At 31.0% G+C, this 141554-nt stretch overlaps 17 protein-coding genes and 2 pseudogenes across 29 annotated transcripts; 6 read left to right on the top strand and 13 right to left on the bottom strand.

The window, feature by feature from the left end:
- Window positions 1-3388: 3388 nt before the first annotated feature.
- LOC113855059 (beta-1,2-xylosyltransferase) lies at window positions 3389-7149 on the bottom strand. Its single transcript, XM_027486509.1, has 3 exons — window positions 6413-7149; window positions 5449-5598; window positions 3389-4736 (listed from the first exon to the last, which is right to left on the bottom strand). Exons 1-3 carry the CDS (start codon window positions 7061-7063, stop codon window positions 4014-4016), a joined length of 1524 nt encoding a protein of 507 aa, XP_027342310.1. The 5' UTR covers window positions 7064-7149; the 3' UTR covers window positions 3389-4013.
- A 2511-nt stretch (window positions 7150-9660) lies between these two features.
- LOC113854945 (pirin-like protein) lies at window positions 9661-12641 on the bottom strand. The gene is made up of 6 exons (XM_027486296.1): window positions 12499-12641; window positions 12333-12382; window positions 12196-12234; window positions 12038-12066; window positions 11283-11449; window positions 9661-10224 (listed from the first exon to the last, which is right to left on the bottom strand). The coding sequence occupies exons 1-6, from the start codon at window positions 12612-12614 to the stop codon at window positions 9720-9722; spliced, it is 906 nt and encodes a 301-aa protein (XP_027342097.1). The 5' UTR covers window positions 12615-12641; the 3' UTR covers window positions 9661-9719.
- Window positions 12642-15711: 3070 nt separating this feature from the next.
- On the bottom strand, window positions 15712-24353 carry LOC113853688 (glycerophosphodiester phosphodiesterase GDPDL3-like). Of its 2 annotated transcripts, none has more exons than XM_027484206.1 (9): window positions 24189-24353; window positions 22851-23144; window positions 21408-21523; window positions 20820-21324; window positions 19141-19179; window positions 18699-18983; window positions 18038-18177; window positions 16772-17255; window positions 15712-16431 (listed from the first exon to the last, which is right to left on the bottom strand). In XM_027484206.1, exons 1-9 carry the CDS (start codon window positions 24301-24303, stop codon window positions 16130-16132), a joined length of 2280 nt encoding a protein of 759 aa, XP_027340007.1. In that variant the 5' UTR covers window positions 24304-24353; the 3' UTR covers window positions 15712-16129. The 2 variants fall into 2 exon arrangements, with proteins under 2 accessions (XP_027340007.1, XP_027340008.1); XM_027484207.1 differs by having other exon boundaries at window positions 22851-23140; window positions 24185-24319.
- A 4785-nt stretch (window positions 24354-29138) lies between these two features.
- Window positions 29139-40917, bottom strand: LOC113853689 (glycerophosphodiester phosphodiesterase GDPDL3-like). The gene is made up of 9 exons (XM_027484208.1): window positions 40706-40917; window positions 39324-39617; window positions 37971-38086; window positions 37386-37887; window positions 33432-33470; window positions 32988-33272; window positions 32349-32488; window positions 29995-30478; window positions 29139-29654 (listed from the first exon to the last, which is right to left on the bottom strand). The coding sequence occupies exons 1-9, from the start codon at window positions 40821-40823 to the stop codon at window positions 29353-29355; spliced, it is 2280 nt and encodes a 759-aa protein (XP_027340009.1). The 5' UTR covers window positions 40824-40917; the 3' UTR covers window positions 29139-29352.
- Window positions 40918-45491: 4574 nt separating this feature from the next.
- Window positions 45492-52096, bottom strand: LOC113856318 (glycerophosphodiester phosphodiesterase GDPDL3-like). Its single transcript, XM_027488093.1, has 9 exons — window positions 51997-52096; window positions 51126-51419; window positions 50301-50422; window positions 49659-50163; window positions 49074-49112; window positions 48652-48939; window positions 47798-47928; window positions 46904-47378; window positions 45492-45889 (listed from the first exon to the last, which is right to left on the bottom strand). The coding sequence occupies exons 1-9, from the start codon at window positions 52094-52096 to the stop codon at window positions 45675-45677; spliced, it is 2169 nt and encodes a 722-aa protein (XP_027343894.1). The 3' UTR covers window positions 45492-45674.
- Window positions 52097-56276: 4180 nt separating this feature from the next.
- LOC113854363 (sodium/hydrogen exchanger 4) lies at window positions 56277-61925 on the top strand. The gene is made up of 14 exons (XM_027485316.1): window positions 56277-56444; window positions 57292-57410; window positions 57502-57599; window positions 57711-57770; window positions 57881-57927; window positions 58016-58207; window positions 59339-59385; window positions 59539-59605; window positions 59997-60097; window positions 60178-60279; window positions 60810-60954; window positions 61048-61110; window positions 61363-61446; window positions 61644-61925. The coding sequence occupies exons 1-14, from the start codon at window positions 56277-56279 to the stop codon at window positions 61923-61925; spliced, it is 1575 nt and encodes a 524-aa protein (XP_027341117.1).
- A 794-nt stretch (window positions 61926-62719) lies between these two features.
- On the bottom strand, window positions 62720-63141 carry LOC113854360 (putative lipid-transfer protein DIR1). The gene is made up of 2 exons (XM_027485311.1): window positions 62832-63141; window positions 62720-62727 (listed from the first exon to the last, which is right to left on the bottom strand). The coding sequence occupies exons 1-2, from the start codon at window positions 63139-63141 to the stop codon at window positions 62720-62722; spliced, it is 318 nt and encodes a 105-aa protein (XP_027341112.1).
- Window positions 63142-65251: 2110 nt separating this feature from the next.
- Window positions 65252-66453, bottom strand: LOC113854238 (annotated as a pseudogene).
- A 7521-nt stretch (window positions 66454-73974) lies between these two features.
- On the bottom strand, window positions 73975-78230 carry LOC113854239. Of its 3 annotated transcripts, XM_027485141.1 has the most exons (6): window positions 77663-78224; window positions 76669-76780; window positions 76402-76573; window positions 76136-76317; window positions 75373-75516; window positions 73975-74443 (listed from the first exon to the last, which is right to left on the bottom strand). In XM_027485141.1, exons 1-5 carry the CDS (start codon window positions 78076-78078, stop codon window positions 75391-75393), a joined length of 1008 nt encoding a protein of 335 aa, XP_027340942.1. In that variant the 5' UTR covers window positions 78079-78224; the 3' UTR covers window positions 73975-74443; window positions 75373-75390. The 3 variants fall into 3 exon arrangements, with proteins under 3 accessions (XP_027340942.1, XP_027340943.1, XP_027340941.1); XM_027485142.1 differs by lacking the exon at window positions 75373-75516 and having other exon boundaries at window positions 74100-74443; XM_027485140.1 differs by having other exon boundaries at window positions 74125-74443; window positions 76136-76573; window positions 77663-78230.
- A 2700-nt stretch (window positions 78231-80930) lies between these two features.
- LOC113853960 (protein ENHANCED DOWNY MILDEW 2) lies at window positions 80931-93860 on the top strand. Of its 7 annotated transcripts, none has more exons than XM_027484702.1 (19): window positions 80931-81033; window positions 81374-81828; window positions 81914-82010; window positions 82403-82462; window positions 82590-82735; window positions 82903-82999; window positions 83107-83205; window positions 85734-85981; window positions 86081-86173; window positions 86258-86758; window positions 87185-87332; window positions 87481-87582; window positions 87854-87946; window positions 88947-88988; window positions 89597-89707; window positions 91678-91749; window positions 91849-91967; window positions 92141-92204; window positions 92312-93860. In XM_027484702.1, the coding sequence occupies exons 2-19, from the start codon at window positions 81413-81415 to the stop codon at window positions 93461-93463; spliced, it is 3660 nt and encodes a 1219-aa protein (XP_027340503.1). In that variant the 5' UTR covers window positions 80931-81033; window positions 81374-81412; the 3' UTR covers window positions 93464-93860. The 7 variants fall into 7 exon arrangements, with proteins under 7 accessions (XP_027340503.1, XP_027340502.1, XP_027340505.1 ...); XM_027484704.1 differs by having other exon boundaries at window positions 80947-81828; window positions 87860-87946; window positions 92312-92447; window positions 92529-93822; XM_027484703.1 differs by having other exon boundaries at window positions 80947-81828; window positions 92312-92447; window positions 92529-93822.
- Window positions 93861-95099: 1239 nt separating this feature from the next.
- On the top strand, window positions 95100-96296 carry LOC113856374 (probable long-chain-alcohol O-fatty-acyltransferase 1). Its single transcript, XM_027488166.1, has one exon. The coding sequence runs from the start codon at window positions 95164-95166 to the stop codon at window positions 96211-96213; it is 1050 nt and encodes a 349-aa protein (XP_027343967.1). The 5' UTR covers window positions 95100-95163; the 3' UTR covers window positions 96214-96296.
- On the top strand, window positions 95129-98790 carry LOC113856375 (probable long-chain-alcohol O-fatty-acyltransferase 1). The gene is made up of 2 exons (XM_027488168.1): window positions 95129-95193; window positions 97632-98790. The coding sequence occupies exon 2, from the start codon at window positions 97652-97654 to the stop codon at window positions 98702-98704; it is 1053 nt and encodes a 350-aa protein (XP_027343969.1). The 5' UTR covers window positions 95129-95193; window positions 97632-97651; the 3' UTR covers window positions 98705-98790.
- Window positions 98791-104199: 5409 nt separating this feature from the next.
- LOC113854358 (probable long-chain-alcohol O-fatty-acyltransferase 1) lies at window positions 104200-107045 on the top strand. Its single transcript, XM_027485308.1, has 2 exons — window positions 104200-105147; window positions 106902-107045. The coding sequence occupies exons 1-2, from the start codon at window positions 104200-104202 to the stop codon at window positions 107043-107045; spliced, it is 1092 nt and encodes a 363-aa protein (XP_027341109.1).
- A 378-nt stretch (window positions 107046-107423) lies between these two features.
- LOC113854356 lies at window positions 107424-110176 on the bottom strand (annotated as a pseudogene).
- Window positions 110177-111394: 1218 nt separating this feature from the next.
- On the bottom strand, window positions 111395-113930 carry LOC113856095 (V-type proton ATPase subunit e1). The gene is made up of 4 exons (XM_027487765.1): window positions 113851-113930; window positions 113551-113692; window positions 112722-112769; window positions 111395-111682 (listed from the first exon to the last, which is right to left on the bottom strand). Exons 2-4 carry the CDS (start codon window positions 113646-113648, stop codon window positions 111616-111618), a joined length of 213 nt encoding a protein of 70 aa, XP_027343566.1. The 5' UTR covers window positions 113649-113692; window positions 113851-113930; the 3' UTR covers window positions 111395-111615.
- An 837-nt stretch (window positions 113931-114767) lies between these two features.
- On the bottom strand, window positions 114768-117551 carry LOC113855203 (cell division protein FtsZ homolog 1, chloroplastic-like). The gene is made up of 6 exons (XM_027486739.1): window positions 117104-117551; window positions 116615-116714; window positions 116215-116444; window positions 115778-115945; window positions 115322-115555; window positions 114768-115198 (listed from the first exon to the last, which is right to left on the bottom strand). The coding sequence occupies exons 1-6, from the start codon at window positions 117347-117349 to the stop codon at window positions 114929-114931; spliced, it is 1248 nt and encodes a 415-aa protein (XP_027342540.1). The 5' UTR covers window positions 117350-117551; the 3' UTR covers window positions 114768-114928.
- A 1174-nt stretch (window positions 117552-118725) lies between these two features.
- On the bottom strand, window positions 118726-126981 carry LOC113854520 (transcription initiation factor TFIID subunit 6-like). 2 transcript variants are annotated; one of them, XM_027485535.1, is made up of 12 exons: window positions 126611-126981; window positions 124693-124779; window positions 123679-123780; window positions 123472-123580; window positions 123132-123226; window positions 122912-123049; window positions 122710-122805; window positions 122308-122432; window positions 121454-121586; window positions 120718-120843; window positions 120335-120443; window positions 118726-119336 (listed from the first exon to the last, which is right to left on the bottom strand). In XM_027485535.1, exons 1-12 carry the CDS (start codon window positions 126734-126736, stop codon window positions 118972-118974), a joined length of 1611 nt encoding a protein of 536 aa, XP_027341336.1. In that variant the 5' UTR covers window positions 126737-126981; the 3' UTR covers window positions 118726-118971. The 2 variants fall into 2 exon arrangements, with proteins under 2 accessions (XP_027341336.1, XP_027341337.1); XM_027485536.1 differs by having other exon boundaries at window positions 118825-119273; window positions 126611-126852.
- Window positions 126982-129052: 2071 nt separating this feature from the next.
- LOC113855034 (syntaxin-52-like) lies at window positions 129053-133281 on the bottom strand. 3 transcript variants are annotated; one of them, XR_003502817.1, is made up of 7 exons: window positions 133024-133262; window positions 130965-131190; window positions 130441-130643; window positions 130252-130352; window positions 130114-130158; window positions 129590-129694; window positions 129096-129462 (listed from the first exon to the last, which is right to left on the bottom strand). XR_003502817.1 is itself a non-coding variant. In XM_027486473.1 (6 exons), the coding sequence occupies exons 2-6, from the start codon at window positions 131171-131173 to the stop codon at window positions 129331-129333; spliced, it is 690 nt and encodes a 229-aa protein (XP_027342274.1). In that variant the 5' UTR covers window positions 131174-131190; window positions 133024-133281; the 3' UTR covers window positions 129053-129330. The 3 variants fall into 3 exon arrangements, 2 of the variants coding, with proteins under 2 accessions (XP_027342274.1, XP_027342273.1); XM_027486473.1 differs by lacking the exon at window positions 129590-129694 and having other exon boundaries at window positions 129053-129462; window positions 133024-133281; XM_027486472.1 differs by lacking the exon at window positions 129590-129694 and having other exon boundaries at window positions 130965-131177.
- A 2232-nt stretch (window positions 133282-135513) lies between these two features.
- Window positions 135514-140846, top strand: LOC113855380 (putative BPI/LBP family protein At1g04970). The gene is made up of 6 exons (XM_027487003.1): window positions 135514-136365; window positions 137156-137295; window positions 138095-138446; window positions 138889-139137; window positions 139469-139594; window positions 140438-140846. Exons 1-6 carry the CDS (start codon window positions 135958-135960, stop codon window positions 140639-140641), a joined length of 1479 nt encoding a protein of 492 aa, XP_027342804.1. The 5' UTR covers window positions 135514-135957; the 3' UTR covers window positions 140642-140846.
- The last annotated feature ends 708 nt before the right edge of the window (window positions 140847-141554 follow it).

Genomic DNA, 141554 nt, shown 5'->3' with positions numbered 1-141554 from the left:
CACATTATCAATCATGTATATTAAATTACTTTTCTTTCTTTCTTTCTTTCTTCTTCTTATCTCTTACTTTCCTCCATTCACACTATATTTGGTGATATGTAATTATTAGTTTTTATACTCACTCTTTCTTAAATAAACATTCTGACTTATTTGTGAATCTTTTCTTATTTAATCTCATTTTAAAATTAAAAAAATAATTTTTCCTTTTATTTTTCTCCAACCATCCAAACATATCCTAAGGAGAATTACATGGAGATCACAGGCTTTTCGAAAAGGAATTGGATTTCCTGCAGTTGCAAATCGATCAATAGTGATTGCCCTTTAATAAAAATCACTTTTTGTTGTCAACATAAAACACTTCACTTTAGTTTAAAAGAAAATAATGGGACTAAGATCCTCTATCTTGATCCACTTTAAATATTTACCTGGCATTTGGCAAGCTTCACAAAGAAAAATTAATGAACTTGGACCCCCAAAAAATAAGAAATTTCAGACTAGAGTGCAATTAGGGAATCTCGGGAAGGTGCTACAAACATCAAAGATTTGGTTGCTGCTACTAGCATTAGCAATAAGCATTTATTCTTCATAATTTTAGGAATCAAACAGAGAAGAATAATATCAGTCTCATGATACTTTTTTATAATATCTTTTTCAATTCAGTTGAAATATTCTCAGAGTGTAAAAATTTTCACAATATCATCTAATTATAAGTTGTTATGTAAATAAAAATTATTAAACTATAATAATTTTTTAAAGTTATATTTTAAATTGATTAACAGTGTAAAACTTTTTATATCGATGGTATGTCCAAAAAAAAAAATAGTTCCTCTTTAACAGAGTAAGAATGAAAAGGAAAAGTTTTCAAAACTTTTACTATTTTTAAAACCGAAAGGTGGAGAACAATGCTATGGTGATGGCCAGTTTCTTACTTAAATGCATGTCACATATCTCAATCAATTAAATATCCCAAAGCCTTAAGTTAACACATAAATGATTTTATATTATTACAAAAAGAGTCAGAGTCTTCTCAACTAAGAGGCATAGATAATATATAATGTAAGCATAAAAAAATTCTAAACCTACCACTTAATGCTATCTGTTAATTATTCCAAAATTTTACTGTGTCAAGATTTATAAATAATTTTAGACAAAAATTAATGCATTGATTAAGAAATTAAAAATTATATTTTTTATTTTATTGGTAAAATAAAAAAATTATATTAAAATTTGCAACAATACATTTTTCTCATAATTTTCAAATAATCTCTAATATAATATTTAATAAAAATTTATTTATTAATTGCTTAAACAATTTTTATTTTTTTTTATTTTTAGACCATAAATATCTTCATAAGAGGAAAATTTTTCTTCAGTCAAAGACAGTAAATTTCTCTGTCTAAGTATTTAATGCAACTAGAAATTGTTAACAAAATTTTATTAAAAAAAATCACAAAAAAAATATGTAACTTTCACTTTTTATTTAATGTTTTTCATTTATAATTTTATAAATTTTAATATTTTTTAACTAATAAGTATTTATTAAAAACAATATGTTACTATTTCTTAATTTATATTATCACGTCATTACCTACACGAAAGTACCATCATTAGTGTGTTAGTGTTGCAATCACACTATCAAAGTGCATTTGAAATTAATGTTATTTTATAAAAATAACTAACTGAAATAGTTTATTCGATAAAAATAACTAATTAATGTTATCATTTGAAATTTAGAGACCATAAACTAATTTTTATGAAAAATGAATATTTTATGAACAAATTAATGTTATTTGATAAAAATAACTAATTGAAATAATTTATATTTTTTTAATTGAAAAAAATAATGAACTAATTAAAAAAATATTTTTCAATTGAAATTTTTAAATTAACTTATTGAATTAAATGTAATTGATAAAATTAATTATTAAAATAGTTAATAGATGCAAAATGACTAAAAAGATATGTTTATATGATTTTTTAATAATCTAATAATTTCTATGAAACTATATGTTTTTTTTATTTTAAATTAATAATATTTTTCAGTTTTAATCAGTTTAAAATTTTCATTTTTTATTTAAAATTCAAATATATTTGAATTATAATAATCTAATTCTTTTTAGAAGATATGTTTATTTTTATTTTAAATTAATTATATTTTTCAGTTTTTGATCAGTTTAAAATTCTCACTTTTTATTTAAAATTCAAATATATGTGATCTAAAATATTTGGCATAAATAATATAAAAATTAGAATAAATAGTGTAATATTAAAAAATTATTAAAAGGATGAAAAATAATTTATTCTAACGATAATATTTTGTCGGAATCACTTTACTTAATAAATTTTTATAAATTTTAGATTTTATAAATTTAACAGCTAAATTTAAAGTTATTACTAATTTGAGTCAAATCTACAAAAAATTATACAAATCAAAGTTAATTGATTGTTTGTCAGACAGCTTTATGTTTAACTTCTAATAATATTTTAAAAATATGCGTAAATATTAATTATAGAATTTTATATCTACAATTGTTTAATTTATCTAAAATTTGGTATGTACAATCACTATGTTAATATCATATTCAATAGTTGAATTAATAAATTTTGCCTATAAAAAATTATTAAGGAAACTAACTCTGAAAATTACTCTTAAAATAACTTCATCTCATACTTATTAAAATAAATGACATAATATTTAAAAAGATGACAAAAAATATTAGAATATTAAAGATAATAACAACATGTGACATTTAAAAAAAATTATAAATTAATAAACTTGTTTACCAACTCTCCTATTTTAATCGAGCAAACTTATAATCTAATCAAATAAGGGATCGAAATCCTTTCCTATTTGTGAACGAACATGAGAGTCATATTCTGTGTTTTTGTATTTTTGCTTAAGCGAATTAGGAATCTTTTTCCTCAATTAAGCTACTCCCTTAATCTTTACAAGATATCTTTTAACTAAATTATACAAACTAATAAAAATATATTACTGCCTCTTTCAACTTTTATCCTTCTTAGTGTTAATTGAGTTTCTCACAGCTTCATTTATATACATATATAAAAGAACATAACAAATAAAAGTATCTTTTAAGAAAATCACTAAAAACTCCTAAAATATGTCTTATAAAAAATCCAAAAAGAGTATTAGCTAATCATATCGCTACAGTTTTCTTATCCATTAAAATCTTCAGATGTTGCCTTTCTGTCACATTTTTTTGGTGCAATTGTGATTCATTTAAGGGATTTTGTTGCCATATGCCTCATTGTACAGTTACAACAAATATTATTAAATACCAATGATTAAGGAATAAAAAATAAAACCATTAAATAAAACGAACAAGCATTTATAATATTAAACTTCCAAAAAGCATTTAGTACTTCCAAAACGCATTTATAATATTAAGTAATTAACATGATGTAACAATGCTATTTAAAATTCTCAAGGCATGACATGCATCAACAAAACCCTAATAATAAGAAATCACAAAATCTAAAATTTGTCTTCTCAGAAATGATGTGTCAGCCAAAAGTTTAATGCAAGTAAAAACGCAATTTGTATGGTTAACATAGTATCTATGAAAATGATTCAGCAAAAATTAACTTAAAAGAAAAATCAATGTTGTACAACAAAACCGTGTGTGGAAGAATCCATATACAAAGAAAATATTTGAGACCCCTCTTCTGTATACATCTTGGGACAAGGAGCAAACGAAGGAAACAATCCAGTGTGTATACAAACCAAGACAAATGAACCTTTCTTTCATGGCACTGATGCTTCAACCTTCACATGCATTGCTTAATTGTTAAGTTAAATTCAGTTTAAAGAAGTTAATGTGTTTCTGCTCCAACAAGAAATCAGCAACTACATCACTTGAAGTAACCAAAAACTGGCTGCAATCAAAGGTAAAAACTTGCAAGCCACATATGAGATGTGAATCATAGAAAATTAAAGATCACCTTCCATTTTACTACTCAAACGGATATCAGTAGTTTCCAGCCCAAAACACTCAACATCCAAGGCTTTTCATTATGCTGGCCAGCTCATTGATCACAGTTCCAGTATCAGCATGTGATCCAGGAAGGTTAATTGCATGATACTCCAACCCTTTCCACCGGGCAATATATGCAAAATGCGGCCGTCTGAATTGGCTGCTAATGATTTCTAGAATCACAGTTTTGGGCAAGGCAGATACTATGTGAGTAAGACCAGCACCATGGGCACCAACGATGACCGATGCATCTTGAATGGCTCGTACCTGCTCCTTCATAGACATGTGTGCAAACAATCCATTGACAAGATTAATTTTACATCCTTTATAATTAGATGCCCAGCTCTTCAAGGAGTCAAAGACTTCTTGCTCATTACTTAGTCTTGATTCAACTTTACCCCCGTGACGTGGATGAGCTAAATAATCTTCGCGACGAACAAAGAGGACGTTATGTCCAAAGAGTGGTTTTCCAGCCCGGTGTGTGTTTAACGGCAGCCCAAATGCTGCTCTGATCATTTCTCCAAACTCAGAAAGGCGTGCAGTCTTGCTGTTATCAGGTTTTTGCCACAGTTCTTGTGCAGAAGTTCCATCACAGTTTATATCTTCTGTTAACCCTTTAAACAATGCAGTCTCATATCCCAAAGGTGAGAGAATAGCATGACGAAAACAAACTGTACCACTGAAGTTTTTAGCATATCTGAGACTAGAGAATAATGCTTTCCATGTCTCTTCAAGAGGAGCCTGAAAATATTTTGGAGAAAAGCAGTAAATTAACCAAGATTTCTACCAAATTCCTTATTTATCAACAAGGAAAACAAAACTAACCAAAAACATAGTACATGTATGTTCGTATAATTTAAGGAAGAAAGTAGTTACATTTAGGCATCACAATTAACTAGCAAACTTAGAGTGCACAAAAGTTAAAAACAATAGTATAAAACCAAAAACTCATAACAATCGTGTTGTAGAAGCATCGGCTCATCCGCAAGAAAAATATGAAACATCATAAACGGTCACATATCTTGTTGATTACAAAAGCAAAATCATGTTTGGCAGGTTCATCCCTTTGTCCTGAAGCTAGTACCACTGTACAATACCTACTTTGGACAGGTACTATGAACAAAAATTCACCCCCTTTTTGCCGAAGACTTGTAAAATAACAAGACTATTTTCAGACTTTGGAAATGAAAAATTTAGATCAATTTGACATCAATGATTATAATTAACATTTTATCTAAAGTTTGCAACCAAAAATGTTCAAGAAATCCAATGATATACTTCAATTATTGATTCTTTTTACTAAGATATCGAAACTCTGCTTGGTCCTATCAGTCCCTTAAAAGGAAAGGAACAAAAAAAGCAGCTAGATTCCAGCAGAATAACAAGTTACCAATCTCAACAATTATTTGTTATTTCAAAATGCAAACAAATTCCCAGGGCGGATCATGCATACCGTACAGTGGCCATCGACAAAGATCAGGTGAGGTCGACTAGGCAGACCAGTGACTCTAGAAGAAACATATGCACTGTACCAGTCTGTAACAGTGTGAAAAAGATTAGCATACTCAAAGCGTGTCACCAGAAGTGTTGGTTCCTCAATCCACTGCAAATAGAAACCCTCATGTCAAAAACACATAACCAAAGAAATTGCACAACCAAAGAAAGATAACAAGAAGACTACATTATATCAAGAGGAGAAAGCAATTGTGAAACTTAAAAATTAACACGAAAAGAGAAAGCATGCAGGTACTGAAAAATATTATCAATTGAATCGTCATACAAATTCATCGTAAAAGAGAATTATCGATCTCTAAAGGTGTCTCTTTGCCCCTAAACTTGTTATATAATAAACCCGTGTTTATGGCAGCTCTTTAGTATTATGTTCATGGCTTTTCAAAGAGAATTGCTGCCTCTAATAAGCAGAGGTTGCACAGGACTTGCTGCATTCTTAATTTGTTTGATCAATTTTGTACATACCATAAAAAAAAACTGATCATTTATGATCAATTTTGCACTCTCCCCCTCATCTCTCAAAATAAATTATTTCCCTTTCCTATCAAATAACTGATCTTACCCAAGCATTGAATTTAACCCCCACAGCATTAGGAAAAAGACAAAATCTATTCACCCCCTTCTGAAAAGGAAAATAATTAAATGAAACCCGATTCTGAGATCAGATTCAGTCAAGGTAATAATGAATCACCATAACAACCCAGATTCAGAATCATCAAAAAGAGCAGAATCAACATCCAAAACCTCACAATAATTTCCACCCAATCCAATCAAAGCCACAAACCAAAACAAATCACAATTTAAAAGGAAAAAAAATAAAACACTCCTCCCATTCAATCCAACCATAAACCATGAACACCCACACGGTGAAATCAACAAAAATAAAAACTTTTCACACCCCTCACCTCATCACAATGAAAACCCTTCCCACCCACGATCCGAATCTTACTAATCAAATCCCGCATAGTGTGTCTCGTAACCTCACCCCGAGGCAAATACCGATCCAAAAACTCGCGATCAACGAGCACCTTCTCCTCCTCCTCATTCCCTTCACCACCATGAACCTCAAACGCACCGTTTTGAAACGAGGGTAATTCCTCATCCTCCTTCCTCCCAATAACCTCCATCAAAGCCTCACCACCCTTCGCCATTTGAATCCGCTCCGCCACCATACGCACCCTTCCCCCTTCACACACAGAGCTTCTGAGAGTCTCACTGTGCCAGCACCGGAACCACCCACCGCCGCTGCCGGTGGCAAGGAGATCGTGGCGGCGCGTGAAGCCGTTTCCGAAATAGGCTTCGCAGGAGCGTGGAGGAGCAGGAGAGGTGGTTTGGGACCAAGGAAGGTAAGATGGTAGAATGGGCCATGGTTTTGAAGAGTGGGTTTGTGGTGAAAGTGTGAGAGAGGTGTGAGTTTTAGGGTGTGAAGAAGAATCAGAGGAAGAAGAAGAAGAGGGTTTTGTAGAGTGGTGTGTGAAGTAGAGACAGAGAGAGAGGGAATTGAGGGCAAAGAGGAACAAAAGGGTCTTCAGAAGTAAGGAGTTTCTTCTGTTCATTGTGGGTTCCTCTCTCTCTCTCTCTCTCTCTCTCTCTCTCTGCTTGCGAGTGATGACACAGTGTGTGTGTGTGTGTGTTGCACGGACAAGGCGGGTCTGAAGAGATGGAAACGTGGTTTTCTCAAACGAAGACGGACCAATAGGGTGACGCCATGTCACTTTCTTCTTTCTCATGTCTTCTTCGAATTCATCCGCACTTGTTTCTCGTTCTTCCTAGATTTTACTAAAGCATGTTCTCATGAAAAAAATAAAATCAGGAATTTTAATTTTTTTTACCTTTTATTTATATAATTGTTTTAATTTGTAAAAAAATATAAAATTTATTTAAAATTATAAAAATTAAAATAATTTAATATATTTACATTATTAAATGTGAAAAATTTTGTTAAAAATTTACTATATATTTATTTTTTTATCAAGTAAAAGAAATAATTAAAGCAAATATCACCGGCTTAAAAATACTAAACTCTTTAAAAATAAAATCATTATTTTCAAAATATAATTCATTATCATGTTTTGATAGAGAATTATTATTTTTGAATTTGATAAAACGTGTCATGCTAAATATTACTATTTTTCATAATTACAAACTTTTTGTCATGATTAATTAATACATGTCTTGTTTCAAATTATTTACTAAGTCAAATTAATAGAGCTGTATTAGTAATAATGAAGAATTTGTTTAAGCAACTCATTCATCAACTAGAATATGCATTAATTGACTCTAACGTCTAAACAAAAGAAAGACGTATAAAAATGAACATTGACTATTACAAAAGTTAATTAACAAAAAGACTAAACATTTGCATAAAATCTTAACTTAACCATAGAAATAAGATAGCCAACAATTACATGCAACTTCTAATCAATTACTAATTCCAACAATTATTATATTTGAGGCTTTTATTATTAACAGTGATAACTTTAATTTATTTTCTGTTACGATCTTAAATGTTGAGTTTAATGTTTGATTGCCTCTAACTTCCATTATACTAATACTTTTATTAATAGAGATGAAACATAATAAGCAAGTTACCTTTTAAGCAGAGTAAAGTTGAAAGTCTAAAGAAAATTGACTAGTTTATTCAGTTTTTTTAAGGATATAAATATTTTAAAGTTTATCAAAATTTATAAGAGAATTATTCCTCTAAAATAAATAAATTAAAATGCATACATTAATTATTCAATGAATTTGAATATACTGATTAAAAATAAAAATTATCTATATATATATATATATATATATATATTTGATCTTTTAACGATAATTAATAAATATTCATTTAAAATGATTAATTATATCTTATCTCCTGATTATTTAATTTTAGAAAACACTTCGCCTCGCTGTTATGAAATTTGATATGTTATCATGGTGTCCTTGCATTCTTACTACACATTAGCTTTTACATATTTATTTATTTTTTAACTGTGTGAAAGGAACCTAGTGGATAAAGAAACTTATGATTATGTATAGTGTTATATATCTTTCATTTTGGGACACAAATATATATTATCTTCATTTTAAAATAATTATTGTTTAAAATTTGACATAAGATAAAAAATAATTTCTTAACAAATACTTCTATTTAAAATGATTTTAGTTGAAAAATAAGTATATTTTTTTAAATGATAATTTGAAACAAATTATATTTTTAGAATAATTAATATAGAATCTTTTTGAGATTAATTTAATTTCTTAATGTACTCTCTCTTTAAAAAAAAAAACACAAGATATTTTATTTTTTTAGCACTAAATTTATTATTATTATTTTTAATCTCATTTTATATTTTTTTATAAATTACATTTTTATGTTTTCAATAATTATTAGTTTATACTATTATTTTGAAAATAAATAGAGTAATTTTTAGTGAATTTATAAAAAATTTAATTATTATATAAGTTTTTTTTTAAAAAAATTATCATATTATATCATATATTATTATACTTCGTTTGCTCACACCGAAAATTGTATAACTATGTGATTTTTTAAGTTGATTTAACAAGGGTTGCATTTATTTTAACTGTTTTATATCTTTGTTTGATTAATTTATAAATTTATTCAACTAAAATAAAATTATTTAATAGATAAATTCATTTTATTAATTTATATTATTTAAAATCTTATTTTAAATTATATATAAACTTACAATTCATTTTTTTATCCTCAATAAATAAAATTCCTCCTTTACTTTTCTTAATTCAGAAAAAAAAATCTCAATATCATTGTTACAATACCCAATTTTCACCACCACCACACCGCTAGTTATCAACATTGTAACAATCTATAGCAATGCATTGGTAGCAGCATACACACCAAATTTCTTATTATATTTTGGCTTATGTTTTTAACATTATATATACTATTAGTTATTTTAATTATTATACTCACATTATTCGTTTTGGTTATTAATTAAAGACTGACTCTAGAAGTATTGTACAACATTGAAGAATAAAGTTTTGATTGATTTAATTCTTGCTTATAATCATTCTTACTACAGGACATCTTCCTTAAACTATTTATTAAATGAAAAAAAAAAAAAGAACATGAAATATCTTAATATAATTCATTAATTTAAGATTACGTTACATGAGAGATTGCAAAATTTATTTTGCCTCCTTAGTTTGCAACTCAACTAATGATTAATGCTAATAAAATCAAAAATCAAGATTAACTGAGCTTTCAGTTCTCCATTGTTTTGCTTTCTCAAATCCATTAGCAAAATTCTCAAAATCATCAATGGTTTGGTCAATCTCTTCTTGAGTATTCATCACAAAGGGTCCAAATTGCACTAGAGGTTCCCCCAAGGGTTCTGCTCCAACCAAAATGAACCTAAGTTGCTTAGAAGATTTGTTCCATGCCTCTAGGCCATCTCCTGGACCAAGAAGAAGAATATGATGAGAGTTTGTAGGTTGAGATTTCAGGTTTCCAAACACACCCTCTCCTTCCAAGACATAGATAAAAGCATTCCAAGATTTTGGTATAGGTTGTTGTAAGTGGGCTCCTGGTTTGAGAGAGAAGTCCAAGAACATAGTTGGGGTCCTTGTGTAGATTGGAGACTTTATCCCTAGTGCTTCCCCAGCTATAACCCTAACCTTCATACCATCTTCCACACCTTCAGCTATGTCCTTACTCAACACTTCTTGATACCTTGGTTCAATCCTAATATAGTAGTGTCAAAACACAAGAGAGTTAAACAGAGTCTAGCATATAAAATAAGAAACTATTTTTAACAGATATCATGATTTTCTAACTTATATAATATTGTATATGATAAAAATTTATATATCATATGTTTTTATTAAAAATTATATAACTTCCAAGAAAATAACATATTACATCTATCTATATTGGGTCACTCAACCTTGACACATTTTGTAACTAGCAGTGGCAACAGGTTGCTTTTATGATTGAAGTAAACATAATCACCGGGAATGTGGGAGAGAGGTACATATGCTAGCCATTTCAAACACTTACATGATGTAGCTATGCAAAAGCACTTGTAGGAAATGGTCCATGATGGCATGGGGATTTATCAGAAAAGGTGACAATGGAAAGAAGGCAAGGTATATATTAATTCCAAAAGTTAAAATTAGATTTGACTTTTTTCTTTTGTAAAGAGGGGAATCCCTTTTTGCCTCATTGATGGTAAACGATCCTTCAAAGAGATAATGATGATGGCCAATGACGCCAAAAATATGTCACCTAACCCTGGGGCCAAGGCTAAGGTTGTCATTTGTGTTCTTGTAAAAAATGGAAAAGACTAAATTTGCTCTCCACAATAGTTATTTTAACACTCATACTTTTTTAAAGGAAAGTTTATTGAATGATTTGAAATTTGCATGTATGTTTAATTTTACCTAATTTGTAAATATCATGTGACAATTTTAGTTTTGTAATTTTAAATTTTAATTTTTTTTAATCACATATATCTTTTATAAGAGACAATCATATTTAAGTCAAATAAAATTACTATATACAATAAAACTTTCTTTTCAAATATTTAACATAATTATATTTACTCTGATTCAAATTTGAGATCACAAATTAAGTTAGAACAATCTTCTACTACTAGTTGATCGACGGTTAGATAATAATTTTTCTTCATCAAGATTTTATTCAAATCTTGTTAAAGATGTAATAGGTAATTTTTAATTAAATATAACCATGCCATAGTTAAAATTCAATCAAAAAGAAGAAAAAGGTTTTAACTCACTAACATTTTATCCTTGGAAGCCAAGTTGATCCACAGCTGGAGACCCTTTTGGGTTCCTTGACCCACAGGCATTTCTGAGTGAACTATCCCTCTCCCTGCGGTCATCCATTGCAAGTCACCAGCTTCTATTGTCCCTTTGTGTCCTTCAAAATCTTCATGCCTTATAGCTCCCTAGATGAGACAAAAGATTGTACCCAAGTAAGCAATGTATGTATAAGCACAAGTGACTTACATAGCACCTTCACAACATTAGGTACAGGTTGGTAGTTCCCTAGTTGTTATTCTAGAAGCAAACACAAGACATAAACATGTGGGGTCATTCTTGTCCTTTTGCTTATGTAACCAGCTATTATGGGCAATTCTTTCGTGTTTGTGCTTAGATATGTCACTAATTAGAATGGTTGATTTGGCATCCGGGCATTAGTTTTTGACTTATTTGTTGCCATACCACCAGCACACAACAACTCGCATCCATATGTAAGGTTAAACTTCAAATCAGAAAACAAAATATTTAGTATCCTTTTTATGTTTCATATTATATAACCCTGTTGATTCACCTTTATGATGGCCATTATTAGTTCATTAAAGTCATATTTTCTATCTTTAAAAGTTATTTCAACAAAAGTCAAACAACTAATACAAGGATTTCTCCAATGATGGCAAACAGTTATATAGCCTGCATGAGTTGTTTGCCATTGGTAATATTGAACATGACGTGAAAAGAAGCTTGTGAATGGGGGAACATTCAACTTTCTCTACCTCCAACATGTATGTGACTGTCTCAAAGCCTGTTAAAAGAAAACAAAATCACAAAGAAGGAGCAAATAGTCAATAATATATAACACAGCTGATAAAATATTTGAAGATACAAAAAAAAAAAAAGTAATTTACACAAAAAAGAAGGCCAATTTTCAAACCTCTATGGGGATGATCAGGAAAACCAGCAGGAGCAGTAACTGCAATTTTTCAAAATTTAACATTCTTAAAAACAACACAAAGATAGACACTTTCCCCTGTGACAGAACAGAGAAAAAAACAGAGATGCGATGCAAACCTGAGAATTCATCCAACACAAGGAAGGGATCAAAGTATTTAAGCTCAAACCTGATCACAGCATGTAACAAATCAACCAAAAGATCTCAACTTTGCAATGAGTAAAAACTTTTCATGCAAATTGAAAAATGGGTCTGAAAGAAAATTTCACATCCTCTATTACTTACCTTCCTATGCTTCTTCTAACCACAGCTCCAACGCCCTCATGCTGAGGTCTTGCCAAGAATTTCCTGGCTACAAGACAAGGCTCTTTCAAATGAATGCAACCTCTTGTCTCTGGCATTTTGTTGAAACAATGCAACAAAAGAATCTTGGGTTGTTGAAAAATGTGAGGAACAAGAGAAAAATGGTTAAATGTATATATAGGAGGTGGTGTGGAGAGAGAGCGAGAGAGAGAGATACCCTTTGGAAAGGTCAAAGTATTAAAAATGGGGGAGTTGGGTTGCTTGAAGTGAATCAAGCTTTTGGTTTGTTTGTTCTGTGTGTTTCTATGAACGTCAGCATAACGCACTGATGATGTTCAGTTCAGGGGATCCATCTCAGCCATTACATGACTGCCACGTGGACATTTGTTTAAAGTTAAAATTCCAAAAAAGAAAAAGAAAAAGAAAAAGAAAAATAATTGATGCTGGGGGACTTTGGTACTCTATGTCTTGCGTTTCAAGTGTAACAATTTACTAATCAAATACTATATATTAATGTATGTTAATGTTACCATTGTTTATACTTTTTTGTTAGAAAATAGTACTTAAGTTTTATCACATTGGCAGAGACGGATTCAAAAAGAAAGAAGTTTAAGAAATTGGTCAAAATTAATTTAAAAATAATTGTATAATTATTAGTTAACTTTTAATTTCAATGATTTTTTGCTTTTTTATTTTTGATTTATACACATTAATTTTTATTGGAAACAACCCAAAACTTTAGACAATAATATCAATGATTACATATTAAGTGCAGTATTGTAGCATTATCATCTTGATACTAATTTTTCTTTTTCTAAACTCTTGACATTATGCAACTTTGAAACTTGAAATATTAAATGTGGAAAGGATTTGAAATAATTCCAGAAAAGTTGTTTTCAGGCTTTGCGTGGTCAAGGGACTTGTAGTTTCTTGCAGTTACCAGTCAATAAATGTGCTAGCCAGCTTTTATTTTTCAATTTTTTTTTAATTTTTAAAATTTTAGAGTTAATTATAGTGTTAACTGTTAACTTTGTTTCTATTGATTTTTTTAAACGTGTACATAATGAAATACAAATAAAATTTTACATAATATAAAATTTATTAAAAGTAGGAAATATTATATTAATTATAATTTTTAATAGAATATATTATTTATTGATTTTTTTATTATATATCTTTAAACCTACATTAGAAAATTATTACTTTGTTATCTTTTTTATTTTTAAAAAATTTAACAAAATATTTAATGACAACGATCTTTATAGAATAATATATGGTATGCAAATAATTTTATATGTATATATTAGGTTAATGTGTAAAAAGATCTTAATTCTTTAATTTTTTTTAAATCTAACTTTTTCTGAAATTATTTCTTATTTTCATTTAGTCTTTTTACTAACAATTTGTTAGTTATTTGCTTATATGGTATGTGAGTTGAGTTATATAATTTGATTAAAAATAATATGAATTAGATGTATTGTTAAAAGTATCATATAATTTATATTTTCTTAATAAAATTTTAGATTATAAAATTATATTTTTTAAAATTAAAATTTGAAATACAAAAGAAACGAAAGTGAAATTTTTTTGTTTTCTTTTTAATATTTTTCATTAAAAGAATAATTTTTAATTAAGGGTGTGGGATATGTAAAAAAGAAAAAGAAAAAAAGAAAATGAACGCTTTTATTTGGACTTGTTGGAAAGAAGATAGACTCATTCAAATTCAACATTAAATTTTAATTAATGACATCACTGTAACAGAAGCATGACGATGTGAAAATGAAGCCTTTTTTTGTGCCATTTAACGTAAAATTAATCGCATGGAATTGAAAATTAATCACAAAATATAAAATATTAATCTTAAAATTAAGGTTGTCTGTTGCCTTTTGGACCATTACAACGTAAAATTATTTTTAAAGTCAATTTGTGGCGATTTTTTTTATTTTAATTTAAGAAGAAAAAAGTATAAATAAGCACTTTCTTCTAGGTTTGTCTTATTCTTACTAATTTTAAAAGACTTGGATTGATGCTGAATATGATTTACACTACCAAAACTTATTTCGTGATAATAATAGTTTATAAAATGATAATTTTACTTTTATATTGAATGTTTATGAAATGACAGTGGAAAAAATTATAAATTCTCGTATTAGACAAAATCATTAATTTATATAATAATTAATATAAAAGTTATATTTATAACATGAAAATTTTTACAATGTGATATGATCTAATAGTGAGGAAGAGTGGGTGAATTACTACAAGTTTGAGTGTTCTTGTTACTTAAAATGTCTTCAATTTTAGAGTTAAAATCTTTTTACGACAAGATAAAAAAATTGAAAGATATAATATAATAAGATAATGATAAACTCTTATTATATCATATGTATGATGTACATCTGGAGAATAAAATATATAATATTATATTATTATTTGTAATGTTTAAAATAAACAAATAATATAATGAAATAAATTATATTTAAATATAAAATTACTCTTTTATCAAAATTAATATATTTATTTATTTATTTTAAATTTCCAATATGTTAAAATTAAAAAAAATATTTTCATGTAAATATAATATTAAAAGTTGATATTGAATTGTAATGATTTTATTCAATTTTTTTACAAATAAAATTTATTTTTAGGAAAGAAATTATAATTAGAACAAAAATTATAAAAAGTATTAAAATATATTTTATAAACTGATTGAAAAATTTAACAGGTGTTTTTTTAATATTTTTATTAAAAAATAATATGAACATTTTTAATATAAAAATATTTAAAATGTATAAAACATGAGGAAGAATGTAATAAAAAAAGTCATAATATCTTAATGATTGCTAACCCATCACCCCCTAATAAAGTTATCATATCTTGTCCATCAACGAGGCTATTAATATGTTGTTAACAAACTATGGAAGTTTAGTACATTCTTTCAAATCCAACCCTAGTAATCGACTAAAATTTATTAACACTTACAAAGACCATAGAAGTTTAACTCCTTATTTAATAAATCTCATTTATGATTTTATAAATTTTAAAGATATATTTGAAAGAGTATATTAGACAAATAGGAGGTGAGACGGGTTATAAAACCCTAATTTTAATTGACAAGTAACACTGATAGCTCCTATATTACAACCCATCAGTTTTGCCATATAGAAAAACGTAACCTGGAAACTGGATATGTTAATTTCAAATGGAATCTGAAGAGAATGTACTATTAATATTGAAACAACTAATCCATGAAGATGCAGAAGATAATTCCTCAAATCTCCATGTGGGTCTCCAACTTGTGCCATGTTTATCTCAGGCCAAGTACACAACACTATAAATATATTTTACAAAAGAAAATACAAAATGCTCATCTAGTAAGAATACATAGATACTTAGCTACAGGATAGGGGAATATACCTAGCTACCACAATTAATGGAAATAATTACAGCTGCAAATTAAAAGTTGGAATTTTCCAGCAGTCTGAAGCCAAAGACTTCGTTGTGTGGCAAAAGAGGGCTAAGTGAGCATAAACGACAACCCTTTCTTCCAACTTTTCCCCCTTCTTAGTGGGAAGTGGGAAGTGGGAAGTGGGAAGAGGGAAGCCTGCATCACTCAAAGCAGAAGAGAAGCTACAAGCACAATCAGAGTGGACAAGAAGAAGCAGACAGTGACCTTAGCCTGTGCATTTCTTGGTGGTTGTGCTCCTGGTCCAGCCACAGCAATGGGGTTAGAAGATGGGGCTATTTTAGAAACAGTAGGCAAAGGAGGTTCTGTCACTTCAGATTTAGTCAGGGGAGGGGCTGGAGCCTCAGCTGGTGGCAAGTAAGGTTTGGTCATAACTTGTATCAGGCCACCTATGTCAACTGGTTGCATGTAAGGAGGTGTGCTCTTTCCCAAATTCAAGCATCTGTTCCCTGCGGTAGGATGAGGAACAATTATATCAGTAATCAGATGCGATAATTCATCAGAGCTGAATTTGACCTAAAGGGATTTGCTAAGGAAACACAAGGAAGAAACATAATGAGGGAGATAGTAAAATATATGATGGAATTGAAAACAAAAGGAGAAAGTAATCAACTGTTTGTCGTATGGTTATGTCTACAGAAATTCTGAGGGAATATTTTTACAATATTAAACTAAAGTATGGGAGAGAAGTCGAAGTAGAAAATCCTTCCACGCTCAAGTGATTAAACAGAAAATATCAAAACCACCTAAATTACAGGAGCAAGAAATAAATGTTTTGCATGCACGTACTTCTGTATCTATTAGCTGTTTTTGGGAAGTCTGTGATGACACCATCAATTCCTTCATTTTGAACAAATGTGTTAATCTCCACAGTTGCATCTGACAAGAAATCCCATGCCTGAGATACAAACTCATTGCTGAAGGTTTCTACATAAACAGAGAGATTAAAAGATTTGAACTTTGACACAGTCTTTGTAGAGCCTGTCAGGAAGAGGTCACTGACAGGATAAACAGAATCCTTTTTGACGACCACAGAATGAGCAAAGCTTTTGATATCTGAAATAGCTGAATCAACAGCATCATCAATTTTCTCATCAATCTTGTAGACAAGCTCATATTTGGTTTTCTCCTTGAATTTCAGTAGTACAGAACTATTAGTGGATTGAATCATAACTTTTGGAGCCCTTGGTTTATCATAACCTCCTTTGCTCAAAGTATCAATGACTGCATCAGTCACACTTAAGTTTTGTTCCCTTGCAAGATAGGCTGCATTCTGAGAGTAGAAAACATCATAACTTTAATATACAAAAAGAAAATAAGCTTACAGAAATTTTATTATCTTATCCATTGACATGTTAAGAACACACTACTATCATTCATCCTCATAAAATAGAAACCGCATAATTCTTTCTCTAAGGGAATGAGTGTGGGAATCAAATTCTACACCTTGAACACCACAGCCTTCTCATGACTAGGCAGGTACCATTAAAAAGTGTTATTAATGAAAAGTCCTTATTTAGGTGTTATTAATGCATTCTGACTTCACCTAGTGGGATAAAACTTGGATGATGTTAATGAATTCTCACTTGATTTTCAACTAGATAGTAAGACCCTCGAAACTATCCACCATCTAGCCATTCAAGAATCAATAAAGAACTTATTTTCAAAGAAACACTTGCCAGTATACTTGTGATGAACCTGTTAGATGTGATGCTTGAGATCCCTAAGTGTGAAGCTATCTTCCCTTCTTTTTTTTTAATATAAATATTCTCTTTGTGCAAATTGCAAGTGTGGGTTTGAGAGATGAAGGTGACAAATTATCAAATAGATGTTGCCCACAAGTTGCTTGACTCCCTTCTCAATGTTACCTTGGTGTTTACAAGGATGATATCAATGCCTCTCGTGAATCACGAGCGGGTCATTTTTTAGGTTTTACTGTCTGGCTTGCAGCTTATTGACCATGATTTCTTTTCTCCGAAGACATTACATGTTCACATATTCAACAGTTAACGGAATGAAGTGAAGATACAAATAACAGGCATACGCAGAACGCACCTCGATAATGATCACAACACCTGATAGGGAAGCCTTACTTTTTGTCAAGTTCAAGAAATCTGACAATGTTAAAAATTGCACCTTGTTATATTTTGGGTTCCTGAACAATTTGTTTTTATAATAAGGGCTCACCATATAAGCTGCAGGAACAAGGAATAACAGAAAAACACAGATGTCAAATATATGCTTACAGTATTTTTCATACATACAAAAAACATGCAATTTATTCACAGCAGGCAGTGAACCACAAAAAAATTGAAAAAAAAGTTGTAAGCGAGGGCAAAATGAATAATTTTTTTAATGAGATTAGTTTTTCAAGTGGCTGGAAATAACTAGGAATTAGTCAGCGCAGGATTCTACATGCCTCTATCAGGTCATGCAGCTTTACAGCATATCTTTTATAAGGATGTAGCATGTTACAAAAGATTCCACAAAGAAAAACATGAACGCAATTATGATAAAATCTGTAAGCAAAATTGATTATCCTGTAAAGAGAAGAGAGTCATTCTTTTCCCAATCATTCCTAACTTATGATTTGTTTATATTGTGTATATGTATATCATTCTACTTGAATTTTTGCTTATTTGAAGTTTAAATCTTTTATTGTTTGATAGGTCTTATATGGATGACTGAACGAAGAGTATTGGACTATTTGACATACGGGTCAAGCTTTTGATATCATCCCATTTCAAGTTGAATGTAAATATGCCACTGCCAGGTTTGATCTCTGGGATTTGTGTGGAAAAATTGCTGAAACTTGATAGAGCATCGATTGTGCTCTCTAGGAGATCGACGGAGCTTAAGCAAAATGGTATTCCATCCTTTGACATTTGAACAGGACAGTCAAGAACATCCGCACCATCTGAAATAGCCTTTTCATATGCTAAATCAGTACAGGGAGGATAATCTCCACTTGCTCCATATTTTGAAATGACCAAAGTGTTAACTGAAACATGAATGGAATAAATGTATTAGGTCAACAATTATGTAATCTATGCCCGCATAGAAGCGTTATACAATGAATCAACCAGGGATAGACTAATAATGAACAAGATGAGAAGACATATTCATAAAAGCATAACAAAGCATTGATTTTAATGTACCTTTCTTTGAAGCATTAGCGCCTATGTGAGCAAAGCAGTCTGCATGATAAGAAGAAAATTCAAAGTTAATTTAAAAGGTGGGGAAATTGTTTACTCTTGCATTCTAAGGTTATGTCAGGTTAGGATTGTCAAGAAAGAATCCACATGAAACTATGATATAGATATGTATTTTTAGAAGATGCAGAAGCATAGCAAATCACTATCAAATTTTCAATTATAATAGCATCCAATACTTGGGGAAAAGTATATCTATTTGTGTAATGTAATAAGGAAAACGAATATCATGTTGAGTTTTACAATGGTGGTTGTTAGGAGTTAGGATGATTACTTAGGGCAGTTATAATAATTTGTTAGTTAGTAATGAAGTGAGTGACTAAAATTAATAGGAAAATATAATGGGAAAGGAGGGATTTGAATCTGTTATCATTTGTGAATTGAGTTTTTTTTTTCTCTGTGAAAGGAGAAATCCTTTGTGCAAGGAAAACCCTTGGAAGAAGTTCGTTCTCCATTATTCTGTTTGTTGCAATCAATCAAGAAATATATAGATGGTAGAAGATGTAAAACCATAATAAATCAAAACAAAATTAGAGTAATATGTAGAGAACAAAGAACAAGTATAATGAAGTAAGATAGTTAAGATTATAACACTAAATTTAACATAATTCACCTAGAGTGGGTTACATCTACGGTCATGACAAAATCTCCATTATGAATAACAATGTATAAAAATTGAATCTTACAAAATCCCTCTCAAAGAACTCTCAACCTATTGCAAGAAAGAAGATTCACTTGATAATGCGTGCCCATGCCTAATTGTTAGCTCTCTTATCGAGTGGAACAGAAGCTTTGCTTCAATAAGGTGTCCCCATGCATAATTGTGTGCATCCTTTTATTATATGGTTTCCAAAGAGGATTTAAGTTACATCTTTCACAAAATACAATATTTCTCTATTGTTCTCCATTTTTCTAATTTGGTTTCCTAGCAGATGCAGAGTATATAGCTAGAATTTGCTTAAATAAGGAGCCAAATTTAAACTGGACTATACTTAAAAAGTGGAAGCATAGAAAAGGAGCTTAGCCTTAAATCTTTAGTAAAATTATGTCATGTGTGTGTACTAGCACCCTCGTGGAAATGCTATATACCATCCTTACCTAGATGTCAAAATGAAGATAAACTAGACTACAGACAGATCAATATTTGGGGACGCTGATCCCTAAATTCTAGCATCATCCTTGATTTAAAGATGCACATGCACTTAAAATATTAACAAAGTAAATGCATCCAAAAGTAGGAGACACATTTAAGGTGATTCACCAAACCACTAGTAACATCAAATTTAAAGGATCATAGCTGCATCAACTCCATTCTATTAGGACCTAGTTGCAAGGTAAGAACTTGAGTCCCACATTAAAAGTTTAGGATTCTAGTGTACAGTTTATAAGGCCTTGGGCTCTCCAAGCATAACATCTGGCTTTTGAGATGTTCTCTCAAGGTTCTTATCACATTCCAATGTACAAATACAATTTTGCAGTAGAAAAAATAATAGTAATAGTGAACAAAAAATTGAAGAAGTAAGTTTCCATTTGTGTAAGTGTAAATGTATGAATGCAGTCTCTCAGTTCAAATGAGTATATGTATGGATGGCCATTTTAACAAAATGGAAAAAGACATAGCTTACCAATAGCTTCAGATGGTGTTAGGGGGAAGTCAGACAACACACCATCAACAGAGAAGTTTCCATTGTCAATGAAATTGAGGTACTCAGCAACAGGGTCATAACTGTAGTTAAAGCTAATTGAAATATCATTGGCAAAATCTGATGCAAAGACCTCCAGCCCCACTTTGTGCGCATCGGAGACCAAAGAGGTATGTGGTAGTAGATAAAAACTTGGATCTACAGGCCATATGTATCCTTTGGGAACAATAATTCCTGAAGCAAATGTCTTGATGAATGTCAGATTTTTTAGAAGTGAACCATAAGTCTTATTATTGGTTGATGGGTCTACTTCATCTTGTCCCAGAAACATGAAGACCAGTTTTGTCGTTCTTGGGTTGAAGTGTGCTTTTATACTTCTTAAGAAACCAGCTTCAGGTGATGAGATGTAACGGATTTTTACTGTTCTAGAAACAGAAAGCACGAAGTTTCTCATGCTCAAATTGTGTTTTGCGTAGAATGCATCATGCTGCAAAACACCAGAAAAACAAGTCTTAGTTCTGGAAAAACTAGAATACTGGATGATGAAAAGGGATTGTGCCTTCCATTTACCTGAATATTCAACCACAATCCTGGTGGGGCTGCTTCTTTAACCAAGTCATTGATAGTAAGAATTTCATTTAATCTTCCATCAAACCTGTTTGTTCGAGAGTATACTCCCTGAACCACTGTCCAGTAATGAAAACAGTTAGCAACTATCTATATATAAGGCACAAAAGCAAAAGATACAGAGAAATTACACACCAACTGATGAGTAAAACGTAGATAACTACTGTAACACTTCACAGTTGGTAAACAACTAATGAACAGGATATGCACCCTTATTATTTTGGATTTTGGACAACGGGGTTGAAGATCTCAATACATTTATAAATACTGAACAAGTGAATTTGTCACAAAATCTATGAAAAGACTAGCTTTTGTTCTATTATCATCATCATAACCCATGTCCCATACTAAGAGTGTAATAAGGAAAATTGGGTATATATTTTATGACCAGAGACCTCTAGAAAATGCCAATTTCTATTACCTAATTGAATACATCACTCACAAACAATACATCACTAGGCCAAACGCATTTGTCATTAATGTACAAGCTGCAAAGAGACTAAATCATCAAAATGACAGCTATCACCACAATAGTAAACAAAGACAGTGATCATATGCATGCGAGAACTAAGTTAACAGGGATAAGCAGAAATCAATTAAGGTAAGCATGATATCAAATAAAAGAAATAAGAACTGACTTAATCTAGCAGGAACACAACTTCTCTGGCATAAATTTCATATTTGCTTGGGAATAACCTTTGATGCATTAAGAAAAAATTGGATGAAACATAGACTTAAGGATGACAGAATATACAAAAAGAGGTATATTTTTAATGTCCCAGTGATTATATATTATACATTCCTTAAATTTTTAGGAATTATCCATTTAAAACTTGAGAGGCATATTCTGTTCCAGTTTCTTCTACTTTTATATTTGGCAGTACGGCATCTCAATAATTTGATAGCGTGATTACCAACTACACTATTTGGGCCGTCTCTCATTTTGCTTATATGGTGTTTTGTTTGGCTATTAATTGCACGTTATTAAATCTAAGGCCAAATTTTTGCCCATTTGGGTCTCAAATTTAGATGTTCATACGCTAAGTGATGGCCTGCAGTATCTAAGAGTCGGAAAGTAGAAATAAATATCCTACTTTCTGAATGGATGCAGCACTATCTTCAAGGTTCTGAAGCCCAAGAATCCAAGATGTGCAACTCAGGGTTTTCTTCCTAAATTATTTTCTTTTCCATTTCCTTCCCCTAACACTCTTAACAAGAATTACAAACCTAACCTAAAGTTGTTAGTTACTGTTAACTTCTAAAATTATTTTAATACATAAATGTGTCGGTGTTAGATCAATGGAAGAGGTGGAAAGAATCAGTAAGTCCATCAATTACTGAAAGTATGTAACAAAATAGTTACGTCATTAAATAAGTTGAACTTACAGATGACATTGGATTGCAATTCCTTCAGGGTGTAATCCACGGCAAAATAGGCGCTTGTTTGTACTCCATTTACGGGGTAATTACTTTTATTTTTGAAAACATAATTAATGTTAGTACCATTTTCAAGCTTGATATATGGAACGCAGATCCCACCCGCATCTTTCGTTAATTGCAAATCACACCATACAATGAGATCTTTTAAACCAGTATTTACTGCAAAATAATAGGCAGCAGAACTGGAATCAGGAAATAGCCCAGAAAACCCACCACGTGCAATGACCAATGGTGGCCTTCCTGCAAAAAACTTGTCCTAGTAAGTTTCAAGACACAAAGTAGAGAGAAGAAGATTTTCCTATATATATAACAGTGCAGAAATCATTCAATTACATGCCTAATAGAATTCACAATGGCTTCTTAAATTTTTTATGGAAGAAAACTTCAACATCTAATTATATCTAGAGTTGTATTCAATTGGCAACTGGCCTTCACCCCTCTATTATTACCAAACAGCGATTTGAGTTTCTCGAATTCACAAGCAATTCATTTTGCCAAAAATGTGCTCAAGAAACTAATTTCCCCTTGTTACATATGATGAACTTACAAACTTTTTTCTCATTTAATTTCTTTTTACTCAATTATTCATTACCATACAAAGTGCGATTAAATAATTTTGAATTTTCAGACAGTTCATTGTGAAAACGAACCACAGGGCAAACATTTATGTATGCTTTCAAAGCTTACGTTTATTACATGCAAAAACAGATTTATCAATTTCTGATAACTACTCTGTTACACCATCCTCAACAACTTGATCCTGGCTCCACTTCAAAAACTCTCACTCCTCTGTTCACTATAATTCTAAAATAATCAAATATAAATTTCTGAGCACCAGAATACAGTACATTACATTACAGCATCTCAATTTTCAGCTTCATATATTTCCATTTTCACCGACGAAATTTCAATCGAAGTTTGCATGCAAGAAATGCACCCATCCTCTGACTGATAGCAGGACGTGAAATCAGCACCAACTCGACAAAGAAAAATGCTAATAACACAGTCTCTTAAATACAACAGAGTAGCACACTTTTTAACCCATTTTTTGTGATCGGTTTAACGTTTTAAAACTTCATTTAACTTTTTAAACATTTGACTAATTATTAAAAATGCGTTAAAAAGAGTGCGTTGCTAACATTTTCAGAGACGGAATAAAGGAACACTCGAGAAAGTTAAGTTTAGCTTCGAATAATTCTCTTTTTCATTTTATTCTTTGGGTGCGTTTTCATGCCGAGACATGCATGAAACGAAAATCAGAAGGAAGAGAAAGGAGACACGAACCGCTGAGAGTGTTCCAAGTAGTTCTGTTCGATCCCTGAGCAGAGACTACAGCTAGCAGTGAGTGAAGAAGAAGAAGCAGAGAAAGCGCACGGGGAAAAGCGCTTGGTTGCCACATTCCGGCGAAGTTTCTTTTTCCGGTAACCGCCGGAGAAAAAGCCTATGTATGTGTCAAGTGAGAACCGTGATATATATAATAAGTGTATTGCATGCATTTAGTGAAAATTGTTTAGGAAATAAATTATATTACATTAAAAATATGATAAATACTTTTTTAAAATAATATTTCATTTCTTAAAATTATCATATCTTTTAGTCAGTATAAAAATTTTATTTCTTGAAAAAACTTAATCTTAAACACTTTTTTTTTGTCAAATATAAAAATTAAAACCGAATAAAATTTCAATAAAGACTAAAATTAAAATGTATGATATTTTTAAATGATTAAAAAGTTATTTAAGTCATTTTTTTAATAAAATATTATTTTTGTGTTTGAGATTAATCAATAAAATTTATATTATTATAATTATATTATTTGTATTTATTTAAACAGATTAGCTCGTAAGACTTACTTAAAAAACACTCACAATTTTATTTTGGTAAATTTAATAATAATTTATGTTTAATTGATAACAAATGGCCTGACCTATTTCTTTATCTGATAATGAGAAGTCCAGAGAAGACCTCAAATGCATAATTGGAGTAAATATTATTATTATTATTATGTTCATAGTCAATTTCTTGATCTCTTCCCTACCATACTTTCTTCCAATTTTCCATTGATGGGTTGCATGGCCAGCACCAGTCAACTTGATTGGTACATTGATATTAACTGGTTTTAAGCATCTTTTTATATTAATGATGTAGAGTTTCAGCAAATTATAAAAAAAATAAAACACTTTTTTATAAAACGAAAATTTGAGAAGCGTTTAACTTTGTTTAATAGTAAAAAGCAGATAGGCTCTAATAATATCAATTTTCCAAATTATTTAGTGCGTGTTTAATGAATGAGAATTAAATTTGATATTTATTAATTTAGATATAACAATAATCACAACACCACAACTGTGTATTAGTGATAATACTTATTATTATTAGAAAATATTAACTCGGCTCTTAAGACTAATTTTAAATAATTAAAAGTGACTTAGTTTTATTAAACAACAAAAATATAAATATAATTTGCCCATAAATTAACTATTCATATATCTTGTTTTTTCTTAGTCTTTCAATGAATGAAAACAATATATTTGGCTTGTAGTTTCGTAGACTTCGAGTCTACTATATAAAAACAAAAAATAGAAACATGCCATTTATGACTGTTTCAAAGCTTTTTCTTTTTCTTTTTTTTCAATGGGAAGATATTGGCAATATTTCTACATTATTCAAACTATCTTCTATTTTAAAAACTTTAGTTCTTTAAAATGACACTGATTAATTTATGTATTTAATACATCAAACGTTTTGTTAATTTTATTTGATTATTTATTATATAAATTTCTAATATTACTTTATTGATTTTCAACTAATTTTATTAACACGAATCTATTTCTTAATTTATAATCATATTCCTTTATTATCTTTTTTTCTCATTATATATTTCAATAAAATACATTATAATTGATTTTGTATTTTTCACTTACAATAGTTATCCCAAAAAATTTAAGTGTATCACTTCTAACAAACGAAAAAGCCTAACATATTTTACATTTTTATTCCTTTGATTTATTTATTTATTTGGTTAAAACTACAGTCAATGCACTTATATATGAAAAATAAAATTTAAAATTCTGTGCCATGTAAATCAAGTTCAAAAAAATATATAATCTTCAACAATTTAGCTAGATAGCTGTTATAATTTACAACCTTAAAATGAATAACCGTTTTTTTAGTAAAGTGGATTCTTTTAATATATAAAAATAATACAAATTTTTATTAAATTTATGAAGTGTATATACAAAATTAAAATTATAAATAGTAAAATAAAATATTTTCCGATAAACCCATTTTATGAAAATTTAGAAATTTATGGGAGGAAAAGGAAAGTTATCTCATTTTAAAGTTAAAATAAAACTCTTTGTTAATAAAATTAGTAAATAATCCTTAAATTAAATATTTGAACAATTATATAAACTAATAATAATAATAATAAAATAAAATTAGTAAGTAAGTAAAAGAATTAAAATTATTTTAAGCGATCAAAATTTAAAATTATAGTACTAAAACATACTTCAAGTTCTCAACCTCCAAAATATTTTTAAAATGAAAGAAGAAAAATAATATTTATGTTTAATTTCTTAACTAAATGAGTAGTAGATATAAAAAATTATTTATATATTTTAAACTTACACTAATATGAGAAGATCTTTTCTCATATATTTAATTATACTAATAAAAAATAGTATAAAAATAATTTCATAATTAATATATTTTAAATTTATCATCTATTTCCTATAATTAGATTAAGAAAAATACTTATTTTGTTCCTTGTAAAATAGATGGAGAATTTCGCTCTATGTTTACAAGGTGAGAAAAGGGGGATTCTAGGAAAACCCTGATTTCTTGCCATTGTCAACTTTTGAACATAATGTTTATGTTGATTTGTTTCTTTTAGAAAAACACATGCTTAAAATTGCTTCATTCACTCATGAAGTGAATTTGAACACGAAAACGAATTATGAATTGTCACAAACAAAAGAATTTATGTAATAATTAATATAAAAATTATATTCATAATATATTTTAATTAATTATTAATATTAATATTTTAAACCGCTTTCTACTTACTCTCTATTCCTTATTTTTGCTATAGATCTAAACACCCTGTGACTTTGTTTTCTACCCATGGGTCTTGGCAGTGGGATAAAATTAGAGCCTACTTGCCTGAGCAGCTATGTACCTTATTAAGTTGTATTAACCCTCATCCAGATCTAAGGTTAAGAATCTATTTTTTTTGGAATTTGTCCAATAATGGCACTTTCTCACTTAAGTATGCTTATGATCTTTTATCCAATATATCCTTTAGGCTTAAACCTTGTTCTTATATTTTTAAGTTGATTTAGGGTGGAAGGGCCCTTCTAAAGTCAATTTATTTTTATGGAAAATAGGTCATGGTAAATTGCTTACCAATTAGGAGAGATATGACAGAGGAATGACTACTTCTCCCATCTGTACTAGGTGTAGTGAGGAATCTGAATCCATCATTCATGTCCTTTGGGATTATTTTTATGCAAGACAAGTTTGGGAACATTTTATTCTTCCTGAACATTGGGCTAATTTCTTTAATAATAGCCTATATAATTGGCTTAACCAGAATTTAGCTAATCATTCTCATTCTGTTGTTCCTAATTAGAGTAGGATCTTCGGATATATGATTAGTACATTTGGTTAGATAGAAATAAGTTCCTTTTTCAGTAGGTTTTTGTTTTGCCTAATTCTCTAGTTCAACAAATAATTTATGATATGAATTATTTTAATTGTGTTCAAAATTAGTAACAAGTCTAGTTCTGGTTTGCTTATTCAACAGGTTCATGTTTGGTGGATCCCTCCCAGCCTTGGTCATTACAAGCTTAGTGTAGATGGATCAGTCCCATATCAACATCAGGCTGCAAGATGTGGTGGTTTCATTAGGGATGATAGCGGTAATTTTATTGCTAGTTTCTTTGGTTGCATTTCTCCTTGTTCTCCTTTAGCTGCTGAACTTTGGGCTATGTTTTGGGATATCAAGTTGGTTATTCACAAAAGTTTTCAGAGTACTTGAATTAAAGTAGACTCTAAAGAGGCTTTATTCCTTGTTCTGAACGTTCAATCTAACTCTCATCCTTTTGTTGCCTTATTGTTTAATATTAGAGAGTTGTTAAAATAAATTAAATTTATTAGGTTTAGTTACATTTGTAGAGAAGCCAATCAATGTTGCTAAGCTTGGAGTAGATGGATGTATTCCAATTGAACGCTTTGATACTCCTCCCGCTTTCCTTTTTCCCTTTCTTTGTTTAGATGCTTGTGGTGTTTGAACAAGAAGGTGTAATTCTTATGTCCTATTGTTTGAGTGTTTTGCCCCTCTTATTAGCAAAAAAATAAAAATAAAAATTAAACTCGATATTATAAATACATGAAGTCATCTTTGGTGTATTTTTTCATGTTTTCTTCTAACTAATGAGCATTGGAAAACTTCTATAAATATTTTGTTTAGACTGTATTATATATCTCTATCCTTATATAAGCTTTTTTTTTGTTAATTAATATTTTTAAAAACTGCTCTTTATAACTTACAGAAAATATCGATATCGATTTTAATTAATTTATTTTAAATTTAAATATACGTTAAACAAAACTTTCAAAAGTGTTTTTTAAACGGTCATTTATTTTAGTTTTTTGAATCAATCGTTCACGAAACATGTTTTTTTTTCTTCCGAAACTTCATTTAATTATCATAACTTTTTAACACGTTTGCTTATTATTTTTAATCAACAACACACTCCCTTTACCCTTAATTAAGTTCTTCCAAAGTAATTTTAAGCAGCCCATGTTGATAGATTAATTCCCTTGACACAAGTAGTCATAGCCAGAACAGTGCTTAATAAACTCTTTCAAACCTATCCCTACTAACTAAAAATTATTTAAACTTACAAAAATCATACAAATTTACCTCCTAATTTAATAAATCTCATTTGTGATTTTATAATTTTTTATTAATTTAAGAGGGGGAGGGGCGGTATAGGAAAAGTAATGTTGAAACTGGATATGTTAATTTCAAGTGGAATCTGAAGAAGAAAATTTACTAATAGTATCGAAACAATAAACCCATGCACATGGACAGGATAATTCCTAAAACCTTCATGTGGGTCTCTACTTGTGCTATGCCAGGTGCAAAACACTATATAAATATATTTTACAACAGAAGATACAAATTGCTTATCTAAAAAGAATTCATACATACTTAGCTAGGATAGGGGGAATAAACATAGCTACAACAGTTAATGGAAATAACTTATTGCTGGAATTAAAAGATCTGGATTATTCTACCCGTCTGAAGCCAAAGACTTCGTTCTATTTAACCCAGAAAGAGACGTGGCATTAGAGGGCTAAAGCCAGCATAAACAACTACCCTTTCTGCCACCTTTTCCCCCTTCTTAGTGGGAAGTGGGAAGTGGGAAGACTGCATCATTCAAAGTAGAAGCGGAGCTACAAGCACAATCAGAGTGGACAAGAAGCAGCAGACAGTGACCTTAGCCTGTGCATTTCGTGGTGGTTGTGCTCCTGGTCCAGCCACAGCAATGGGGTTAGAAGATGGGGCTATTTTAGAAACAGTAGGCAAAGGAGTTTCTGTCACTTCAGATTTAGTCAGGGGAGGGGCTGGAGCCTCAGCTGGTGGCAAGTAAGATTTGGTCATAACTTGTAAAAGGCCACCTATTTCAACTGGTTGCATGTAAGGAGGTATACTGTTTCCCAAATTCAAGCATCTGTTCCCTGCAGTAGGATGAGGACAATAATATCAGTAATCAGATGCGAGACTTCATCGTAGAGCTGAATTTGACCTGAAGGGATTTGCTAAGGGAACACAAGGAGGAAACATAATGAGGGAGATAGTAAAATATATGATGGAATTGAAAACAAAAGGAGAAAGTAATCAACTGTTTGTCGTATGGTTACGTCTACAGCGATTATGAGGAAATATTTTTACTATATTAAAATAAAGTATGGGAGAGAACTCGAAGTAGAAAGTGTTTCCACCCTAAGTGATCAAACAGAAAATATCAGAGCCACCTAAAATCCTGGAGCAAGATATAAATGTTTTGTTTGCACTTACTTCTGTACCTATCAGCTGTTTTTGGGAAGTCTGTGATGACACCATCAATTCCTTCATTTTGGACAAATGTGTTGATCTCCACAGTTGGGTCTGACAAGAAATCCCATGCCTGAGATAGAAACTCATTGCTGAAGGTTTCTACATAAACAGAGATATTAGAAGATTTGAACTTTGACACAGTCTTTGTAGAGCCTGTCAGGAATAGGTCACTGACAGGATAAACAGATGCCTTTTTAACAACCACGGAATGAGCAAAGCTTTTGATATCTGAAATAGCTGAATTAACAACATCATCAATTATCTCATCAATCTGGTAGACAAGCTCATATTTGGTTTTCTCCTTGAATTTCAGTAGTACAGAACTATTAGTGGATTGAATCATAACTTTGGGAGCCCTTGGTTTATCATAACCTGCTTTGCTCAAAGTATCAATGACTGCATCAGTCACACTTAAGCTTTGTTCCCTTGCAAGATAGGCTGCATTCTGAGAGTAGAAAACACCTTAACTTGAAGATATAAAGAGAATAAATTTGTAGAAATTCATTATCTTATGCATTGACATGTTAAGAACACACAACTATCATTCATCCTCATAAAATCGAAACTGCATAATTCTCTTTCTCTTTTCTGTGATTGAAGAGACCCCTGATGGGATCAAGATGGGGAATTGGGGTAGGAAATCAGGAGTGGGGGAATCGAATTCTACACCTTGAACACTACAGCTTTCTCACGACCGGGCAACTGCTGTAAAACGTGTTATTAATGGAAAGTCCTTATTGAAAGTGTTATTAATGTAATCTCACTTGATTTTCAACTAGATAGTAAGACCCCTCAAAGCTATGTAGCATCTAGCCATTCAAGTATCAATAAAGAACTTATTTTCAAATTAACACTTGCCACTATACTTGTGATGAACCTCTTAGATGTGATGCTTGAGATCCCTATGCGTGTACCTTTCTTCCCTTCTTTATTCTTTTCAAGATATATTTTCTTAACCAAACACCTTAACAAACAGTTCTTTTAAGGTGTACAAGAACACACAATAAGAACTTATAGATTGTAAGTTTTATTAGAAATAACAGGATTCAATACACTGATAATATTAAATACTATAATTTCCAACAAAAACCTAATATTTGTGGATTTCTTATTGTGTCCCCGAAGGCACACCTTAGATAAACCATATAAAAGTGATAAGTGGCCAGAAGCTTCATGCTTTGACGCAATGTCAAAGATCTAGGATCTAGATGTATGACAAATTCCCTTTAACTGAACTCATTACTAAAAGGAAAAAATATAAAATTGAAAACTTAGCATAGGGTAACTAACATTATCAAATTTATAAATAGTGAAGGTTAAAAGTTGTTAAAAAGAAAGATAGTCATTCAACCAAGGAAGAGGAATGTGTAAAATCTACTTACATGGCTAAATGATAGCAATTTAAGAAGGTTGGATGACATCTCTAGACTTTGTGTTTTAGCTTTTTATACATTATAATAGCTAGATAACAGATCATTAAATAAAACAAAACCCTGTAATTCTTATAATAGTGAAGAATGATAGTTATCTTTATTATTAAAGAAATAAGTAAAAAATGTACTAAAATATTTTATTTTAAAAAATACAAATAATAAGTCTACATGTAAATATGAGTATATATACTCATTGAGTAGTGCTATAAAATAACACCCATACCTATGAAAGTAGATAGAAGTTTATCTTTTTCTACTTTGAGGATACAGGTCTATACAAAAATTTTAATTGTCAAAGATATTAAAAGATACGTAAAATATATGAACTAATTTCTTTTTCACTTAAAATAGATAAAATACGGTGTATCCTCTTCTGCATCCAGATAGGTTGCTCCTGCAGTACTCTAAAGTCTAAAATCATTAGACTTCCGTTTGTTGTTTTTCAATTACCCTTAATATTCTATAATAATTGCAACAATTTAACAGTATATTAAATTGGAAATAATTGGCAAGAATTTGATATTCCGTTACTCATTTGCATCAGTTAAATTGATATTTTTATTATTTATTCATATTATGTCAATTAAAGAGTGTGTTCTCTGTGTGCAAATTGCAAGTGTGGGATTGAGAGATGAAGGTGACAACTCATCAAATAGATGTTGCCAACAAATTGCTCGACCCCCTTCTCACTGTTATCTTGATGTTTACAAGGATGATACTAATGCCTCTTGCGAATCATGAGCAGTCATTTTTTAGGTTTTACTGTCTGACTTACAGCTTATTGAGCATGATTGCTTTTTACCGAAGACATTACGTTTTCACATATTCTACAGTTAATGGAATGAAGTGAAGATACAACTAATAGGCATAAGCAGAACGTACCTCGATTCTGATCACAACACCTGACAGGGAAGCCTTACTTCTTGTCAAGTTCAAGAAATCTGATAATGTTAATAATTGCACCTTGTTATATTTTGGGTTCCTTAACAAACTGAATGTTGAATAAGGGCTCAGCATTGAGGCTGCAGGTACAAGGAAGAACAGAAAAACACAGATGTCAAATATATGCTCAATCTATTCACAGAAGGCAGTGACGCACAAAAATTTTTTAAAAAAAGTTGCAAGCTAGGGCAAAATGAATAAACTTTTTAATAAGATTAGTTTTTCAAGTAGCTGTAAATAAGGGATTAGTCAGTGCAGGGTTTATATGCCTCTATCAGGTCCATGCAGCTTTAAAGCATATCTCTTATAAGATGGATGTAGCATGTTACAAAAGATTAATTCCACAAAGAAAAAGATCAAAACAGTTATGATAACATCTGTAAGCAAAATTGATTATCCTCTAAAGAGAAGAGGTAAGGTCATTTGTTTCCCAATTATTCCTAACTTATGATTTGTTTGTATTGTGTATATGTATCTCATTTTACTTGAATTTTTGCTTATTTGAATTCTAAATCTTTTACTGTTTGATAGGTCTTATATGGATGACCTGAATGAAGAGTATTGGACCATTTGACTTACGGGTCAAGCTTTTGATATCATCCCATTTCAAGTTGAATGTAAATATGCCACTGCCAGATTTGATCTCTGGGATTTGGGTGGCAAGTTTGCTGAAACGTGATTGAGCAGCGTTTGTGCTCTCAATAAGATCAATAGTGCTTAAGCAAAATGGTATTCCATCATTTGACATTTGAACAGGACAGTCAAGAACATCCGCACCATCTGAAATAGCCTTTTCATATGCTAAATCAGTACAGTGAGGATAATCTCCACTTGCTCCATATTTTGAAATGACCAAAGTGTTAACTGAAACATGAATGGAATAAAAATGTATTAGGTCAACAATTATGTAATCTATGCCAGTATAGAAGCGTTATACAATGAATCAACCAGGGATAGACTAATAATGAACAAGATGAGAAGACATATTCATAAAAGCATAACAAAGCATTGATTTTAATGTACCTTTCTTTGAAGCATTAGCGCCTATGTGAGCAAAGCAGTCTGCATGATAAGAAGAGAATTCAAAGTTAATTTGAAAGGTGGGGGAATTGTTTACTCATGCATTCAAAGATTATGTACGAAGAATCCACATTTAATTATAACATAGATATATATTTTTAGAAGATGCAGAAGCATAGTAAATCAATACTGGAATTTTCAATTACAATAGCATCCAATACTTTGTGGAAAAGTGTATTTATTTGTGTTCATGTAATAAGGAAAACGAATATCATGTTTAATTTTACAATGGCTGTTGTTAGGAATTACGATTATTAATTTGGGCAGTTATGTTTGTTAGCTAGTAAGGTAGTGACAAATGAATGGGAAAATATAAGGGGAAAGGAGGCATTTAGATCTGTTATCATTTGTTAATTGTGTTTTTTTCTCTTTGTGAAAGGAAAACCCTTGGAAGAGAGTTCTTTCTCCTTTCTTCTGTTCTACTGCAATCAATCAAGAAATATGTAGAGGGTAAAAGATGTAAAATGATAATAAATCAAAACAAAAAATTAGAATGTATATGAAGTAAGATATTTAAGATTAAAACACACTAAATTTAACATAATTCAACTAGGGTGGGTTACATCTACGGACAGTGACAAAATCTCCATTATGAATAACAATGTATAAATATTGAATATCATGAAATCCCTCTCATAAAACTCTCAACCTCTTGCAAGAAAGAACCCTAACAGAGAAAAACTCATTCAATATCTCTTCTTTTGTCACTTTCTTCTTTTCTACTCTATTCTCCATCTAATATGATGGTCCTTATATATTGATCAAAGATGTAAAAGATAACGTCATTATATATTATATTGTGTGTGTACTAGCACGCTCGTTAAGAGTTAAGACATGGAATTCTATATGTTGTCAATATCAATTCCTTGAGAGCCATTTTTTTAATCAAGAATAACTATACAAGCGTCATCCTCGTGGAAATACTATATACCCTCCTTACCTAGATGTCAAAATGAAGATAAACTAGCTTACAGACAGATCAATATTTGGCATGTTGATCCCTAAATTCTAGCATCATCCTTGCTTTAAAAATGCACTCGCACTTAAAATATTAAGAAAGTAAAAATGCATCCAAATGTAGGAGGGACACATTTAAGGTGATTCACCAAGACACTATCACCACAACACCATCAATACACTAGTAACATTAAATTTAAAGGATCATAGTTGCATAAAGTCCATTCTATTAGGATCTAGTTGCAAGGTAAGAACTTGAGCTCTCCATGTATAACATCTAGCTTTTGAGATGTGGTTGTCTCAAGGTTCTTATCAATTGGCAATAAATCCTTCCACTGCATCTCTCAATTGCAAACGACAATGCAGGTGATGATAGTGATATTGCAATGTTCACCTGAGACAAGTCAAAGGGCTAGTGCTGTAGAGCATGGGCACCAGTGCTGTAGAGCATGGGCACCAGTGCTGTAGAGCATGGTAGAATATTAGGATCTAATTGTAAGGTATGGAACTTTAGTCCCAGATAGGAAGGAAGCAATTTTAGTGTAAGGTTTATAAGGCTTAGGGCTCTCCAAATACAATGGCTAGCTTTTGTGACGTGGTACTCCCGGTCAGACATTTGACTTTCTGTCAGACCATAGTAGTCAATCCTGGATAGCGGCGCGGAGCGGCTAGCCTCAAAAACGCTATAACGGGGATAGCAGTAGCGGGATGACTGCTATTCTGAAGTTTTAATGCACACACATACATGAAATAGAACAAAGTAGGGGAATCAAAACAGAGAAAAGAGAAGAAATGAGAGGAGAGCTGAGGAGAGAGTTGAAAGGTGAGTTGAGGGGCTAGGGTCTGTGAGAGGGAGGGAGAAGATTCAGAAAATAAAGGGGGGCTGAAATCCCTTTTAAGCAGAACAGAATAGCAGCTGCTATAGCCGCGATTTTCGCTATTTTCGGCCGCTATTCGCGACGCGACAGCCGTGACACTGAACCGTTGCGCTGCTCTGCTCCACTATGCCGCGATAGCGGCCACTATGGCCACTATTGATAACGCGATAGCGGCCGCTATGGCCGCTATTGATAACTATGTGTCAGACATTTGACTTTCTTGCCTTCCTTTATTCTATTCCTCTCAATAAATAATACACAACAATTAAAGGGTGAACTAGGAATCACAATTTTATTGCTCAATAAGTGTCCAACCGAAATTAAATTGGAGACAAGTCTGGCACACAAATACATCCTAAAAGGAAGGAGTGATATCACCAACGACATTAATTAAAAGAGTATTATTAGCAATCTGAATGTTGTGAATGTCATTATAAGGACAAACATTGTTCAAATGGATAGAGGTACAAGTCATATGATTGGAGGTCCTAGAATCAACAAAATATGGTGAATATATATCATTGGATATACCCGGATGCCTAATGCAGCTGAGAGTACTATTTGCTGCACCTTTTCCGGAGTCAAAGCATCAGTAGGGGGTGAGACAGAAGTGGGTTGATCAGCCATGGAACTAGCTGCATGAAAAGCTTGTACCTAGTACCATGTTGGTCTAGTGGGACAGTCCGTGATAATAAGGCCATGTTGCTTACAATAGTTGCAAAACTTCTTGGTGCAATGGCGAGCAATATGTCCAAACTAGCGTGAATAAAACTGAACCTGTCATGTATCATGACCTTTGGCTTTGGCTTAGGCAGAATAGGCAATAGCAATAGCTTCTGAAATAGAAGAGTCATGAGACATGGCGACAATTGAGTGAGGAGACGTTGTTCCTCCCAAAGCAGTTCTCCAACACATACATCCAAAGAAGGGAGTGAGTTCCAATTTAGGAGAGCAGCACGTACAACTTCAAATTCTGGTGGAAGCTTCATGAGGAATTGATCCCACTTAGTGACCACATAAACCTCTTGAACAACAACCAATGAAGTTTTCAGAACATTAGCATGTACTATGGAAGAGTGCTCAGTCCACAAGTTTAGGAAACCAGAATAAAATTTCTGAACAGAGAGATTAGCTTGAATATAATTGGCTTATGTCCAGTTCCAACTGAAAGCGTTTGGCAGAATGGTCCTAGTTGAAAGCTTGAGATAGTCCCACATGTCTTTGGCAGTAGAAAATGAGCACAGGTTATTGACCATTAGAGGCTCAATGGACCCGAAAAGCCAGGAAAAAAATTGGGCATCCTTAGTCTCCCAAGCATCCAGCTCAGTTGGCTGTAGGTTTAAAGGAGGTCCCATCAACATGTCATCACATGCCTTTCCCTTTCACGGAGATCTTAGAACAAAAAAGAAGCAAGAACCAGCAAGACCAAGAACCCACAGGTGATGAGAAACGCGCGCTACGCAACAAAACAAAGGGCCACAAAGGAGAGCGTCGCAAATGAATTTGCAAAACAAGGAGCGACGAACCAAAGCACACTTCACTGTTGTGCGTGCAACGGAGAAGAAGAACAAGAGACCAGGAACCAAAGACCAAAACACGCACAGTTTCGTCTAGGAGACTTGCGATACCATGCCAGAGATTTGGCTTTCTAGCCTTCATTATATTCCTCTCAATTAATAATACATAGCATTTACAACTATTAATGACACTTGATCCAAATTCCTGATTTGTACAACCTAAATTAGGAATCCTGAATATATACAAGCTGAATAATATTCCTAATTTATAATAGAAAATAAATATCCATATAACAAAGTAGCAGATTGTTAAGAAAAATAATAGTCGTCCAATGGACTCCTTGCCTAATACTCCCAAGGTTTTTACCACATTCCAATGTACAAATACAATTTTGCAGTAGAAACAATAATAGTAATAGTGAACAAAACATTGAAGAAGTAAGTTTCCATTTGTGTAAGAGTAAATGTATGAATGCAGTCTCTCAGTTCAAATGAATATATTTATGGATGGCCATTTTAATAAAATGGAAAAAGACATAACTTACTAATAGCTTCAGATGATGTTAGGGGAAAGTCAGACAACACACCATCAACAGAGAAGTTTCCATTGTCAATGAAATTGAGGTACTCAGCAACAGGGTCATAACTGTAATTAAAGCTAATTGGAATATCATTCGCGAAATCTGATGCAAAGACCTCCAGCCCCACTTTGTGCGCATCGGAGACCAAAGAGGTATGTGGTAGTAGATAAAAACTTGGATCTACAGGCCATATGTATCCTTTGGGAACAATAATTCCTGAAGCATATGTCTTGATGAATGTTAGATTTTTTGAAAGTGAACCATAAGTCTTATGGGTTGATGGGTCTACTTCATCTAGTCCCAGAAACCTGAAGACTAGTTTTGTCGTTCTTGGGTTGAAGTGTGCTCTTATACTTCTTAAGAAACCAGCTTCAGGTGATGAGATATAACGGATTTTTACTGTTCTAGAAACAGAAAGCACGAAGTTTCTCATGCTCAAATTGTGTTTTGTGTAGAATGCATCATGCTGCAAAACATCGGAAAAACAAGTCTTAGTTCTGGAAAAACTAGAATACTGGATGATGAAAAGGGATTGTGCCTTCCATTTACCTGAATATTCAACCACAATCCTGGTGGGGCTGCTTCTTTAACCAAGTCATTGATAGTAAGAATTTCATTTAATCTTCCATCAAACCTGTTTGTTCGAGAGTATACTCCCTGAACCACTGTCCAGTAATGAAAACAGTTAGCAACTATATATAAAGCTCAAAAGCAAAAGATACAGAGAAATTACACACCGACTGTGGGTAAAACATATATATTACTAGTGTAACACTTCACAGTTGTTAAACAACTATTAACCAGGATATGCACCCTTATTAAGTTATTTTGGTTTTTGAACAACAGGGTTGAATATCTCAATACATTTATAAATATTGAACAAGAGAATTTGGCACAAAATCTACGAAAATGCCAATTTCTATTACCAAATAGAATACGTCAAAAAAATCTATGACTAGGCCAAACGCATTTGTCATTAATTTACAAGCTGCAAAGAGACTAAATCATCAAATGACAGCTATCACCACAATAGTAATCAAAGACAGTGATCATATGCATGGGGAGAACTAAGTTAATAGGGATAAGCAGAAATCAATTAAGGTTAGCATGATGTGAAATAAAATAAATAAGAAGTGACTTAATCTAGCAGGAACACAACTTCTCTGGCATAAATTTCATATTTGCTTGGGAATAACCTTTGATGCATTTAGCAAAAATTGGATGAAACATAGACTTAAAGATGGCAGAACATACAAAAAGAAGTATACTTTAATGTCCCAGTGATTATATATTATACGTTCCTTAAATTTGTAGGAATTATCCACTTTAAAACTTGAGAGGCATAGTATGTTCCAGTTTCTTCTACTTTTATATTTGGCAGTACGGTATCTCAATAATTTGATAGCGTGATTTTGATAGCGTAATTACCAAGTGCACTATTTAGGCCTTCTCTCATTTAGCTTACAGTTTTGTTTTTATTTTTAATATTAATTGCAAGTTTTTAAATCCAAGGAACCAAAGTTTTTGCCCATTAGGGTCTCAAATTTAGATGTTCATACTCTAAGTGATGTGCTGGAGTATCTAAGAGGTGGAAAGTAGAAATAAGTATCCTACTTTCTGATGGGTGCTGCACTATCTTCAAGGTTCTGAAGCCCAAGAATCCAAGGTGTGAAACTCGGGGTTTTGTTTCTAAATTATGTTCTTCTCCACTTCCTTCGTCCAATACTAAACAAGAATTACAAACCTAACCTATAGTTGTTAGTTACTGTTAACTTCTAAAATTATTTTAATACATAAATGTGTCGGTGTAAGATCAATGGAAGAGGTGGAAAGAATCAGTTGGTCCATCAATTACTGAAAGTATGTAACAAAAAGTTACATCATTACATAAGTTGAACTTACACTGGACATTGGATTGCAGGTCCTTCAGGGTGTAATCCACAGCAAAATAGGAGCTGGTTTGTACACCATTAACGGAGTAATTACTTTTATTTTTGAAAACATAATCAATGTCAGTAGCATTTTCAAGTTTGATATCTGGAACGCAGATCCCACCCGCATCTTTCGTTAATTGCAAATCACACCATACAATGAGATCTTTTAAACCAGTTTCTACTGCAAAAACATAGGCAGCATCACTGGAATCAGGAAATAGCCCAGAAAACCCACCACGTGCAATGACCAATGGTGGCCTTCCTGCAAAAAACTTGTCCTAGTAAGTGCCACGACACGAAGTACAGAACAGAAGTTTTTCATATATATATATATATATATATATATATATATATACATAACAGTGCACAAATTCAATAACATGCCGAATAAAATTCACAATGGCTTCTTAAATTTTTTATGGAAGAAAACTTTAATATCTAATTATATCTAGAGTTATATTCAGTTCTCAACTGGCCTTCACCTCTCCATTATTACCAAACAGAGATTTGAGGTTCTCTAATTTCACAAACAGTTCATTTTGCCAAAATTGTGTTCAAGAAACTAATTTCCCCTTGTTATATATGATTAACTTACAAACTTTTTTCTCATTTCATTTCTTTTTAGTTTTTACTCAATTATTCATAACTTCACCATACAAAAGTGAGATTAAATAATTTTGAATTTTCAGACAGTTCATTGTGAAAACTAATCACAAAGCAAACTTTTCTGTATGCTTTCAAAGCTTCCGTTTATCACATGCAAAAACAGATTTATAAATTTCTGATGACTACTCAGCCACACCATCCTCAACAACTTGATCCTTGTTCCCACTTCAAAACTCTCACTCCTCTACTCACTCTCATTCTAAAAACAAAATATAATTTTTCTAAGCACCAGAATACAGTACATTACAGCATCTCAATTTTCAGCTTCATATATTTCCATTTTCACCAACGAAATTTCAATCGAAGTTTGCATGCAAGAAATGCACCCATCCTCTGACTGATAGCAGGACGTGAAATCAGCACCAACCCGACAAAGAAAAATGCTAATAACACAGTCTTTTAAATACAACACTGTGGCACACTTTTTAACACATTTTTTGTGATCGGTGTAACGGTTTAAAAATTAATTTAACTTTTTAAATGAATTGACTAATTATAAAAAAACGCGTTAAAAAGAGTGCGTTGCTAACATTTTCAGATAGAAAAAAGGAACACTCGAGAAAGTTAAGTTTAGCTTCGAATAATTCGCTTTTTCATTTTATTCTTTTGGTGCATTTTCTCGGCGAGACATGCATGAAGCGAAAATCAGAAGGAAGAGAAAAGAGAGTGAAACGAGACACCAACCGCTGAGAGTGTTCCAAGTGGTTCTGTTAGATCCCCGAGCAGAGACTAGTGCTAGCAGCGAGTGAAGAAGAGGAAGAAGCAGAGAGAGCGTACGGGGAAAAGCGCGTGGTTTCCACATTCCGGCAAAGTTTCTTTTTCCGGGAATGTTCCAGCTATACCTGCCGGAGAAAAGGCCAATAGATTTGTCAAGCTTATAAATTGGTGACAACCATGATACACTTGTATTGCATGCATTTAGAAAGAGTAATTTTATTTTAAAATTATCAATGTAAAGTATATCATTAATAATTGCATAAAAGAAAAACATTAAAATTTAATTAATAATTGTTTGATTATTTACAAATGTCATTTTTCTTTAATTTAATTATTTAATTAAAATTTAATCATTTATATTTAATTTTTTATACTCGTTAAATATTCTAACTTTATGTTAAATTATAATTATATGTTATTTAGATTATTTGTTAACTTTATAAAACTTAAATAAACGTTAAAAAATAATTAAATACCTATTTATTTTAAATATATATTACATTAATTTTAATATATATATATATATATAATTTTAAATAATACTAAATTAATTAAAAATTATTAATAAATAGTATAAAAGCAAATATTTAATTCCCATTAATGAATCAACCATTTCTCACGTGTATATATGACAAAATAAATTTTAATATGTGTTATTGTTTTGAATAGGATTGATTTGTGATTCATTCAATAGTTCAAAAATAATTTGTTTTATTGGTGTAATTGTGATGTTAATTTTACTTATATTTTATATTAACTATTTATGTATAGTTATATGATCAAAATGAACTTTTATTTATGCTCTCACTCGGTATATATTTATACATGTGACAAAAATTTAGCCTTAATTCAAAGAAAAAGGTAAAAGTAAAATAAAAATGAATTTTTACATTTATATAATGATTAATAATCTAATGTTATATAAAATTATACTTAATTTATCTTTACAAGAGATTAATTAATCTTGATGGTTAAGTTTTAATGGTGCCATAAGCTCCTCCATTTTCTTTCCTATGAGTAAATTCCACTCCCAAAGACTTGAACGAATAAGAAATAGATATTGATTTTGAATGTTCAAATTAATTGTATTCCAACATGAGAATTTATACTAAAGAGATAGTACATATTTGAAAATGTTGATCCCTATTTTCTTATAGAGTCACATCTGGTTATCTTAATCTAATTAAATATTAATCTAAGTAATTTAGTAAAAAAAATTAAAAATAATGTATATCACATATATATATATATATATAATTATCATTTATTAAACTACAATTATATGATAAAATGTAATTAAATATTTATTTAATTATAAAATAATTTTAAAAATTATTAAAAATTCTTGGAAACTAATTCATTTTACGTAGACGAAAGCGTTCAACGTAAGTGACACGTTTTGAAAGCTAACGGCTCATAGTAAGGGCTTAACCGCTTAACGCTATAGGTGGGGTCCACTTACTGGCACCACCTACCTAGCATGCGTCAGTGGCGTGATGCCATGCAAAACGCTGCGTTTCGAGTGGTTCCCACCGCCCAGAGAAAGAAAGCTAGAAGGACCAAATGACAATGTCTGATCGCGACATATCATCCATTAACGTGTTTGGAATAGAAATAAGCCTATCAAGCTCTACAAGGAAGATGAATATGTTATTTATACCAAATATATAAATTATTTTTAATTAATTTTACCTTTAGTTTTTATATTTTAAGCTATTTGTAATTTTAGCTTTTTTTTTTATTTTGAGTGCTCATATTTAATTCCTCTAACTTTTTAAATATACAAATTTTGTCCCTCTAATTTTAATTGATCATACTTAGTCTCTTTAATTTTTTAAATATATAATTTTAGTTTCTTTAATTTTGTAAATACACGTTTTTGGTTCCTTTAGTTATAATTACACATATTTAGTCCATTTAATTTTTTTAAATATTCGAATTAAGTCTTCTTCATCAAAATTTTATCCAATAATAAATCACTCAATTTAAACATTTGAAAAATTAGTAAAATTAAACATGAAGAATTACAATTAGGAGTTCAAAAATTATAATTTAAAAAATTTAAACAACTATATGTGAGCAATTAAAATTAGAATGACAAAAATAGTAAATTTTTAAAACTTGAAAAAGACTATATATGAGTAATTAAAACCAAAGCGACTAAATAGTATTTTACATATCATGATATATATATATATATATATATATATATATAATTTTAAAGATTGATGTATTTTATTTATAAACTGAGTTGATCTAATCTTTAGTTTTAAAATATAAAAAAATAATAAATTTTAATTAATATACCTACCATAAAAGAATTTTTTATAAAATTAAAAAAATATAAGTTAATTTTAATTTATAAAAGGAATTAATTTCATTTATTCACTTTATATTAATAAGTAATATGTTTTTAAAATATAAAAATATTAAATTTTAGATAATATACTGATAAATATCTAAATTATATAAAATTTAATATAAGATAAACTTTAATTTTATAAAATAAATGATGTAAGTATTAAAATTTATAATTTATACATAATTGAGGCTTAAAAAAAACAGCTTTCCCCTTGGACCAGTCCTGAGCAAGAAATATCATATTTCTTCAAAAAAGAGTCCATATTTGGTCAGCATCAGATAAGGGTCCATGCTAAAAACTTATTGTTCCACTAAGTGCATTATATTTAATTAATGATAGTAAGTAAGACTTTAGGAATTATGTTACTTCTTTGCAATATATTCATTAGATTACTAATTTGTTAAATCGAAATAGGATTAATATGATTTTACAATACCATGGTAATAAATTGTAAAAGAATGATCCAATGGACCCCTACAAATGCTGTGAAGCAGAATGTTCAAATAGTGAGATGTAATTCATTTGTGTGCTCTTTGAAAGAAAATTAATATAAAAAAATTCATTTTATATTTTTAAATATTTAGTTATGTGTAATTTTGTCCTTTTTTATTATTTATTTATATGGGTAGGCGTTGGTAATAAAAGCCTTATTAATCAAGTAATCTCTAAAGCTAAGCTATATTGAAACTTCTCTTATAAATTTCATTGCCAACTAAACTAGTTTACATAATTTTTATTTGAAGAATAATATCAACGAAATGTCTATTAGAAATCCATCCTTAAATTGTTTTAAAAATTTTTCATTTCACATCTTTCATGTACTATTGATGGTCAATTACTTCCCTATTTTCACAAACAGCTTTATGTTTTCTATATGCATTGCCTCGCTCCAAAGTGGAACTAATGTCTATAATTAGCTTGAATTAAAGCTTACCATATAGTAAATCCCCATTTGAAAAGAGTTGATGTTGGCCTCAACTTTAATTTAAGAACCAAAATGAACGTTGAAGATTTAAAGAGTACAATAACTATCAATATAGTTTCCACTTGTGATCAATTGAATTCAAATTTGGATATAGATTGAAATAATGAAACACCTCTAATTGCCTAATGAGTAACTATTTCAGGGTGGGAATTTCATAAAATGTTGTATTTTGGAATAGAATTCAAGAAAAAGAAGTTGGAGGGTGAATGAGACACTCAAATCTATTTGCCTTGTGACAAGTGTCTTTCCCACTTGTTTATATTTCTTGCTTGGTAGAGTCTTCTAACAAATGCTTAATTTGCTGGAAAGAATCAAGGAGCATTAATAAAAATGTGTTGAGCAAGTACATTGCAAGTGACATTTATATATATAGGTTTTGAATGCTTAAAGTGACAGTTTGCAGCCTTTAATAATTGGATAGTGAAAGGTCAAGATGGGATAAGAGGTTCTAGGATCTACCAATTAATTACAAAGGATAGTCTTAAAATATTAATCATGTCTAAAAATTAATTAAGAATTATTTAAAATATTATTGTTTTTAAAAAATTAACCAACAAAATATCCATCAAGAATTTGCATGATAAATAATGGTTACACTTTGGTATTTTGGAATAACGAATCTCGATCACCTTTTATTAACTATGGTTTTAATTGTACATTAATTGATTGATGCTAATATGATATTGTTAAAAAATATCATAAAGAAATTTTTTTTTTTAAAAAGTAATTGGAGAAAGAAGTTGAAGTTCATAAATGTAATTACGATATTGGTACTTGCTGATTGGCTTGTAGTATAAAAGTAATAAATAGCTTGTAGGAAAATGTCAATTTTATGGATTGAAATTAAATAATTAAAAATAAAAATTTTATTTAAAAAAATCATTTTTTTATAGTTAGAATATAATAAATATTATTTTTAACTGTTCAAAATCAATCTAAAGAATAAAATTAATAAAACTATTAAAAATTTCGTCGCCTTATTAATGACCTTCCATATCAAGAAAATTTTCAACAATTATTTTTTAAAAAATGTTAAGACTATTTCAAAAAGTCTTGCACAATTAGAGACTAAATTAAAACTTTCACATAAAAAAGTTAAATTAAAATTATGCATCACATGTAAGAACATACATGTTCTAATTAATCATCACATCAACAAAGAAGAATGGCATAGAATTTGCTTAAAAAACATATGTGCTGGGCCTGTCTATATAAATATCAGCATAAAATTAAATAAAATTAAATAACTTTTTATCTTTAACCTAATATAAAAATATTGTTTCAAAACAAAATCTCTTGTATGTTACTAGTTGAGATTTGCTTCCAGATCAAATGTAAAGCATTCTTATTTTTTCTCTTTGCAACTTGATATAAATATCTCTACAGTTCAAATGAACGTAACTGATAATGAAAGAACACTACATGGGTCATCACATCTTACATTGTTTTTTGTTACCATAAAATTTTACATTAGGAGCTATCATAATAACTATAATACTCAATTTAATAAAAAAATACTTCTGATAGCAACTAATAGCATGCATGGATAGCTTAGTTTACTATCACATAAAAATATATAATATTCAACTTTATGCTGTGATGGAGGCTGAAGGTGGTGCCCTGGGAGATGGAACTTTTCCAGAAACACCAGGCAAAGGTGCTTCTGTCACATTAATATCATTCAAGACTGGAAGTGGAGGGGAAGGTGGTGGAAGGTATAACTTAGAAATTTGTTTTAGAAGTTCTCCAGGTTTAGTGGGACTCATATAAGGCTCTTTCTTGCCATGCTTTAAACACAAGTTCCCTGCAACATGTAGAACAAAACTCTAGTCAGCAATGAGGGTAATAATAGATATTCATACAAGTTATTAATTCGTTACTTAATTCTTCTCTTTTTTTTAGGCACATTATTAAAAAAATTGTTATATATCCTCAATTCTTAAAACTAAGTTTAAACATATAAATGTCATAAGCTTTTATTCGGCAGAAGAATATAAAAAAAAAAAAATGTGTGTTAAAAAATTTAAGTATTGTGAAGATTTCACTTTTTTAACTTTTAATTTAATATTTTTTATTAGTTTGTTTAATAAATTTTAACTAATATAATTAAGAATATTTAGCAAAAATGTATTACTAACATTCCTCTTACTAGAAATGAATATATTTATTACATTAAAGTTACAAAAGTATAATAAATATTTTTATTTTATAAAATTATACTATTATAAGTTCTTTAAACTCAGCCCTAACATTTTTCTAAAAAACCATAATAACTGCGTTTAACAAAAAGACACTACAATTAAAACTAGTATCATCTTTTCATCATCGCCGTGGAAAACAAGGGTTTGTGTGATTTGAAAAAGTATTTTTTGTTTTTATTTCTTATTTTATAAATAATCGTAAAATCATCACTTTGTTTTTACTATATATTGTTCAAAACTTTAAAAACATAAAATAAAATCAAAATAAGGCGATAGTTTTATGATAAATCATAAAAATGAAAAACAAACTAAAAATAAAATATAGTATAAATTTGTAATACATTTTATTTTAAAAACTAAATTATTTTTAAAAATGAAATCAAACATGTTCAAAGAGTCTGTTTGTTTATGTTTTGATTTTTAATTTTAAAAAAAACTATTTTAAAACAATTTTAAAAAAACATTTTTAAGGAAAAAATAAAAATAAAACTTATTAGCATATAAATTTTATTTTTTTACTTTTAAAAATAAAAAACTGTTTTTTTTTTAAATACAAACCTACTCTAAGTGATGTCAAATTTTCAAGAAGTAAGTTTAATATAGAAGGTTCCACTTACTCCTATATCTATCAGCTGTCTTAGGAAAGTCAGTAATAATTCCTTGAATCTTAGCTCCAATGACAAATGAATTTATCTCAACAGATGCATCTGAGTAGTAATCCCATGCTTGAGATACAAATTCATTGCTGAAAGTCTCCACATAAACTGAGAGGTTAAATGATTGTAGCCTTGCCAAAGTGTTTGTAGAGTTAACTAGAAAGGCTGAAGTTTCAGGAAAAACAGATGCTTTTCCTATTACCACAGAATCAGCAAATGTTTTGATGTCCTCAATAGCTGAGCCAGCAGCATCACCAATATTCTCATCAACCTTGTAAACCCCTTCATATTTGGATTTATCCTTGAATATTTTCAGCACAGAGCTATGAGTTGACTGAATCATAACTCTATGTGATCTTGGTTTTGCTTTGTGTAAAGCATCAAGGACTGCATTTGTCACACTTAATCCTTGCTTCTCTGCAAGGTAGGCAGCATTCTGATAACCAAAAAAAATGAAAATGGAATTAACAAAGCATTAAGGAGTTAATCAAGGTGGAAACTATTCATTTTATTGCTTATGCATGAACTAAACCAATTATTCGTAATAATGAAATGCAACTTTGTCTTAAGTATCAATCCCTCAGTCATGTTGCAAGAATTAGAGATATTTGTAGCAACTAAAGAACAAGTACCATACACAAGGGTAAATTGGTTTCATTTTTACTTTATAACACTTAAGTCTTTAACATTATCCTTTATAGTCTTGTATCAAGCTACTTTTCTTTCTCTAACAAAATATTTATCATACGATCATTTAAATAATACTTGAAAAATGTCGTAGTAATAACTTCAAAAAATCTATAGGTAACACATGAATGGATCCTGAACAAATAAGGTAGAAATGGAAGAACTCACCTCTATGCTGATCAAGATGCGAGAGCCTTCAGTCAAGGTCAAAAAATCAGACAAGGTTAAAAGTTTCCCTTGATTTTTGAATTTTGGATTCCGGACCAATGTGTATTTCTCATAAGGGTTCAATATTGAGGCTGCAATGAAAAAAAAAGAATAACAGCATTGAGGGGTGCATAATTTGTTGAGAATAAGGTGCATTCTTTTTTATTTTTCCTCTTCCTTTGCTCTAAATTTCCACAAACTTAGATTGAATAGGCTAACAAAGTTCCAAACCGAAACTAGTTTAGCATTTAAAAGAGCAGGCCAAAAGCAACAAATATTTTAGTTTTGTCAATTCTATCAGTATTGTTCTTCCAAGGATTCAAGCTTTATAATACTTTAGAGAACTATTAGAAGCAACAAAAAGGATCTATGGGGTTGTTTGGTTTCAAAAAACATTTTTTATTTGCATTTTCTGTTTTCACTATTTTCTGTACAAACTTTTAAAAACAAGGTGTTAGTTTTCTAATTATTAGTGAAAACAGAAAATGGAAATAGAACACTTTCTGTAAACTATCAGCCCGTAATTGACTTCATTAGAAGAATATCTCATTCTACAATGTCAAGCAAAGAGATTTCTTTTTCCCTCTTGTAATTCTTTATTTGATACACCCATTGCTACATTATTTTGTGTAACTCCAATAAAATTATATATGGGAATTTTAGCAAGTGAAAAATGTAAGTAATAAATTATTTGAACAATTTTAAACAATTCCAAGTTCCCACTGATACCTCACAAGGAAAGAAAACAAGAAAGGAGAATGGCTAAATAATATCACACCTAGATAATCAGCATTCAAGGACATCATTTAACTTACGCGTCAATGTCTTTATCTCATCCCATGTCAAGCTGAATGTATATATGCCACGGCGGTATTTAATCTCTGGAACAGATGTAGCACGGTTTTTGAATTTTGTTTCATTAGCAACTGTTGTGCTCTCTAAAAGATCTATAAAACTTAAGCAAAAGGGTACTCCATCCTTTGACATTTGAACAGGGCAATCAAGTACGTCTGCTCCATCTGATTTAGCTTGAGTATATGCAAGGTCAGTACAAGCAGGGTAGTCTCCACTTGCTCCATATTTTGTGATAACCAAAGTGTTCACTTGATCATGAAAATTATGAAAATGAAGGCACAGATCAATAAAGATGATTTAAGTATAATGCTCCCTCAAGAATTATTACTTGTCAACAGCAAAGAAATGTAATGCATCAATAGAGAGCAGTAATAAATTATACCTTGTTTTTTGGCATTTTTCGCTAGGCCAGAATAGCAATCTGCAGTAAGAAATGAGATTTTAGAATTTGAATGGGATGCTGATTGCAATTAGATACGTAAAATTTATGATAATATTAGAGAAACATAACGCTTTAACTATCATGTCCTGATTCACAAGGTAGAAAGAAAGTTAGATACAGCTCAGTCTCAATAGATTACATATTTTCATCTTTGGCTTGTATTGGTTTTCCATACTTGCATAGATGTAATGAAAAAAATTCTCCATTTAAATTTAAGGAATACATTATATATCTTATACAATTTTTCTAACTTGTTCAGCATTGTACATAACAAGAGCCTATATATAGTAAGTTTTTATTAAAAAAATACAAAATTCTAGAAATAAAACTATGAAATATAGTAATTTTCAATAAAAAAATTAATATTTATTGATTTCTTATTATGTGCACAGGTTAGAAACCATATATCTTAATTGATTGTACTTGGTAAGGCGTTGAAGAAAAATCAAGACTCATTAAAAAGGCGTAGCATGAGTATGTGGGTGTATAATTTTTATAATTCTACATAGGAGAAACAAAACTTACTTATGGCTGCAGATGGAGTCACTGGAAAATCAGACAGCACACCATCAACAGAGAAATCACCCCCATCAATGAAAGATAGACACTCAGGTAGAGGATCAAAACTGAAATTGTAGCTGAATGGAACATCATTAAAAAGGTCTGATACAAAAACTTGAAGACCTTCTTTATGAGCATCTGAGACAAGAGAGGTATGTGGTTGTAGATAAAGTCCTGAGTCTACAGGCCATATATAGCCCTTGGGAACAAGAATTCCTGAAGCAAATGTTATGATTAACGCTAGATTTTTCAAGAGGTCACCATAAGTCTTTTTGGTAGCAGATTCAATCTTAGACTGCTCTAGAATCGTGAAGATTAGGCTAGTTTTTCCAGGACTAAAGCTTGATCTTACTCTCTTTAAGAAATCCACATCAGGTGATGAGATGTAACTGACAGACACACTTTTAGCTGAGAGAGAGAGTAGAAATTTTTCTACACTCAAATTCTGTTGCTTGAAGAATGAATCATGCTGCATTGTATTTTAAAATGTAAAAGCATGTTGAGTCCACAATAGAGATTAAAGTCAAACTTTAAATGAATAAATTCAGGAACTGCCTTGAAATGCATTCCAGTACAAGGACAAGAAGCAAATACTCTTCCAATTACCTGAACATTTAACCACAGGCCTGTAGATGGTGATTTCATTAATTTAGCTACTTCCTCAACACTGAGAATGCCGAGTTTATTGCCATCAAACCTATTAGTCCGAGAGTACACTCCTTGAACAACTGCTCCAATAACAAGATAACTATCACTGATTACAAGCATAAAATAATTCAAGAAGGGGAAAGGACAGTAGAACACGTTTCCATGAACAAGACATCAATTAGTCCCTATAATTAGCTCCACCAGTCAGTTTGGTGCTTCACATTACAGAAAAGCAAAACCGATGTGATATCTAAAATTTGTACCACTAGTGAATGTGGTCCCTTACATTTCCAAATAATCAGTCAATTAGTCTTTGAATTTGACTACCATCAATCAATTTGGTCTCTAACATTAGGAATCAAATTGACTAATAATTACCATAATAAGGACTAATTGCTTTTTCATAATGCCAATGTTACTAAATTAACTTATAGTTGCCAAAGTTAAGGACTAAATTTTCTTTTTCTTGATGTCAAGGACCAAATTGACCTGTGGTCCAATTCAAGGACTACAAAAACAATAATAACAAAGCCTTTTCCCGCTAGATGGGATCAGCTACATGAATCATACGACTGCCATTAGGCTTGGTAAAAAATGTACCAATTCAGGGACTAAATTGATGTTTTACTCTTTGTTCCATTCTTAAGAAGATCAATGTCATCACTTGCCCCGTCTTCTTATCTCTTATTTATTTGATAAAAAAGATTTAAGCATGATCCAGACAAAATATTTTCGCTGGTAATTGAAACAAAATGCTCAGGTCTCAAGATAGATTGAACTCACGGGAGACATTTGCTAGTTGATCAAAGTTGTAATCCACAGAAAACCATCCCCTGCTTTGGACCCCATTAACCGAGTAATCCTTTGCTTTGCCAGGATAAGCCATGGAAATGTCAGTGGCATTGTCCAATTTAAGATGTGGAAAACAAATCCCAATTCCATCCTTTGTCAATTGCACATCACACCATAGAGTAACATTTGGACCACTAGTGTCTAGAGCCAAACTATAGGAAGGTGAACTTGAATCTGGAAATATCCCTGAAAACCCACCACGTGCTATGACCAGTGGTGGAGACCCTGCGTAGCATACCAAACTAGCATGTGAATCATTATGACACTCCATGGTCCTTATATCTTGATTCCCCAGTAATTCAAGAAGAGTAACAAAAGTTCTAGCATTTGCTTATAAAGAATACACATCTTACAACAAAATTTTACTACTTTCAAGAGATGAAAACCCATTGTGCAGTTAACATTGTTAGTTCCTACTACTACTTATTTGAAGGCCATATCAATCACAATAAAGCTATCATTTTTCAAGATGTGTTTGAGCATGGACATAATTAAAAAAATATGAAACTTCCTTAAATTCTTTGTTATATCAATTGATCCAATATAATAATATGGCTTACTTATTATAAATCTTGTCAACATAGAAAATTGATGACTCTATATATCAAATAATCTAAATTGAAAAGTTGACATAATAATTAGCCAGCTAAAACAAGATTCAAAAACAAGAAAAAACATCAAATACCCAACTTCCTTGAAAGCATGAATCTCAGCATTCATGTGAAAATAGGTATTAACAAGATAAATAAGGACCATGGGAAACATTAGAAGACTAAATATAGAAGCAGAATTAGAAACACACCTTGCAATGTTTTCCAGCCAGAAGAAGAAACCAGTGCTAGCAATGAGAACTGAAGACTTAGTATAACAAGTACTCGAGAGAGAGACATGAAGTGCCACATAGGTTTCAAATTTTACCAAGAAAATCCTTGTATGCGAATTATGCAGTTCTAAGAAAGATAACTAAAATAAATGTCTGACTAATAGAACATGGCTATGATGAACTTGAATTGTTCGTCTAGAGGAATATTCGTAAGCACAGGACAACACCCTTGACTCAACCTTGGCTTTTTGGTCTTCTAATTACTTGGAAGGCACGGTCAACCATATACTATAGCTATTTGCCGTGTATATATATGTGATGACATTTAATACATTATAATTATATTATATGATCACGCGGTTTTTGAATTTTTCATGCAAATGACTTCAACGTTACACTAGAAATATAACTTACAATAAGCTTTCATCACCAATGATTGAAGTGAGGAAAAATAAAGGATAAAGGATAAAGGCAGAGAGACGATGGGTAGAAAACATGCAATGGTGAGAAAGAGACGAAGATAAGAAAGAAAAAGTGTCTGTAAAGTCGTCTTGTAGCTCTGTACTGTAACTGCTCCTAGCTAACATTTCAGCATTAATGTCTCTGCATTTAATATTCACTGCTGCATGTCCTCTTTTGCACTAAATCAAGCAGATGTCAGAAATTTTTACAAATGCTCATTTTGGTTTTATACATATTTTCCTTTCTTGAGATGGTTCTTTCAGAAATTATTTCAAAAATTTGATAAAAATAAGCAAAAAATATTTTTTCCTGAAATTAATTTTTTTAACATGGAAATATCCAAATGCTAGTTCTCTTAGAGAAATATTTTCTGCACAAAAAAACTGAAACCTAAAACATTACTTAAAAGAAATCAAGCACACACCAATTAAGTCAATCACCCATTAATCTTTGATTGCTCTTTACTTATTCCTTTCATCTACTCACAAAATTTACTTTATTTTGTTTTATTGGATAGTTTTCAAACTGTATATTAAAAGAAATAGTAAGAGATCAAATATTAATGCGCTTGTGATATAGTAATTTTTAGTACATTGTATAAGGTCAACAACTATATATCTTGTTGATTAATTTTATGCCATAATGTCGCCGTATAGTTTGTTGTGTCTCCAACTATGATCTGGTAGTCGTTAATTTTATTAACTTCTTTAAAAGTCTCAAATATTACAATATGTACATGATTTAATATTAAAAATATTGATTGTGGGATTACTTCATGTTGGCATTAAATTTATGTTCTGCAGAAAGTTTCAATGAAGGGATGAAGTCCATTTGTAACAATCTCTTTCTGTATACATGGTTTGCATGTATGTGTTAGATATTTTTCTTTTTAAATTTGAAAGTCGGCTATTATGTTATACTATTTTGAAATAAATTGTTAAAAATTTGATAAATAAAAAAAATTAAATACTTGACTGTGAAATGCTTTTGAGATATATGCATACCATAGAACTTGTGACAGTGTTGAACTGTATATATTCTTCAAGCACCTCGACTGTTTACATTATTTGAGACTCAATGAGAATTTTAACAAATCATATAACAAAAAAGATGCAAATAATTAAAAAAACTCACACCAATAATTAAAACAAATATGCAAGATGGTTGATGTGTTGGTAGACAATGCTCTCACGTCTGTTTCACTTGGTCAATTTCTTATGAATAATAATATTGCATTTACATGTGAGAATTGACCAAGTCATATTACAATGCAAGATATTTATTTTATTTTTTAAAATATTTAAAAATATTATAAACTAAAAGTCTTCAAAGTGACCCAAAAGAGATGTAAAAAGAATTTTGTGTATTTTTTTTATTTAAGGAATATTTAATTTTAAACTCCAACTTTCACTTTGTAAAGTTCAAATATTAAACTGAATTCAATAACTTATAATTTATTTAAAAAGTTTAGTTTATATTTAAAAATAATTAAAGTTCAAATACTAATAATATTATATTAATCTAATATTACATTATGACATTCCATATATTAATGAAAACAATTTTTAGTTGTATGTGACATTTCCAACGATGATGAGAGCAGAGTGTGTAATGAGGCATAAACAACTGACTCAACAAGTTTTTAGAAAAAAAAAATACATGAATAAATCAAATATACATTGAAACCAGAAGGATAAAAAAATATGGGACTATCGAATTAAAGATTACTTTAAAAAAATTATTAATATTATATATATCAACAAAATATATTTACTTTTTGATAACTTATTTCTTAAAAAAAATTTATGGGATCAGTCATCAATTTCAAATAAATTATTAGACATTACAATTGGTATTAGAATAAAGCCTCACCTCATACAGTATGGTTCAAAAATAATTTAAAAGTAATTGAATAGTACTACTATATCAAAAAAAAAATATTTATTTTTTGGTAACTTTATTTTAATAATTATGGAATAGATGACTCGAAAAATTCTTAAGAAGTATTTGTCATAATGATATTTTAATTTTATTATGCATTCAATTAATTTAATTTTAAATCTTATTAATTACTTAAATGATAAAGTTAAAAAATATATTTAATAACCAAAAAATTGATCAAATTATAAATGGAAAATGACTTCCTATTCTCTTTAAAAAGTCAATTTTTTCAAACAAATAATCAACATTAAAATCATATTTTTTATCCAAATTTAAGTTTCAAATATTTAATTTAATTTCACTTATTTACACTTAAAAATTCACTAAATACAAAATTGAAGCCCTCAAATAAAAGTAAAAAAAAAAGTCCATTAAATATATACAATATATATTAGTAGGTTTTTGAAAAAAAATTAAGAGATCAATTTTTTTAATTCAAACAATTTTTCTTATATATTTTATTATTTTAAACACAAATAATGAAATTTCAAACATTAATAATAAAAATTTAAATCATATAAAAAATAATAGATAGATTTCTTATAAATAAATGGATTTGGTATATATATGACTTTCTTACTATATTAATTATTTTAACTCTATTAATATAATCAATTAAGATTTTTTTTTCTTTTCCTCTTTATTTAAATTAAATAAACTTTATAGTTTATTACGTTAAACTCAAACAATTAAAATTCAGATATCAAAAATAAAAATTTAAATCATAAATAAAAGATAAATTGATTACAAATAAATAATATATGCACAACTTTTTAACTTTAACTTCTTAATTATATATATATATATATATATATATATATATATTAAATGAGAGCATTATTATTTTAATTGATTTTCGTGACATTATCTATAAAAGATTACAAAAATTTGATGTGTACCAAACCTCCTAACTTCTATGACTATGTTGTGGTATGCATCAATAAAAAATACTTTTTTAAAGAAATTACTCTTAAAATTTTAAGAATTTTATTTTTAATTTACTGTGAGATAAAATTTTTACATATTAACTAATTATAAAATGTATAATTAATATAACTTATAAATTAATTATTATAAAAATTAATAGATACCATTAATATAATATTTTATAATTAAAAATATATAAAATCTATATATATTGTTAATATATTTTAATTAAATTTAATTTTAAAATGCTTAATCTAAATATAAAAAATAAATAAATAAACAGGAGGAAGAAAAAACAAATATGTTGTCTACAAAATACAAAATATCACCCTATGCTTATCATCATGCAAGAAGATAAATAAAAGTCTGCTTAAGTACTTATCATCTCCATCGGATAGGTGAGATGAGATTTGTTTTTCTCTTTCTTGAGAAAATAAATGGAGTTTAGGTACTATAAAACAACTCAATCCTATAATTAAGTAAACAAAACTCAATCAAGGTTTACAATCTCAATTTTTTAACATTTACACAAACATGAAAGTGATAAATATAATCTTTTAGTATGTAAGATATTTTTATACAACTATATTTATATTTAATGTCTCTTATACGATCTTATATATAAGATAATAATTTGAGTAACTTACAGAATGTGACAAAACATAAATTATTTGTCAAACATTAGTAGCGTCAGACTTGGATCTTATCTTCATTTTGAGAGTGACACGTTACCTCTTCATGCAGTCTGTACTACGTGTCACCCCTTGCTATCACCGCTACGTACATGCTCTGAATCCGTGGCATATTCTTGATTTTCTTTCGTTTGATTTTCATCAACAAAGTTATTTTTGTAGCTGATATAAACTAGAGAGATGGGTGGTGTGAGCTCAATTGTTAGAACTTGATTAATTGGAGAACAATATATGACAATGGTGCCACTAAATTTGATGCCTGACTTAGTGAGGAATTTGGCTCATGATCATGCACAAGTGGTGCCTATATCACTCTTTGTGGCTGTTCTCTGCCTCTGCTTGGTCATTGGTCACTTACTTGAAGAAAATAGATGGGTTAATGAGTCCATTGTTGCCATTGTAGTTGTGAGCTACATTCTTCTACTTTCTACTTGAGTCACAATGTTTATATTTTCCCTTCATTATTCAAACCCATATTAGACCATGTATCACTCTTGTTTGTGTTATGCATGCCCCATTTGTTGTTTGCTAGCAATAACAAGAATGGTTGAAAACTTTGCTTATGGGATTGTGATCTCATTGATAAATACTACAATATTAATTTCGTAGCAAAACGAATACTTGGAAGAGTGAGGATTGAGAGGCCTTGTGAGTAAACTCCTTAACAAGTATGTACATTAAGGGTGAAGAAAATAGAGGAACTAAGAAAACAAATAAATTTATGAAAAAGCACTAAGAAAAGAAGGAAGCATGGGGTCTGCACAAGAATGGAACTGCTTTTGTGTAGCACTGTGGTTTACTTTATTTTAGATTATGCATCTTTGTGACTGGGGGTGAGAGGTAACTTGCGGTCAAACACAATGTAAACACAATACATTGTCATCCATCTAAAAGGTCAATGTTATAGAGTCTATTGGGAAATTAATCAATAGTATATATGATGCTGAAGTAACAGTTGTTAATGAAATATATCTTCTTCATCATAAATTAATGTTGGATTACCTTCTTTACATAGTTGCAATAGCATGAAGAATATAAGCACTTTTGAGTTCCATGTGCTTTCTGGCTTTCCAGAAATAGTTCTAAATAACTAGAAAGAGTTCTTTTTCTCCCCTTCATTAATAAGGTGGTTCTTTCCAAACAACCCTTCGTTGCTATATTTTTGTGGATAATTTTTGTAGGATTCTAAAAAGAAATTAGCGTTGAATACAACTTATCATTGAGTCCTTGTGCCTAACATTCTCCTTGGTAGGGATGCATTGCTGGAATGATACTGTTATTCATCACCAAAGGGAAGAGTTCTCACATCCTTACATTTAATGAAGAACTATTCTTCATATATCTCCTTCCTCCCATTATATTCAATGCAGGGTAAAAGTTCTTTCTTCTATTAGACTTGAATTAGCTCTTGTGGTTCCAAAAAATTTTAATGTCTTGACTCGTGTGTTATCCCTCCTAACAGATTTCAGGTGAAGAAGAAACAGTTCTTCCATAACTTTTTAACCATCATGCTTTTTGGAGTGATTGGAGTTTTTATTTCATCTTCTCTTATTACGTGCGGTAATGATATAATCTCTTAGTTTTTCTTTTCTTTTTAATTTATAGCACTATCACTATGGAAAATTTACCTCAAATAATTCTTCATTAAGTCTTTGCATTTGGTTCACCTAGGCAGCTGGTGGCTGTTCCCCAAGTTAAACTTGCTAGGCCTGACAGTGCGAGATTATCTTGGTGAGATCATTCTCAATACTACACAGAAATAGAGACTATATTTATAATGGATCCATATGTATAGATATATCATATTTTGATGATAATTAGCTCATCTTAATATGATTCAGCTATGGGAACAATTTTCTCATCAACGGACACAGTTTGTACCCTGCAGGTTAGTAAGATTTTGAAATGGTTTTCTTTCATTTAACTATTTCAATGTGCTCATATATTGTCAACACTGCATATGGAATCTGTTGTAGGTTCTCCACCAAGATGAAACCCCTTTACTATACAGCCTAGTCTTTGGAGAAGGAGTGGTAAATGATGCAACATCAGTTGTTCTCTTCAATGCAGTGCAAAAGCTTGATGTTTCACGATTTAATGGCAGGATGTTCCGCGTTATTGGAGATTTCTTGTATCTATTTTCATCAAGCACTGGTCTTGGGATTCTAGTGAGTTTCATTAGTAAAAATTGTATCCAAATGAAATAACTTTGGTTGTTAGGCTTTCATAAAATCTCTAGTTGATTGGTGATTTTTCTTTCACATGTCTAGCTATATAATCTACTTTTTATGTGGAAGAGCATTCACCAAGTGAAGTTTACTAAGTTTCATCTTGTTGCACTTGAAGTTTGTCCCTGGGAACTCACATTTGATTCAAAACATTGTTTGCATTTTGAACTTGATTTTTATTTTAGAATTATATTTATTATGTGGAATGCTATCAATTTTGGAAGTTGTACTATTTGTTTCTTTTTTATAGAAGAAGAAATTTCATTGCATAAAAGAGAAGGAAAGTACAATGAGGGTCTGGGATAAGGTTTCCTCTAAAACAAGGCCAAAACCAAGTAGAGAAAAACAAGAAGAATTTAAAATTGCAATAAGGCTACCCAATCTCTCTTTTATCATACCAAATATGTGGCATACCCTGTAGAAGCATCCAAGGGTAGAAAACCATAGAAAATCTAGGAACAAAATCCTATCATCTCAGTGTGAATTTAAGGACAAGCCTTAAAGATGTTTGTTCTTTTCCAATCAAATGCACCGAAGTTGCAAAAATTTCACCCTGCCAAATAATTCTTGGCCTTCTTGATTGTACAAAATAACTGATGCCAACCAATCAAAACTGCTCCATGGTAGGACACACCTAGTGCTCTTGAAAAACTACGAAATGGAGTTGTAAGCTGTTTCTTAGCATGAATTGCACGTGATGCACATGTCAGGCCTACAAGTCTGTGACAAGTAAATTGTGTTTATTTAAGTGCAATTGTTCAAACAGAATTCGTGTGAATTGAGAAAGATCATTGGATTTATGATTGGGTTGTTGAGAAGGAAATTGTGAAGGTTGGAAGAAAGTATGAAACTGGAAAAGTGATTTGCAAGAAAATGCTACAGAAGCATCCGTAGTCCAAAGTCTCCCATCAGGATTAGTAGGAACTACAAAGATATTAGAATCAAGTAAGAGAAAAAGGAGGATTGAAAATGAATGTTTATTTAGAAATAACTTGTTATTAGTGGAAAGGACTAGAGGAACCCTCATTCTTATTTGTTCTCACGTCATTTCTTCAACTAAATGCTATGCAGGCTGGACTTCTCACAGCTTATATCTTGAGAGCTTTAAGCTTTGGAAAGTATGTATTGTTCTCTAAAAATTATCCCAAATGGTATTTTTAGAATGGCTTGAAATGGGAATATCAAAGTTCAATAGTTGCATTTCAGATTCTGCAGTTAAGGAGGTAAACTTTTCAGCAGATTAATAAATTTGCCTCTGCTTATGCTTGCAGACATTCAAGTGTTCGTGAAATTGCACTGATGATCTTAATGGCATACCTATCCTACATGTTGTCAGAGGTATTAAAAGCTCATACAATTTGTATGCTATTGATTTGGCATTAGTTGCAACGTTCAAGGCTCACTAAATGGGTTTGGGTTCAGTCAATCTGTAGGTAGCTTAGCTTATGGAGCTTGGGGGTTTATTGAGGTTTCTTATACTTTCCCTTTCATTTTTATTTTTATTTTTCCTTTTTGTTTTTTCAATTCTTTGAGAGGAGAGGGGAGGGGAGGGGTGGCAGCTGGGGACGGGTTGCCTCTCAGTTTGCATGGAGGCACTTAAGTGTAAAACTACACAATAAGATGAAGTTTTAACCAAAATGTTAATGAAAATCTAATTTTATCTGAAGATGAACAATAAGTATCTACCTTTTTCTGCCATCTATCTTCTTAACTTTAAATTCTTATGCAGCTACTCAATCTAAGTGGAATCCTCACTGTTTTCTTTTGTGGAATACTAATGTCACATTATGCATGGCATAATGTGACTGAAACTTCAAGGATCACAACCAGGTATTGATTAATCCATTGAAGATTTTCATAATTTCGAGATTTAAAGGTCTGAGGTTTCTGAATTGGTTTCTCTTCTCCAGGCATGTGTTTGCAACAATGTCATTCATTGCTGAAACCTTCATATTTCTTTATGTGGGCATGGATGCTCTTGACATTGAAAAGTGGAAGATGACCCAATTAAGGTCCTAATCCTTTTTACAACTCTAACCAATTACATTTTTTTTTAAGATTCTATTAGGAACTGATGTAATACACAAACGATGTCATGTTATTTGTAGTCCGATGTATGTGCTGGCATCTGATGTGTACAAGTTTACTGATTGCATAATGCCACTACTAACATAGATAAGTCAATGTTACTTCAATATCAATTTCAACTATGTCAAAAGTATTTATCAGATTATGACGCAACTTACGGGACTATGATCAACAAAACATTATACTATAAAGTCTAATTCTGATCTGCTTGTAATAATGAAATAATCACTAATAATTGAATTAGTGCACAAAACTACATCTTAGCTACCTTATTATCTGCTGCTTGAAATTTTTTTTAGATGACACACAAGATCTTAAGTACTTGATATTTTGCAAGATTTGTGTTTCAGGAATCTTGTGAAGAATTATTTGAGATTTACTGCAACATATCACCTTGGTACAACAGCCTTTATTTCTTCTGATGAAAACTCTCTTGTCAACTTCTTCACTGCAGCTATGGAAATTTGACAGGAATTTATGGTTGCTTAATCTTACTGATATTGCTTGGGCGGGCTGCATTTGTTTTTCCTCTCTCTGCTCTTGCCAATTATATGAACAGGCGTTCTGACCAAGCATCAAGTATCACATTCAAACATCAGGTTACTAAACATGTTTTATATGTCATTCTCATATTGTTAAATGTTACAGTTAATTGAGAAAATACTCTTTCTTATGTTTGGTGAACCATCCAGATAGTCATTTGGTGGGCTGGGCTAATGAGGGGAGCAGTCTCAATTGCTCTGGCTTTCAAACAGGTATATTATGAAATTTGAATTTCTAGACATTATAATTAGAAAGGAATTTCATTAAATATGAGTGTTAATCAATAGACTACAGTTCCTCAATCAATATCTGTTGTTGGATGTTACCAATACCATAGCAACCCTTCATAATTTACCATTCATTGGATTACGTATATAAATTCTTCCCACATTATGCAACAAACAACAGTATTGGGTTGCCTTAAGAATGAGATACATTCAATTCTTCTCTTCCTACTTATGCAGTTCACATATTCTGGTGTTACTTCTGATCCAGTTAATGCAACAATGATTACCAATACCATTATTGTTGTCCTTTTCACCACACTGGTGAGTTGACACTTTTCTCTTTAAAATAACAAATAACCACTTACAACTGCTCATGGTAACTATAAAAGATTAATTTCCTTGTGTTGTCTTCAAGCAAAGTGAAACCATTTCTTGCAGCTTCTACATCCAGCTTTTGAGTCATTCTTATAATTTGATATAACATTTAAATAATTTATTTAACACCAACATCATTTCAGGTGTTTGGTTTTCTCACAAAACCACTCATTAGATATCTGCTTCCTTACAACGCCACAAGGAAAAACACCAGCCATGAAGAATCAGGTCCTGTTGAGGATCTAAATCTACCTTTGATATCCTTTGAGGAGTCAGCAGCAACCAACATAAGCCGTGCAAAGGAAAGTTTGTCCATGTTAATAGAAAGTCCTGTTTACACCATACATTACTATTGGAGGAAATTTGATGATGCTTACATGAGACCTATATTTGGGGGACCTCGTGAAAACCAGCCACAGTGCTAGCAATATAGAGAAGCGCAGATATCTCAATGATGCACTTTAATGTTGGAACACAAATGATGATCCATTTGAGTCCAATTTTGAAGATGAGTAAGTGCAATCAGGATTCAATTCTACTGTTTTGGATGCTCAAGTGAGGAATATTGTTATGAATCAGGGAGCAGCTGTTTTTGGAATATCTCACGGGAGAGTGAGAACTTGATGCTTTAAAAAAGTGTATATTTTCTTTCCTATAGACATGAATGTCGTGGCAAGTTAGCAACAACAGAATTTTTAGTAAATGCATGATATTATTAGTTGTTTTATTGAGTTAATTTCATGAGCAATTGGGTGTATGCATAATGTCTTATTTTGGATTGTCAGCTTGAATTGTGGATAGATGCTACTGGGGGCTGCTTTACATTACATATCATAAAATTCATATTGCCTTAAAAATGAGTTTTTAAATGCTTCTGTCCTAATCCATTTGTTGCTTAGTGCATTGAAATCAGAAAACAAGAAATAAGAACTTCATTAGACAATTGAAGATTAAGTGACAGGGGAATGATACTTGACTCTTGACTTGATATCCAAGAAAAGTAGTACATCAAATACTCTTTTGAATCTACATAATAGGAAACTGATACATGATACATCTCGAAGACGTGAGGGAAAGACATAGATTGAAATTAAACTACTCATTTATTTGAGGGTCATAGAATATCAATTTAAAAGCTTCTCCAATATTAATACAGCGCATGAAAGGAAACTAAAGACTAAGGGGATGCATTTAATTGCTGTGATCCTCAAGAATTGCTTCAAGTCACTGCAAAATAAAGAATATTGAGTCAAGAAACATTTTCTAGTCAAAAAATGAGTCCAAGTAAGTTGTGTTTATGTTAAAGTTTTATTGAGGCCTAAGATGATTACCTCTACATTCAGGTGGTGTTTTCTTCAGACCACATCTACTGGGCAAGGCCAAAGCATTTGTGGGATTGATTCCAACAGCAGGTAAGACAGACTTGTATCTGCAAAGGCAAGGCAAATTGGCATGTCTAATAACTGCACAGCACTTTTCAGTGGGTTTTGGAGGGTATTTCCCAGTAACTGCTGCATAACATAAGCTTAACTTAGTTGACTCTATATTACATATAGCAGCACCTTTGGCACCACTCAACAAGGCAATGAGCAATGCTGTTACTAGCCATTTCACCAAAAAATTGCTACAAGTATGTGCCATGACTGTACTATCTCATCAGCCAAGTTACTATGCAGCTAGGTCTAATCTACAATTTATAGTGGAGTTTTGAGTGGTGTTAAGGGAATATTGTTTTGTATTAGTTTCACTTACTTTTAGGCGTGTCATGTGAATCCACTCTGTAGATGTTCACGGGATAGGTTTATATTGAATTAAAAATTTGATCTTAACCACAACCAAACTTAAACTGGTCCATTACTTGCTATTAAAAAACAAAGAGTTCTTGAAGTTAATTGTCAAACACATTCAAAAAACTGTGTACCTATATTCAGCTATATTCGTTTATATATTTTTCCATATAAGCAAAATTTCCTCACTTCTGTTTAAATGCATGACTAACATAAATATCCGAACCAAAGCAAAGAGAAAGATTTATTCTTATATTCATATACAACAAAAACAATAGTCTTATCTTCTTGAATATGATCATATAATATTGTTAAATTATTCAACTTAAGTGAAAAATCAAATTTTTGAACTGTGTTAATAATTTATGTTTTAAAAAAAATAGTTTTCTTTTACCCTTGTTACAAAAGTACAATAGAACTAAAAATTATGCAATCTAGTCTCTTCATCAATGTCTTTAATAACTTTTTGGTACATAAGTAAATTATCTTAACTTATTTTTTATCATTTCTATTTAATAGATGCATGTCACACTAACATCAGTTTTATATAATCATTTCATATATTATCTTTCTTGTGTAGTTACTCATCCAATTTTAACATTTTTATTTTTTTTATTTTCAAATTTTTTTTGGTGTTACCCTTTTAACGCTCTATATTCATTACCGTTTTGGATACTCATAACATTATAATGAAATTTATTTTTTAAGTTTGGTAGGTAATTTGAGATCCCAGAAAGTGTTCTTATACTATGTACTCATGTAAAAGAGAAGATAAAAATAAAAAAAAAAGGAAAAAAAAGAAAGTAAATAAAAAAATTAAAATGGAATAGAGAATTTATATCCAAGAATTAGTGAACTATACGCTTTTGGAAGGTCATATAATTTATAAAATAAAAATATTAATAACACTTTTTACCACAATTTTACTTATTTCTCTTATATGATTTATAAGAATTTATACGGTGTGTTTGAATGCTAGAAAAATAGAAGGGAGGGAGAGACATAGAGTAAAAGATAAAAACTACACTTAGTTTGATGATCTACAGGTCCCACAAAAAAATTTCCTTCAAAAATAAGGGAAATGAATAATGATGAGGGAGGGGAATCGGGAGGGGTTATTTTTAAAAAAAAAATTTAAATAATATAAAAATATTAAGAATAATATTTAAAAAATACAATTTTTTAACTCAATTTTAATTTTTTTTAATGAATATTTTTAATTAAATTCAAGTATTTCTTTTACACTTTATTTAACTCATCAAAATAAATGAAAAGATTTTTTTATCATTTCTTCATTTCTTATTTTCTTTTTTCCTTTTTTTTATTTTTGAGATATTTCACCTTACATCCAAATAGACCTTAGTTATTCGTTAAAATTTATTAAAATTATAAGAATTATGTGAATTTCACTCATTTTCATCTTTAATTTAATTTTTTTTCTTTTAATTTTATAATGTTTTATAAATTTTAACTAATAATTAAGATTGTGTTGGAGAATGTATTTTCTTGACTAGGTGAGTTTTTCCATTTGATCCTAGCCCTTAAGACAGATATACATAATAATATGGTAATCATTAAACTGAAATCAAATAGACAAAAAAAAATGTAATAGCAGTTATTAATCAAATGACAGTTTTAGTAATTAATTCAAATATATTACGTGATAAGTATAAATAGAATCGAAGTTACTTGTTTATAGGTTATGGATATTTATTCAGTGATAATATCCCATAAAAAGTGCGTTGAAGAAAATAAGTGTTAAATAAATGTGTCAGTGTTCGTAACAATGGAAAAGCAACAATCTAAAACTTTCATGCATGGTTTTTATTGATTTCTCTAACAATTCACAACAGCATCTGAAAAGAAATCAACCCACAATTATATATCCTTTTGCACAAGGATTTAATATAGTATCACTCTTGGTTTTTCTTGATTAATATCATTGCATGATGTGGTTTCACATTTTAGCAAAGACTCTCTTTGGTAAACAAACCATCTTGAAGATGGCATTTAATTTCTCCACTTCCACACCAACCTTCAAGCTGTTCCCTATCACCCTTGCATTAATCACCACTTCACCATGATTTGGTAACAATACCAATTGACACTTGTTCATTAGAGCCCCTGACAAAGACCCTGTCCCACAATGTGTAATGAAGCACCCCACAGATGGGTGCTCCAAAATAAAGGGATGTGGAATCCATCCACCATACACAACCCCTCTTCCTTGAACTCTTTCTTTAAACCCTTGTGGAAAAGCTGATTCAACACACTCAAAACCTCTAGGGGGTTTAAGTGCTGCCAAAAATGGCATACCTGATAGCTCAAGACCTAACAACAATTCCTGAAATTGACATGGTTCTAATGCACACTCACTACCAAATGCACAATAAACCACTGAACCAGCTTCAAAACTTCCAAGCCATTGTGCCCAATTTTCATCCAAATTAGATGCAATTGTCTTTGGTGTAACACTCCCTGCAAGCAACAAAGGCCTCCTATAGTAATCAACATAAGCTCCTCCATCAATCAGTCCACAACCTTTTTGTCCTATAGCATAAGATTGAGTTACACTGTTAGTCCAACGTTCAGTGCAAACAATGCCATTACCATACTTAAGTTTTCCAAATCCAGCATGGACTTTTGCTTCATGGGCATGAAGCATAATATGATCATGTTCAGTTATGTTATACCCTTTAGTTATCTTTGAAGGGGACAACTCATAAGCCAATGATGAAGGGCTTATAACAAAATACAATAAGGACTTAATGCCTAAGCATTGAGTTAAACGTGGTATAGGTAACAAATATGCATGATCAAAGAAAACAATGTTTGGTTCTAGCTCAAGGAGTTTGACTTCAATGTCCTTCTCACATAGGTCCATTGGAGTCATCAAAAGTGAGACTGTGGAGGAAGGAACTTGTGAAGTGGTCTCAACAACATGGGAAAGGCCATCATCATTGGGAGGATTAACAGTGATTGGGACAAAAGTGATGAGGTTTGGATGGTGATTTAGATGGTGAAATGTGGGTTGTATGTGTTTTGGTATGAAGAAAGAGATTTTGTGTCCTCTTTCAGCTAGCTTGTTGGAGAGGTGGAGAAATGGTGTAATGTGTCCCATTGCAAACCATGGAAACATTGCTATGTGCAAAGAAGGTGAAGCCATTGTAGCCAAAAATTGCAGTAATTCAACTAGAGCTAAGGAAGTGTAGGAGGTATAGTTCAATGTGAGTGGATGAACCTGGGTACACATCAAGATTTATAGCCATAGAAAATTGTATTACAGCTACCCATGTAAAAAAGGGTTTGGTCCCACAATATGTGCTGTTGCACGCATTCCACAAACACCATTTTCACCCAACTTTTTAAATGCTCAATTAATGAAAAATAAAATAAAAATAATTAATTTCAATATTTAGCATTTAAAAAAATTAAAAATAGTAAAATTTTATTTAAAAAGTATTTATCACACATTGATTACTTTAATGTAATGATTGAGTTTTTTTTTATCATGTTTAAAGCCAATAGATTTTTAAAGTAAATTTTAAAGATTGAAGTTAATAATTTAAAATATATATACTTATAATAATTTTGTTAAGGGAGTTTTAGAAAAAAGAAAAAAATAGGATAATATTTTTTATTTTTAATAAATGTACTTTAATTTTATAAATTTTAAGATTAAAAATATATCATATGAATTATTTGTTATTATAAATATTATACAATTATATTAATTTAAAAAAAAATACTCTCCTCTTTTTTCTTTTGAAACTAGAATTGACAAGATGAATATGTTGAACTCCAACTTGATAAAATGTAAGACTTAAGTTTTACATTTTGAGTTCAAATTAAGATTGAGTCTTTTTATCTTGATCTAATCTAAACTAGGTTAAATCTAAAAAACATTTAAAAAAATTAAAATTTATTCATTTTTAATACTATTTTTACTTATCTGAATTAGACTTGAACTTTTTTAGTCTGCATCTTAAAGTCTCTTACTTTTTTTAAAGTAAGAGACTTTTTGAAATTTAATTTATTTATTTAAAAGACTTTTGAACTTAACTTGATTAATATTTTTAAAATAAATTTAACTTATTAGTTTTTTTATTAATTTAATATTTAATAAATATTTTTATACAAAAAATGAAAATAAAATAATAATAAATATATTTTACCTGCATAAAAATATATTAAGGTTAAAAGTTTAAAAAATTACTATATAAATAGCATATTTTAAATAATAATAATTAGATAAATAATACAAATAATAATAATAATAATAATAATAATAATAAATTTAAAGAAATATAATTAATAAAATTATAATTATATATATACTTATATTAAGTTTGACTCATTTAAATAATTAAGTTATAACATATTTCATGATAATAATTTTATAAAAATGCGACTTAAATACATAGCTGTACTTATTTTAAAATAGACAAATTGAAATATATTTTTATCGATGTGTTAACTTTAATTTTTAATATTACGATTAAATATTAAAAATAATATTTTTATTACAAATTTTGTTATATTAAAAACATAAAAGTATAATAAATATAATTTCTAATAAAAAATATTAATTTTAAAATATTAAATTTAATTATAAAATTAAGTTTTATTGAAAAATAATATTTAATATTATGAATATATAATATTAAAATAGTATGGTTGGGCTATTCACGGCTTTTTCATTTACTGCGTGAAGTATTCATGTGCCACGAGATATCTTACCTTGATTTTTAAGACACTTCACCCAACCTAGGAATAGAAATATATTAGCATGTGCGTCAGCTTATAATCTTTTTAAGGCTTAATTCAACTTAATTTATTTAAATAATAGATTTAATTTAAATTTTTAAAAAATTAAATTAATTAAATAAATTAAATTTAAAAAAATTATTAAATTTATTAGAATGATTTATTTAAATTTTATAATAATATATTAAATAAATTAAATTTTAAAATAAATAAAATCTTAAATTATACAAAAGAATATTTTTATTACATACCTTCTAAAAAATAAAATTATACTTGTGAAAGTCTTTTGCGTCATGTTAATGTATCTCTCAAAAGAAAAAGTTGTATTTATTAGAGTCTTTTGCATCATATCACTAATATTTGATTTATCTTACATGCATAACTCTGATATATATTTATGCTACCTCAATTATATATTTAGATAAAATAAAAATATATAATTTTATTATACATGTTAAAAGTATTGAACTATTTTTTTTATATCTTACTTAAATATAAGTTTTATGACTTTTATAAAAACATATCTATTTGGATAATTTAATAACCTATTTATAAAAAAAATTAATTACTTATTAAAAGTCTCAATACGAAATAAATCATTAAAAAAATAAATAAATTAAAATAAATTTTTAAAAATGTGAAAATAAACTTAATAAAAAGTCTAAATAATAATTAATGTTTAAGTTTAAAAATTATGAAATAAGTCAAATCTATTTATGTAAATCTTACTTAACATATTTCTATCCTTATCCTAACTAAAAAATATTTCTTTAAATTATCTTATAAAATAAATGATTTTATGCTAAATAAATTAATAAAATTAAAATATTATATTAAAATTATGTAATTTTTATTTAATATTTACAAATAAAATTATTTATCCTATAAAATAATTTAAAAATACTCGTAAGTATACGAAAAGTACTAATGCATGAACGGTAAAAGGTAACGCTTAGCTGAGAATGGAATTGAAATAGTTTAATTTTAGGGGAAATTATTATTTATTTTAAACTTTTTAAAAAATTTATAAAAAAAATAAGGGATTTTTTTATACGAAAAATAGGTCGAATGCTTATATATTAGAATACGTGACAAAAATCCTTGTGGATAAGCAAACAAAAATTTATTTGTTTTATTATTAAAATTTTCTGAAATAAACTATTATTTAGTAATAAATATAATTTATTTGAATATCTTAATATAATTTGAACTTAAATTAATTTAATATAAATTAAATAAATTTTGATGGCCTGAAAAGCCTTCTAAAAAAAATATTATTTTAAGAAATTTCAAACACTATAAAACATTATTTATAATTATTAATCATTCAATAAAAATGAATGATCGATTATTTAAAAATCATAACTATTCACAAATGTCATGTTACTTTCTTTTAAATTGGTATGCCTTCAATTTTCACATAGTGAAGATTTGAGTTTAATCATAAGACAACTTATTAGTACGTAGGTGATGTGTATATAGTTTCAAGATAAATTTTTACTAATGTTATAGTCTTTTTTAACCTTACATGACGAAACTTACACTTTAAATACAAGAAAATGTAACCTTGTTTTATACACACTCATAGTTCATTATTTTTTTCCATTTTTAATATTTTATTACTTTTATTTTATTTGTTTTTTAACTTTGTCTTATAAAAGTAATAGATAATTAAATTTTAATAATATTAATAATTAAGTTGTTTTTTATAAAACATAATAAATAAGTAAAATATTAATTAATATAATAAGTAAAAATATAATAACAAATTAAATATTGTTTTACAAAATTTGAAATATCAAATATTTTCTAATTTCTTCTATAAAATTTAAATATAAAAAATGAAAAGAGTATATATATACATATATATATATATATATATATATATATATACATATATATATATATATGTATATACATATACATATATATATATATATATATATATATATATACACACTAGTATAATTAATTAACAACTCAATCACAGTGCCATAAGAAAGAATCTACTGAGTGGTCCAAACAATTGATAACTGATGCATCACTCACTTCATAGAACCAAAATGAAAAGGGGTGAAGATCTTCTACAGTAACATTTTTACTGTATAAAATTATAATCATTAAAAATATATAACTTTTCTTATAAATAAAAATATAAAATTATGTATTAAAGTCTGAATGAGTTAGATGAGTTAATTTTACTCTTTCATGTTAGAGTCTAACAGGGAAAATCCATGCCCCTAGAAAAATGTACTCATGGGTGATTATAGGTTATGTGTTATGTGACACTGAACATATTTATGATTAGCTACCTTCACCCACCCAGACAGATATAAATTTTTATTTTTAAAATTGAATGTCACTTATTTCAATTTCTAACTTTATCAGAAATTTAAAAATAATAATCATTAGCAAATTTTATGATAATTTTCATGTAAGTTTATCTATATTCATTTACAATTCATTTGAAAATGGGCATCTTTTTTTTATAAATATGAGATAATTAATTCCCTTTTAAAACAATATACATGATATAACTTAAACTTGTATAGTGTATTTTTTTAATTTTTTTACATTAATAATTTGTGGTGGTCTAGAGCCCAAAATAGATCGTTATAAATTATTTGTATAAAAAATAGTAATTTTTAAAAAAGTACACTAATTTAATAAATTTTTAAAAATATATCCATATTGATGATAAAGCCTTTGGTAATATATTAATATCTCCAAGGCATTAACAAAGTTCTCGTTGCTTGGTAGGAACTATTAATGCATCACCACCCACTATAAAGATTAGTTTCTCTTGGAATTAAAAGATGTATAAAGTAAAAATATGAAATTTTATTTAATATTAATTTAAATTTAAGAATTTTATATAGATAATTAATTTAAAATCAATGTTGAATATATTTTTATTTTTATTTTTTTAAGAATCAAATGTTATTATAAGAAACACGAGAAAAATGATTGCCATTTCTATATATTTATTAACATCATTTTTATGTAGGTGATTTTTTCAAAACATCTTTGTTATCAATTTGATTAATAAACAACAAGAACGATAATTTAGATAAAATCAAGTTAGGTAAGAGAGATAATAGATGTATAAAAAATGACAATTGATACTTATACAAAACACAGATAATAAGAAGGAAGACAACTCATGCTGACCAGGAACTTTAAGAAAATGAACTTTTATATTTGAAGTGGGACATTGACTTCTTTTTTTTTTATTTTAGGCAACATTTTTTAAAAGAAAAATATTTTTAAGATATTAATTAAAGAATAAAAATATAAAAATATGCTTGTTTTAATAATTGTTAATATTACTTGATTTATATTAATATCAAGAACATGACGTTTCCAAAATAGTGTGGAGCACGTAGAAGCAGTCCATGCATACCAAAGTACTGTAATAGACCAAAGAAAAACAATTGTACAAAGTTGTGTTGCTGTCCACTCCTTCAATTTCTAAGGAAAATGCAGTGTCATACCTCTTAGGAGAAAAGAGTTCAAAAAAGAGAAATCATAAATATAATGAGTTATGTGATGTAACAAAATGAATAAGAAAATATAAAATGGGTGTGGATATAATACTTATGAAATATTTATAAATTAAATTAAAGCTAAATTGATTCTAATCATACAATTTGTTTTGGGGTGAGGTGGATCCTCTGTACTTTGTTTTGAAAACATCAAATCTAATCCTTTGAAATGAAATGTTTTTATTATTAAAATGTTTTACAAAAGTTGGTGTCATGCTTGGTTACGTGAATTAAACTACACCAGAGACAAATTGTGTTTGATATTTCTCAATGATCTTAGGATTTATTAAAATTGTCAATAATAAATTGAAATCAAGTACACAGTTATGCAATAATGTTTAGTTGTTAAATTATCAAATTCATTCATATATATATATATTTCACTATGTTCACCTTAGATTAACTATCTAATTGAGAGTAATGGTTAAGTAAAACTCTTTCAAGGGCTATAACTTATAGCTGAGTCTATATATACTACTTTTATTACAAAATAGACTTCATACACTAATGGTTTGACATGGAATTAACCTCGGTTAACACACTATTTAATCTAAATTAAATGTTTGTTTGTCAACCATGAAAAATCGATTTTGCCGAAAATTAAAATTATTTACTACTATTCAATTTGCACTATAATATATGTTAAATACATTTTCAGCCATTAATTAATATAATTTAATTATGAGAACGAAGATAGAAATATGCCCTAAATTGTTAAAATAAGCTTCATCGGTGTCTATACTAACATTATCCATCATACGGGTATTTTCATTAGTATACAAATTTGATATATTATTAATGCATCAAATATTAATATAATATACTATGGTATTGGCATAAACATATAATATGTATACTAATAAATATTTTTTAATAGATAACAGCTATAGCAAAGAAGAAAATCCTATCGCCTCACATTTTTTATTGATTGGTTAATAAATGATAGTTTTTTTTGTTGTATTTCTTTTTTTTTTTTATTCAAAGACATTTTATCTTTTGTCTCTCTAGTTGATTATCTTACAAAGAAGATGCCTCGGATCTGACAATGCTACACAGCAGAACTAAGAAGATGTTGATGAGAAGATGAGGATGAAATGGCTAAGAAAGAAACCCACAAAAAGGGAAGGAAACAAAAACCCCATAAAAAGGAAGGAAAGGCCCCAACGGGGCTGGTGTTTTTGGGTCAAAAGAGAATAAATTATGAGCCTAAGAAGGTGGTTCAGGGACAGTTCAAATCCAATAAGAGCAAGAAGATCAATACTACAATGTACTTTTCCATAAACACTAAATTACAAGTATGCTTGTTCTACTCAATCAAAATAAACATTGCTCTAATAACAAGTGAGTAAAAATTTTCAAACGGGGTGATTGTGGCCAAGGAGGTGACTTTCAAGACAACCAAATAAGCCTAAACCATGACATAAAAAGCATGGCTGAATTTCGTTGCACTATTTTCTTTAAAATGCCTTCTTTTTTTCTGTGATAGACAAAAGGCAGAAGCAACTACTGACCAAAAAAAAAGATGAAAAGTAACTCAGAAGAGCTCAATAAAATATGGTGACCACACACAATTAATCGACGCATTTTTTGCCGGACAACCCGTAAAAGAAGTATGGCCTATCTTCATGCGTTGGTCCAACAACCCAATCAAAAAACCACCGTGACCGAATCACACATTGTATGTCAGTGACAAGAGCTATGGATAAGATTTGTATTCTTTCTCTGGCAAATTTCTAGGTCCCCTCTCTTACTTAATATTCAATCCCCTTCATTCCGCAATGACCAAAAATAAACAGAATCACACGTTGTGTTATTACCAAGGCTTCTGTCCTGAACCTGTGTTGGTCAAAGCAGTTAAATAATTTCAATTATGCGATAAAATTTTCAAAGAATTGTCGAACAAGACATACAATTCGCAGCTTTTGATCTCCCAGCATCGTGTTCACTGAATAATTCGTCCTTGAATCCTCAAAATATTCACACAATCTATAAATCTATCATAAAAGAACATTTCTAACAAAACTGAAGATAGAGACATAAGCAGCATATAAGCCAAAAAGTAGTAAAATAAAATCATGTTAATTGATTCCATGACATGTCATCATGTTTAAAATCATGGAACTGATGCCCGAATCAAAGATAATTACATTTCATTTAATTGGTTTGATTTAAACCAAAACATATAAATTAAACCAAATCAACTTAATTAATTGTTCATGTTTATCAAATTAAACTAATGTACACTCATAAAACAAGTGCAATCAATTCAAACCTTCCGGTTGAATAGTAAGTAGTACAGTTCGAAATCTAATCCTTAGATAAAGTTCCCTACGCGTTAGTAATGTCATTCTCAAAGAAAAAAATCTGCATGTATTACGTTTTAGCTTTTAAGCACTTCGTTCTCCTTTTTGAAGTTCTCAGTTGAGGTATGAAAAAAATAACGTGTTTTACTGAAGAACATTGCCACGTTATCGAAGTTTCTCCAAAATCTTACATATACATCTGGCAAGCTGCATTTCATTAACTTACATATAAATGACATGGATCATGTTTGAAGAAAGATACCTTTTACATCCTTTTCTTTCCTATTGTGAGCATTTTACAGGTGTCAGAATACCCACAGGTCATTCTAACCTAAGTGCCAAGTCAGACAAACAGCAACCGCAGGACCTAGAAATACATCGTCATTCCCAAACTAATAGATGTCCCTATTACATATTCATTCTGCTAACTTGTCAACATGAACTAAGAACGCAAATCTGATCAGTCAAATTACAGAACCATATGAACATGTGGTCAAGATCAGCTCCAACTATAATGGAATTAACACCATGCAATCTGTCACTGCAGCAAAAAGGTAGTATTTCATCAAGTTCAATGCAAAAATATCATTTGAAAAGGCAAAAAGAAATCCGTCAAAGTGGAAAAACAAAACTATCAAATCCAAACTCGGACAAGTTATTGTTTTCGGAAATTTGCAACAGTAATGCATACATAATTAAATATAAACGGCAGCATATTCATAAACTCTAGGAATCGTTTTACTCTATTTATTCAGTCAATCTGTACCTCGTTCATGATAGTCTCAGATTAACAGGATCAGAATATTCATAAAAAAGCCAAGGGTTAACCAATGCCTTGATTAAGGAAAGAAAAGTGAAAAGTTACGATGAAAGAAACATTATATTAGAAATAAAAAAAGACATTTAACATTTAATTAATAAAGCAATTAAAAGCATTTAATAAGGTGTATTGAATGCTCCTTAACTAGTGCACTAGTTAGTCTGACAGGAAAAAAAATAGTTTCGAACATGAAAAGGATCAACAGAACAAATGTCTGGTCTTATATAATGGAAAAAAATGTTTTTTTTCATATCTCTTATGATTACAAAGGAAACCAATAAAATTAAAAGTATCTATAAAACAAGCTTAACTATTATCATATTAATTTTCAGTTTATAATTTCTCAATTATCATAATAAAAGAGTATCATCAGTTTATGCCATTATAAATACAAGCTACAAGCAAATCCATTCCATGCAATAATATTATCCTGGAATAAAAACAAAACATGGAAGACACAGATTCAACACCATGCAAAGCAGATAACATTTGGAGACATCACACGATGCAACTTACAAAACAGTTAAATATCTTTGGAAGCTTCACATAAGGTAGGTCCAATGCAACTTAAACGAGAACAAGAAAGGGAAGAGCATTATGATATGAAGGTTTTGGAAAACAAAATTGTTTTACATGTCAATTCTACTAACCATAGAATGTTGTCAGCATCATGAACTTCTAAAAATATGGTTACGGCCCAAAACTTCAGGTATCCCCATTGCCGAAATGCTTTCACAGCCAAAGATCTCCTGAAGCTTTGCATCGCACAGTATTGCCATAGGATTCACAGGATCCTAGCAATATATTGAAGGGTTGTAAGTCAACAAGTTATGTCCAGACAAAGTTCATCATACATATCATAAACAACGTCATATCATTGAACTTTTCTCCCAAACTAATTAGTATGGAAATCAATCTATTTTTTATCTCCTTCCTGTTATAACTTATAACCATATTTGCCTTCAATTGTCCACTGGGTAGAAGCTCGAGAACCTATGGGCTTGTGATCAAAACAAAATAAAAACACAGTAACTTACTAATGCACCTAATATTAGAGAATTACAAACAATTGGACTGGTACAAAGACTAAAACTTCAAGCTTAATACTAGATTCAATGAAGCTAGGTAAAACAGAAAATAATCACAACATAAAATGTAACAAATTACTAGTAATTAAAGTAAAAAAATGCGGAAAAAAAAACAACAGTGAAACAAAAGCTCGTATACTTAAAAGACAAAGATATTAATGTGATGTAGAGATGAAAGAAGGAAGAGCATGGAACTTTAAGTGTTTAGTAGTTCAAAAACCTGCATCAGTTAGCAAAACTATGAATATTATCATGATATTAAACTATAATGCATCAATGCCGCTGTACATGAAGTTAGTACAAATTTAAGGTCTCTGTTACTTACCTCTAGCTGGTTGACTTTTATGTACTCCCAAATACGTCTCAGTACCTCAGATTGTAGCATCTCCCTTCCAGTAACCCCAAAGAAGTTAGCAAGTGCATCAGATATTATTACAGAGGGAGTAGGTTCAGCAGTTTTTGTTCCTGATTCCACATCTACTTTTTGCTTCTTTGCCACAGACTGCTCTGAAAATGCAGAAAACATGAAGAATTCAAACAATGCATTAAACCTTAATTTATAAAAATCTAACCTTAACCCCAAATACCTACTGGTTGGTTCAAGGGGGATTATGTGCTTTGCTAGCAACTTATTCATCTTGAACATATCAGTACAGTCTGTCTCAAACACCACACGCAGCTCATCATTGCAAATTATTTTCCTTTTGTTGCTGGGATCTTGGAGATTGTTTTTCCTTATGTAAGCCCACAGTTGTTTCACAATCTAAACCACATTTATTCCCCGTATTAGAAATCTCGCTGGAAACCATATCAAAATATGTAAAATGAACAACAAACTTTAAAAATATTGATACAAACCTCAGTCCGCGGCAATGCTGGCTGGCCAACAATGACCTGAAGTTCAGGTGAAACACCACAAAGTTTGTTGAGACCTCCTGGGCCACCTCTTCTCTTCACCTTAGTTTGAGTACTACAAGACACAAGAAGAATAGCATTACTTACCAGTTATCATTACCAAACATCAAATCAAATCCTACATTTTGGGTTCCCAACATCGATCGCGTGTTCAAACTTCAAAATAAACGCTCAAGATATGTTTTTCACAAAACCCAAGGCACATTGAATGGTAAAGATTCTTTTTCAATTTTAGAAAATTGATTCCATTCCTTACGCAAACAAACACAGAAAATTTAACAAGACAGAGATCATATAATATTCCATTTAAAGATCAAAACAAACAAGTTTGAATTCAAACACATGCAAACTTATTATCACTTATTACACCATACAAACACAGTGATCTTGAGTAACAACTATGCTGCTGAGATATGCATCAGTTGCCAAAACCTATTGCCTGTTTGTGTTACAACCGAAATCGATTTGCTGAAAGTAAGAATTTCTTGATTCCGTTCATCGTACTTCGGTTTTCGAAAAATAAAATGGCCGTTGATTATCGTATCCAAAATCGATTCTGGGCGTCCGAGCGCTAATTTAAACAGACCCAAATCTTCTGCCAAAGACAAATTTGGTTTAAGAAAACATTTTATATTTTCATTTTTTTATTTTTACAAATAATTACAAAAATGTCACTTTATTTTCACTGTTTTAAAACCAAAAACAGTGAAAAACAAAACAAAACTCTTAGTTTCACGCACAAGTGATACTTTTGTAATTATTAGTAAAAATAAAATAAATAAATAAATATTCTCAAATTAAACAAATTACGATCAAAGCTCATCGTTTAACTAGCACTAATTACTCCAATTTCATTTCCACAAACCCTGATTTTCTTCCCTTCTCTCTCTTCGAAACATTTCACACTAAACAACAAAACAAAGCACTTCCATTTTACCTTTCCTTGGGAATCTCGTTGCCCTCAGCAGCAGCAGCAGCAGCAGGAGGAGGAGGATGGTGAGCTTCAGCGCGTGCAGCATCAGCAGCAACAGGGTTAGAAGTGAATGTCTGAAAACCGGTAGTAACAGCAGGGGAAGAGTGAAAATTAGGGTTTTGTTGAAGGGCAAAATGGTCTTTGGGCGGTTGTTGCGGTTGCGGTAACTGACTCTGGGGATTTTGCGGCGGTGGTTGTTGGGATCCAAAGAGGAGGTTGATCTGTGAGGTGATGAAATCGAGCTTGTGAGTGAGGTCGTGACCGAGCTTGGCTTGAAGCTCTTGAACCACTTGGTTCAACGTCGTGAAGCTTCGGCTTCTAGGGTTCGATTCTTTCAACAGCGACTGAACCGCTTCCGATATTTCTTCCTCTGTCACCATTGTTTTTGTGCTTTTTCTTTTAAACTGAAATTAACGGACTCTCTTTTCTCTCTCTCTTTCTATCTGGCGATGAGGTTGTTGTTTTTTGTTTCTCTCTCTCTCTCTACGACATAGTGTCTGTCTTTCTCTCTCTTCTTCTCTCTCTTGAGTCTTCGTTTTGAATTGGAGCAGAAAATGACAGAATTTAGTAGCAGGTTCGGTTGTAAGTTGCCACGTCCTCTTCTCCATAAAATATTTATTACTTAATGCACAATTTATTATTATTATTTAATGTGTATTTAATGACACCAAAGTTAAAAAATATTTATTATTTTAAAATTATAAAAACATTTTATTACATATTTCTAATTATAAATTTATGCTTAAATTATAAGGTTTAGGGTTTAGTTTCTACTATTACACACAATTTAAATTTCAATATCTTAGTTAGATATTTATGTAGTTATTATAAGGACTAAACCGTTAATTAAGCTTATTTTTTTATATAATATCTTAATTTTTATAATTTTTAAATAAAAATAAAATATTTATTATATTTAAGATGTAAAATTTATATTGTTACATAAAATTTTAGAAAATTAATTTTATTGTACGAATGAATTCGTAATTTTTTTTATAATAATATAAATAATTATTATATATTGATTCAAAATTTTATTAATTATATTTTTTATTTTTTAATCAGATGAAAAAAATACATCTAAACATATTTAGTTTGTCTTTTATCCTGTTATGTCTATTAAAAAATATTAGTATAGTTAGATGTTTTTTAACTATAATAAAATTTTTTGTTTATTAATCATTCTCAGTATTTTGATTAATTTATATATTTATCAAATTAATAAATATTATTGATAGATATACATAATTTTAAATATACAAATTCTTAACCCTTCTCATCTCCAAAAAAATCAAAGTTTATTTCAAAACATTCACAATGATCCGTTATTAAGTTTCTTAGATTTAAATTTTTTATAATAACCTCATTTTTCTTCCATTTCGCTCTCTTTTTTACCTTTCAACCTTTTTATTTTTATTCTAAACTCTCATTTGTTGTAACAAGTACAATACTTAAGGTAAGAAATTTCTATAAATATGTGAGAGATTGATATTTATAGTAGTAACTCATAATCTTAGTCATAAAAAATTATATATATATATATATATATATATATATATATATATATATAACGGGCTTATAAAAATAATAGTGTTAAAATATTAAATATCAATTAATTCATTTGTGAATACTATGTCTCTGTTTTTTATTACTAAATTAATATTATTAAATTAAAAGTTTAGTACCTTTGCCAAATGCCTAATATAATTCATGTATCTTAAACCATCTAATAAAATAAATATTATTTATTGTTGTTATTAATATATTTAATTAAAAAAATTTGTATCTGCTTTACAACTTTACTTTTCTATTTTGTTAATGTGTACAAAAAGTGTTCTATAATACGAAAAAAAACATTTGAAATAAAATGAAAAAAAATCTCAAAAAAGTTTATTATAAAAGAGTTATTGAATTTATCTATTAAAGATAAAAGTTTCTTTAAATAAACAATCTAGTTAATTATTTATTCAAGAACTTATTTTTATAGGAAAGTTTATAGCATGAAACTAGTCATGAAATTTATTAAAATAAATTGAAAAATGTTTACTCTAATAAATATAGTAACAATTTATTAAAACAAATAAAAATTTATAATAATTATAAATTATTTAGCCTTTTTTTTAATATAATTTCTCAGTTCACAAATAACATGAATACTTATAGTTGATATTTTTTAAATTTTATGTAGCGTTTTTTTTTTTTCTCTATGAAGTTTTAAATAATGTATCACTTATTCTTTTAATATAATTTTATCATTAGTAATCTGTCTTTGTTTGATAGTTACACAGAGTTTGAGCTGCAAAAATAGTTAAATCCGTGACAAATTTATAACTTGTCCAAATTGAGATTTGGCAAAATTGTATCATAATAGAGTGGGAAACTCTTGACTTTGGGATCAAGATTATTAGTTTGATAAACTTCATTAATCTTATTATTTTGTGCTATAAAATTGTGTTTCAATGAATAAAACACGTCTTTGGTATAAATATCAATAAAAAATTTCGACAGAAGTCTATGTAAAATATTCTTAACATAGTTACCATACGCAACACATAGGGAACATAGGTTATGAGTGTCCACTGTATCAAATTCAAACAAAAGAGATAAAAATGTAATGTTAATTTAATGTAAAAAATTTGAAAAATTAATTTTGAAATAAAAAAATCCCAAACAAGTGTCGATTTAATGAAAATTTTTAACCTATTACTATTTATTCATTTTCTCAAACATTATATATATATATATATATATATATATTATTCTTTTATTGTTTCCAAACTAAAATCATGGTCGAAAAATATTCCGAAAGAATTTAGGCATTGTATTTAGGGGTGCAAATGGAGTAAATTTCGGCAATCCTCTGATACATACTTTTTTGGACTTATTTTTTCTTATTTAGTAACTTTTTTTTCAAATTTTATAGATGATTTTAAAATTATTTAAAATTGTATGTGGAAAATTTATGATAATTTTTATTAAAATTTATAAAATTTAATAGTTAAAAATAATTAATGTTACCATTTTTAATAAAATTTATCATGTATATTTTCTTATTCTATGGTTTTTCTAAAAATTTAAAATAAATTAAAATTAATGTTACCCTTTCAAATTGTTTGATAATTTTTTCTTTGTTTTTACTTTAAAAAAATTAAATCAGAAAAAATATATGAGCACTGAAAATATCTCCGTACAAGAGGGAAGTTCCAGTAGTGCGCGCCCTCATTAACATTCGTACGCACCCATCTTTTCGTTTCATCAATTCTCTGCTATTAGCAGTAGGAACCTGAAACACTATAGCCAGAACCCTCGCAACGCTGCGTTCTTTGTCGTACAAGGTACGCCGATTCATCACTCTCATGCTACATTGTGTTTCTTCATCTTTTAAATTTTTTGTTATTTTAAAACCTCACAAGATGCACGCAGGTTAGGGTTTTTTTTATTCTTTTCACGCTTCCCCTTTAATTCAATTTTCAGAAGCGTTAACTTTGATTTTCCTCAAGTTTCTTGTCTCTGTTTGTTAATGATTACCACTTGTGGATTATACGGTTGCATATTTAAAACTAGAAATTCAAATTGAAGCATGGACTATTGGTTACTCTTTAGATAAATTAGTTCTAAGTGTTACTCATTGATTTATTTATACGTACATATGTTTTTTGTATTTTTGGTGTTTAGGTATTGAGTTGTTAATATTTGTGGGTGAAAAGAAGGGACATGGCATCTTCAGATGATGAGGGTGAGGCTCAGCTACTATCTGTTTCAAATTACCATTTTGAAGATGACAAAGACGCGCCTGTATCGTTTTCTGTGTTGCCAATTCAATGGAGTGAGTCTGAGTATCCGGTTGGGAAGAAAGAGCAGGTGTTTCTGCACGGTTCTGCGGACAATGGGCTGCAGAAAATCTTTATGCAAGTCGTTGCATGGAGGTTTGATCTTTCTTATGTGAGGCCTGAGATATCAGTGCTATCGAAGGATGGGAAATGGATTAAACTTGAGAAGCCTAGGAAAAGCTATGAGGATACCATAAGGACTATTTTAATCACCATTCACTTCCTGAATTATGTGAAGAAGAATCCTGACGCAACTGCCAAATCTGCGTGGGATAACTTGAGTAAGAATAAGGAGTTTAGGTAATTTGGGAGTTCTGGAATTCTTTCTCTACGAATGGTTTTGGAAGTAAATATCATGATTTGTTTTTGAATATATTGTTTGCAGCTCTTATGAGATTATGCCTTCTCAAAAAGATTTATTGAACCATATGGCTTTAATGGGTGAAGCTGCCAAAAGGGATGCTGTCTTAGCGAAGTCAAAGGTTTGTATTTACTTGATTAAATATGTTGTGGTTGTGAACTAGGAAATTATAAGTTGATATTTTTGGTCCTTCTTAAACTATATGATCTCCTTTCCTTTCTTCTATTCTATTTATACATGTAATGTAGCAAATTGACTAACTACAAATTGTGACTAACTAAACTAATAATTAATTGGTATTCTGTGAAAGATATTAGAGGTCAAAACAAAAATTAAAAAGTGGATATAGTTATCCTTTGACTTGCCCTTTTGCTATAAACAAAATTAAAATGTTGATTTCTTTTAATTAAACATTTAATTTCTTCTTTTCTAATAAAATCTATTTCATTTCTTTTCTTGTTTGCTTCTCAACATGTGTGCCTCACTTCAGTGACTAGTTTTTTATTTAAACAGCTTCTGCTCATGGTTCTGGATGATAAGGATAAGCTGAAGATTAATAAACTTTCTGATGAGGTTCGTGAGATATTTGGTTTTCCTTCCTTGAAGATAATTTTTCTCTGATATATTTTCTTCTTTTACTTCTTTATTCATGTCACATGTTTTGCTTGTATTTTTTTTAAAATGTATTCTTTGATTTCAGGAAGTTAAAGATTTAGCACGACCTGGATTTATAATTGATGATATGGACAATGATATGATTGATGAAACTGTTGAAGATTTAGATGAAGAGGATGACTTATTTGATTCTGTTTGCACAATTTGTGATAATGGTGGTAATCTTTTGTGGTATGATTTTCGTTTTGTTTGTTCATTAAATTTAGTGTGGTTTCTCTGTGCTGTGTGTTGTACATAAATTTTTCAAGATTATTGTACTTGTTTTTACTTGCCTCTTTATTTTAGAATAGCAGTTGATTTTTTTTCTTTTGTAATTTTTTATTAAATGATAAATGCAGTTGTGATGGAAAGTGCATGAGGTCATTTCATGCTAGTAAAGAAGATGGTGAGGATTCTTCTTGTGCCTCTCTTGGTTTTAAGAAGAAGGAAGTTGATGTATGTTAATTTTATCTCCTCTTTATATTTATTTTACTTCTATTTTTTCATTTTCCTTTTCATTGTATACTTAGGCTGAATTTTGATTTCTTTGGCAAATTTTACAGGAGATCCAGAACTTTTATTGTAAGAATTGTGAATTTAATCAGCATCAGTGCTTTGCATGTGGCACACTAGGATGTTCTGATAAATTTTCGAAGGCTGAGGTATGACTATGTGAAACAAAATTGCCTCCTCTTGTTGTTTATTTCATTGATATATTTTTTCCTAGTTGTATGAAGTGTCACCCAATTGTTGGTTGTTTATCAGTTCTATTTTGAGGAGAAATAGCTTTTTGCATATTTCACTCTGCTTCAACTTTTATGTAAGATTTTGGTGATGTTTGTGGTGCTTTTTGGTTACTGCGAGCATAAAAAAGCCTACTGGCATAGATGTGTTTGTATAATTCATTATGTCAAACGTTTATGGTCTTGGTTGAGTTGTTGATTGGGTCATGCACAGTTCATTGCCTCAGTTGTTGCCTAGTTGAAATGACCATCAAAGATATCAAAAGATTTTAGCTTTGAAGGGAAGTAGATGTGATTGTGGGCCAGAACCGATATCCCTAGGCTGGCCTAATCGTCATCCTGTTTACTTGGCCCATGCTAGATTTCATTTGAAAGAAAGACGTGTTCCTGTATTATCATTCAAATTATTTTGAATAAGAAATTTGATTTGGTTATTTTCTGTGTACTGCATTTACATATCTTATAGTCGGGGGTGGGTTTGGTGTCAATTATATGCCTAGAATTCTTTAATGATTGCAGCTGATCTCTTTCAGTTGTATGCACACAAATTTTCTGACAATCCTAACCCTTCCCCTTGTTCAAACTCACCTTTCAATATTGACAATTGCTTTGCATTTTAATCTTTGAATGCTGATCTTTTGTACTCATGCATTGGTTGTACTGGGAACTGTTGTCATTGATGGGTCATGGCTTTTTTAGCATAGATTAACAGTTGATTTTGACTGATTAGTTGATCTATTAATGAATAATGATGTAAGATAAGAGAGAAGTTAGAAAATTGTACCCAATGTGGGTGAAGGTCATGTATATATTTAAATAAAGTAAGTGCCAAAGAAATAAATATCGTTATGCCTGAAAAGCTTTAAGCATGCTCAACTTGTTACATAGATTAATTGACCCAATTCTAATGAAGTGTCATTGTGACTTGTGAGTATGCCAATTATCATTCTCTAGTTCTGGCATTGTCCTATACATACTTGTTAATAGCGGAGCTATTTGGCACGTCGCGGCAGGTGTGGGCGTTCGCAGCCAAAATAGGGAGACAATCGTGTGCAATCACGTGATTTGGGGGAAAGAAAGAAACTCTATTCTATTTTTTTATAAAACGCACCGTTTAGATTATTTGTTAAGGGTAGAAAGGTCATTTGGGGGAAAAAAAGCCCATCTTCCCCACGCTCTCCTCTCTATGCGAGCCTCTGCGTAGCAGTTTCTCCCATTCTCAGCGGTGCACTCAGTCCAATTTGCCAGAGAAATCAGCTTGTCCGAAGGCTCACCTGCTCCATTTCACCCGCGAACAAGCTTTTCTGGCGTCTCCTCTCAGGCGTATCCTCTGTTTTTTTTTTTCACCGGAGAACTTAGTTTTTCTGGCATCTTTGTTTTTCTGTTCACCGGAAAAATCAGATTTTCCGGTGTCTGTGTGTTCAGTGATTTATCATATGAAAGCATTTTTGTATAATATAACAGTCATGTTGTAATGTTTTACACGATTATATATGCATATTATAAAATAGCGGTCTTCTCGCTTAAGCTATTTTGCTATAGCGTTTTAGGAGCCAGCTGCTAGCCATGATTAACAACTATGGTCCTATAGAATAAGTATAGATATAAGGTCCTTCTAAATCTTCTCTTGAAGGAAGTGGGAGTCATTTTCTATGTGCTCTGTCCTTTCTTGAAATACCATGTTTGAGACAATGTGAATGGCAGCTTGCTTGTCACCCCACAACTTCATTGGTAGAGAAACTTTGAATCTAAGCTCATCAAGTAAGTAATAGGCACATAGCAATTCAGAAGAATTTTGGGCCATTGCTCAATATTGAGGCTCTGCAGTTGACCTTGCTTCTATGTTTTGTTTCTCTTTGAAGAAATAAAACTATTTCCTAGGAGCATGCAATTGCTAAATGTTGATTTCCAATCTATGGGATAACCAACCCAGTCTACATTTGGACAGCTTTCCACCATTTTTATTAATAATTGCTTGTTTTGAGGCTCCCTTCAAGTATCTCAGGCTGTGTAACATTGCATCCCAATGAGAATCCTAAGATGACCTGAAGTGACTCATTGCTCTTACTAGGAAAGAGGTATTTGAACTTTGAAAATGTCATAGCTAGTTTAGTTTGACAACTAGTTTCCTATATCTCTTGGGATTTAGTGGAAACCAGAGTATGTGTAGTTTTTATTTATCAACAAAGCGTAGTAGAATTGCACCAGAATGGCTATAATTCTCTACCCTGTAGTATGAACTCTACAAGCTTGAAGCCTTACTACCAGAAAAGGCTAAAGTTGACTAACCCTTCTCCGCCCTCAGAAACTACTCATTTTTTCGTTCCTGTATCTAACTCCCAAGCATCAGAAAATCATAATAGAATCATCCTAGCTTGCCATGTCTACCACCTAATTAGTTGTTTTATTTGGTATGGACTAAAAGTTGTTTGGATTTTCTCCTTCAGGTCTTCAAATGTGCTTCTGCAACCTGTGGCCTGTTTTATCATCCACATTGTGTTGCAAAGTTACTTCACAGGGTAGTTGAGGATGCTCCGAAGGATCTTGAGAGAAATATTGCTGGGGGGGAACCTTTTACTTGTCCTACTCATTATTGCTATGTCTGTAAAGAAATGGAAGACAAGAAGGAACATGAGTTACAATTTGCTGTTTGTAGGCGTTGCCCCAAGTCTTATCATCGCAAATGTTTGCCAAGGTTATTGCATTTTTTTTTTGCCTTTTGTGTTTCTAGTATTCATTTAGTGATTGTAATTGATCGTGTATGGAGGCTTGATTCTAAAGTTGCTTGTATTAGAAAGATCTCTTTTGAAGATATAGAGGATGAAGGCATTATAACAAGGGCTTGGGAAAAACTTCTACCAAACAATCGCATTCTTATATATTGTTTGTAAGTCTTATAATGTATCAATGTTTTGTTCAATTATTTTATTGCAAACTCCGTGGGTAATGCCTTTTCCTTTCCTTGAATCAGAAAACATGAGATTGATGATGAACTTGGGACTCCTATGAGAGATCATCTAAAGTTTCCCAATGCTAAGGCTACTGTTCGAGAAATTAAAACTGAGGAGAAGGCAAAGCCTGCAATTGAAAAGAGAGTTATATCGAACAAAAACATCGTTGACTCAGAAAATTTATTTGGCAAAAAAACTACTGTTAAGGTTTCTAAACTGTCTGGTAAAATGTCATCTGGGAAAGTTGGTGACAAAAAGTCTGCAAACATTTCTGGATTAAATATCCCAAGGAGAAAAACAAAGGAAGCATCAAGAAGGAGTTTGAATGAAAATAAAAGGTCAATCTCAAAGGATACTGAAATATCTGATGGTGAGGAAAATCAGGCCTCATTGGGTGAGCAATTATTTGCTTTCTGGCAGAAGGGTTCTGAGAAAATTAATTCTGGTAATACCCTGTCTGTTAAGCCTACTAAAAAGCTAAGTAGTGCATCAACCCCATTAGATGCAGATTCAGAGAGGAGGTAAATCTTTTTTCTTTTCTGACTTCTGAACTGATTATTTTTCTTCTTTTTTGGCTTAAATATACTTTTGAACCTTATACTTTTGTGAGATTTTAATTTTAATTCCTAAAAAAATTAAATGCCTATTTTTCAAAATTTAACACTTTCAGTCCTTTAGTGATGAAGTGGTTAGCTAAGATGTTTCCATGTCATTTTTTGAGCCTCATGTCGATTTTTTTTTGCTCCACATCAATGAGAGGACCAAAGGTGCTGAATTTAGAAAAAAACAGGCTCTAAAACCAGAAGAAAAATTTGAGGGACTAAAATCAAAATCTTCCAAAAATATTTAAGTTTTTATTTTTTGTGTTCTCTTTATATTGTCTGACTCAGAAGCTGATTTTATGGTTATTCATGATGATATTGTTAAGATGCTTTCTTCTAATGTAGATTGTTGGCTTTGTTTAAAGAAGCTACCTCATCAATTACTTTGGAGAAAGTTATAAAAGACCATAAGTTTGCTTCTACTCATACTCATTCGTTGAAAAGTATTGTGGAGAAAACCATTACAGTGGGAAAGTTGGAAGGTTCAGTTGAGGTACTATCTTTATTACTTTTGGAATTTTATATTGTGGAGTTTGTTTTAAGCTTATCTATTCTGTCTTGTGATATTTATTACTCTATCTTGTTTTTGCTTATATTGTGGAGTATGTTTTAAGCTTTATCTATTCTGCCTTTTGTAACAGGCTGTTCGAACAGCTCTAAGGATGCTAGATGATGGGCACAATATACGAGATGCAGAAGCTGTTTGTGGCCCAGATGTTCTAAACCAGATATATAAGTGGAAGGTACTCTGCTATTCTTGAACAAAAAATTTTTGGGATTTTGGATCTAAGTCTCTAAATGTTCAGTCCTCTCTAGTATGTTTTACAGCTTTATTTTCTTTCATGGTTACCTAAGAGCACTCTATGTCATGTCTTGTCACATATCTAATTAATTATTTACTATTTTTTTTTCTTTATTTATAATAGACAATAGTGCATTACTGCAATTTTAACTAGTAGAAATGGTTCAGTTCATTTATCACAGCTATGCCTATATTAAGTTATTCTTCTGTAGGACAAGCTGAAAGTTTATCTTGCACCTGTTCTGTATGGTAATCGCTACACATCATATGGTCGCCATTTTACACAATTTGAAAAGCTGGAAGGGGTATTTATTCTTACTCAACTTTGTGTTATTATTTCAGTTATTTTGTAAGATTCCTATGCTGATTGACATTTTCTATCCTTTATTGTATTTTTTATATCCTTGTGTATTGCTGTGTTGGGAAGACAAAAACTAGCTTTAATATCCTCCTTTTCCATTGAAAAGAGTATTAATGTAGTAGGATAGATTTCTAGGTTAGGCAGATGTCATGAATAGAATAAACTAGAAATAGTTGAGCTGATGCTGTGATTAAAGGGAAACAGATTAACAGCAATTATGATACTCTTGACTTTGATTATGTGGGAACTGCGAAGATGGTGGCTTAAATGTGCTCAGCAGCTCAACAAAGAAGCATCTATAATGGTATTTTTCAATTTTAGGTAAACCACGACTATTAGCTGTCAGTCATTCTTAGTTGGGTTTAATGGCTTGAATGATGGCAATATCATGTGTACGTATAGCAAATAGTCAATACCACATCAAATCAATTGTTGAATAACAACTTCGCTTACCAGTCTACTTGGTCTATCAAGTGCCAAAAAATGTCTTTATAATTCTGATATGCTTGTCTGGGATGTATTGGGTTTGAAGTTTAGATGGAATATTATAGTTTGGGGTTGGTAGGAATCCACCTTTAGACATGTTTTGTGCCCTTGAAGGAAACACTAAAGCTCGGTTAAAAACTCAAGAATGATTTTGACTTTATGCATGAACTTACGTTTTACCTATAGCTGTTTATTTAGCTTTACAATGACCTCTATAAAATTTTCACAGTATAGAAAGAGCTTATGAAAAATATTATCACACCTCAACAGGGTGATGTCAGGATATTGTTATATGCTCAAATTATAGTGATTGAAGATTAGTTTAAAACGGCTTGTATGACTAAGCTATCTTCTGTAAGGATTTTTAAGTTTTTTAATATTTATGTAAGCTCTGAATTGCATCCCACCATAATTACATCCACCAATCATTGCTTAATTAATGGCTTTTACATTTGCAGATTGTTGATAAACTCCATTGGTATGTTCAGAATGGTGATACAGTAAGTACTGATATTGATCTATAATTATTTAATTTGTTGTGTTTATTAACATAATTTTTTGTCATTAGTTGTACTATTTTATGTTGACCAGAGGCAGCTTGAAAATAGTCCCCCAAATGCTTGTGCATACCTGAAATTGTTATTAATATTTTCTCAAACTATAGAACATATCTAACATCCGGATGTTTTAGTTTTCATGGTCCTAATGGCATTTCATTATTAAATTTTTTTTTTTGCTGAATAATCATCAGAGGTAGCTTTAGGATGCAGGTTTTTGACCATTCTTCCTTTGCATGATTAGACATTTATTTATATCTAGGAAATCTTTTCTTTTAATCTGTGCCAATTTCTTGCTTATCTTCCAACTTTATACTTGAAATTATTTTCATTTTCTTTTCTTTTTTTGACAACTACAGCTGTGATAACTGATAAGTGTGCCTGAATTTTATATCTGTCATTTATGTAAAACAAAAGATCAGATTTTCCTTCTCAAATTGTGATATCATATATTCTTACTGTTTGGTGGTGGTTCACCATTCTTAACTATTTTATTCTACTTTAACTTTTAATGTTGATTACCTGACTGAGGATCGTTACTTTGTGGTCAGATTGTGGACTTCTGTTGTGGTGCTAATGATTTTAGCATTCTAATGAAGAAAAAGCTTGAACAGACTGGGAAGAGGTGCTCGTACAAAAACTATGATTTACTTCCAACAAAGGTGAATACACCTTACAAGTTATTATTACTTTAGTTCTTACAATGCAATTTTTGCTCATTGCCACTATGACATGTGATTGTTGATTTTGAACTAACAGATTTATTTACATTTAAATATTGAGACCAAGAAAAACTATAGGGACTTTTTTCTAAATATTTCTGTTACAAATATTTTTGCTAACATCTTTGACATGTTAACAGAGGTTTTCAACATGCATCCGGTTGTAATATTTCAGTTTATCAATATTGTTTTCTCTGCATTTTTTTCTGTTGCCCCTTTGTATCAGAATACTCGTAATCTTTGAATAACAGATTTTGTAAAATATAACTGTAGTGCTTAGGTGTCTGTATTGATGTATGCTTTTGGTTTCACATTGCTGTATGCATAATATTTTTGTTTTTGCAATTTTTTCTTCTATCTACATTGATAATGATCATATTCTCATCAACTTTTGGATGAGGAATGGCCTGTTGCAATGTTATCAATGGCAGATGGCAGACAGCAAAAAAAACTGCCATAAAATTATGGCGGATGCCATGGTGGTCATAATATATATATTTATTATATATATATATATATAAATAAAAAACTAACTACATATGAAAGAAAATAAAATAAAATGGTTGTAAAATAGAGAAAAAAGGAGCTCAAAATTATAACAGAAAAATAGAGAATAAAAATAAAAATGGAGAAGGAAACTTGGAAGTGAAAACAGAATAATAAGGAAAAACGAAAAAAATGGGGGAGTGAAACTTAATGGGAGAGGGAGAAACAGAATGGAAAAAAAATTAGAATAAGCGATGGAAAAACTAATAAAAAGGGAACTGAAAACCAAGTGAAGGAGAAGAGAGAGAGGAAAAAAAGACGAAATGAAATGGAGGAGGGAAATAATAAAGAAAAAAAAAAAGTTCACTTGCCGGAAAAGTAGACTTGCCAGAGCAGTGACAATGGCAGTTGCCAGAGATGGCAGTGGCACCAATTGTTGGAGACAAAGTTGTGGTGGTCACTGATGTTGAGGAAGGAGAAGAGATTGAGAGATGCTGAGAGCGAGAAAAGAGACATTGAGGACAAAAAAGAGAAGACATTCGAACTCAAGAAGACAGAAGCCATGGCTTGCGAGAGGGAGACAAAGGAGAATAAAGACATTTTTAGGGTTTTGGTGTTCGTGGGTCACTCTGGACAAGGACGGGTCAGAGGCCCATTTCATTTTATTCCTTGAAAATCCATGTTTTCTGCAATGGCTGCCAGGCGCATAATGGCTGCCATGGCGCTGCCATAACCACCATTTGATAACACTGGCCTGTTGCATGTAAAATTAGTCAATTAGTCATTGCTCAGGATAAAATTTGATATACTAACCTAATTTGCTCAGCAACATAACATGTTGAGATGCGTCTTTGGAGTATCACATTCAAGAATATGCCCCCTTTTTTTGTGAAAATTCCTTGTCCATATTCATTCTTTGCATTTTGTCAGATTTTTCCAATCATTTTAACTGAGAAATGCATATAATTGAAGCTAAATGCCTGGCATGTATATTGGGTATGCAATATAGTAATTAATAACTTGCTAACATATTCTTCGGGAATATTTCAAAGCTATTTGGTGTTCTGCTTTTGAAGACTAAATAGAAGTTTATTTAGGTGCCGTCTCATTGGAAGTTTGAAAGCTTTTGTGCTTTTCAATAGTTTGGGGGCCTAATTGGTTTCTAGTACTGATTAACAAGGCTTTATAAAATAACTCACTGGACATTGTTGTGAAGTGTGGGATTAAGATGAATTACATGGTTCTCATGAGTGCTAGTGTCATGAGCATAATTACTTTTATATGATGTTTTCAGCTGATTTTGATGAATGAAGACATACAGAATATCATTAATGACTTAAGGGTTTAGTCTATGATTACGGTTTATTATCTCATATTATTTTTCTTTATCTGTTTACCAGGGATTTTTTTTGTTTTGATTGCAGAATGATTTTAATTTTGAGATGAGAGATTGGATGACTGTCCAACAAAAAGAGTTGCCTACAGGGTCGCAGTTGGTAAGAATTAGTCATTTCATGATTGAGGCGGGCATGTATATCCACATGGTCAATTCACATATTTCTTTTCATTATTTTCTTGTCTGCTTTTGGAAACAGATAATGGGCCTCAATCCCCCCTTTGGAGTTAAAGCAATTTTGGCTAATAAGTTTATAGATAAAGCTCTCGAGTTCAGACCAAAGCTCTTGATTCTCATAGTACCACCAGAGACAGAGAGGTAGTGTACTTTTTCTTGTTCTTTTTATCAAGGATAAGAGAGGTAAATAAACTTTTCCTTCACACAAGCCTGCCAAGACTACCCGGAGTTGTTGCTTGACTTGCTTCCTTGTTTGGAGTAGACAGTTTACATTTTGTTTTCAGCCTTTTCATGTTAGTTTCCTTTCTATATAGGCTAGATGAAAAACGGTCGGCTTATGATCTTGTCTGGGAGGATGAAAAGTTTCTATCAGGCAAGGTAAATATGAAGAGTATATTGTGGTAACTTATGTTTTGATTGATACATGCTCTGGTGTTCTGACTGCTGTATGTATTTTTTCTGTTGCTGTCCTGTTCTGCTTTCAGTCATTTTATCTACCTGGATCAGTTGATTCTAACGACAGGCAAATGGAACAATGGAATGTAAGGCCACCCCCACTCTATCTATGGAGTCGTCCTGACTGGACTGATAAACATAAGGCCATAGCCCGGGAGCATGGTCACCTGATCAGCTGTCATGGGGTGTCAAAAATGGATAGCTTTGATAAAGAAAAATCACCTGTCAGGCATACTAAGGATGATAATTATGATGATGATATGCTGAGTCATGATATCTTGAAGTCAACTGATGATGAAAATCAGGCACCTATGAATGAAAGGCAGATGGGATGCTTGACCCACAGAAATGTTGATCGAGAGAGTCAAGAGAGATGGGAATCTAGGGCAAGCAAGGCTGATAAGACCTCATGGAAGAGGAAAGGAGTTGTGGAAAATGATGGTCGAGGACTTGGTGTGACCTCACCACCCAAAAGGCAGTCTGTAAATCAAATGCTTGAGGGAGTACCTTACCATAGTCAATCTAATCCAATTGAGGGGAGATCCTCTGTTGAAGGTTTTAAGCTCAAATTTGACATGACACCTCCGTATACTGAGATTGGTGATAAAGATTATAGGCATTTGGAGCCCACTTCCTCGCACATGGAGTTTGGAGCAGCCTATAGTGGGTCCCAAAATTGGCCAGGCGTTGCCAGTCCCCATTTCAGTTCTGGGGTTACGGATATAGAGGAACACCATAGCAACCTTCAGGGAAACAGCACCAATAACCTTGGGTATAGACTCCATGTCAGGGAGGATGAGAAATACATGAGGGAATCAGAAATAAGGCAACATATTCGTCATTATGGGCTTCAGAATCCTGATTCTATGAGGAGCAATTATCTATCTGGTCATGATCCTACTTATAGACATAATGGATCAAGTTATGCAGTAGGTGGTTCATCGTATCAGTCTTCTTACCTGATGGATACACCAGCTATGCAACGATATGCACCTCGCCTGGATGAATTAAACCATGTCAGGATGGATCCATTGGGATCTGAACCTCCTATACCTGGTACAAATGACACTTTCGAACGTAGTGTGCCCCAACCTGGATATGGAAGTTGGATGCCAGGTTTTGCAGCTGGTTTTCACAATGTGTATTCACGCCAGAGTTCAGCAGATCGGTTCAATCAGTAACTTGAATGTCCACTTTTTCAGGTTTCCTCCTTCACTTCTGCATAAAGATGCTATGTGCTGTACATAGACGATATTAAGATGGAATATGCTATAACATGGAGATTTTTTTTATTGTCATCCTCTAACGTCCTGCTGACATCTTAGGTTTGTCATGCTAATTTTGCATCTCTTTCCTTCCAAAGAGCACTCAGCTCTTTTGGTGGCGGCTTTATTATTTCCTTATGGTCAGTGTAATTGAATAGTCATCTGTATATGTCGGAGCTTGTAGTTGATACATATGGTGTACAATTAGATTGTTATTCTCTGCCTTGGCTGGAATATGCAAGTGTAATAGAACCAGTGAAATTAATTTACATGGAAATTGCTAACAATAATAAATGTTTGTTATTAGTTTTACCATAATAATAGCTTATAATAATAATAATAAATTGTAACATGTTTTGAGAGGTTAATATAAACTTTTTTTTTTGGTCAATAGAGGGCAATATAATTTAAATATTTCGTAGAATTAGAGTTGATGATGTGGGCTACTTGACTTGCATCTGATATCGGGGATTTGTCGAGTCAAGTAAACTCGTGGGAAAAAGTGTGGATTTGTCAACTCGAGAAGTTTGACAAAAAATAATAACAGTTGGAAGGTTATAATTCAGTGGCCTTAAATGGGCTAGATCGATTAATTTTGCTGGCTCTACATAAAATGTGTAATTTATCTTTGAGGGGGACACCTAATTGAGGCCTAACCCAAATCTAATAAAATAAAAATCATTAAAATGTTTCTACCTACTCGCAGATACGTAGAATCTGCTACTCATATACTCAATGTCCAACTTAGGAAATTTTGTTTTTGGTGTTCTTCGGATTACCATGTTCTGTACTAATAAGAAAGATGATAAAAATGCATTTTTATTTTTTTTCAGATTTTGCACATTACAAAATGTGAGTGACCGGATCATGTGGTTTCAAATCAATAGTTTCTCTCAATTTAGACTAAAAACATCTAGAATACTCATTATTGATTATTTTTAAATATTGGGTGATTTTTTACTAAAATTTACCATATTTGATTGATGCTCTAATTTATCCTAAATTAACATATCAGTAATTTACAAACAATATTTTATTATTATTTAATTATCAAACTGTTGTTTATACATTTGAACACAGGTTTTTATTCTATATCTATTAATATTTAGATATAAGAAAATTAGTTATATCATTGTAGAATTACATATCATGAATTATTCTGTTCAATTTTATTTATTATGTTTTATGTAGACTACATATATGCTCTCAAGCGTTTATTTTATTCAAATTAAAAGTATTTATAATATACAAAATTAATTTTTAACAACTTTTTTGATATTTAAGATTAAGATTTGAAATCTGAAATAGAATTAAATAAGCACATCTTGAATGTACACACGTGAATAATTTAATGTATTTATTGTTTGAATTGTCTTTTTTTTATTCATTATTAAAACCCAACCGTCCTCTACCCACCCTACCATCTAACGGTCGAAAGTTGCAGATTAATTAATATCACTTGTCTAAAAGAAAGTGATTTTTTCAAAAAAAACGCAATCCCTTTTCTGTCCTCATGTTTTAGACCCTCAAAATCTCCACATTATACACCATTATTTTAGTTTAACATTTGGCATAGTTTACATAGATTCAAGGGAGAAAGATAGAGGAAGGAGGACATGGATGGTGAAATTGAGAGGTTCATCAAGGTATGGATCACAACCATCTCATCTCTATGTTATTGTTATTACATAGCTTATAGAATACCCAAAGGATTCTTGAGACTTCTATCAATCCTTCCCATTCTCTCTCTCTTTCTTATCCTTCCATTGAACCTCTCTTCTTTCCACCTAGGTGGCCCCACCACCTTCTTCCTTGTTTGGCTTGGCACTTTCAAGCTCCTCCTTTTATCCTTCAACCAAGGCCCTCTTGTCTTATCACACCCAAACATTGTCCACTTCATTTCCATAGCTTCCCTTCCCATCAACCTTAAACAACAAAACCCACAAACTGAAAAAACTACCACCCCACAAGTAGAAAGACCCAAATGGCTTGTGCTCCTAAAAGTGCTTCTCTTGGCCATGATCGTACGTGCTTATGACTATAGAGAAAACTTGCACCCTCATTTCATCACAATCCTCTACTGCTGCCACATGTACCTTGGTGCAGAACTTGTCTTAGCCCTCAGTGCTGCCCCGGTTCGAACCTTTTTCGGTTTTGAGATTGAACCGCAATTTAACGAACCATACCTTTGCACCTCCCTTCAAGACTTCTGGGGCCGTAGATGGAACCTTACGGTTACACGTATTCTACGCCCCACCGTATACGATCCCGTACGCCGTATGTCTACGCGCTTTGTGGGTCCCTCCCATGCCACGTCAGTTGCCGTGTTGGCCGCGTTCCTTGTGTCTGGACTCATGCACGAGTTAATATATTATTACCTCGCACGTGTGCCTCCCACGTGGGAAGTCACGTACTTTTTTGTGCTTCACGGTGTGTGCACGGTGGTGGAGGTGGCGGTGAAGAGGGTGATGCTCCGCCGCGGGTGGCGGCTTCACCGTGCCGTGTCGGCGCCGCTGGTGATGGCGTTCCTGGCTGTCACCGGGATGTGGCTGTTTTTTCCTCAGCTGTTGAGAAATGGTGTGGATAGGAAGGCCATTAGAGAATATGCAATTTTGGTAGATTTTGTCAAGTCTAAGTTACCATTACCTTTGTTTCACTCTTCATAGTGATCATTGTAAAACTTACAATTAATCAATTTTTCAGATTTTTTTTTGTGGAATTTATTTTAATAGTACAAATTACAATGTGGAATGTTGTATGTTTGGGTGTTATTTATCCAATTCATGAGTTTGCTAAAATTACAACTTTTATATCAGGAAGTGGGGTAGATTCTACATTTTGCTGACATAAATATTTTTTTATAGAATTTTATATACTATTTTTCAATATATAGGGAAAAAATAGAAAAATATTTTTTTAAATTTATTATCTAAAATAATTCAAATAATGAGTTGTAAATGCCATCTACTTTTATATAAATAATATGCACACGACACGAGGGTTGTGAAACATCACATGTGACATGGTTTCGAAAATAAGAGATTTAGATTTAGTTTTGTTTAGCTAGTTAAATAAAATTTTACATTTTTACTTTAAAAAAAGTTATTTACTTAAGCGAAAGTACAAAATACTGTACCATCTAATTATGAGACTGAATTTTTATCTATTAACAAGAATTGATGAGGACTAAGACTCATCATAGGATCTTCAAAAGTTTAGATTGAAATTATATTATATTAATTTTCAAAAGGTAAATAACTTTATTATGAACCAAATCAATAATTACACTATACCTTCTCTTAAACATATCCTTCAACTTATCTTAGCGAGGTTAATATTTTTTTAATATAATTTCTTCGTTTAAATTATTGATAAGTCTGGATCATGTAGTTTTTCTTCCTTTGACGGAGTATCATTTCTTCCCCTTAATCATTTGATTATGAAAGGAAAAGAAATGTAAAATATACCCACTCTACTCTCTCTAGCTTAATCATAGGACAAACCTCTCTGTTCGGAGGTATAAACAATTAAAAAAGAAATATCAGCCATGTGCTTTTAAGAATAATATGCTATCTTTTTGAAATTTTATAACATTAATTACTTGTATATAACTTTATTCTAACCTTAAGCCTATTCAATAGAATAATATTATTTTAACAATTAATTAATCTTTTGAAATTTCTTTTCATTTTAAATTTAATTTTTATCTTTATATAATAATAGAAGAAATATTAGAAAAAATATAGAAAAACATAACAAAACTCTATTATATAATATGTTGCAGGTATTAGCTAACTAAAATTTATATGGGACACACAATAAAAAATTAACAAATATTAAATTTTACTAAATATTATTAATAATTAAATTTTATAACTTTTAATAAACACTTATTGTATATAAAATTCTATTATATGTGTTTAGACACGTTAAATAAGTCAATTAAAATAACACTAATCTAACATTCAACACTAATTGATTATTAGAAACATGTCCCCTTATACACTCCACTTTCTTAGACCTGCCAATCTATAATATTACTCATCATTTTCATTGACATTTCACAAACTCATGACCTGGCTAGCTAGATTCAAGGGAGAGGAGATGGATGGTGAGATTGAAAGCTTCATCAAGGTATGGATTACAGTAATAACATGTCTATGTTATTGTTATTACATAGCTTCTAAAATACCAAAAGGCTTATTAAGGCTTCTCTCCATCCTCCCTGTTCTCTACCTCTTCTTCATTCTTCCCTTGAAACTCTCGTCATCTCACCTATGTGGCCTCACATCCTTCTTCCTTGTTTGGCTTGGCACTTTCAAGCTCCTCCTTTTTTCCTTCAACCAGGGCCCTCTTGTTTTATCACAACCAAACATTGTCCATTTCATCTCCATAGCTTCCCTTCCCATCAACCTCAAACAAGAAGACCCACCAACCCAAAAAGCTACCACCACAAACTTAGAGAAACCAAAATGGCTTTTGCTTCTAAAAGTGCTTATTTTGGCCATGATCGTACGTGTTCATGACTACAAAGAAAATCTGCACCCGCTTTTCATCATAGTCCTCTATTGCTGCCACATGTACCTTGGCACTGAACTAGTGTTAGTCCTTATTGCTTCCCCGGTTCGAACCGTTTTCGGCTTTGAGATTGAACCGCAATTTAACGAACCATACCTTTCCACCTCCCTTCAAGACTTCTGGGGCCGTAGATGGAACCTTGCAGTTACCCGTATTCTACACCCCACTGTATACAGTCCCATACGCCGTATGTCTACACGTTTTGTGGGTCCCTTATGTGCCACATCAGCTGCCGTGTTGACCGCGTTCCTTGTATCCGGGCTCATGCATGAGTTGATGTATTATTACATTACACGTGTGCCTCCCACGTGGGAAGTAATGTGTTTTTTTGTGCTTCATGGTGTATGCACGGTGGCCGAGGTGGCGGTGAAGCGGGTAATGCTCCACCGTGGGTGGCAGCTTCACCGAGCTGTGTCAGGGCCCCTTGTGATGGCGTTCGTGGCGGTCACCGGGATGTGGCTGTTTTTTCCTCAGCTGTTGAGGAATGGTGTGGATAGGAAAGCCATTGGAGAATATGCAATTTTGATCCATTTTGTTAAGTCTACGTTACCATTATCTTTGTTGGACTCTTCAAAGTGAACATTATATAGCCTGCAATTATTCAGTTTTTTTTTTTTGGGTAATTTGTTCCAATAGTTTAAATTATAACGAGGCATGTTGTTCTTGGAAAACAACGAGCGTGTTCTAGTGAATATGTGCAATTCATAAGTTTTTTTTTTTTTATAATATGTTTGCATGTTATTTATCCAATTCATGTGTTTGCTTAATTATAATTATACTTCTTTTATCCAAGGAAGTGGGGTGGATTCTGCATTTTACGAAGAGAAATATTTGTGATCGATTGAGAAACAATTTACCCGTTGACCTCCATTTTTATGATCAGTCGATTCGTCAAAGTCATTAATCGCAAGGATTGAAAGAACATTTTGAGAAATGGTGTGAATAGGAAGGCCATTAGGGAGTATGCAGTTTTGCTAGTTTTTGTTAAGTCTAAGTTACCATTACATTTGCTTGAGCATCAAATACTGAGCATTTTGATGGTTAGAAATCTCTCACTCATGCAATGAGCTAGGCATGATATTTATGGAAACTGATGATTTATAAACTAATTAACAGTAAAATGTTCAATCCAAAAGGAGTTCTTTCAACCATTGTAGTTTACAAGTAGTGTTGGTCATGGAACTTTGACAGGGTATCGATACATCATATGTTATTTATTCGTCTTCCAAGATACTAGCGAATTGTCAAGGAGAATGAACTAACCAGTGATAGATCTTCGAGTAAGAGAAGAACTTGCCCAATCAAAGTCACACCAACTATGTAAACTAAGAGAATCCCTTGGCTAAGTTTCCTCTTGAGATAGCGAACAATGCGTAGGGCAACTGCTAATGTTCTTCTCATGGTTGTTGCATAAATTAGGATAAGACATGTACACTAAATGATAGTTATAGGTGAGTGAAGCACAAGTAAATGAGGCCCCCAACAAGATAACGATATTGACCAGGATCAGAGAGTAGTGGTCCTTTTGCTAGAGCTAGATGAGGATTTTCTTCTAAAGGAGTAGAGGATAGTCGTGATCTAAGTAACCTAGTTTCCATAATAATGTGCAAAGCATATTTTCATTGACTAAGAAAAAGTCTTACAGGAGATCCAGCAACTTCCACTTCTAAAAAAATACTTGAGTTTTCTCAAATCTTTCATGTGAAAGCAGGTATGAAGGTCTTGATCTTGTTGATCATTATTACTCGTCAGCGAGCATTGCAGCAGCCTCAGTAAAGTGTAGGATTTGAGTTATCTAAAATTGCAAAAGTAACCCATTATCTCTCAACTCATGCTAGCCTACTCCCCCAAATTTTTGGAATTAAGTTTTTGAAAGAGAAAATACAACTAAACTCATTCGGGTAATCAAACTAAAACTTTAAAAGAACTGTATATTTTAAATATTTTTGTTTAACAACATTTGGGTAAATATAAGTAATATTTTTATGATTATAAATTGTACATTTGAAATATAAAATTACAAATAAAATAAAATAATGATAATTTAAAAAGTAAAAGGAAAAAAAGCCAAACCAACCTCCCATAAATTGTAAAGGCATGAAACAGTGGAAATAATAAAATTTCTCACTTTATGCAAGAATTTAGTTTATTTATTTTTTAAAATTATTATTTTATTCTTTAAACTGATTAAGGATTTTTTTTTGTTTTATTGTAAGAAGTAGTGATAATGCAAGGTTAAAATTGGTCTAATCATAAAAAAAAATTGTTGAAAGAAGGGAAAAAAAAATAAAGAATTTTGAAATTAGATTTTAAATTTGGATTTGAATTTTGAAATTAGAATTTGAATTATAAAATTTTTGAATTTGTATTTTATCTTTTTTAATTGATATTTTAGATTGAGTGACTCCAATTTTTCCTTAGTCTTCTTTACACTTAATTAAATTTTAAGCTTTCCACCAAAAACTCTTTCACCATTCACATTTACATACTTTTCCTCTTCCATTAAGATCACCTCCCCAAGATCTCTAAGAGGCAATGTTCTCTATGACAAAGTGGCTTCTTTCCAAAGTAATCACCCATGTGAGTTTTGATTTTTTTTTTTTTAAATTAAGATTATGGATACTTTTTATTTAATTTCCTTTGCTTTAGTGTTATAATTATGTACTCTTTTGAATTCTTGTGTAATTTTATGATATTAATGCTAATTGTTTATTAAAATTATTCCTTTATTGTTATTGTAATTTTTTATTCAGCTATTAAAGGGTTAATCTTAATTAATCTATTAATAGATAATTATATTATTGATAAATTAATAAAACTAAAAAATAATTTAAATTTAAGGATGCGAAGATTAATCTATCATCTAAGATTTCAATCAATTAATTAAATTTAATAAGTATAATGGATCTTAATGTTCTTATTTACTTGTTATTATTTATGATTAGGATAACATTTAAAAAATAAGACTTTCATTATTTTATGATCATTAAATAACAGTGATTTTTAGTAATTAAAGTAACACAATATATTAAAATTGAACTGAGTTACATTTAGATAGTTAGAAAACCGAAAGTCTTATTATGTGATTTGATTTCATTACTTATTTTTTTTTATTATTTTAAGTTAAATATTATTAATAATTACATGACTTAATATTTAAAGAACATTAATAATAAATGAGAACAATACTAAAAAAATTTAAAACACTTCTTTTTATTACAATCAATTAATGCATTTACTCATTAGTTAAAACTTACTGAACTGAAAATTTGTAACATTCTACTCAGTGCTCCTCACTAACTAGCTACACCCGTTATATTATGCGCATAGAAAGCTATTTATACTGAGAAAATCGAATATCAAGAGTAAAAAAAAAACATTGAGTTTTAAAGATACGTGACATAATGTAAATATAAAAAATTAAAAATATTTTTTTGCAAAAGCAAACAATTTTTGCACAACTTTTTTGTTTTTCTTACATCTACTTATTTATTAGAAAAAAAAGTAGAGCAACAATTTTTTTTTAAATTACCTAAAAAGGATATAATTTACGAATAGAGCAATAAAAAATATATGTAAATATCATTCTCCTTTTAAAAAGAGATATGCATATAGGTTGTGAAAGGTCACATGCCACATGTTCAATGCGAAGATTCTGACTAAAAAAACTTTGACAGTTCAATTTACATCGAAATGACAAATCATCATCTTGATGAACAGTTTTATTAATATAAAACTGACTATATATTATCAATATATCAGATTTTAATATCATACATCTATCAATAAAAAAATTCATAATATCTTCGAAAGAAATTTATATATTATTTTTTTTCTAAAATTTTTAATACGAGGAAAGGTCTTCTGAGTAGGCTGCTATTAGACTTAAACAATGCTTATGAATCATTTACATTTACTTCATTACAAGAAGACAAGTGGGGTTCAAACTTTTGACTTACCATACCTATTTATACTACACCATTCTCTTAAAGTTTAAGGATTTTTTTGTTATGTTTATTTTTGTTAGTATAAATTTTGTCCAGGAAAATTTAAATATTTAAATTAGACCTAATTGTAATTGTAATTCACATAATTTAACTTAAACGTGCTTTTAGTTTTCTTTTAAATTTTAATTACTCATATTTTTATTAATTTTAAATTATTTAAATCAACTTTCTTGCTCCAAAAATTTAACCAATTATTAAGAAAAATATAAAAATTATGACATATTACTAATCTGTATAAATCAACATAAAATTATAAAATATTTAAATTAAAATTTAAAGTAAAACATAAATATAATAAACTCTTTTTGTTTAATTATTTAATTTACTCTTTTACAAATTTATATAAATCAATGATGTATTACATATTTGTTATATTTTTATTAATTATTACATAAAATTTGGAGTGAGAGATTTAATTTAAATAATAATAAAAAATATAAATCAATAAAAACTAAAAAACCTAACCAACCTAAGTATGAAAATAAAAATATAATCATATTCTTATTCTTCTTATTATCAAACAATAAGTATTTAATGTTAGCAAGGATAAAAAAGTCAACGATTCTCTGATTTTTTTTAAATAATATAATGGGTCTGCCAGATTGTATCTGCTCTAGTTGTCCAATGAATTTAAATATTTCCTTTATATCTTAAAGTATGGAAAGCCACATGCATAATTAATATCAAATGAAAAAAAAAAAAAAGCTAAATCACAAGAATCATGGGATGTTTTAAAAATAGATTAAAACAACTCAAATTATAAAACAAAAGGAGAAGCGTATAAAATTTTATATTACTACCAAATATTTTTTTAATATCTTCGATTTAAGGGTCAATTTTTTTTTTAAACTAAGTAACTCCGTAGGTGTTTAATGTCAAATAAATTATACCAACAAAGACTATGACTTAAATGAAGATTGATTTGAGTGATAAACAGTTTAATATTAATCAAATAAAATTTTAAATTTAAATTTTTGTATATGTAAAAAATATTCAATAATAAACTTGTGAGTCTTTATATGTGTAAAAAAAATATTTCATAGACTTGACCTACCACGTTTAGAGACTATGTTTTAGTTTTTATTTTTATTCAATGAGCCAGTTATATTAACTTCTGAATTTAGGGTTTATTTTATTTTTCTAAATATAATAAATTTTTATTAAAAATATTTATTATTTTAAAAATCTAAAAGTATAATAATTTTTTAATTAATAAAAATTTAATAATATTATTAAATATTTAAATTCAATCTTAAAAAGTAAACTAAATAAAATTTTCAAACTAATTATCTCTGTAAGTTTTTTTTGGTCTGATTAAAGTATACCTACCCCCTCTCCACATTTCAATCATATGTGAAACCTCTCCGTCTCTCTGGACGCAAAAACAATTAAGAAGAAAATATCAGCCATTGTGGTTTTAGGAATAACATAAATTATTAAACTGTCGTTGACTTCCGAATATATATGTTATGTTTTAAAAAATTTATAACATCAATTATTTAGATTATAAATTTTACTCTCTTTTTTAGTAAATTAAATGTATAATTTTTATAAGTACTTTTTGAATTAACTTTTTTCTACTTTAGAATTTTTATCTCAAATATTTTGTAAAAAAATGTAATTTTATATAGACAGTTACTTAATTCTCATATAGTACTTTTATAACACATTTCTTTTTATCTCTGTTTATTGTAACCTTTTTTTTTTTTCTTCTTTTCATTTCTCATCTCTCTTTGTTTTAAAAATAATTTCAAATTCTTTTAACTTTTATGTTAATAAAATAAAATATTATTAAATATTATAATTTTTAATATATTAAATGTTATAATTTTAATGAAAAATTATTACATATAAAACTTTTATTATCTTTGATAAATACAAACGCTAATTAAAATGACATTAATATGATATTCAATATGAATATGTAACTCTCCTATGCACTCCATCTTTGGAGACCTACTGCACTATAATATATCTCATCATCGTTTTGGTTGACATTTCAAATTCACATACTGTAAGACCTACCTACATTCAAGGGACCTAGCTACATTCAAGGGAGAGGAGAATATGGATGGTGAATTTGGAAGCTTCATCAAGGTGTGGGTTATAGCCATAACATGTCTCTGTTATTGTTACTACATAGCTTCTAAAATACCAAAAGGTTTCTTAAGACTTCTCTCAATCATCCCTGTTATCTACATCTTTCTCATCCTTCCCTTGAACCTCTCTTCACCTAGCTCATGTAGCATCACATGCTTCTTACTTGTTTGGCTTGGCACTTTCAAGCTCCTCCTTTTTTCCTTCAACCAAGGCCCTCTTGTCCTATCACACCCAAACATAGCCCATTTCATCTCCATAGCTTCCCTTCCCATCGAACTCAAACAGCAACACCCACCAACCCAAAAAACTACCACCCCAGAGGTAGAAAAACCCAAATGGCATATGCTCCTAAAAGTGCTTCTCTTGACCTTGATCTTGTGTGTTTATAGCTACAAAGAAAGACTGCCCCCTCAATTCATCATAGTTCTCTATTGCTGCCATGTGTACCTTAGCGCAGAGATTACATTTGCCCTCTGTGCTGTCGCAGTTCGAACCATTTTCGGCTGTGAGATCGAACCGCAGTTCAACAAACCTTACCTCTGCACCTCTCTTCAAGACTTCTGGGGTCGTAGATGGAACCTGACGGTTACGCATATTCTACGCCCTACCGTATACGACCCAGTACGCCGTATTTCTACGCAATTTGTGGGTCCCACATGTGCCAAATCAGCTGCCATGTTGACCACGTTCCTTGTATCTGGGCTAATGCATGAGTTGATATATTATTATGTTTCACGGGCGCCTCCCACGTGGGAAGTCACGTGCTATTTTGTGCTTCATGGTGTGTGCACGGCGGCAGAGGTGGTGGTGAAGAAGGTAATGCTCCGCCGAGGATGGCGGCTGCCCCGTGCCATGTCGGGGCCGCTAGTGGTGGCATTTGTCGTAATCACCGGGCGGTGGCTGTTCTTTGCTCAGATTTTGAGAGATAGTGTGGATAAGAAGGTGGGTGAGGAAGTTGTGATTTTGAGGGCTTTTGTCAAGTCTAAGTTACCATCCCAGTTTTTTTAGTCTTGATAATGAACTATGTGAAACTTACAATTACTCATTTTTTTTTTGGGTAAAAGTTAATTTAATAAATCAAATTGCATTGAGGCATGTTGTTTTTGGAAACAGTGATGATTAGAAAAACAAATCAATGGATAGTATTGTATTAGTATTTGGTGCATTGTATTGGTATTTTTTATACGAAATTAAAGGGGATGAATCTATCTTCGTGACCTGAGTTGATAAAAAAAGAAAAGAAAAATAAAAAGGAAGATAAAGAAAAATTAATAACCTGAAAAATACAAATAGCCAATCAACGGTATAGAAGATGTAATACATATATATGCTAATTGTCCAATTACCAATGAATTAAATAATCCATACAACAAAGAATGTACTTGGATTAATGGAACACTGACAATAACTTTTGTCAACTTGAATCACCAATTGCAAGAGAATTGACAAGGTTTCAGAAGAGTAAAAGAAAAAAAAAACAGTAATCTCTCACACAATAAAAAATAATTTTAAATAAATATTTATTACTTACGTTCTAAATTACGTAATTTAATTTGTATTTATGGTAAAAATGATTTTTGAGAGAAAGCCTGAGGAAGGTTACAACAAATACAAAAGGTTCAAATTTCAAGGCTGTAAACTCTTACAAGGATTTGATTCCCCTAATTATAACCTTCCATTATATGTAATGTCAACATAACGACTCCATTTTTCATTATAGTTATTTACTGACTTACAAATAATGATAATTCTGACATAAAAATGTTAAACGACAATTGAGTTTTTTTTTTTCAAAAAAATAAATACGAAGATTATAAAATATTTTAAATTTTAAGATTTTGTTAACCTTAATCTTTAAAGCTTGATCTAAACATTCAAAAATAAAACTTTTATTAATTTTTTATTTATTTATAAAAATATACTACATAATTATTTTTATTAAAAAAATACTATTATTAATTACTAAAGGTTAAGGATAATATTTTCTTAATTTTAATATTTGGTTCATTCTGTTCAGGACTTTGATTTCTTTGGACTTGTACAAGTAGAACCAGAACCTTATTTGTCTCCTCTCCTTGAATTTTATTCTTTGGGTCCGAAATACATACTCTTAAACTATAATTACTATATGTCTTGTCTTGAGCTTTCCTCTTATTAATGATCCCTGTACTTAAAGTCAAAGCCTTCTCTACTTAGGCTTGATCATGTAAGACTGGATTCAAATTCATATCAATTTTTTAATTCAAGCAAAATTTTAAAATATAATTAAATTACAAGGAAAGTATTTCAAACTACAAAAAAATATATAAATAATTTAAATAAGAAAGTATCAAAATATAAGTACTTAAGATGTAGGCAAAACAGAAAAAATTTAAAAATTTGAAGGAAAAAAATACTTGCTGAGATTTGAGAGAAAAATTTAACAAAAAATAAAATTTTTAAAATAAATAATAATTTTATTTTTTTTAAAAATTATACAAATATGTATTAAATAATGATGAAGTCATTTGTTACAGAGGCAACGAAAACATAAAACGAAAAGTTTTCATTTTTCATATTTACTTTTGAAAACTTCGATTGGATCGATTGAGAAACAATTTACCCGTTGACCTCCATTTTTTATGATCAGTCGATTCGTCAAAGTCATTAATCGCAAGGATTGAAAGAACATTTTGAGAAATGGTGTGAATAGGAAGGCCATTAGGGAGTATGCAGTTTTGCTAGTTTTTGTTAAGTCTAAGTTACCATTACATTTGCTTGAGCATCAAATACTGAGCATTTTGATGGTTAGAAATCTCTCACTCATGCAATGAGCTAGGCATGATATTTATGGAAACTGATGATTTATGAACTAAATAACAGTAAAATGTTCAATCCAAAAGTCTTTAATTTAAATTCAAAGTGGATTATGTTTCATATTATTTATTCAATGAGAAGTGTTAGTAACACATTTTTACCACAGTTTTGTTTATATTCCAACAAAGCATGCACGAATAAATAACATGGTGCAATCGATATTGCATATTTGAAACTCACTCAGCATATAAACAAGCCATGTCTTTGTTACAAAATGTGTCATCGCATGTGCCTAAAAAAGAAGTGTCCATAAAGGCTACAAAAGAAAGCTCCAATAAAGACAAAAGAAAGGTGCATATGCTATACACCATACTTGAAAAAAGGGCACCTGGTTCTCAGTGAGATGTAGGAAATATGCCCTTTTTGCGTTTTTTCAATGACTCGTAGAAAAAGGAAATGACTTAATTCTTCTCATTTGGAAGAGGGAGTTGAAGGGAGAGTACCAATGGCACACTTGTTTTCTTGGAAATGGGGCATGCAAGTGCTGCTAGTTGCTTGGTTATCCCTTCCATGATCAAAGAAAGAGCCCCAAAAGTGAGGCAGCTCTGTATAAGTGCTTCGGGTGCACCTAGATCAGTCATAATAATAATAATAAGATGCCTAAAAATTCTTAGATATGGAATTAAAAGTAAAATTTATTTTATAAAATGTAATATTATACTCCTCTTGTGAATTTTAATGTAATTTCAATGTAATTTTTGATAATTCAGTATTTAGAATATTTTTGCAAGACCCTAATAACGATTGAATTGTATTGTATGTCAATGTAGTATATTTGCTTTTTTAGTCCATAGTAATTTGGCAACATCTTAGAACACTTTTCATAACTTTTTTTTTTAATCTCTCCATTACATCACTATTTTTTTTTCCACACTTTTTTCTCTTCTCTTCCTTTCTTATTTATGTAAAACATATTGTGAAAATAAATAGTTATTGTCTTATTCATTCAATACAGTAGTACACCTCGTAATCTTTCCCAACCCACCAATTGGAGACAAAATTGTCTCTGCTCAGTGTTTACTCACATGTACAACAATGCAAAGACAAAATTTCATGTGTTCATGAGACGGGTTAGTCAAAATAGGTATGCCATTTATCCTTAATTCAAATTGGTGAGGTGGCCAACAAGTTAATAAAATTTTAAACCAAATATTGATAATTTACCAACTATTTTTTTACAGCATGCTGGTAATGCATAATAAGAACTTATTTATAATAAATTTTTATTAAAAATAACAACATATCACAAAAATATATATACTGAAAACATCAATACTACAATTTTAATAAATTTGACTATTTTTTAAAAAAATTTTAACATGTAATTGTCAATTATAAAAGATACCAGGAAAATTTATGGCAAGACCACTGCAACATCCAGCTACCCCAGCATTAATGGCTGCAGATGTGAAATGAATCATATATATCAGTGAGAACATATACAGCAAAACCATTTTGTGTAAAATGTTTCATACCATCATCATTTTCTCGAAGTCTTGCCATGACAACCAAACTTTCAACTCCAGATAAAATTGCAAAAGTCTAATGAGGTGAAGACAAAAGACAACTGATTATTAATGAATTAAAAGTAAGAACACAAATACTACTCTTCCTATTCATATGTCTAAAGAGATAAAAATTTACATAGATAAAAGAATTCAATAATTTTATTAAAGTAATTGCTAAAGTTATTAACAGACCCATTGAAAGCATCCTTCAGCATTAACAGAATTTTTTTACTAACCATTCATCGCTCAGAATTATTCAAATTCCTTGATGATAATCCTTTGCCAGCATTTTAAAGATAGCCTAGATACTTGAATATAACCTATCATTAAGTAAAGCAGAAAAATTAGTCCAAAAATCCATATTTCTAGTTACTTGTTAGGAAAACATAATACAGATTCAAAAGTTTAAATGATGTTATACCAACTCTCCATCTTCACTCATGGGTTACACCACAAAGTTTTGAAGATGAACTTCTCTACCAATAAATCCCTCCATTCCTTTTCCTCATTTAATTTTGTTAAATGAAGAAGCTCCGAATTAAATAATAAAGCCCCCTTGAGTATAAAATGTTTGCAAAAAATAAAAAAATAAAAAAAAATTAAAATATGAAACCAAAATATAAGAAGGATCATAATCTCCTCATGTTACATGACCCTCATATTCTGTATTTTTACAATTTTACTTAAACGAATAATTTTTTGTTTAAACAAAAATACAAAAATACATACACATAATAGTTTGTTCGCGATAAAAAATAAAAGATCCCTATCCAATATAAGAGTTATGTTGAGAATATTTTAAGTTGCAAATGTCTCAAAAATACACCACTAATTAAATCACCATATAATGCTATTTCTTTCTCTACGTGCTTAACAAAACTAAAAACTTCGTAGTTTAAACAATCAAAGATTATTATTAGTACAGACAAGAGGTTTCTTTGTAGTCTGTGTTAACGTAAATTTGGGGGGTTGCATTCCTGCAATATATCTTGTCTCAATTTAAAACAGAACAACATATACTACTAAGTTATAACTTATATTGAGGATGTCATAAAGCCAAGAAAGATCAATTTCAAATTGCAGACTCCATGTCGCTTATTTGACTAAATCCATCCTCCATCTTCCTCATCCCATAATCTCATGCCACAATAAAGAGTGAAAATCCAAGAAAGTTTGTATAGTAAGCAAGTAAGAGAATGATGAAGAGAAAACAAGAAACAAATGGGAAATACGTTGCATTAAACTAGCTCCCCGTTTGCAAGTATGTGTGTTTTGGAAACACGTTAAAAATCCTGTAAACGTCCATATAACGCAGAAACTATAACTATCAACGTTGAAATAAACATGGGTTTTAATCATCATACACATTTAAACGTGAATCCAAACATACTATGAATTTAACAAAGCACGTCACCATAGCCGAAAATGGACCCCATGATGGCACCACAAGCAGCGTTGGCAGCAAAGAGAAGAAGGCAAACGGTGGGAGGATAAGAGGGTGCATCAGGGCCTACAGCTTTTGTAGACTTGGGAGCAGAGTTGACATCACCAACCGGATTAGCCTTTGCATTTGAAGCCATCAGATTTAAGGATGGGAAATATTATGGTCTTGTATTTATTGGTACTATTAACGCCAATAACATGATCTATTCGAACAATGTACTAGTGAATATTGTTATTCACGAATCACGATGACAAATTACTTTTTATTTGAAAATGTAACATTTAATGATATCGTACATCTCTGATGTTTAACAAAATAGCTTAACCATTATTGTTAAGGAAATGATTAACAAAATTGAATTTAAATTACGTAACTGTTATCCTAATTAGTAAATTTATTTAGGTTAGATGCCAGGAAACACAAGGTTTCACTGACTATGGATTCTGCGTAATCATCATTGTTATTAAGGCGAATCAAATTCTTGAAAGCAAAGTTTTGTATAGAAACCAACGAAGAAAGATATTTTCCCTTTTTTTAAGGAAAAAATAATAATTTAAGCATAGGGTAAACCATGAGGATAGACAAGATATAACCATTCTGGTGCTGCTTTTAGAAATAGATTAGACAAAAGCGACCTCTTGACCTCTTCTTCCACATATGGGTTAGCATTTTCTTTGTCGCTGAGAAAGATTTAAGCATAGACGGTGGGAAGCTCAGTCTTCCGCTTAACATGGACTCTCTGCTAGATAAATATCAAAGAATATCTTCACCTCATGATAAGCTAAAATCAGCAACTGCTTCTGCTATGAAGTGAAGAAACTAATCTCCTCCTCTCATGTGAAAAACTCCCATAAAAAAATTAGATCCTCCCAAGTGACCACGAAGCTGACACTCTTACCAGCAGATCATTCTAGTTTAGATGAAAAAGAAGCAAATTTTGACATCGATATAGTATATTGGCATTTCGTATGTAAGATCTCTTTGTCTACCCCATAGCTTTGCTACTTCTGGAGCTGCATACTTCAACTTCATTCTTCGAGTCATACCAATGACTGTTGCTGTAGGCATGTTTACCTTTGCATCTGGTGCTGAATACTAAGTCACTTAAAAGGCATACTAAAACTATCCTTTTACCTTCGGTTAACAGTAATGTAATTAACAACTTTTCATTCATCTGGTAGTTAATGGGACTAGATCCATTCCTAAAGAAATTGTACACGAGAAGCGCAAGTGTTGCACAAACTTGAAGCCTTTTGATGAGAATTTTTTTTCTCTGAGAAAACATTTCTTTCATTAACTTATTTTTCACCAAAATACATATTTAATATCATTGTCCACGGGACATTTTTTGAATTTGAAATGAATGAGGATTAAATACAACATTTGTAACACGGCTAATGTCACGTAGCAATAGAAATCCAACTTAAAATGCCATTATCCAACAAGAAATACATACAGTTCCACCCTTAAAAAATACTGAACGACTCATGAGAGCAAAATCAAATTCTATCCAGCAGCCAATCCGTGATCCATTTTCTCTAACTTACAAGGAGCTACATCAGTCCACGCAGAGACTTATTCTCCCTCACTCAGTATAGGTACTATGAGTGGTTTCATCTGCGCCAGATATACAATCGCCCACCTGATAGAATGGAGGAAAGACCAAAGTGAGCCTTATGACAAAGAAGACACATGATTGGCTATTCACAAGCTATAATTACAGCTGAACTGATCGCAAATGTTTCATAATAATTTACAACTGTTCAAGGCATGAGTGTTTAGATTTTTGAAAATTATCGCAATGAAAGATCAGTGAAGATTGAATTTATTATCATGTAGACAAAAAACTTAGGCATGAAACATATTAAAAAAGAATATGAGCATTCCATATAAAGAGGCCAATCCCTCCCCCCCACACAAAACCAAAAAAATAAACCTTTAGAGACACACTATCAGACAGCATTCATCCATGAGGCCACACAACATTCCTCGAATCAAGTTCATCAAATTTTTTCACAAGGGTTTGAATATATGTTTGTATGTATGTACATAAGCTATTTATAATTTTCTCTTGTAAAATCCCAATACAGGATGTGCATACAAAACATAAGAATGAAAATGAGTAAATACGAAAGAAAAAGAAAATCTTCAAAGCAACTACTGATTCACAGACTACTTAGAGTTGGACACATTTTCAGTTACTAATATCACAATAGGGAACATTGTGGCTTAGTGGCCTCATTTTTGGGCCAATAAAACACAATGCCCTGTTTTTAAAAGAAGTATAGCATGAATGCTTGCATGCTCGGGTACAATTAATTACCTAAACTATCCCACTTTTACAGAACTCAGCTATTCTGCTTCAGTTACTGTTATTTTACGAGGGCTGCCATAGAGTACTGGTAATTTGACAATAACCTCACAAAAACTCACGTAGCAGTATCATGGTCAAAGATTTAAAGAATAGCTATAGAAATAAACAGCTTCAACAACATTAATTATGACTATGCGTCAGCCTTTGAGTAGTTATTTACACATGAGGCCACGTTCATTTAGTAATTTCTTCTTCGAATCAATAAATTCCTTATCAGGGGAACTAACATAGGTTCTATATGCCTTAATTCCTACTCATTCTAACTTGGTACAAAATAAAAGAAGAATGCCGATCAAACAACACTTACATCATCCAGCAGCAAATTGTAGCAGTAATAACCAAAGTTAGGTGAAATCTGCAACAGAATAAGAAGATTTTAGAAACATGTGAAAAAGAATGAAATACGCATTGTACAGAGAACAGCTGAAGAATGGAGACAACGAATATTCATGAGATTTGTGTGTGTGTGTGTGTGGGAGGGTTGGGCGCATCATGTGAACCGATGTATAAGTTTGTCAGAGCTAGATTGAGTCACCAAATAAATCTGATTACGTTGCATTATTAAACACAGCAAAAAGTTGGTATATATAGTTGATGACAGTATCAACAATTAATAAGAACAAGAATAGTTAAGGTGTTGAAGAAGCAGGCAATCACAAGCAATGCACCATCACATGCTGAACGAACTAATAATCCTATACATTCTTACCAGCTTTATATTTAAAAAATGATAGACAATTAACGTCTAGGAATTTCTTTTCCCAAAATACTGGTTAATGCATAGTCTTCCCAAGTGCCTCAATCATGTCTGACTATAAATGTATTTAATTCTATGCAAGACATCCTTAATCTAATTTGATAACCGGAAGTATTCTCAAAACATTAAATAAATGGTCGGTTGCACAATATTAGAAAACAAGAAAATACAATTCCCTAAATCATCCTTAAATTCTTCTGATTAAACCACTAAATGCAGCAACAAAACTCAACTGAAACACATGATGAGATAATCCATTTACATAATCTAATCAAATTTAGAGATTTTTCGAGTTCAGAAGCTCATAACTAAACAATTCAGGAAACAAGGAAACAGAAAAAAAAATAAAAAAATCGAAAGAGAATCAAAAGAAGTATACAGATTGGTAGAAGGCCCTCTGTTGCAGCAAATTCTGGTGCAAAGGCACGCGATGATCCCAATCACTATGAAGATTAGCGTCGTCACCAAGAAACCCATGTTGATTCGCCTCCTTCCAGATCCCGATCAGAGAAAACGAATTCCTAGCGCGAAATGAAGAAAATTATAAACAAAATGTAAAATGAGTAATTTTCGAGCGGAAACGGAACCCTATTTGAGGTGTTTGGTTGCCAAGAAAGAGAAGGAAAATGAGAGAAAGTGAAGACAGAAAAAAAAAAAGCGTTTGAATGTTGTTTGTTACCTCTGAACTCTGAAGCAGAGATCTCACGATGGTGTCGCTTGATCACCTTCCGCATATAGTGAAACGCGTCGTCGATTTTCTGATTCAGTACGAACTGGGCTCCGGCCCATATTGCGCTAAAGTACGACCTTTATGGCTAATTGGACTTTTCCATTATTTTCTTGTTAGCCCATATCCAATTAAGAGACTTGTATATGTTAGTGTTAATTATTAATTTATTAGCAATTCATCAAACATATAACATCCCCAACTTTAATTATTACCTTTTATAAGGAATTAATTAACAATATCGATGTTCAAATCATATTTAGCCCAATTTAGTACATTACGAGTCATTTAACGTTTTTTTAAATTGTCACTTACATTTGCATATACATTGTTGTAAGATTAATTTCTCAGGCATTTAAAATGCATTTGTAAGCCTCTAGATAATGTATGAAAATAGTTTATAACTCTTATAAGCTTTATTTTAAACAAAATTCTTAACATAACTTATCAAAATAAGCTCCTTTTAAATTTATTCTGAAAGGTTATAATAAATTTTATGCCTTCAAATATTAATATAATAAGAATTTATTAAATGAATATTTAATTAAGATACTTACCCTAGCATACCCTTATAATGGTACAAATATGAAGCCTTCTCAACAATTGTCTTGCACAAAATTTGAAGGTTGGTTTGGTCCTCCCATTGAGTGCATAACAATGAACCCTTTTTGGTTATTCTTATCACTTACCACCGCATTCCATCTTTGGTTATGCAATTCACACCTTTGAGTAGACCAGAATTTGCTATGGAAATGCATACACGTTAGCCCTGAGTTATAATTGCAGCTCCATCAACATGTAAAGTAACCTATATACATCCATTCCTTTGACAAAAATGCCGTTTCAGTGAGCTACAAGCAAGCCGTTTGTTACACTACAATCCTTGGTCATGTACTTGAAGGGGAAAAAAAAAGTTTGCAAAAACAGTCTCCGAATTCAAGAAAAGAGATCATCACCAGAATGATACCATAATTAAGCTTCATACAGCTGAATACTACAACCAAAAAAGAAGGGTAAAAGAACTAAGCAACTAAAAGAAGAGCTTTCGTGGAGGTCCTCGAGATGCAACTGTGGATGGAAAGTTTGAGGACTTGAGGGGTGGCGATGTTGTGTTACTTTCTTGGCCTCCAGGGACTCTGTCAAGTAGCTTCGCTGCCCTTGGATCTGTTAGTAGTGTCTTTTGGAACGACTGTGAGAAGCCGGTGGCGATGATTGTCACATGAATCTCCCCATTGTAGCGATCATCAACGACAGCCCCAAAAATAATATTGGCAGATGGATCAGCTAAACTCGTCACCACCTACAAAAGATTATGAAATGTAGAAAACAGTAAACACATGTTTGCAACAAATGCACGAGATCAAAGTGCAAAAGAAATGCTGAAAAGTTACTTCAACAGGTGCTATAAGGAGTTATGAAGTACCTGAGACACTCTATTCACTTCCTGCAAAGTTATGTCTTTTCCACCAGTAATATTATATACTACACCTGTAGCTGATTGAATAGATGATCCAATTAAAGGAGCCAATGTAGCCTGTTCTGCAGCTTCTTCTGCACGGTTTTTACTGGAGGAAACACCCACACCAAGCATTGCAGTTCCAGAGTCTTTCATCACAGCTTTTACATCAGCAAAATCCACATTTACAAGCCCAGGTATCTACAAAAAGACATAATGATTAATATCATCCAAATAAGTTGACATTGAATGTATTTGACATTAAATAAATTTCCAATTATGAAGGAGGAGCAATCACTCAAATGCCTTGGAAGGAGGTGGAGAATGATTCAGGCCTTTATTGTCCCCCACTCTCTCTTTGCAATCTACCAATCTAGTGGGATCCCAGATGAGGAAATATAAATAAATTGTTAATCAACTCACTGTTATGATGTCTGATATTCCTTGTACTCCTTGTCGTAGAACATCATCGGCAAGACGGAAAGCATCCTGAAGAGGTGTCTGCTCATCAGCCATGTCAAGCAGACGGTCATTCGGAATCACTATGAGAGTATCCACATTTTTCTGCAGTTTTTCAATGGCTTCCAGAGCCTGAAAGAATGACATCTAAACTTAACCTCTCAAAGTATCTTCTGTTCTTCACAGCATCACAATATAATAAACATCAAGCAATTGATGAAATACATTATCACAGTTTAGCCATAACAAAGATGGATATGATCAACCAATATGAATGGAAAATAAAAAGGAAATTCCAACTCTTTGAGCATTCTAAGGATAGCAGTATCAAGTAAAACCAAAAATAGCATCCATATATTGTATTAGTCATATTCTCAACTTAGAAAAGAAAAGACACTTGCCTGCAAGGATCTTTTCCGTCCCTCAAAGCTGAACGGATAGGTAACAACACCTACAGTCAAGTAACCTGCCTCTTTTGATATTCGAGCTACAACAGGGGCAGCACCAGACCCGGTGCCCCCACCCATGCCAGCAGTTACAAACACTAAATCTGAGCCACGAAGAGCATTAGCAATAGCTTCTTGTGATTCCTCAGCAGCTTGTTCCCCCAAAAGTGGATTCCCACCAGTACCTGCATCTCTATGAAGCAATTTGAATCAAATACCTGCATCTCTATGAAGCAATTTGAATCAAAGGACACATTGGAGTGAAGCCACACACACGCACACAAAAATCAAATTATATGAAAGTTACAATCAAGAACAAAGGAATCTCAGAGACAATAGAAGGAAAGTATCTGACCTAATCCACGAGTTAGCTGTTCTCCAATTTTGATAGGGTTCTCAGCAGCAGAATGCAACAGTGCTTGAGCATCGGTATTTATAGCATAAAATTCTACACCCTGATTAAAAAAACGTATCAGAATACAACATTAGCAATCACTACTTTGAAGTTCAGCAGCAAAACACCAACAATACAACAACAAAAAAGCCTTATTCAATTAAATAAATTCGACTACATAAATCACACAACGCTAATGGTAAAAAAAAGTTACACTGTCTTCAGTTCACCATGACACTGGCATGAATAAATTTTTTTTAACCATAATAAAAACTAAAAATATATCCCACCAAAAGAAGCAAGCCAACCAAACTCATCACAACTGTAAATAATTCATAAAATATTAAATAACAAAAATAAATGACCCAATAAGAAATCCGCCAAATGGGGTTCGAAAAAATAATTTAAAAAAGTTCATTTGTAATTACAAATGGTGAAGGAAAAACGCACGTGTAATCCGCAACCAATCATGCGGTTCACAGCATTGTTGCCACCGCCACCGACACCGACAACCTTAATCTTTGCGCTGTCAAGTGACGAGAAGGAGCAGGTCACGGACTCGAAATGACGTCGCAGGGGTTGGGAGGCGCTTGTTCTTTTTCTAGGGTTCGGAGAAACGCTGCTTCTGAAAATTGAAGTGGGGATGAAGGAGGAAGAGAGTAACTCGTTGGGGTTTGTGAGGGGAAGCATGGCCATTTTTCGTTCTTGTAGATGGTTTGGGGTTCTAGGGTTGGTTTTTCTACAATGCGGAATATGTTGAAGAATTGGGGGTTTAGGGTTTTAGGAGAAGATGAAGATTGAGTTCAGTTTTCATGTTGACGTTCATTTTGGAATTGGAAACGAATGAAAGATGAAAAGCCAAAACAAGTGTTTGCAGCGGTAGCAGTGACCTCTAAACTTTTCTGCATTTTCAATTTCTTTTCAAATTAATGAAATCACTTTAATTCATCATAAACCCTCAAATAATTAGATAAAACAATAATAACATAGGAATTCAAAGTAAAAAATATTTATAGGAGCTGAAAAAAAGTGATAAATTTAAGATTCAATAACTTATTAAAATCCTTCTTTTACAAAGGAAATTAATGAACCAATGAAACATCAAAAAAATTATTTATCGGTTATTTTTTAAAAGCATATGTAAAATATAAAAAAAATTAAAAACATTTAAGTTTGTTATGATGATTAATAATTTTTAAACATTTTTAATGACTATAAATATATAATTTTTGTCTCATTTAATTTAATTTTTAATAAGGTTTTGTTATCCTTTTTAAGTACTAATGAGGTATTTTTTTTATGCATGTCATGGTTTATTAAAGAATGTGTTAATTAATTTTTAAATTTATAATCTTCTACTGACTTTTTCAACCCGTGATAATGTAGCCCCGTTTGCTCGCCACCCAAAAAGAGTGCATGCAGAAGCTGATGAACGACGACGGTTGCCGCGCCGTCGACGGTTCTCCTAACGTCGGTTGTGGGCTCAGGAATCGATGAGGCAGAACGCGCTCGTCAAACACCCACTTAAATAGAACGCAAAAAATAGACATCATTAATGCTTAACCTCAGTTCTAAAGATCATTTTTTGAAAGTAAAAGATATTATATATTAAAAATTTTCTCAATTTAATAATTAGAAGGACAAAGAGTAGGAGGATTTAGAATTATCTTTTTCAAAAAGGTTCCAATTTAATCATGATTCTATTAATGCTAAGATGGTTAATAGAAATCCATGTCAGTATATGCTAATAGGTAAGAATAACTGTGTCTATGAATTTTTATTTTTTATTTTTTTTATGAATGTGAAGTGGGACTTCTCTCCTTCACCCTAATAATTGTCACCTTCCCTATGCTTTGGTCACCTTTCTAGCCGATGCTACCCAATAAAACTTGTAAAGCCACCCCCTCCTTTGTCTTTTACCTCCGTAACCCATCCCTCCCTAAAATGCCTTACCCAGAGACCATTTGAAAACATTATCCCTCATTACCATCACCTTGGAGCATCACAATCAATGCACTAACCACTAAAAAACCACCATTAGAATTGTACATTGGATGCATCAACAAATAATTGTCTAATTGGCATCGGACTAGCAATATCGTTAAAAGATAATATCAATGCTATATAAATCATCTTAGACTTGAGAAAAAAAAAAAACTTTTACATGGTTTTTCCATGAGTTAAAAAATTAAAGAAATTAAATACAGGTGATTTTCCACTCTCGCCAACGTTGTTTTATATTTGACACAAATCGACAGCTAGTCACAGTTTTACATGCACTCTTGCATGCAAAACAAACATCAGCAGTGCAACTAGTGCTACAAAAATATACATGCTTCAGGTTTTGGAACAAATGGCAACACCCTTTTGCCAAACAATTCATACACCGATGACAGCAAATGTCCTGCATCCATGTCCTCCTTCCAAGCTTGAGCAAGAGTGGAAGACACCTTCCTTTGCTGATCTCCAATCTCTCTCCCCAGCGCGTTGTCGTTGGATAATTGACGGCCCATTGATGATATGCCGACAGTGGGAACCCCCATCATGTTGGAAAATCCACCTGTTGAGCCTTGCATGTCAACTGACATGGAGTTCATTGGTACCACACCCCCAGGACCATCTGTTGCAAGTTTCTTCAATGGAGGTTGCTGCATTAGATTGTCTGTGCTGGCTTTACGTTTGCCTTCATTAATTGGAAAGTAAAGAATAAAGATAGAGCATAACTATCACATAATAAGCTTAAAGCAGCATTGGAATTATAGGATACATGGATGCAAAATGAGCCAGCTTATGATTGAAACCTTTTAAGTTATCCAAAGCAATAGTTGGGGAAGCACATTGAGAAACTCATGCTTTCAATGCAACTTCAATATATGAGTTGGGATTGTATCATGTGAGTGTGTAAGAAGGTCTAATTTTGACCATTTAGTATTGCATAAATGGTCAAAATTGATTTTACTTAAAACATAATCTTGACAATCCATTTTGATAGTAAGCTAAAACACAACTCTCCTCGCACTCTCAACTGATACAATTCTTATATATGTATAATTTTTAAAGTTATATATTTAGGGGGAGGGTAGGTTGGCCTAATTAATAGTCAGGTCATCCTAAGAGTGTTGAGATAGCTTACAGTACTTCCAGGTAAGTGTCCAATGAAAGTCCACCAGCAGGAGGGAACATCATATCTCAAAACATGAAAGTCCACCAGCAGGATTTTTTATTGAAGTATTTTATTTATTTCCACAAATAATCTTCTATTATACAGTATGACATTTCTACAGCTTTTATATATACTCCTTGTTAGTTTAGGGGACATCTAGAAGAGCTTATACAAAGCTTGTGAAAATTACTTAAATCTATCACAAACTTTTCTTAGCTTATTTAAATAAGTTTCATGGTAAAATTTATAAACATAAACGTTCATGTCATAAAAGCTTATTGAATAAATGATCATCTAATAATTACTTCTTTGTAGGGCGCTCAGTTTCCCACTGCTTTTCATCTACTATTTTGAGTTTAATAATAAATAAAATGTTTTCCATCATCAATCCTATCTCCCCTCCCCTTCCCCTAGTTTGTGTCTCTGATCGGATTAAAAGTTAACCTTGAGAGAGAGAGAGATGAATCTCTTACAGCAAACACCCTAAGGCATCCCAATGTAATAAAATAGAGTCATACCTGGTATCGCAATCATGGCTTTTCCAGTGCTTCTTGAACTAACAGTTGGAGGAGAGAGCAAACTGCTGAACTTTTTGACCTTCTCATGCATACATCGACCTACTGCATCCTGAAAAGTTAATTACTTCAGTAATCAGCTAAAGGGATGATAAGGGGAAACAGATTTATTGTGCATAATCAAAGGAAGGTATTCTATATAATTACATAAATTTGAATGCAATCTTAGTGTAAAGAGTTTTACAGTGTCATCCAACGAATTGTTACCACATCACATAACCAGACAAGTCGTCAAATTCAACGTGGCAACAAATAATTTGACAGAGTAAAATTGTTTTAGACTGACAGAGTGTCAAACTTAAACCCAATGAAAGATTACAACTCACCAACAAGGCCCCATAAACTTGCCAAGCTTCTTGCCTCTTCATTTCATTACTTTGCTTCTCAAGTTGCATTTCTGGCTCAAGAAGATGCAAATATGGCTCAAGATTTGGAAGTATAAGCAGGCGAACCTGCTCAAAGTGAGGGAGTATTATGCATTCATTAGCTGACACCGATACAACTAGAGATTCTAAATCACAAAGTGTAATCGTCGCCTGTGAACCCTGTTGAGATTGTGTAAATACTTTATTTTTAGAAAGTTAGGATAGAATAAAATCTGGTTTGAATCTGTCTAATTCTGATTTGATCTTTTCTTTATTTTCGCTTATTTAATTTATTTTATAATCTGATTGGGCAAGAAAAATTTCTCTGATTGATTCTTCCTCTGCCTATTTATTTTCTCTGTAATTCCTTGATTGAATAATGAAAATAGAAATCAGTCTCTTCTCCTAAACTAGAAACGCCAGAGGAAAAAAAGGAATATAATGCATGCAAAAAATTGAGAATGTAACATCATGTCTAACTTTTATTAATGGTTGATTAGAACTGAACAAATTGTAAAAGAATGCCCTGTCTGTATTGAAAACAATCATATCTAATCTAAAAAGGAAAAGTACACATGTCTTCAGTAAGTTATTATCTGCAAGAGATCATCAGAAAATTAATATGAAGTCAATTTCACAACCACAAGCCATCTATCAATCTACTAGGTTAATATTAAAATACTGAGGTTGAAGAGACCAGTCGTGATCCAAGAGCTGCTATTCCTTTAATTGCACCATAGTGTTGAGGCAGAGCTTTTGAAGGGTCCAAGAAAGAATGAAGAAATGTCTTTGTCACACGTGGCTGAAGATTGTGATAAACATGCCCAAATCTGTAAAATTCCAGATACATGGAACATAAAAACTCAAAAAATATAAATGATAAATACAAGCTGAGAATTTCTTATTCTTCTACGATTATTATTTTAATATGTTCACAACCAATGCAATGTCAAAAGGTGTAAGAAAACATTCATCCTTCATAAACCAAAGTATATGTAGTCTTAAATTATCCAGGAAAATTTTGGTATGCGTATCAATAATCCTTTTTTCTACTGTCTACAGCCTTTCAGAACACATGTTAACCGTGCAGTTAAACCAGAAGCAATCAAAGTCTCATAACATGATTTAGTAGCAGACCTTCTCATTGTTCTTTTTTGTACCATGGAATGCTTGAAATATATAATTGTAGAAATATGAATCAATTACCCACCCTAAAGAATGTTAAACTTGAAATATGAGAAAAATCAGAATACTATTTTCTGACGACAGATGATCTCCACTGTACGATGCTGATCACAATATACACAGGCTAGGGAATTAATGTTATCCTAGGAATTATGGGCAACAAATCTGAACCAATTAAAAGAAATATGGAACAACTGCCCTAATTACAAATAATGAGGAAATAAGTCTCCAAACCAAATCTTTACAAAATGTCAGAAAGAATGATATTAGTGCAGTTGCTGCAACAGTTATTAATGTTATCTTAATTAAATGAGCTCTACCATGGAAATTTATACTCTGATCATTCAACAGAAAGAAGTTTCACACCTTTGGCATATTGAAGCAACAAGATTAGCACTGAAGTTCCTAAGCTCCCAGTGATTATCAGATACTCTGTTTCCTATCCTTTTTGCAACAACGCAAGTAATTATAGGCGGCATCAATTGATGTAACTGGCAGGTTTTAACAAAAATATTATTAGGCAGAAATTAAAACCACAGAGACATTTTACTGTAGTAAATGCTCAAGTTTTAGAAAGGTATAACTTCCTTTTAATCAATTAATCTTTAACCCAAACATGACCAAAACTGCAGTAAGGTTTTTGTGCTTATTAATAAAATCACATATCAGTGATCAACCTCACAACCTCATGAGTGTTGTCATACATGACAAAAATAATCTGACGATGATATATAGATGCAAAGATATCTACAATAGCGTCATACTTACATAAAGTTCTATGTGTATGTGAGAATTTTGCAAAAGGCTCCGCACAAGGCGCATCAAGGCAAATAAAACAGTTAAATTATTTAAATTTTGTGCCACCTGAAATGACATGGGAAAAAAGATAAATATGAGTACTTATAGTCTATTTCAGTGAATAAATTAAGAAGTTTGACAAAAAATATCACTGACATAGACTAGTCAATACCTCATCAGCAACAAAGCGTGTAAAATAAGGAATCAAGGGATGGAGTCCTGAGTCTGTTGCCAAGCTAACCAATGCTCTTCTAAAAGGAATAGAGCCTGGCTTATGTAAAGTCAGCTCAATTATTTTTTCATAGTAAAGCTGTAGAAGAAATAAAGTTCATTAACATTGATAAAAATATATGAAACTTCTCAAAAGAGTACATTGCAAATAATGTGTATACCTGAAGCTCCCTTGTTATTACATGTTTAACAGGTAATTTAACATCAACAGGAAGCCCATCTTCCTTATATTCAGATTTTCTTATCTCAGAGGGAGCTGCAAGTAACATAGTGCAAGCAAAAATGTCAACATCAGGAAAATCAATTTTATTTTATTTTTACCATAAAATGAATACAAAATAGCATATTATCATACAAACAATAAGGTTGACCATGAAAACATGCAGGCTGGCTTGATAGATGAAAATTGGCCATAATATCGTACAAACAGTGAGGTTGATAAAAACACAGTACTAAGGAGTACGGAGGTTAGTTTTATCACACTTCTGTCAAGAAAAATACCTTCAACTGGAGCATTTTCTGGAATTGCAGGTTGGACACCTTCAATAGCCAACCAGTGACTGGTTATTGATGTATCAAGGGGTGCTTTCGGTAAAGGAGCTTCAATGAGCTATTCAAATCAGGAAAAGAAATGTGAGAATATCATATCAGGAAGCAAAAACTGTGTTTATCAGAAAAGCAATCCTGAAGTACATAGAAATTTCTTACATCTTTGATATCCACATCTTTATCATCAATGTAGAACAAATCCTTGTGTCCAGCAGCCCTTTTAAACCGCACAGGATCATTTGAGGTGAAACCATATAGCGGCTGATACACAAATAAAAACATAAGCAAAATGAAAACAAAAACAACACAATGCAATAATAGCAATAACAACCAAGTCTCACTAGATGAAAATGACTATATGAATCGAACAACACCATAACATTTTGCCATAAATCAAAACAGAACAAAGAAATTTCAGAGTTACAATTTTGGCTTAAATATGTTTTTAATTTCTCAAAATATACTTAATTTTAATTTGATCCCTATAAAATTATTCTTTTTGTTTTAATTCCTACATTTTTTAGATTTGTTGGTTTTGGTCCCTCTCATTGATGTGACTCCAACAAAAAATGGCGCATAGCACAAAAACATTGACACATGACTACATTTGAGTTAGTCACATCATCCTTTAACACTAATTAATGACTAAAATCAATTATTTTAAAAAAAGTGGAGACAAACAAAACAAATTATGAGGGACCAAAAGCACATTTAACCCTAAAATTTTTAACAAACTGGGGCAGACTGGACATGGTGATAAATATTTCAGGCACACATAAACACAATTCACACAGAGAAGTGTTTCCCATTTTAGGAGTTTCAAAGAAATATCTACATATGAATGTGGCATTCTACTTCTACAATGACTACCCTCATATGCCTATACCACAAGAGACATACCATCCTCAATGACAATTTAGTGCCTTTTCATAGATACACTATCAAAGTTAAACTGATTTGCACACAACAACAACAACAACCAAGCCTTATCATACTAAGTGAGGTCAGCTACCCATTAATGACTTTCACATGTGACTTTAAAATATTGTTTACAAAGTAAAAACAACATATGCTACCTTGAAAACCCATCTTATCCAATTCACACGTTTCAAAAATATATCATGTAATCAAATTCTAAAAGCAAAGTAACATATCAAAAGTAAAGCACACTACCTCTAAATTTCTCAATGCAAGAGCACTATCCACATCATCTGTAGTGAGAAACGTTCTCATTGAGTGGCGCATGCATTTTATTGACTCCTGTTCAATTTTTAAAAAAAGCCCATCTGTTCATCAGCCAAACTCAAGTAATAGTAGTATAACAAATCTATGCAGGGACTTTCACACTGACACTCCGAATGGCTAATGTCCCAAATATAGGACATCACATACATACACACACATAAAAGAAAAAGTGAAAAACTAAAATGAAACGAAATGAAATATGAGCAAAATAAGAAAAGATTTAAATCAATAATTAATATTTTGTACATTCTTGAATATTCACTTTTTTCCTTATGATAATGAGTCTCACAAAATAAGTAAGACATTGTTTTTTTTAATCTTTCATATAATAAACTGACTTTTTCTAAAATTTAAAAAAATGAAAGTTTTTTTCAGAATTACTAGTGTGTCTATTCTTATAAAGATGTCAGCTCGTCCAATTGTATGGAAGCATCACTCAAGTGTCTGAGTCAATAAAAAGTAATTTTTTAACTAAAGACCTAAAAATGAGTGTTTGACACATGTCAGGCAGGTGTTGGTATGAAAAAGGTGACCAACAACACAACACTTCAAACAAGTGATGTGTTTGTGCTTCATACATAACAACAATGAAAGGAATATATCAAATACTATAAACTGATACAACCCTTTTAGCATGCTCAAACATTCCAACCACTCATTAATGGAATTTTATTCATATTGATCTGGGGCAACGCCCAGAACAGCCGCAAGCATGAAGCCCACCGACATTGTCACAAGGACAACTCATAGGGGCCATCACCAATGACAGCCCAACAAGTGCCTGGACACCAACCCGACCTGGTCCACACGAATAATTGTGGCCCTCTCACCCTAGGTTGTGTTCCACTGCACCAAAGTGAGAGGCGCAATTGTATCAAACCCAGCCATAAACACCTCAACACAACTCCATCTCCTTGTTAACTGCAAGGTTCACAAAAGTACACCTAATCCCCTCAACAAGGATAGATCCTCCTGTCCCAGAATGGGCACATCTAATTTTGGCTATACTATTACTCACTTACGTCACTGTCACATATACAAAGGAGGAAAAGGGCAAATATGGAAAATGACAAGGAGGCTAAAGCTGCGGCATCATTAAGTGGTCAGGTGACAGCGGATCCATTAGTTGTGTGTACGAACGAGTGAGAGAAGCAAAATAACGAATTCACGGTAGAGAGACTATGTGTGAGGTGGATGATGGTATATACACAGTTAGTTAGAGGAGGGAAGAGTATGGGAAAATTGATTCTGTTTTCGCTTCTCTCTGATTGTTTCTTTCTTCACTCTTTTCTCTGTATCTGCCACTAATTCCTTTTGGAGACAACCCTTCATTGTAAGAAACTCAGGATTCAACAATACTTATAGAGAAAATTCCATACTCACTCTTCTTGTTCACATTACACATTACAGTCACCTCCCCTCATGAGGTCACCAAAATAGGATTCCCACCTAATCCAGATACACCCTAGAGTGTTTCTATAAATAAAGAGGGCAAACCATGCTCAGCTACGTAAATACTTACTCACTCGGGCACTAGAGTGTTTCTTGCATGAACACCTCTTCACCTCACTACTCACACGTTTCAACCACAAGCATCACTATGACCTCCACACCAGAACAGTCACGCCACCCTCCGAGGTCAACCAACTGAACACATTTTTCAAATATACAAGTTCTCACGTAACATTGAAAGTGGGTCTTATCATTAATCTAAATCGGCTATTAAAAGTTTGCGTTTTCAAAACCAGATTATTGCATTACAACGAAAACCCACCAAGCGAGTGATAAAGTACACACGGAAAATTCAAAATTGCAGAAAAGGGTGTAAGAAGGTGCTGATACGAACCTGCATGATTTCTCGAATTCGATACTCAAGATCGGGAGCGAGAGCGAGGGCAACATCGGGGGATAAATTGGTGATGCCAATGCTCTGTGCAATGACTTCAATTGTTTCCTTTGGCACCGAACTCATCTTGATTTCAATTGAACATCAAATTTTGATATTTCAGCATTCAATAAATCACGCTTAGGTTAACGCAGTGGGGGTGATGATTGTGGTAATGGCATAACAACAATTTGCAGAACAAGGGTTTGAATTAACACAGAAATATTATATCACCGTAACTAAGAGACGAAGACTTTGCACGGTTTTTCACTTTTTCTCATGAGTCAATGAGTCACGAATCAAAGGCTGAGATTAATCTCGTTCTCATACCTAGGTTGAGTTTCCAAGTAATACCGCCTTAATATACTTTTTTTTTTCACATTTTCTATTATTAAATAAAGGTTGTTAAAAGTTTATTCTAGTCACATAAATTTTATTTTCATTTAAAAAAAAGGGTTAACCATAAAAATATATTTTTATCATTTTTATTTGATATTGCAGTACATTATAGAACTTTAAAATGGCTTAGGAGGCATTTTAAGAAATTAAAAGATTTAATTTTATGATATAATTATTTTAAATTTCTTTTGATAAAAAAATTTTTATTTACAAAAAAATGTTAAGATTAAATTTTCATAATTTTTAAATATGTAAAAATATTAATATTGATTTCCATAATTAATGGATTAAGCAGCAAGTTGTAGATGACCTGAAAAATATTAATTTTTTGACCCATATCCATAAGAAGAAATTAATTACTTTTAAATTAAAAATACAATTTAAGAAAATAAAAATAATCAAGTTTTGAATAGAATAGAGTTCAAAGTTGTTTATTATTTGAGTTGAAATGTTATGCAATACAAAATTTATACATTTGTTGATATTTAAATTTATAAAAATAATATTTGTTAAGTGATGAATGACCATTTTTTCAAAATAAACTGAATGAAATACATGTTATAAATTACATGGTCATTATTAAGTCTAAATTTTATTACTTTATTATTTAAAATTTTAATTTTGTTAAACTCAGCTCTTGAGGTTGAATAGTTTAAACAATTATAAATATAATTTTTTTATGAAAAAAATACACATTTATCATATCAAAGCTATAAAAATACAATAATTGTTTCTCTTTTTAATAAAAATTTATTATTATTAGTTATTTATCTTCAACACTTAAACAAAATCCTTAAAATTTTATTTAACTACATGCATGAATTATATGTCACTAACATGTCAATTTGAGTGAACAAAATACATGAATCTGTTAGAATTTCCCTTCACTATTTTGTGTATATTTTTTATTATTTAATTGAGGGAAAATCAAGTTTCAGCTTAAAAGTTAGTATATAAATTATTTATTCTATATTATAAATAAGTTATATGATAGTGTTTATTATATTTTATAAAATGATGCGTCATCGGGATTTTATTAATTATATTTACAAATATGCCCGTTCATCTTTGAGTTTAGCATATACTTCTGTGAAGAGTAGAAGCAATCCTTATGTTTAAATATTTGAGTATAATACAGTGTTTATTAATCTATTTTAGTTATTCCAATTAAACTTGTCACAATTGCATATTAGACATGTTTACGTATTTTTATCTTCTTCTCTTTTTGTCGTTAAGGACAAATTTTAAGTATTTTAAGATATGTTTTTGTTGATTGAATTTGAAAGGGATAAGTTGGGTATAGTTATGTATACAAAAAAAAAAGTTTGTTACAATTGAATCATTTTTCTATGGTCTAATTGACCTCAAATATTCAAATCAACTCAAAGTTTGATTCATATTTAATGGATCATAGGTCATCATTTACTTTAATGTAATTAATTATAATCTTTAAGTGAACCTAATTTTTTGGCATGTTTAAACGCAATTACAAACGTGTTATTAGTTGGAATGAAGTTAGATTAGTTAAATTCAAAAGTTCAATTGAATTAGAACCCAAAAGTTAACTAAACAACACTAGAACAACTTCTACAGTAATGCTTAATTCACTTTTCCAAATGAACTACCATTTCTAAATTCAGTTCAACGATTGGAGCAATTAATGTGGCAAAGAATTTCATGGTCAAATTATTTACATTTCAAATATTATTCACACTCCACAGTATTTCTTTTTCCATTATATTTTGAAATTGTTAAGTAAAGTTTTAAGTCAAAATTTATTTAATAAACTCTTATTATATAATGAATGAAATTTAACAAATTATAATAAAATATATAAATAAAAATTTGTTTATATATTTCCACAATTATAATCTACTCCATAACTTTTGATAGATGCTTATTCAAGAACCTCATCATTTTATCAGGTTCAGAAAAAAGAAATGCGCACGAAATGCCATATTCTGAAATAGATAGCAGTAAGGAAGAGATGCAACCTAATGTTTACGAAGCATCTGATTAATTCCCGAATGCAGTTGTTCTTAGTGGCTAAAGTAGTTATTGGAAGTCACTTCAACTTCATGACTTTTACAAGAGAACACTCAAAGGTATCATCAACACATGAAATTTGACAATTACATATCAAAGCCTTTCAATACCTTAATAAATTCCATGTCATTGCCAGAGCACAAAGGAAAATCAAAGAAACACGGTTATCATGTTTCAATGCACACATTCAGAAACATGAAAAAGAGAAACTTCTTGTGTTGGGTATTTTTTAATCATTACAAATATTTGACCAACAGCCATATGACAACAACCAAAACCACTATACCAATCACTGATAAAAGCAGGCACAAGCAGGAGCAACCACCCTTAGTACGTTTGTTTAAAATTGCCAAGTTCTTCTGCACTCGCTGTTTTCACAACAGAAATGAAAAAGGTAAGTTGCAAGAAACTTATATATCAATTCAAGAGTTAAACAAGGGGAAAAATTAACAACTTAATTGCTTTAAAAAATACATCAGAAGTATGTATATTTACATGTTCTCTTGCAAGGGCATCCACTAATGTTCCATAATTTATTATCATCTAGTTCTGCTTTATATCTCATCCATAAATTTTAAAGTTTCTCACGAACTGTTTATCCTGAACAGAGGAAATGTATATATATTTGCAATAAATTTACTAAACGTTATTATACAAAAACACATGATCTCCAGATAAACAAATGAAACATCATGAGCTAGAAATCACCACAGGTCCATATTTGACAAACCATATGATAGTGAAGCATATTTTATCCCAAATAAATATATTTTTATTCCTAAACACTACCACAACAAAGACTAACTGAAGAATTTATATATCTATTTGAAAGTTTAAATTGATGCACTTTCAACATCTAAATTCAACAGACCTCTCAGAATTAAGGAATTTATTAACAAGACTGAAATTCAAGAGGATATCAAGTGATGTTGCCTAATTCAGCACATTGTAAACTTCTCCATCTCATAAAATTTAATTGCCATGTGCTTAAAAACAAGAAGCTATAGTAAGAGTGTTACCCTTAGCCGAGAATCTGTAACATCTACGTGTTGATCCAAGTCATCCTAGCCAAAAAAGATGAAGAATTTGACTTTAGAAATGAGAGAAGAAAATGGGCAGTAAAAGAAAAAATATATTAACATGTGAGGCAAACATACAATGAGTCTGGTGTGTAGATCCAGCTCTTCATTCACTGCCAATGCAATATGTTTTGTACTGATTACAGTCTCCTCCAATTTCTCAAGGCCATCGTCTTGCTCTGCTTATATAGCACCCTCCCAAATCAAGATCCAAAAAGCATACTACGAGTAATATATTTCAATTTCAAACAATTCAAATTAAGTGACCTTTCATAATTTGCCGTTGAAGACCAACAAGTCCACTGTTGTCCAGGCCAACAGTTCTGCTCATTGCATCTGGCTTTATTTCTGGCCCAAACAAACTATCCCTATTTGCAAAATTTGACATGTTCAATGTTGAAGCCATTTGATTAACTTTCGTCCTCAAATTTCCAAGCATGTCCTTGCGACGATTCATCTCCTTCTCAGTTCTGTGCATCATGACAAATAAACACTTAAAATAACAATCATGCAACTTCATCATACACCTATACAGCTGAAAAGAAGACAATGACTCATATAGATAACATATATTTTCTTAGTACTATAACCAAAGAAGTTTTACGCTATACTGATATGGAAATCCTAAGAAAGAGAGTTAAGATCAGGATGACTCTTTAAAACATTTATTTCAAAATGAAAATTATTAAATGTCTACACTCTACAGGCCATAGTGTTCCAGGTCCTCTATGGTCTCTACTGTAATTAGAAAGAACTTTTCTTAATCGGCATAAAAGTAACTGAACACTCACTTTGCAGGGACCTTTGACAGAAGAGATTGCAAGCTATCAAGTCTGGTCCCTAATATTGTGATCTTCCTTCTTATAGCAGATGCATGACGCTGGGTTTCTGGTCCAGATGCAGGGAGTGAACTCCGCTCAGAAATCATGCCATTGATGTCGTCAGCAAGTTTCACTGCTTCATTATATTCCTTCATCCATGCGTCTGAAGAAGATGCCATTGGCCTGAAAATAAGGGCTAAAAGAAAGAAAAATCAATCTGAGAGACAATGTAGGCCATTTACCCATTTCATAGAAGAAATGATCAATAGAAGTTTTATTTAAAAGATTTTACATGGAATGATGGCATAAAAAAAGCAAGAAATAAAAGATTGAATATAATCAATAAAATAATAAGTCAAGAATTTGTCAGGTAATGTCCAACAAGATAGAAAACTTTCCAGTCCATGGGATCAATGTCAGATAAATTTCACCCATTGATAGAATCTCATAAAACTAATATTTCATAAAAGTAGCTATGACATAATGAATCCCACTTATGATAATTTAACATCCATAGCTTGCTAACTACTCCAATCCAATGACATAAAACGCACTCACGGCATATCATATATAGATACCGAAAAATTATGACACAACAGCATTTTACATTATTATAGCCATTTGCTCACCCTGACTCGACCATACATCAGTGAAAGTTAATTTAGGTAAATTATATGCTAACTTCATGACTTTACTCCATCCATCCAAAATAAGGGTGGTTATATCAGCTCTCCAACAAAAGAAAAAGAGAAAGCGCTATCAATCAAAGTTTCATATTCAAATGCAGAAAATCATAATGCCTCACCAATTGTTAGCTGAACCTAATGTTCTATTTTCTTTACATCAACCTATTTATTGCAGCTTTGGCCCCAACTGAGTTCCATAACATATTTGAAAATGGAAAAAGGTCTTCCCAATCAATAGAGGAAACTAAATGGTCAGCTAATATTTTGAAGACGAATCATAATCTGTTGTCAACAACATTAATCTATATAGACTGAGAAGTTATGCTTTTCCTTGTTTTAGTTATAGAAATTTATTAAGAGAGGAAAAGGCCAAAGATGGAGGACCACTCGTCTTTTTGTTAATCTAATAAAGAGCAGAGCAGTCACCTGCATATAGGGGGAAAAAAAAACTATTTTTCCAAGTATAAACCATTGGCGGAAAAAGAATCAAATAATAAAAAAAAACTCACCCTAATTTCTTCTCCACAGTTTCGACTGGAAAAAAAAAATTAAAAAAAAATAATAAATAAATAAATAAATATATATATATATATATATATATATATATATATAAAGAAAAGTTACGTAAACATAGCTATCGAGACATTTTACAAGATTGAGGAGAATCCCCTGCTCGCTCAGCATTTAAAAATTAGTAAAGCAAACACAACCTAGGAACTAAAAGTTTGTAATCAAAGAGAAAAGAAGAAGATTCAGAAAATTCTCCTCCATTCCTTGAGGCATCCCTGTTTCTAATTTCAGAATGACCAATAGTGAAGCAAACCAGAAAGAAAAAGAAGCAACGAATCACATTAACCTCATCAGCAACTGCCTTTAACTACCAACCATCAAGCCAACACAGGCATCGACATAATCTCATCAAAAATGAATCTTCACCAATATCACGACCTCAAGAACCCAGAAAGTCAGACTCCACAACAACACATTCCTCTAATCAAAATTTCAAACCTACAACACAATTGCTGCGAACCACAAAGTGAAAGGAATTGTACAAAGATGTCCCTTAAGTTCATCGCGATCAGAGGGAGTAAAACGGAAAATTACAAAATTCCCACCCATCATCAAAATCACCCTAAACATCAAAATCAGACACAACACATAATTCTCAGAAAACGATAAACACAACAACAACGAAAACCTTCGAAATCAGGCAGAAAAAAAATCGAATTTCGAGGAACTAAAGTTCATCCAGAAACAACAGAATTACAATTCAGATGGAAAATCCGAAAACAATTCAAACAAGACGAAAGGGAAGAAGATGGCAAAGGGGAATTAAATCTTACCTATTTATTTCTAAATTAGGGTTTGGGAATTGAGAGGAAGGAGGGTTTCCGATGAGGTGACCAAACGACGCGCTGTATGTGGAGATTAGCGCAATTGCGACAATGACCAACCGGCACCGTTTGTCTGACACCGTCGTCGTCTACAAAAGAATCGTTGTTGAGCGCGGCGTCGTTTTAGTAACGCGGGTTATTCTTGTATCTCTGACAGTTGGAAAGGTAGAACTTAGATTTACGAGCTGTATAGTAATAGTGGGGATTGGCGTGTCCTTCATCGTCACATTAACAAATAACAATCTCATCAATTAACAATTTCTTATTTCACTCTCACACTTCTTATTATAAAATAATTTTAAGGCATCTTATCATTATATAATATATATATATATATATATATATATATATATATATATATATATATATATGGTAATTCATTTGAGAGTATAAACAACAAAGATTTGAAAATATGAAATTTAATATAAAAATAATTAATTAGGAAGTAATTGAGTTGAGAGCTTTTAAGAAATGAATAAATATTTTTAATTTAGAATTTATCCGCTTTATGAAGAAATAATATAATATGAATTTATCTTATTTTTTATATGTTAAACCTGAATGTTTATTCTTGAATCATTTCTTTTAAGAATTTTTTTTATTATCTCACGTGACTTTGCTATATTGAATATTGTCTTTTAATTTTATTTTTTATAATTTGTTTTTAATATAAAAATGTTTTTTAATTTAATTTTATTTAATATCCTTCCAAACATATTTTTTAAAACTAAAAATATCATTCCAAATAAACTCTTAATTAATTGATATTATTCGACTATCAACATTTCAAAACGTGAACAAATATAATAAATTATTTGTGTGTGAGATTCAATAACAAATAACTAAAATGAATTGTGATAATAATTATATTTAAATATTTGGAGTATCTTTTTAGTTTTGCCAACACACAACTTATAGAAGACTTTTGATAACAATTGTAGTTTTCATATGTTAACTTGTCATTGATCATTTAATTATTTGTCACATGTGAATGTCATTACTGTATTAACACATATATTAAAGTATGGCTGATGATGGAAAGTCAATTAACTTTATCTAATATTTTGTATCTTATCAAAGTTTAAAGTTTGTTTGATTAGAATTTTTAAAAAAAAGTTTATGAAAAGGTAAAAATAAAGTATTTGTTTTTGTCATTTAGTTGATAAGATAAAATGAAGAAAAAACACACAACCATTGTTTAAAAAAAAAAAAACAGAACTCTTTCAAGTAAAAGATAAAAGAGTTCTTGTAAAACTTCTTCCTTTCAAGATTTACATTACTTTACGTAAAAATTTAACCATCAGTGAAAACAATATTGATAAGAAGAACAAAAAAATATTATTAAATAAAATGTTCAATAACACTTTAGAATATATTTGAATAGTAATTAATTTTTGTTATAAAGAGATTTATACCATACATTTATTGTAAAATTTATTGTCACAAGTTAAAAAGAGTTTATTGTGATAAATCATATTAAAAAAACTTAATAAAATAAATTCAAAGCAACTTATGAAAATGGTGTGTTATAACTCTTTTATGATCTCTTTTCAAATTTTCCTTAAAAATTTCTATTTTTAATTATAATTATTTGTAATTTGAAACATCATGGGTTAATTTATTTAAAAATAGCTGTTTAATATCAGTATATCACCTCATCAACCAGAAGAGATATGGTATTATATCGGAATTGTTTTGTAAGAAATTGTAAAATTTTACTTGAACCATATAATTGGCAGCCTTAGTATTAAATCATGACATCAATTTAATGGCTACCTCTGCTTATAGCTGCATATATGGACGGATGGACCTATGTTCATTGGTTAATTTATTAAGTTAGGATTAATACAAAAATAAATTCATTTAAATATTATATTTTTTGGTTCTGTGAGTAAAATGGGTTGAACTTGCAGGTTAATGGATCAACACATAAGTCAATTATTTTTTAAAAGTAAACCCTAATATCATTTTTTAAAAATTCTTCAAATCCAATTTAGTTTTTACTAATTATTTAACTTCTAAATTTTTAAATTTATTTTATATCTAAAAGTCATCATAAACCTTCAAATACTTTGATAGAAAATAATATTGTGAGAGTTTAAAGTAAAAAATATTGATAAAGGGACAACATTTGTTTAATTTCAAAATTAAAAAGAGTTAGTTAAAAAATATCTAAAAAATTAATATCACACCCAATCCAAACTAGAGAGATAAAAAGTGTAGTTAAGTCTTATGAATCGATGTGAGATTACACTTACATCAGCTGAGTTCAATAGCTGTTGGTAAATTCGAATTTGAATTGGATTTATACACTAATGACTCTTGAAACGTGAAAGAAAAGATAAAATTAACCGTGCAAGTGAATCTGATTAAGCTGTTAAGTGCCCCAAGCAAACAAAACTATTAGTTAAAATGGGAATCTTATGAATGATGCGTTTTGAAGAGTCAGAATATACTGAAACGCAAGACTACAACTTGCGAGGTTCTCGAGCTTACATAGCAATAATTGGTCAACAACGTGGTAACTCGAACTCATCATCACGTGTGTCAAGCAACTTCTGCTACTGCTACTGCTACTGCTACATACGTTTCCTTTCATAGTTGCTGGTCGTTGATTTCAGATACTAAGCTCCAATAACAGTTTCAATACAACAACCTTAATAAAAAAGCCTTTTTTCTTCTTAACCATGCTGTTTCATCATATGGGTGTCTCAAATTTTTCATCTTTCAGTGCATAAACATTACAAAACCATGCTCTTGCCAATTTTTAAGCAAGCTTTCTGTGTCAACTGTCAAGATTCAATGGATTAGTCTTTTCTTGTTTATGCTAAGTTGCTGCTAGTGATAACTTTATTTCTTTCGTAAGGTTCTGTCCAAAAATTCATGGCACCCTCTATTGTTTTCTTTGTGTTGTTCACTCTGTTGATTCAAACAAGCGGTTATGTTAAACCCCTTGAAGAAGGTTTCATCTACGGGGTCATATCTGACAAGGGTCTCGATTATGCCAAGGACTTGCTGATAGAGCAAGGTATTGCTTCCATTCTTCAGCTTCAGCTTCCTGAGATTGAGAATTCTGCCCAAGTCCCTCTTGTTGGAAAAGCTAAAGTGGTTCTTTCTGACATCACAATCAAGGATATTCAAGTCAATTCTTCGTCTGTTAAGACTGGAGAGAATGGTATTTTTCTAGTTGTTTCAGGTGCCACTGCCAATTTGAGTATGCGGTGGAGGTATTCTTGCAGCACTTGGTTAATCCCAATTGGAATTTCTGATAGTGGAACTGCTTCAGTGAAGGTATAAAATTAGAATTTCACTCATGTTTATGATTTATAACTATCCTGTGGTCATTTTTCTGTAGCTGCAGTTGAAGAATTTTGTTTTATTTGTAGCATGGTTGTGTTATAATTCTGAAATTTCTGAGATAGAGAATTCAGAAATTTCTTTTTTGGTAAATATTTCTGAAATTATAATTTTGGAAAGGTTGTAATTTGCGGAATTATAACTTCAAAATTATTTACCAAAAAGAAATTTCAGAATTCATACATGTAAGTTGAGTTTATTATAACATTGCAAAAGGAAGGATGAATAATATCTATAATTGTTTGTTGATCTTTGGAAAGGTTGTTGCTAAACAGGATATCACGAACAAATAAATGTGATGGGGCTTTCTCTAATAAATATAGAACACTAGGTCATAAGTCTATTTATAATTAAATCCGGAGATTCAGGGGGCAGTTAAAAGAGCTTTGGAGTTCTCTAGATTAAGCTAGTAAAGTAACTTTTGACCATCTTATAAGTTTTTTTAGCTTATTTTTATAAGCTTCGTCTTGAAACTTTGTCAAAATAAGCTTATGGAATAAAGTTTTATTGAATAAGAGCTTAATTAAGTTATTTCAAGCCATAAAAACATAAATAAAAATGGTGTTGCAAATAGGTGAACAACTAAACAAACATAATTCAGTTTCAGTATCTAATAGGCTAAAACCTGTGAGAACAACAGAATTTTAGTGTAAAGGCACACACACAGACAAGCTGTTAAATCAATAATATCCCTCACTAAGTTGTGTTGTGCCATGTTTGCAAGGTTAAAGGTATGCAAGTGGGGCTTACAGTAAATTTAAGGAACCAAGAAGGAACTCTTAAGTTGACTCTCTTAGATTACGGATGTTATGTTGGAGATTTATCCATAAAGTTGGACGGTGGGGCATCTTGGCTTTACCAACTGTAAGCAAACTTCTTAAGCCATGTTTCTGAAAATTTATTGGCGTTTTTACATTCCCGTGGAGATGTATTTGGTAAACAACTACAATAGCAAAGCTATATTTCAATTCTATTTTCTGCTGCGTTGTTCTTTAGTCAAGTGTGACATGAAACAGGAGGAGCAGGGAAGAGTGGCTTCCATTAACTTCTGCAACAAAATTCTTTCCTGGGAATACGTAGCTACATTTTCTAGATTCATGTGAACATAATTCTAGCTAAACCAAAGAAAATTCTGAAAAGAGGGAATTGTAGGAGCACTCCTAATATTTCCTTTGCTTACTACTGAAGATGCATCTCTTGGCAAAACTTAGTTGGGTTGCGTTTTTACTTTAGCATTTTTCTCCCTCATATTCATGAACATATGATCACCTTCACCTTTATTATGCCTTTAGAGTCCGGTTTAAAGCAAAGTTTTATGTTCTGCAGTGTCTAATAAGTGGTAAACATGGATTAAAGAACAGCTTCATCTATTCCACTTAGCTGCCTCTTTTCTTAATGAAGTAGCTAATGGAGATAGGTCTGTTCTTGATTTCATAAAGATAAGGTGTTTTCTGATTGACTGAAGTTAAGAAAAATCATACAGTTAATTTTTCTCTGTGACATTTTTATTTTTGAGGAAAGGACCCTTGGGTGAGTAATATGATTAAAGTGGTACTAACCTTTCAAACATCTTTAAATTGATATTATGAACTTGTCTAACATTATATTCCTATGTAAATTTAAAGAAAATATCATGCCATTAATTTCCTTCTGTTTGTTTCAGGCTAGTAGATGTTTTTGAAGGGAATATGGCATCTGCAATTGAAGAGGCCATTTCAGAGAAAATAAGGGAAGGGATAGAAAATCTTGACAATTTATTACAATCTCTTCCAAAGCAAATCTCACTTGACCAAACTGCTGCACTAAATGTTTCTTTTGTTGGCAATCCTGTGTTGAGTAATTCCTCTATTGCAATTGCAATTAATGGTTTATTCACAGGGAGAAATGAAGCTTTAGTACCTCAACGTTACCAGAAAGGATTAAAGATTTCTTCTGCCTGTGGTGGTTTACCAAAGATGATAAAGGTTTCAATACATGAAAATGTGTTCAAATCTGCTTCCCTAGTTTACTTCAACGTAAGTTTCTTAAATTTTTACTTCTTTCTTTACACGCTTTAGTCCAATCACAGTCTTTTCTCTCTCTATTTTAAGCTCTATCTGTGATGTATAGTAGTTTCTTATAACATGTTCCATAGGATCCAAAATAGAATTGCCATTGATAAATTGATTTATTTCTTTACTGAAGGTTGGTTATGAAATCTTGAGTTGGGGCCTCTGAAGTTGTTGGACTCTAAATGAATTCGGGACACAAGATTAATTTTTTGAGCTCAAAATAAACCTTAGATTGCTAAGATGCATCATAATAGCTTGGAAATGACTCTAATAATTTTTTGATTCATTTTATTGACAATTGAATGGCCTCAATTAACTGTTCACACTTAAAGCTTTTATGTTGGAAGCTTCTATATTATTGTAGATTGAAATATAATTTAACAGTTTATATTGTTCTTGCACTCAGGCTGGTAAAATGCAATTGATTGTTGATGAACTACCCGATCAAGCCATTTTGAACACAGCTGAATGGAGATTCATAGTTCCTCAATTATACAAGCGATATCCTAATGATGACATGCAGCTTAATATCTCTGTATCTTCTCCACCAGTTATACAAGTAACCTACCAGGATATTGGGGCAACTATTTTTGTAGATATAACAATTGATGTTCTGGAAGATGGTGAAGTCATACCTGTTGTGTGCATCTCAGTGGTATGCTAAATAAATTCCAGAAAAGAAAGCTAATGTGCTTAAGTGGATGATTAAAAATTTCTAAGGCTAAACAACTTTTGATTTGCTAAACATCATAATGTTATGCTTTCAACATTCAGATTCAGCTTTTCATATTCAAACTTTTCACTCTTTTGTCTTCATATTGTAACATACACAGCATAGCCACGTTTTGATTTGATCTTTTGATTTAAGTTTCAGTGGCCAAAAGTTTTTCTTGTCTCACATGTCTATGATCCCATTAATCATTTGAGAGTGTGACCATGATCATTGTCCTATCTAACATGTTCTATTATTCTTGCTTATGCAACAGGAAATTAGTGCTTCATGTGCTGCTCAAATCAAAGGAAACAATATTGCTGGTAGACTTATATTACAAAAATTTTCGACATACTTGAAATGGAGCAAAATTGGGAAACTGCACATGCATTTGATTCAGGTAAATCAGAGTAAAAATATTCATATTTTCAGCTTGCAGGTATGTATGCGTTTTTTTGTTCAAAATTGGATAAAATTGAACCATAGGACCAATTAACGAAATGATTTCCACCTAGTTTGGGAGTATTCTAGGATAGCAATTCAATCCATCAATATTTTTGTTTTAATTTTTTAATTATACATTAGTGTTCACATGAATTGAGGAGATGATTCACCTGTTAACCCGTGTGCACTTGGTTACTAGCCTTGATTTTGTCAAGTACACATGCAAAGGTTCCAGGTTTATGTTTTGGTGTATTTACATTGTACCATTTCAAATCATCAAAATTTATTTTACTGTGCACAATCATTTTATTAAGGGAAAAAGAAGGGGGCAATAGACTTGCATTTTGGGTATATTTGAAAGAGCTTTGATGAGCTTCTTTTGAGCTCATGAAAATAGTGACTCTTATAAGCTCTTTTTAGCTGATTCAATAAGCTTTTTAATGTAGCATATAAAAATAAACACCTTTTTTATTTATTTTAATAATTTTCGTGGACACATTTATGGTATAAGGACATGTAATAAGAATTTATTGAATAAGTGCAAAATTAAATAGTTCATCCAAGCACTCCCTTTATCCTTTTCTGTTGAGAGAACCCTTTAACATATTATTTTGTTCATGTTTCACGTTTTGGAGTCATAATCTGCATGTAGAATAGTGCATATGTAACATCATCTCATACCTCCGCAGAAATATCTCCAATTTCTATTTTCAAATATTTGATTGCTAAACCTTAATCATTGTCTATCCTACCAACTACAGATTAACCTCTCTCTCTTCAACTTTGTCAATATTTGCAGTCACTAACGTCAAGTGTCCTCAAAACTGTGATCTTTCCATACCTGAACTTCCAATTAAAGAGAGGACTTCCATTGCCAATTATTGATGGTTTTGGCTTTCAGAATGCTAATATACTGTACAACTATCCATGGATTGCAGTATGTAGTGATGTTTTCTTCTTAGGAGACTACTATCTTAGTGAGCAATGTGCTAATGTTTCATAAAACTATAAAAAAAATTTGGCCGTTGTATTCAATTAATTATGTAAAGTGTGAAGAATATATATGGAGAAATCCATTTATAAGCTACTTGTGTACATATAACCATTGGTATATACACCTTCCATTAGCCTTTTGTACGCACCAGGCTGCCATAAAGATTGCTTTGTTAAAAGTTTATAATATATATATACAGATAGATAGATTGCATCATTGTATGGTGGTACAAGGCATAGCTTATTTGGACTTCTCCGAACCAAACAATTTAGAGGGAAAAAAAATAAACTCTTAAAAATTAAAGTACGTTTTCTTAATGGAAAAAAGGGGTTTTTAGAAGTTAATTAGAATTTAGAAGCGATTTTCCTTTTAAGGAAAATAAATACATAAAGAAAAATTGGACCAAAATTACCTACGAGAGCATCCATCACTTGTTTTTCTCTATATTTTCTATTACGAATACTCACGAACTATAAAACCAACATTGAGGTGTTGTAGCGACAAAGAATTTTGATGAATGCATGCACGTTGGTTGTAATCGCTTTGTTTTGCATGTCAATTCTTTATTGAAACGGTATCGACGTAATGTCGTTCAAAAGCTTACACTATATTCGTTCTAATAAAATTTCAAGATTAATTATGTACCAAATTTGTTTTTTCATTAACTTTTGATGCCACTGGACTTGGCCCATCAAAGAAATTTTGGTTTAGTACATATTAAGGTGTTTGTTGGCCCATCTTCCATTCTTAAGAGGCTTTTGGTTATGTTGACAAATTTAGCTGATTAATTGATTTAAAGCTTACAAGTCAACTAATAAGTTACTAGCAGAAAACTTAGCTTATTAAATTATAAATATTTTGTAAAATCAGTTATTAAAGTAGTTGATAAATGTAAAATGGCATGAAGGGAATATATATATAT

This window comes from Abrus precatorius, unplaced genomic scaffold (genome assembly GCF_003935025.1).
Source record: "Abrus precatorius isolate BTA unplaced genomic scaffold, Abrus_2018 Scaffold11, whole genome shotgun sequence".
Classification (NCBI taxonomy): Eukaryota; Viridiplantae; Streptophyta; class Magnoliopsida; order Fabales; family Fabaceae; genus Abrus; species Abrus precatorius.
This window is presented reverse-complemented; position numbering and strand designations above follow the sequence as displayed.

Bases quoted from the DNA above. Each gene is read 5' to 3' on its own strand.
- LOC113855059 (XM_027486509.1), bottom strand. From the start codon at position 7,063: ATGAACAGAAGAAACTCCTTACTTCTGAAGACCCTTTTGTTCCTCTTT. The intron at 5,599-6,412 runs GTGAGGGGTGTG...TTCTATTTGCAG, and splicing joins AGGGTTTTCATTGTGATGAG to TGGATTGAGGAACCAACACT. The intron at 4,737-5,448 runs GTATGCATGATC...AAATATTTTCAG, and splicing joins TTGTCGATGGCCACTGTACG to GCTCCTCTTGAAGAGACATG.
- LOC113854945 (XM_027486296.1), bottom strand. From the start codon at position 12,614: ATGCCAGAGACAAGAGGTTGCATTCATTTGAAAGAGCCTTGTCTTGTA. The intron at 12,383-12,498 runs GTAAGTAATAGA...TGCTGTGATCAG, and splicing joins GTTAGAAGAAGCATAGGAAG to GTTTGAGCTTAAATACTTTG. The intron at 10,225-11,282 runs GTTAGTGAGTTA...CTACTATATTAG, and splicing joins TTGGCTTCCAAGGATAAAAT to GATTGAACCAAGGTATCAAG.
- LOC113853688 (XM_027484206.1), bottom strand. From the start codon at position 24,303: ATGTGGCAACCAAGCGCTTTTCCCCGTGCGCTTTCTCTGCTTCTTCTT. The intron at 23,145-24,188 runs GTTCGTGTCTCC...AGTTTTTTGCAG, and splicing joins TACTTGGAACACTCTCAGCG to GAAGGCCACCATTGGTCATT. The intron at 19,180-20,819 runs GTAAGCTATGTC...CTTATCATGCAG, and splicing joins AACACCATCTGAAGCTATTG to ACTGCTTTGCTCACATAGGC.
- LOC113853689 (XM_027484208.1), bottom strand. From the start codon at position 40,823: ATGTGGAAACCACGCGCTTTTCCCCGTACGCTCTCTCTGCTTCTTCCT. The intron at 39,618-40,705 runs GTTGGTGTCTCG...AGTTTTTTGCAG, and splicing joins CACTTGGAACACTCTCAGCG to GAAGGCCACCATTGGTCATT. The intron at 29,655-29,994 runs GTAAGTGCAAAC...ATCCTACTGCAG, and splicing joins AACAGCTGATAGGTACAGAA to GGAACAGATGCTTGAATTTG.
- LOC113856318 (XM_027488093.1), bottom strand. From the start codon at position 52,096: ATGTGGCACTTCATGTCTCTCTCTCGAGTACTTGTTATACTAAGTCTT. The intron at 47,929-48,651 runs GTAAGTTAAATG...TTTTCATTGCAG, and splicing joins TGAGATAAAGACATTGACGC to CCTCAATATTGAACCCTTAT. The intron at 47,379-47,797 runs GTGAGTTCTTCC...TTTGGTTATCAG, and splicing joins GCATCTTGATCAGCATAGAG to AATGCTGCCTACCTTGCAGA.
- LOC113854363 (XM_027485316.1), top strand. From the start codon at position 56,277: ATGGTGCCACTAAATTTGATGCCTGACTTAGTGAGGAATTTGGCTCAT. The intron at 58,208-59,338 runs GTGAGTTTCATT...AATGCTATGCAG, and splicing joins GCACTGGTCTTGGGATTCTA to GCTGGACTTCTCACAGCTTA. The intron at 60,098-60,177 runs GTATTGATTAAT...TCTCTTCTCCAG, and splicing joins ACTTCAAGGATCACAACCAG to GCATGTGTTTGCAACAATGT.
- LOC113854360 (XM_027485311.1), bottom strand. From the start codon at position 63,141: ATGGCACATACTTGTAGCAATTTTTTGGTGAAATGGCTAGTAACAGCA.
- LOC113854239 (XM_027485140.1), bottom strand. From the start codon at position 78,078: ATGGTGACAGAGGAAGAAATATCGGAAGCGGTTCAGTCGCTGTTGAAA. The intron at 76,781-77,662 runs GTAAAATGGAAG...TGTGTCTTGTAG, and splicing joins AACGAGATTCCCAAGGAAAG to TACTCAAACTAAGGTGAAGA. The intron at 75,517-76,135 runs GTAAGTAACAGA...ATATATTGCTAG, and splicing joins TAAAAGTCAACCAGCTAGAG to GATCCTGTGAATCCTATGGC.
- LOC113853960 (XM_027484701.1), top strand. From the start codon at position 81,413: ATGGCATCTTCAGATGATGAGGGTGAGGCTCAGCTACTATCTGTTTCA. The intron at 81,829-81,913 runs GTAATTTGGGAG...TATTGTTTGCAG, and splicing joins AGTAAGAATAAGGAGTTTAG to CTCTTATGAGATTATGCCTT. The intron at 87,333-87,480 runs GTACTATCTTTA...CTTTTGTAACAG, and splicing joins AGTTGGAAGGTTCAGTTGAG to GCTGTTCGAACAGCTCTAAG.
- LOC113856374 (XM_027488166.1), top strand. From the start codon at position 95,164: ATGGATGGTGAAATTGAGAGGTTCATCAAGGTATGGATCACAACCATC.
- LOC113856375 (XM_027488168.1), top strand. From the start codon at position 97,652: ATGGATGGTGAGATTGAAAGCTTCATCAAGGTATGGATTACAGTAATA.
- LOC113854358 (XM_027485308.1), top strand. From the start codon at position 104,200: ATGGATGGTGAATTTGGAAGCTTCATCAAGGTGTGGGTTATAGCCATA. The intron at 105,148-106,901 runs ATTTTGAGAGAT...GATTGAAAGAAC, and splicing joins GGTGGCTGTTCTTTGCTCAG to ATTTTGAGAAATGGTGTGAA.
- LOC113856095 (XM_027487765.1), bottom strand. From the start codon at position 113,648: ATGGGTTTCTTGGTGACGACGCTAATCTTCATAGTGATTGGGATCATC. The intron at 112,770-113,550 runs GTATACTTCTTT...ATTCTGTTGCAG, and splicing joins AGAGGGCCTTCTACCAATCT to ATTTCACCTAACTTTGGTTA. The intron at 111,683-112,721 runs GTAAGTGTTGTT...CCATTCTATCAG, and splicing joins ACAATTTGCTGCTGGATGAT to GTGGGCGATTGTATATCTGG.
- LOC113855203 (XM_027486739.1), bottom strand. From the start codon at position 117,349: ATGGCCATGCTTCCCCTCACAAACCCCAACGAGTTACTCTCTTCCTCC. The intron at 116,715-117,103 runs GTGCGTTTTTCC...TTTTTTAATCAG, and splicing joins TGATTGGTTGCGGATTACAC to GGTGTAGAATTTTATGCTAT. The intron at 116,445-116,614 runs GTCAGATACTTT...ATAGAGATGCAG, and splicing joins ACAGCTAACTCGTGGATTAG to GTACTGGTGGGAATCCACTT.
- LOC113854520 (XM_027485535.1), bottom strand. From the start codon at position 126,736: ATGAGTTCGGTGCCAAAGGAAACAATTGAAGTCATTGCACAGAGCATT. The intron at 122,806-122,911 runs GTATTGACTAGT...ATGTCATTTCAG, and splicing joins CACGCTTTGTTGCTGATGAG to GTGGCACAAAATTTAAATAA. The intron at 120,444-120,717 runs GTGAGTTGTAAT...TTAACTTTTCAG, and splicing joins AAGTTTATGGGGCCTTGTTG to GATGCAGTAGGTCGATGTAT.
- LOC113855034 (XM_027486473.1), bottom strand. From the start codon at position 131,173: ATGGCATCTTCTTCAGACGCATGGATGAAGGAATATAATGAAGCAGTG. The intron at 130,353-130,440 runs GTCACTTAATTT...CTATATAAGCAG, and splicing joins TCAACGGCAAATTATGAAAG to AGCAAGACGATGGCCTTGAG. The intron at 129,463-130,113 runs GTAACACTCTTA...TTGTGAAAACAG, and splicing joins TTACAGATTCTCGGCTAAGG to CGAGTGCAGAAGAACTTGGC.
- LOC113855380 (XM_027487003.1), top strand. From the start codon at position 135,958: ATGGCACCCTCTATTGTTTTCTTTGTGTTGTTCACTCTGTTGATTCAA. The intron at 136,366-137,155 runs GTATAAAATTAG...CATGTTTGCAAG, and splicing joins GTGGAACTGCTTCAGTGAAG to GTTAAAGGTATGCAAGTGGG. The intron at 139,138-139,468 runs GTATGCTAAATA...CTTATGCAACAG, and splicing joins CTGTTGTGTGCATCTCAGTG to GAAATTAGTGCTTCATGTGC.